This window comes from Cricetulus griseus, chromosome X (assembly GCF_003668045.3).
Source record: "Cricetulus griseus strain 17A/GY chromosome X, alternate assembly CriGri-PICRH-1.0, whole genome shotgun sequence".
NCBI lineage: Eukaryota > Metazoa > Chordata > Mammalia > Rodentia > Cricetidae > Cricetulus > Cricetulus griseus.
Window position 1 is genome coordinate 46,008,788 of NC_048604.1, and position 118,061 is coordinate 46,126,848.

At 40.5% G+C, this 118,061-nt stretch overlaps 2 protein-coding genes and 1 pseudogene across 2 annotated transcripts; 1 reads left to right on the forward strand and 2 right to left on the reverse strand.

Annotated features, from left to right (window-relative positions):
- Positions 1–5,327: 5,327 nt before the first annotated feature.
- On the forward strand, positions 5,328–30,614 carry Nox1 (NADPH oxidase 1). The gene is made up of 13 exons (XM_027432883.2): positions 5,328–6,340; positions 10,024–10,119; positions 17,297–17,407; positions 17,604–17,688; positions 18,008–18,159; positions 18,248–18,429; positions 18,516–18,648; positions 22,216–22,308; positions 23,710–23,945; positions 24,346–24,508; positions 25,797–25,943; positions 26,217–26,341; positions 29,710–30,614. Exons 1-13 carry the CDS (start codon positions 6,296–6,298, stop codon positions 29,834–29,836), a joined length of 1,695 nt encoding a protein of 564 aa, XP_027288684.1. The 5' UTR covers positions 5,328–6,295; the 3' UTR covers positions 29,837–30,614.
- On the reverse strand, positions 30,191–62,577 carry Cstf2 (cleavage stimulation factor subunit 2). Its single transcript, XM_027432882.2, has 14 exons — positions 62,413–62,577; positions 60,454–60,532; positions 59,849–60,018; positions 59,175–59,311; positions 58,538–58,657; positions 58,312–58,449; positions 54,480–54,597; positions 50,663–50,725; positions 46,488–46,629; positions 44,108–44,292; positions 43,607–43,899; positions 36,616–36,726; positions 35,726–35,851; positions 30,191–33,036 (listed from the first exon to the last, which is right to left on the reverse strand). The coding sequence occupies exons 1-13, from the start codon at positions 62,468–62,470 to the stop codon at positions 35,729–35,731; spliced, it is 1,737 nt and encodes a 578-aa protein (XP_027288683.1). The 5' UTR covers positions 62,471–62,577; the 3' UTR covers positions 30,191–33,036; positions 35,726–35,728.
- Positions 62,578–81,933: 19,356 nt separating this feature from the next.
- LOC100750663 lies at positions 81,934–84,369 on the reverse strand (annotated as a pseudogene).
- Between the last annotated feature and the right edge of the window lie 33,692 nt (positions 84,370–118,061).

A 118,061-nucleotide genomic window follows, 5' to 3' on the forward strand; every position in this document is an offset into this window, starting at 1 on the left:
GGGTTTTGTGGTATTGAAGAGATTTTCAGCTTTTCAAAATAAGTAGAAAATATGCTGTGTGTTGAGATATACTCTTATAATGAGTAAAACTTTTATGGTATACAAAATCATACCTTAACGAAGCCATTAAATATGCTATGGTTTCCTTTATTCTTTGAAATTGATAGTGTCTGTTGTTTCTGAGACAGGATTGTTCTGTGTAACAGTGCTGGCTATGCTAGAACTTGCTCTGTAGACCAGCTGGCCTCAAACCCACATAGATCTGCTTGCCTCTGTCTCCCAAGAGTTGGAATTAAAGTTGGGATTGTGCCATCACTGCCAGGCAATAGTATCTTTTGTGCATAATGTAAAATAAGACATGAATATGTATCCAGGCATCTACAAAACTCACTCCAAAGATACTACTTAAAAATCACCAGAATGAATCCTCTTTGTGATTTTTAAATTAGACAAACAAATACTCCCTTTGTTCAAAATTTTACTTGAAGTTATAGGGAATGAAGTAAGCCAAGAAAAAGAAGGGATATAAGAATCCGAAAGGAAGGAAGCTATGGTTAGAAGGGGAACTGTAATTGGACTTCTTAGAAAACCTACAACAGGAAGCCTAAAAACAGAAATCCCATTAGAATTTGTAAGTGAGAGTTGGAGAGGTGGCTCAGTGGTTAAGAGTACTTGTTGCTGTTATGTAGGATCAGAGTTCAGTTTCCAGTGTCCACATGGTGGCTCACAACCATCCCCAACTCCAATTCTAGGAAACCTGAAATCTGTTTCCTACATTCAGGGGTATCAGGCACAGAGGCACATGCAGGCAAAACACTCATACACATAAAATAAAAATAAAATACTTTATAAGTGAATTTAGTAATGCTGAATACAACACTCAATATGTAAAAACCAATTATATCCTTATGTAATGGCCTTAATTTAAACAGTATCATTTATAATTCCATGAAAATACTAAATACATAGCAATAAAATTTGTATAAAGGTTCAAAAGGTCAAGGATAGCCACACTTTTGAACACCAAGGTGGGATAATTGTCCTGTCAGATAAGACTTATAAAACCATAACAATAAAGGCAATTGCAAGGAAGAACTGAATAGAGAGATCAAGAACAAAGTCACATTTGATGTCTATTAATAAACATGACAGAATTGGTATTTCATAGTAGGAAAAAAAGAAAACATTTCAAAAATTATCTTGGAATTTTTAGTTTTAGAATACTAGCACATCAAAATCCTGCTTTACACAATTCATAAAAATTCAACTCCAACAATTAATACACTCTAATCAAAAAACACTTTAGAATTATGCTAATCCTAGAAGCTACATGTTGCCAAATCAAAAATAAAATGCTGGATGTAGGATACCTTCCCTCAAGTTGTTCACAGATGTCTCAAAGACCTCCAAAGTAATACAGACTATAGCCATTGATCTTTTTTCTTTTTTTTTTCTTTTGTTTTTCCAGACAGGGTCCCACTGTGTATGTAGCTCTGGCTGTCCTGGAACTTGCTCTATAGACCAGGCTGGCCTCGAACTCACGGAGAAGGCATTGATCTTGATTACCCTCCATAACTTGGTAGTGAGATTCTGTGGCTGAAGATACAACACACTTTTTTCACAGGATATGGAAACACTGGGGTTGTAGTGACTGAAAATCTTCCTCCCTACTGGCTAGATTTCACAGTACTAGAAGGTATCCTATGGGCTGCTGGGGGGGCGGGATTCATCAACAATCTTACCCAGCTGTGAAGCCAGCAGAGCTACAATAACAACCAACATGGCAAGACATGCCCAGGGGTACAATACTGACAAAATGTTGCATAACTACTTTCTGATTAGATTTAAGACATGCTTCCTCTGCTTTTTCCCCTCGGGAGGAAACACGTGCCTAGTACTGTAAATCTACCCCAAGAACCCATGGCTGGGGAGCTCATGGGCTCAAGAGGTGAACCTACTACTACTAATTTGCTAAATGGACACAGTATCAAGTGCTTTATAAATTTGTATCTCTGTGGCCATAGAATAGCACAGCTCTCAGACCTTATCAGAAGAGGCTTCTTTGTGTAGTGGATGGCAGTTAACACAAAAATTCAGAACTGATCAAAGTGCAGAGAATAAGTGGCCTGTGGAGTGCTCAGCCACAAATGAGACACTTGCATTACAACCCTTTTCCTGGAGGCCAAGGAACCATTGTGTAAGAGGTGGGGGAGGTTGTAAGAGCCAGAACTCCCTTTCCCCTTCTCTGGAGGACCGTGTATGTCTCTCTTAGGGTCCTCTTTGTTTCCCAGCTTCTTTGGTGGTGTGGATTGTAGGCTGGTAATCCTTTGCTCTATGTCTAAAATCCATATATAAGTGAGTTTGTCTTTCTGTGCCTGGGATACCTCAATCAGGATGGTTTCTTCTAGTGCCATCCATTTGCCTGAGAATTTCAAGAAAGACCTCCTGAGCAAATTGGGAGGACAGGGGGAGGAGAAAGGGTGGGAGGAGAAAGAGGACGGGAGAAGGGGAAGGGGAAGAGAACATGAGGGATCAGGAAGATCGAGTCCCAGGATGAATAGAGGAGAGCAAGAAGAGATACCTTAATAGAGGGAGTCATTGTAGGTTTAAAGAGAAATCTGGCACTAGGGAAATGTCCAGGGATCCACAAGGATGACCCCAACTAACAATCTAAGCAATAGTGGAGAGGCTACCTTAAATGCCCTTCCCTATAATGAGACTGATAACTACCTTAAATGCCATCCTAGAGCCTTCACCCAATAGCTGATGGAAGCAGAAGCAGAGATTCACAGCTAAGCAGTGAGCTGAACTCCTGGAATTCAGTTGTATAGAGGACGAAGTGATGAGCAAAGGGGCCAAGACCATGCTGGGGGAACCCACAGAAACAGCTGATCTGACCAAGTGGGAGCTCATGGACCCCAGTCTGACAGCAGGGGAACCAGCATAGGACCAAACCAGGCCTCCTGAACGTGGGTGTCAGTTAGAAGGCCTGGGCAGTCTATGGGACCTCTGGCAGTGGAACCAGTATTTATCCCTAGTGAACGAATGGACTTTGGGAGCCTATTCCCTATGGAAGGATACTCTCTCAGCCTAGATACATGGGGGAGGGCCTAGGCCCTGCCCCAAATGATATGATAGACTTTGATGATCCCTCCCTGGGGAGTGAGTGGATGGGGTGTAGGATGGGGGGTAGGTGGGGGGCATGGGAGAATGGGAGGGAGAAGGAACTGGGATTGATATGTAAAATAGGATTCTTTCTAATATAAATACAATTTTATAAAGAAAGAGCAAGAAGTCAGAGAAGATGGGGTGACCATGAGTCTATGGGGCACTCAAATTGGACTCAGTGGGCTATAAAAGAAACTAAAGAATATACGAAGTTTGGAGGGAATTCGGGGGTGGTGCAATATATCTGGGAAGAGTTGGAGGAAAATAAGAGGTGAATGTGATAAAAAAAATACCTTGAATGCATGTATGAAGCTCTAATGCATGATGTGAAATCCACAAAGCATCAACAAAAGTAAAAAAATTAATAAAAACATTGTATTAGAAACCTCTTTGACAGTGCTCAGCTGCTAAGGGTGACCACTGCTGGGCCTGATGACCACAGTTCAATCCCTAAATCTTACTTTGTGTAATGCTAGAACTCAGACTTTTTTTTTTGGGGGGGTCCGAGACAGGGTTTCTCTGTGTAGCTTTGGAACCTGTCCTGGCACTCGCTCTGGAGACCAGGCTGGTCTCGAACTCACAGAGATCTGCCTGCCTCTGCCTTTGCCTCTGCCTCTGCCTCTGCCTCTGCCTCTGCCTCCCGAGTGCTGGGATTAAAGTTGTGCATCACCACTACTGTCCGGCTAGAACTCACACTTTCAAACCGTCCTCTGACCTCTACATAAACACGGTGGCATATGTAATTATAAAAAAAGAAAAGAGATGAATCCAAAACATAATTGTGAAAGGCAAAAACCATGACGTCTTAGAAGAAAATATATGAGACTATCCTGACATCTGTGTAATAATGGATTGCTAAAAAATAAGTCACAAAATATAGAAATCATAAAGAAAAAGACTGAGAATCAGAGCGCATAATACTTAAGAATTTCCATTTATTGGAAAACACTAGCAAGACTATGAAGATAGGGTTGAGAAGACAGCCAAGTGGGTAAATTGCTTGTTGTACAGGCATGAAAAACCTGTTCAGATTGCCATCCCCCGTGTAAAAGCCTGTGTGGTGGGGCTGTCTGCAATCTTCAAGCCTGGTGTGCCCAGACAGTGGAACTTCTGGGGCTTGTTAGCCATTCACTCCAGCTAAAACACAAACTTCAGGTTAATGAGAAACCAGTCTCAAAAAATCAACTGCAGCATGACAATAAAACACTTGACATTGCCCCATTATGGCTTCTACTGCAGACATGGGCACTTATACTTGCACACTCACATATATCACTCACATTTTAAAAAAGAAAATAAAATGTAAAGCTGCAGCTATAACCAATAAAAGAACTCTAAAATGTATAAGCAGTGGGAAAATAAGCTAATGGGAATATAGATTTTTAAAAAATCCTAGAAACTAGAGTAAGCACTTATCAAAAGTGAAAATGTAAGTGCTAACAGTTGAATTGAAAGATGCTTAGTTTAATAATCTTAAAAGTTCATGTGGAGGAAGTGGAACTCTTCTGCAAAGCTCATCGAAGCAGACAGTTATGTGAATGCTTTAGAACAGCTGGGCTTGAAAGACATTTGTAAATCTCAGGATCCTGGAATTCCACTCCCAGGCACAAACCTTAGACAAAATGCGGCATATTTGTGGTTCTCCATTAACACTGTCCAACCATCACTCCAGGGACAGTGGAATGAAGAAACGGATTCACACAGTGTAACTGAATTGCAACTAATATGCCAACATGTGTGACTCTCGGAGGAAAAGGTGTTAAAGAAAGCAAAACACAGAAGCATGCAATGCATACATACAGCTGTGTTTCACAAAAGTTCAAAATAAGAAAAATCGGAATGGAAATAGCTGAGGAGTTTGTCATGAAAAAAAATATATAAAGAAAAAGGGGAATTAGTGCCTCACATCTCGGGTTGCATGTGGTGAAGGAGAGAAAAGAGACATGACTAAAGAGGAACACCCTTGGAGCTTTAAGATACTCAGTAAAATTGTTCTGGGTTTTTTAACCAGGGAGTCAGAACTTAGGTATTAATTCCTTACGATTATTCTGTAATTTACACACACACACACACACACACACACACACACACACACACACACACACACACATGCACACATGCATGCATGCACACACACACACACACCTACTCTGTGTACTCTAGTGTGTATATCTCAGTATTTTAGAAAGGAACAGTTTTGGTACCCAGAGCACAACACTGAACTCTAGCATACCATACTAGAGGGCAGTCACCTCCCTACTTCTGAAAGCTCCATATGTTTTAAATAAAGCACCAGTTTCATCTTCTTATTTGTCCTCCCAGCCAGTCAAGTTCTCCTCAGCACAGTTATTATACCCATCTGTCTAGAATCTTCCTGCAGGAAAACTGGTCTACTGAAATTTCTGAGTTAGCCGAACTGTGGTCTAGATGGCCACTGCTGCCATGGTATAGCTTCTGGCCGGTCAGCTCCAAAGAGCTTCCTTGGACTGGGAATGCATTTCAGTTTGATAGAGCATTTGCCTAATGTGGAAGAAGTTCTGTTCTTGACCCCCAATTGCATAAAGTAGGTGTGGGGGTGCACTCCTATAATCCCAGGAGGCAAAGAAGATCAGAGTCCAAAGTTATCCCCATCTGTACTGTATGATTAAGGCCAACTTGGCTACATGAGACCTGTCTCGAAACAAACTAGAAACTTCCTTAAAACACACGCTTCCCCATCTGCTTCTCTTTGGTTGATCTGTGTATAGTCTCAGCCTAATTATGTTTCACATGAAAAATTTAAACAAATGTCTTATCAAGAAAAGTGGTGCTTTATGAAATCACTTTGTTTAAAATTATCAGAGAGACTATTTTGACATAAGAAGACTGCTATTTCCTGAAAGGGCGAAAAACCTCATCAGGGAAAACCCCTGTGGTTGTCATAGGCAGGGCTTGTCTACCTTAGCTGATAACAGTTCCGTCTAGAAGAGGAAGGCAGGATTCAGTTTGGGAAGCTCTGTGAGTAGGTGTGCATTTTGGCATCCTACAGACTCCTAGACCTTGATCTGGACAGAAGGAAGTCTTTATCAAGAGGGACCTCTCCAGAATCCACATTGCTCCCATTGAGGCTCCAAACCTCCACTTGACAATGGGAAACTGGCTGGCTAACCACTGGCTTTCAGTTTTATTTCTGGTAAGTGGTATTTCATTTCCTAGTCATTAGGAATTTTAGCAGAGGAAGAAGACATCATGTTTGTTAATATTTGTGAAGTTATGCAAAAGAGAACGCATCTATAGCAATTATTTGGCTTGTCAAAGCCAGTTATCATTTAGAAAAAGCCAACTCTAGGCCAGAGAAAAGAACAAAGCCAAATGATTTGCAGTTGTTCATGTTTCCAAACCATGAGGACTCGCAGTTGAAATTTGTTTCCATTTTTTTTTTCTCTTTTCTCTTCTGTCTTATTTCCAACTGTTGACATGGAGTCTTCATTTCTCTCTTCTTTATATTGCTGCCATTAAGATTTCATAAAATAATTGACTGGTTGAGATGAAAATGATCTTGTAGATCATCTTGACCCAGCAATGCTCAATACAAATGTATTATGAGTCACTTGAGGACTTTCTAAATTATCTCATACTTGTGCTGAAAAGAATAAAAAGAAACGGAGATTTGAGCAATGTAATTCATGGGCATTCTTAAAGCATGTAATTAATATAGACAATATCAATATACTTTCTATTGTTTTGGAAGAACATTGTGTATTTTACATGCACAGCACATCTCAGTCAGAATTAGTCACACTTCAAGTGTTTCATAGCTACTTGCCGATGTCTAGCTACTGCATTACACAGAGCACATATAAAATAATCTCCCAAGTTTTATGAAGGAAATTCATGTAGACTGCACCCAGTGAATTGGCAAAGTACGACTCAAACCCAGTTCACTGGTATTCAGGCTAGAACTTTTTCACCATTCCACCTATATGTAATCCCTTTCTACACACACACACACACACACACACACACACACACACACACACACACACACTCATACACACATGTCTACACACCCATTCATGCTTGTGTACTCTGTAACACACACACCACACACACACACACACACACACACACACACACACACACACACACACACACGACCCTTTTTCTTACATCATTCTTCCTACATTTGTAATTCATGCCTAAGTGTGAGGCTCCCATGTCCGTCCTCACTCTCCGGGTATTTTATTTCTCTCCTGGGACTCTTGCCTTTTTTTCCTATTGCTTTTCTTGAGCCCTGTCAGACTTTTCAGATGCTTCCGAGACAAATTTGCAGTGACCTTGGAGGGAATTTATTTAATGGTTAATGAAAACCCAAGGGCTTTAATCAGGCTAGCCATGAATTCTGTTTTCAATACTTGCCATCCTGCGCACTGTAATTTTCCTTCTGCACTGTATCAGAGAGATCACCAGCTTAGGAGAAGGGAAATCTGGCAAATACCTTCAGTTCTGCTACTGGATGACCTTGACCAAATTATTTATTCTTTCCAGACTTCAAGTCCTACGTGGTGTGGGTGGTGATAGATTAGCTGGTGGAGGAACAGATGATTAATTAAGTGAAATGATTAGCTTCAGATAAAGGCTGTTTGCTCTACAGGCTGCTACAGCCCCCCTTACTTGGGGGGCTAGGGAAATTCATCACTTACAGGGATGAATCACATTTAAATCTTTGACTTCTAGTTCCCACCCTTTCTTCGGCAGCCCTGCTGGCAGGCTCAACTTCTTGCTATCTCTGGCATGTATGCCTATGTACTATTCTGAAATAATGAACACATTACTTGGAATATTTTCAGTCCTCTTTCTTCCCAGGTCTTGCAATTACTTCACTTGCTTTACGCTCACAGTGGCAACTGTGACCCCCTGACTCCCAGATGTCGCTGTTGTTTCACTTACTTTGCCTACAGGTAGCACTGGGCTGATTCAGAGTTTTGTGTTCCTGTGTCCATCTCACATCCTGAAATATTTCTGAATCCTGAAATGAGATTTTTTTTCCTGTTCACCAAATTCATTTCCCTCCCATTTTATTTGTTAGACAATTTCATATTAAAACACTATACACCATTCCCCACTCCTCCCTCCATATCCTCCCATACATCCCCATTCCTCAGATTCATGGTCTCTTATTCTTTAATTATTCTTCAAATATGGCTCTCAATTTTATTTTTTTTTAATTAGCATCAAAAGTCTCTAAAAGACATTCAATTCTGAAAAAGGATTCTGGGCAAAGGAGGTAGGAGGGAATTGACTGGCTGTGGTGCCTGTTGTTCCTGCTACTTGGGAGGCTGAAGTGAAGGAACATCTAAGCCTAGGAGTTCAAGACTAGCTTGGGTCAAACCAACTGCAATGAGACTCCATCTCACACACACACACAAAAGAACAGGAGATAAAACAGGAGAGATTGAGGGAGGACAAAAGACAGAAGAAGGAAAGAAGGGAGGAAATAAGGAAGGGAGGAAGGGAGAGCGAGAAACAAAGAAAGAAATTAGGAGTGGTCAAGATAGTTTGGTAATGATGGAACTTCAACCTGTAGTTAGCATTTATGGAGCTTTACTACACAGCAAATATTGTATCACTCACTTCACCTGCATTAGTTCTTGCAAGCCACACAACACTGCTGTGAGACAGACACCTCATTTTATAGGTGAAAGAATTGCTCCAAGAATTTAAATCACATGTCTAAGATTACAGAGCTACTACGAGATGGTGGCACTAGAGTTTGAGCCTCTGATGTTTGATTGCAATGCTACACTTAGAGCCACTTTACTATACTGCTTCTAGTCTGTGAGTGATCTATATCTAGGGACTATGAATAGGCCATGCCCCAGGCTAAGACCCTTTACTAGTGGGCTGAAATGATTCTTAGTAATTTGGGGTCAGAAGTGTATCAAAAGGCATCCGAGTGCTACAAAGATCTGCTCAGCAGACTAGCACCTCCAAACTTGGGCTAGAGTTCAGTTAGTTCATCTCCATTGCATTCCTGTTACTTTAATGTTTACATGGCAATACAAATTATCCTCTTAGATGATGTGCAGAAGTTTGGACAGGCTCACACAGTCCTTACAGCTCACACAAGTCCAAAACAATGCATTAGTTTGCAAAAACGTCTCACAAAAGCAGGAAAATATATGTCAGGGTATAATTAAAGAGGCAGACCCATCTGGGAATGGTTTAGTCTTTTTCCAGTGGGCATTGTTTAAAAGATGCTAAATTTATTCTTTGTTTCTTCAGAAATTTTCATGTTCACTTACTGCCATCTTTTAAGGGCGATAGTTTGAAAGCTCCAGCCAGTCCAGGAACTGGCAATTGTTTCCGAAGAAAGCTAGATACACATTTTACGCTTTTGCAAGCTATTTGTTCTCTGCTCCAGCTACTCAACCAACTTCACCATAGCATCACGAAAATATCCATAAACAATATGGAAAAGAGTAGACATCCCAATCCCACTTTATTTATAGTCAATGACATTTGGGTTTCATATATAGTTTTTATGTCATAGTTTTATGACATAGTTTTATGTTATTCTTTCAATGTTTTTAGCTATTTAAAGTGAAAACAAAAATGCAAACACTCTGACTTTTGAGGACAAGAAAATCTGATGATGAGCCAGATGTGGGACATGGGCCCCAGGTTGCTGGTGCTGCTCATTAGCATCTAATGCATGTCTCAGATTGTCCACTATGAAAACAGGTTTGATACTAGATTAATTTTAAAAGGGAAAAAATGAACACAAAATGCTCAAGATGTCCATATTATTTCCTAACCCTTGTGTCCATCTTTGCCAATTCCTCTGTATGCCTTGCTTATGTTTTTTTCTTCTAGGTCTCTTGGTTGGGGTTGAACATTTTTCTGTTTGTGTATGCCTTCCTGAATTATGAGAAGTCTGACAAGTACTATTACACAAGAGAAATTCTTGGGGTGAGTACTGTGCTTGTGATGTGCAGAATTTCTATGTTGGGTTTTTATTTTTGTTTTCTTTTTGAAAATGTATTTTTGAAAATGCCTCGCTCTTGCAATCCTCATGCCTCAGCCTCCCAAACCAGCCACCAGGTCTGGCTACTTTCTTCTTTTGTTGTTGATGGTGTTTGTTAAAATATTCCATTTCTGCCCCTTTTCTGATCCAGTTCTTTGATTTCTTCCAGGGACTAGATTTACCAGGGGAAAATGCAGATGCTCATTCAAATTTGAATTTCAGATAAATGATGAGTAATTATATATATGTATATATATTCTAATTATACATGAGTATACAAAAATATTCATTTTCATAGACTTTTTTTGAGACAGGGTCTTATCTGCCTCTTGGCCTCCAGAAGGCTGAGATTCAAGGTGTGTAACACCATACCTGACTTCATGTGAAATTCTAACTTAAATAAACATGGAGTATTTTTATTTGCTATATCTGACAGTGGGCACACTCCTCAGGCCCAATAAGGAAGTCATGAAAACTATTAGGCAGTGAGTGACTCACCACTGGTTTTCTGAAGCTCACATGTTGCCACAGGGAGCAGAAGGCTAACTAGACAGAATCCCTTTCTCTGCTTCCGCTTTGACCAGAGCACCCTTCATCTGCCATGTGGCCTCCTGAGTATGATTTGAAGAGCTTTCTGAGTATAAATATAAATGACATTTGTTTGATATGCCCAAGGCCATGATTCAATCCCCAGCACTGCAAAATATTGTTCTGAAAAATGATAAGGAATAAATAAAAACAAATAAAAATAAAATAGAAAAATTAAAAAGGAAATCTTGATTGGGGCTTGCAAGATGGGTTTGCAAATAAAGGCAATTGCCACTAAGCCGGATTACCTGAGTTTGATACCTGGAACTCACATGGTAGAGGGAAAGAACTGACTCCTGCAAGTTGTCCTCTGATAACACACACACACACACACACACACACACACACACACACACACTAAAAATTAAAGGAAAACTTCAAAACCACTGCTGTGGTTTGTGGTGATATATTATTTATGACTTACTAAAGCTTGCCTGAGGATTCAGAAGGCAAAGTCAGCCACAACCATAGAGATCAGGCAGCAGTGATACACACCTGTAATCCCAACAACCAGAAGCTAGGAGGTGGTGGTACACACCTTTAATCCTAGGACTCAGGATTAAGAGGTAGACGGATCTCTGTGAGTCCAAGGCCACCCATAGCTACACAAGATTGATCCAGTCCTAAAGAGAAACAGCTCACACAAAGATGATCTCAGCGCCTGGGATCACACGCCTTTAATCCCAGCACTAGAGGGGTATAAAAGATAGGATCAGGGTCTACAGTAGTCAGTATTAGGAAGATTCATTCTTCAGCCACATTGAGGATAGGAAGACATTCAGTCTCGGGATTCTCCAGCCACTCTGAGGAGAAGCAGCAGGATCCGCCTGAGGTGGTGCTGAGAGCTAGTAGGCAGCTACTTTGCTTTTATGATCTTCAGCTTGAAGCTTTAACCCCAATATCAGTCTGTGGGTCATTTATTTTTGTGCAACAGTGGTTTAATGCCCCCCAAGGGAAGAAGAGGAATACCCTGGGGTTTTGGAGGTTACAAGGGAAGCTGTACACTGCTGCAGAACTCAAGGCCTACTGAAAAGCTGGGTTATCTCAGGGTAAGAACAGAAATGAGAAGGCTGGAAGGGTGGCAGGTCAAGTACAGAAATGGGGGTGGGAGTTAACTGAGTACATGGCTTTGGAGGTGGCCAGGTAGAAACCTGGAGCTGAGGCAGTTGCTTCCCAGAGTGGTGCACGTGCGCCCTACCTGGTTAGGACAGGAAATTTGCTTTACACTTCTCTGTATCATGGAGGAGGAGATAGGGGATTTGTTAAACCACTTTCAACTTGACAGAGCTTTATTTCTATAGTGTTCCACAAAGACTCACTCAATGTTCACATTTAAAGGCAGCTTTCCTTTAAAAAAAAAAAAACTTTCATTATAATCAAAGGACACATGTTGAGATCACAGTGAATTTGAATGTTCTGTTCATTGCTTATTTCACCTGCTGTTTTCTATTTTAAAAGTTCATTCTCTGTCCTCTTTTAGTAAGTCAAACTCCAAAGGAAGTGTTAATATGTCTTAAAATAGCTTTATATTAATAGATTGATGCAATAAGTATGACTAGTTATTAAGAACTTGTTTATTTCATGACCAAATTGTCAGTTGCAGAGAAATGAATCATACTGATATCCTGTGGCTGTTTCGATTTTTAAAGCCTTATTTAAAAATGAATTATAGGCATAGAGAACCCCTTGGGGAAAACAATTTTCATTTGTAAGTTGTTATCAATTAGAGATAGTTTCTGGGTTAGGGATGGAAGTTTGTGTCAACTACTCCTTTCAGCTCTAGGACCCTCTCTGGTACAGACCCCTGTAAGCCTTTTGCATGTCTCAGTAAGTTTGTATGCACATTCATCCTATTGTGTTTAGAAAGCCTTGTTTCCTTGGTGTCCTCCATCCCCTCTGGCTCTTACATTCTCTCTGCTTCCTCTTTTGCAGAGTTCCCTGAGCCCTGATGGGAGGGATTTGATGGAGATGTCCCACTTAGGATCAAGTGTTCCAAGGTCTCTCACTCTCTGCTTCTTGTGCTTTTTCCTGGGTTCTTTTCCTTGTTTGTTTTGTCCTATTCCATTGTGTAGTTTTTGGTTTTTCTTCCCTATATTCTATTCTGTACTATATTATATTCACTTAGAAGCCTGCTTATTTTCTAATGAGATACAGAAAGGAGGTGGGTCTAGAAGGGAAAGAAGGTGTGAAGAACTGGGTGAAATAAGGATAGGGGAAACTTAAATCAGAATATATTATGTGAGAAAAAAATCTATTTTTAAAATTATATTCATTTGTATTTAGTGTATGAGTGCTCCGCATGTAACCCTGCAGGGCAGAAGAGGGCATCGGATCTCATTACAGATGGTTGTGAGTCACCATGTGGTTTGGGGGAATTGAACTCAAGACCTCTGGAAGAGCAGCCAGTGCTCTTAACCACTGAGTCAGCCCCTGAAAAACTCCATTATCAATCAAAGAAAAAGCAGTAAAAATGAATTATAAATAATGCTGCATTCAGTGAGATCAAAGTGTGCCAGGAACATGTGAAAACCCCCTTTTTCCCACTCCCCAGAGATCACCACTGCTAATAGATTGCTGCATGTATTAAACAGTCACACTGATGTGTTCACAAATGCATCAGACACACATTTTGTTTCTGTTCCAATATAGGCAATAGTGTTCATTTCCTTTTTAATTTTAATGTAGCGAAAGTTGTTCTTTTTTTAATATATGTCTACAAATATAGTGGGACTCACATGTTTTTCAATTCAGTCAAAAAGGGATCACACTACAGATACTGGATGGAAATCACTTCCTACACTAAATATGTCTTGGGTGTCTTTTTCTGTGAGTGTAGTGGAGCCAGCTCATCCCAGCTTACAATCATAAGCATCTCTTCCCAACTGCATTCAAGGACCTCGAGCATGAAATTCGCTCTGTTTACATTATCCAAACAGGCAGATGCTGGAAATGGAGAGGCTCCATCTAACAGGCATAAACAGTTTGGAGCCTGTTAGCAGAGGGAGAGACAAACAAAATGCAGTGTATGCAGTGTACACACAACAAATGGCTTTCTTTCTTCAACCATAAAGAAGAAACAGAACTAGGTGATTGGCAGGAAAATGGATGTGGCTGAAGATACCTATATTAAGAGAATCAAATCAGCCCCCGGGAAGGCAAGCATGGGGGTTTCTTTCATTGGCGGCTCTCAACTTTTTTGTGGAGAAATAAAACCATACCTGTGTATATGACAGGAAAGTAGAAGTAAAACTGGTGGCCGGGGGCAAAGAGGATTAAAAAGCAGGGGAGGGATGAGAGAAAGAAGGGTAGGAGGGTATGGGTGGGAGTATGATCAACATACAATATAGTTGTAGAAAAGAAAACTTTGAAATCATCAAACTTCAGTTTTAAAAGCTGGCTTTTAAAATGTCTACAATGCCTACACCACTGCTTTTCATGTTCGAAGAGAGTATCAGACCCTTTATACTGATGGGCCATAACTGACTGAATCTTTACATAGGGTAACTTTAAAATTCATGCTTTCTTTGGAAAAATACAGAGAACTGCTCAATTAATGGATTGTTGCAAATAAGGAGCAGAGGGAGGAGTTTAAACCCACAGTAAATGAGGCCTTTCTGACTACCAAGAACATTGGTTGATATAGAGAAATTAATATACATTGGGATACTTCCACGTTCTGCAATAGGTCAAAATGAAAGTTGGTTTTTTGTTTGTTTCTAAAAAGAATTTATCTTGGATGGATAACTGCCACAGAATGTGGAGATGTGAAATTATAGTCCTATATTTTCAATTTACTTGCCAATTTTAGTTTCAAGAATCCTCAGTGACTCAAATAAGAACACTGTGGGAGCCAGTGTGGAGATAAATGTAAGATCTTTGTCGTGAGCAGAGAAAATTTCATCTGTAATGGAACAGGCTGTCTCTACCAAAAACAGCCAGAGTGTGACTCAGCAGAGGGAGAAACCATGGGCCATATGAAGAGTCTGAAGTGGAAAGCAGTAGGACAGCTCTTGTTTACTGTGCTGCCTGTGTCGAAAGCCAGCATGAGCACTAGGCAATCTTGACCCAGCTTGCTTCATTAAGGTCACACTGTTCTGAGTTTAGATTGTACAGAAAAAGGTTTCTTTTTTGTTTTGTTTTTAATGGTTGACTACATTTCTTCCTCCCTCCCTCCCTTCCTTCCGTTTTCAATTTACCATATAAAGAAGTAAAGAATTTCCATTATGACATTTTCATACATATGCCAATCTTTGTTCTTATTCATCGTCCTCCTGCAGAGCCTTCCCCAGTCTCCTCTTGCTGGTTCCCTCTTTTGAAATGTTTTCTCTTCTGCTTTCATGTCACGTGTAATCCATTGCTCTCTCATTTTTTCCTTCCTCCACCTCCTTAAGATCTCTTCCTCTCCTCCCATGGTCCTGTTTCTATTTTCGGGGCATGCACACACAGAGACATAGATAGATACACACAGAGAGACATGTGCATGTTACAAGTCATTTCTCTCCACCTGGAGTATCCTGGGAATTGAACGTAGATTGACGGCAAGCACCTTTACCAGCTGAGCTATTTCACTAGTCCCTGAGAAACCTTTTAATTTCGTCTAATTCCACTTTTCAATTGTTGGGTTTATGGCCTGGGTTGTTTAAATCTTTTGCAGAAAGCCCATGTTTATATCTTGAAGTATCTTCCTATGTCTTTTCCACAGTCAGAGTTTGAGGCCTTAAATTCAGGTCTCTAATTCATTTCCAATTATTTCTGTACAGAGTAAGTTATATGTATTTAGTTTCTTCCTTCAGCAGATATGTATCCAGGTTTTCCAGCACCATTTTGCTGGCTTTTCCCCAATGTGTGTTTTTGATACTGTTGTCAAATATTAGGTGGGATTAGGTTTATTTCTGGGTCCTCTTTTCTATTACATCAGACTATATATAGCAGTTTTGTAAAATTATTTACTTTTTGTGTGTGGTGTGCATCCATCTGTGTGTATAGGTATGAGTACTTCTCTTCAAAAGCCAGGAGCTGTCAGGTCTTCTGCTCTATCACTCTCCACATTATTACTTTGAGAGAGGGTCTCTCACTGAACCTTGAGCTAGGCTGGTGGCCAGGAAGCCCCAGTGATCCTCCCGTCTCCACCCACACTCCTCAAACATTGTAGTTACAAGTGTTGTCATGTCTGGCTCTCAACATGGGTGCTAAGGGTTAGAAGTCGAGCCTCATGCTAACATAACAATGTTCTTACCTGCTCTTCACTATCTCCCCATCCCTTTATATGTGTTTTTGTAATGGTACCATGTCATTTTGTTGTTATGGTTCTGTAGTATAATTTGAGATCAGGTTTTGTGATACCTATGGCATTATTCTTTCTGCTAAGGATTTCTTAGTCTATTCGGAGTCTTTTTGAACTTCCATATGAATTTTAGATTGTTTTTTCTAGTTCTGTAAAGAATGTCATTGGAACTGTGAGGGGAATTGCATTGAATCTGTAGACCATTTTAACAATATTGATTTTCCCTATCCATGAGCATGAGAGGTATGCCTTAATAATTATTTTAAAAGACTAAGAAATTGTGAATTCTCATCCATACTTGTCTTTTTAGTTGTTTACAGGTACACAGGTAAGTCTCAACAATTAGCTGAATTGCAATTGAAAAATCGCCTGGCTGTTCCCCCACCCAATTACTACTATAAGATTGTCATAATTCATAGATAGCAGTTCACAAATCATAAAGAAACTTGGAGATCAGTTGTATAGAGTTGAGAGGCTGAGTTTAGCTGCCATGAGCAGCTTATACCTTTTACTATTCTTGCTTTATGTTCCCTGGTTAATCAAGGACATCATCCTGAAGTTTTGCACTTAGACATTACACCTTCTCAGGGAACAGTGCTTACCTAGCATGCAAAAGGCCCTGTGTCCCATGCCTAGCACCAAACACAAAGAAAGATTCTCCCTGTATCTCTAGCTATATTTAATAATATTGCTCTAAGGGTTCCATTTTAAAGATGACAGGTTAAATTTTTATTTTCTAAGCAAGTATTGCTTTCTTAAAATTTCAACATTAGAAAATGTAAAAAAGAGAATAAAATAGTCATCATCCATAATCATCTTTAAATATAAGCTTTAATTAAAAATATATAAAAGCATGTATGATCTCCAAGGCTATTTTATAAAGGGCAAACAATAAAATTATAATTCAATGCATGAAATAAAAGTATCCACTGCAAACACTGCTTCCATAGACTGTGTACGCTAATGTGCAATTACTGAACCATGATCTTGTTCACATTAGTAAACATATCACCTATCATTTCCAAACCACTGTCATGGGAATTTCTCAATTGCAATAAGTAAGTTCAGTTCATTTTCTCTCTTTGGCAGAGATATTGGCCTGGTATACTGGTTACTGAGAGAGGGTGACTGAGAGAGGCAGGTAGCTGCCCCAATGTCCATTTGCTCATCCTAGAAAAGTGGACTGGAACAGTCCTCACCTGCTGGATGCTGAGATAAAGTAGCAGTCTCTCTTTTCTCCTGTGTTCCAGACCACCTTGGCCTTTGCCCGAGCCTCTGCTTTCTGCTTGAATTTTAACAACATGATGATCCTGATTCCTGTGTGTCGCAATCTGCTGTCCTTCCTGAGGGGCACCTGCTCAGTGAGTTCTGGCTGTGCTTAGTCCAGCTTTCACATTAAACAAAGAGTCCCTGGAATGGAACCCAGAGGTCTCCTTTGGTGGATGATGATGGTTGGGTACTGGCATGCGGTGGCTAAGGCAGGCATGTTGGTGGGAACTAGTGAAATTTCATAAAACTGGCTGGTGATACCTGACCAGGATGACTTTGCATTTGTAGTTTTGCAACCGCACACTGAGAAAGCCATTGGATCACAACCTCATCTTCCATAAGCTGGTGGCATATATGATCTGCGTATTCACAGGTAGCTCGGGCACAGCATGCAACCATGAACAACAGGCAATTCAGGTGCAGTGTAATTCACTTGTGCATATAAACATTAAAAAATATTTAATGAGCACCTGGAACTCTTTATGAGACAGTTTTTAGACCCATATCCACGGAGTATATAATCTGTTCCTTTGGGAACTGAATGGGTGGTGGTGGGGGGAAGTCTTGGGCCTTTTTGTGTTGGGTATATACTGTGGACTCTGCATTCTGCTAGGCACTATGGGTGGAGATTGCTTAGTTTAGTGGGATATGGTTGCCATAATGTTCCTGATACCACCCATCTTTCCACTTAGCTATCCATGTCATTGCACACCTATTTAACTTTGAACGCTACAGTAGAAGCCAGCAGGCCATGGATGGATCTCTTGCCTCTGTTCTCTCCAGCCTATCTCATCACGAGAAAGAAGGGGATTCTTGGCTAAATCCCATCCAGTCTCCAAATACGGTGAGGTGTTTCGATGGGAAAGCATGACCAGGGAGGTCATGGCATTCTTGGCGGATTTTGTGTCAGGCTGACATTTCTCCTTTCACAGACGGTGTTGTATGCAACATTTACCAGTGTTGCTGGCCTTACTGGAGTGATTGCCACAATAGCCTTGGTTCTCATGGTAACTTCAGCTATGGAGTTTATCCGCAGGAATTATTTTGAGCTCTTCTGGTACACACATCACCTTTTTATTGTCTATATCATCTGCTTAGGGACGCACGGCCTGGGGTAAGGTCTTCAGATCCCATTCTCAAGTCCCAGCCCCTGATCTTGGATCATTCATTATCACGAGCTGTCCTACTTTTGTGTTTCAGTGGGATTGTCCGGGGTCAGACAGAGGAGAGCATGGGTGAAAGTCATCCCTACAATTGTTCAAGTTCTTTTCTTGAGTGGGATAAGCATGAGTGGAGTTGTACACGCCCTCATTTTGTGGGGCACCCCCCTGAGGTAAGAATGCCATAGGAGAAGGACTGACTCCTATTTTACTGTTGCCTTTGTTATTATTGTCATTATTATTGGCTCACTGTTGGTTCCTTCCCATGAAAGAGATCTAAAATTTTCCACAAAAGTCATCTGCAACAGGCAATCATAGGGACTCTTGAAGAAAAAAAAGAAATTGCTACAGCATGGCGCAATTAGTAGTTGCTCCATGCTGTGTGCCCTCCCTATAGAAGTAAAGTTATTGATAATATTTACTTCGTCCAGTGTTGCTGCTTGAGATGTCTCTGAGGTAGCACTTCTTTCATCTCCATTTTTGAACAAAAAGATTCTATTAGATGATGTGAAGTCACCATCACTAATTAATGAAGCTTTCATTTAAGTCTAAGTTTTATAAGTAAATAAAAATATACATAAATAGCCTGGCGGTGGTGGTGCATGTCTTTGATCCTAGCACTTGGGAGACAGAGGCAGGCAGATCTCTGTGAGTACAAGGCCAGCCTGGTCTACAAAGTGAGTTCCAGGACAGGCTCCAAAGGTATACAGAAAAACCCTGCCTCAAAAACCAAAAGTACCAGGCATTGGTGGGACACGCCTTTAATCCCAGCACTCGGGAGGCAGAGGCAGGCGGATCCCTGTGAGTTCGAGACCAGCCTGGTCTACAAGAGCTAGTTCCAGGACAGCCTCCAAAGTCACAGAGAAACCCTATCTCAAAAAACCAAAACCAAAAAATAAAACAAAACAAAAGTAAAATCAATCAATCAATCAATCAATCAATCAATAAACTCAGGGAATTAAATGTATATCCTGTGGTAATTATCATAGATACAGTTTACCTTAGCTTCCTACATTGAGGAATCAATGGAACTAGAAGAAAACTTATGATGCCTCAAAGTACTCTGAGAATGGTTAAATCTTTATATAATATGCATAGACTATATGATATGTAATATTCTAGCTATCTAAGAATTAATATTAATAACGAAGATGGGACTATATGAACCGGTGTTTGCCAATAGCCTGGTATCAAGGGAAATCAGGACTACTCCACAAATTACAACCTGCAGTAGCTTATGAATTTATTGCTATTTAATAAATTCTTTTTTATATTTTTTCTTTTTCAGATTTTTTTTTATTTGAATTAGAAACAGGGTTGTTTTACATAACAATCCCAGTTCCCTTCTCCCTCCTGTCCTCCCCTACCACCCCTTCCCAGGTAAAACCCTACCTATCACATATCCTTTCTGCTCACCGTGGATGGTGAGGCCTTCCATAGGGTGTCATCAGTGTCCATTGTATCCTTTGGGATAGGGCCTAGGCCCACGCCCGTGTATCTTGGCTCAGGGAGCATCCCTCTATGTGGAATGGGCTCCCAAAGTCCATTCCTATGCTAGGGATAAGTACTGATCTACTACAGGAGGTCCCGTAGACATCCCTAGCAGATGTCTCTTTCTCTTTATCATCACTGAACATCTTCCTGTATGAATTAGTACTACTACTGGCCACTTGTTTCTGATATTTGGTTCTATCAAGTAATGATGTAATTAACAGTCTAATACATGTAATTTAACATATATACAAGTACATTTATGGAATAAACTCCCGGAATTAGAATTTTCAAGTCTGGCAAATACTGCCCAATCACCGTCTACAAGTACTTAGAAATGTGTGTATTCTTACCAGTGGTGCACAGCAGTATTTCTTCACAACCTGGTCAATGCATTTTGTTACAAGCCTTTTGGGTCCTTCCTAATATATCAAGTAATTTAAAAGTATCTTTAAAAAATCATCTACCATCTATCTATGTAGTTATAAAATGGCTACAAAGAAGTAGAGAGGCCACAGTGGAGTTCAAGAATTTCAAGGTGACTTTACTGGAAGTAGAGGCAAAGGCTGACGATATTGCTGTAAAGAGAATCTCTGTGGGAGTCAGCTAATAAATCCTGTGGGAGAGCTGTTGAAGATAGCTCAACTGATAGCATCATAACTGAGCAGAGCTTCAGCATTGCATCTATCTGCAGGAGCAAAGTGCAGGACCACAGGGGCTGTGGAGGTCAAGTGCAGGATCAGACCTAGACAGACTAATGGGTGGATGGACAAATGGATGGAATTAGAGTGAATCCTAGCAACCGTGGGGACTTAACTGAGTTGAAGCCTCTGAGACAGTTGGTGGTTCTCTACCTTTTCAGTCCTTTGATGCACATATGAAATGGTCAGATGACAAGCCAGTGGTGGGCCCACCATTGCTCTTACGCTGTTAGATGCCCTACTCTTTATGGGATCCAGGTGAGGATATTGCTCATCTGTGTTATTTTCTCCCTATAGTACGGGAGACACATTAGATTGGCCTATTTTCAAGTGTACTTAAATTCAGAAGTTACTTTGATTGGCCATGAAATAGCCTGAGTGAGGATACCAGTTTTGCTGCCCAAATGTATTGCTTTGTTTCTTCCACAAACATTTACAAAAAGATACTCTGTTTTTCAAGACAGAGTTTCTCTGTGTAATAGCTCTGGCTGTCCTGGAACTCACTCTGTAGACCAGGCTGGCCTGAGTGCTGGAATTAAAGATGTAAACCACCACCACACCTGGCTATAAAAAGATATTATTAACACATTCACCGTTTAAAAATTAGAAAAATAACACACATTTATTTTTTACATTTATTAAAGATTGTCAAAAAATATAAAAATAGAAGTGAATTAAAAATTCATATATTTCTACAACCGGAGGTAATCCTATCTATGTTATGGAGTTTTTCCTCTATTCTCAAATATTCCTTTTAAAAAGTGTTTTTAAAATATCTGTATGTGCCATTTTGGTCATTTTTTAGTAAATGTTTTGTTCGATATAGTTGCCATGGGCTTTATGCTCACCCTCAGTATTTTTTTTTCAATCCTTATTTTCTAGAAGTAAATTCCAGGATCAAAGAGAGGGAATGCTATGACACTGTTGAAATGTGCTGTCAAATTGTCCTCTAGGAAAGTGCTGTCAACCTCCATTAGCTACATATTTGAACATGTGAATTGTTCCAAATCCCAGTTAATTATGAACATTACTGCTAAAGTTGACTTCCAACTTGACAGACTATAGTGATACTGTGTTTTTAAAAGTCTGCTTCCTTTTGGTGGTTTGTGGTACATTGTTATAGCATCAGTCATATACCCTACCCCTCCTTTTTTTTGCTAGTTTTGTATTTAATCATTTACTTCTATTGTGCATTTGTTTTTTCATAATGGACACATTTTCTTAGATTTTCACATATTAAAATTTGAAATGTAATTTAAAACACACACATACACATGCACCCTTATGCCTTATTTTTTGCCATTTGCATTTGCTTCCTAATATGATCTGCAAATTTCAGGGGATGAGCTATTTTATTAATGACAGACTGGCAAACAAAATGTTTTGTGTTCGTTTCCATTCTAAACTTTGCTGAAATCAGTGACTTTATAATGCTACGCAGTAGAGAATTTGATACACATGCGTTAAATGAAGAAATGAACTGCTACATGAATAAGTCCTAAACGAGAGATGTAAGGGTAATTTCATTATTTACCTTGCTTTCTGCAGTCTTGGAAGTGGATCCTTGCACCAATCACTCTATATATCTTTGAAAGGATGCTTCGCTTTTATCGCTCCCAGCAGAAGGTTGTGATTACTAAGGTAAAGAAATATACACTTTCCATTGCAGTGATAAAAAGCTCTGTTCTACCTGAGTGCAAACTAAATTGTCGTGATGTTCATCCCGAAGGCATAAAAATGATTTTGGAGGAGGGAACATGATTAGTTTCCCCAGTGCTGAACAAAACTTTGGGAGTAGGGCTTTGGCTGGTACCACTAGCATGGGTCCACATTGGAGGGTACAAACAGGGGTATGAGCCAGAGATTTCCCACACATGTATTTTGTTTTGTCTACATGGTGATTATTTAAAGGGTGAACTGGGACTAAGGGTTTGGCTCAGTGGTGGAGTACTTTTTTTTACTACACTCAAGGCCCTGGAATTGTTCTTGTGATCTAAACTAAAGAACTGGTTAGTGCCGGGTGGTGGTAGCGCACACCTTTAATCCCAGCATTTAGGAGGCAGAGGCAGGCTGATCTCTGTGAGTTCGAGACCACAAGAGCAAGTTTCCGGACAGCCTCCAAAGCCACAAAAAATCCTGTCTCTGAAAAAACAACAACAACAACAACAACAAAAACTGGTTAGCAACATCTTAAGGAACCGGATGTTTTTAAGGAACTCCTTAAAAAGGACATTTCTTGGGGACTGGGGAGATGACTGAGTGGTTAAGAGCAGTTGCTGTTCTGTTCCCAGCTCTCACATTGAGGGTCACAACTTCCTGGAATTCCTGGATCTGATGCCCTCTTCTGGCCTCTATGAGCATTGCATGCCTGTGGGGCATACACAGACAAGCAAGCACATGAATAAATAAAAGTAATAGATAAAAAACGCAATGGGATTTTATTAAGTTATAAAGAAGAATGAAATTAAGGCATTTCCAGAAAAATAGACGGAATCAGAGATTATCATGTTAAGTGAAATAAGCCTGAAATGTAAAGAAATGACAAGTTTTTTCCCATATTTGGAATATAAATTTAAATATGAGTTAAATATAAACATATAGAGAGTATGAAAGCAAAGAGAACTATGTGGGGGATGAAGAGATTGTGACATGAAAGCAGAATGATGACTGGTGGGAAGCATGGAGCAAACACGAGCAAGGTCCAATGCTATGTATGTATGTATGCATGTATGTATACACACACATATCACAGTGGTATATATATTTCATAGTGAAATCCATTATTTTGTTTGAGAACTAAAATATAATAATATTAAGGCCATTGCTGTCTTTCTCTTCAAGTATCAGAAGCCCTGACAGCACAGAATCTCAGTTCCACATTGCAACCATTGTCTGGAGCTAAGCAGTGGCTGCTCTCCCTTAGAGGGGACTTGACCTCATACTTTACAAGTCAGAAGCACTCAGGCTTGACTCGTTTACTTAAGTGTCTGCACTTGTTATGTTTGCAGTTTGCCTCTAACGATCTGTGTGCTTCGTTCACAGGTTGTCATACACCCGTCTAAAGTGTTGGAACTGCAGATGCGAAAGCGTGGCTTTAGCATGGAAGTGGGACAGTATATATTTGTAAATTGTCCCTCAATTTCCTTCCTGGAGTGGCATCCCTTCACTCTGACCTCTGCTCCAGAGGAAGAGTTTTTCTCAATTCATATCCGAGCAGCAGGGGACTGGACAGAAAATCTCATAAGGGCATTTGAACAACAGCACTCACCGATGCCCAGGTAGGTCCTTGAGACCTTCAGAAACTCACAACAGGATGTAGATTAACCAAAAAGAAAAAAAAAAGCCTTTTTAAATCGCAAGTTGAGTAAGAGGGCATCTGATTAAAATAAGTGGGCACACTGGGTGGTGATGGCACACGCCTTTAATCCCAGCACTTGGGAGGCAGAGGCAGGCAGATCTCTGTGAGTTCGAGGCCAGCCTGGTCTACAGAGTGAGTTCCAGGACAGCCAGGGCTACACAGAGAAATCCTATCTCAAAAAAAAAAATGACAAAAACAAAAAAACAACAAAAAAGTGGGCAGTTAGCGACTGGGGAAGCAGTAGTTTTTTGGAAGCATGATTGAGATGCTAAGGACAGAGATGACACTTCATGCATCTGTTGTCTTCTCTCATTTGGTAGGATTGAGGTGGACGGTCCCTTTGGCACAGTCAGTGAGGATGTTTTCCAGTATGAAGTGGCTGTACTGGTTGGGGCAGGGATTGGGGTCACTCCCTTTGCTTCCATCTTGAAATCTATCTGGTACAAATTCCAGCGTGCAGACAACAAGCTCAAAACACAAAAGGTACATTCCCACATGTCATTTCCTCCCTGCTCTGGCCCCGACTGGTTAAGGCCATCATAGCCTGAGGTCTTACTTACCCCTTAATAAGAGGGGCAGGAGAACATCTCTGGAGAGAGGAATGAGTCATAGCTGAGAAGGGCAGAAGTGGCTTCTAGAGGGCGCTAGCAGGGGTTGCCTAGGCAGTTGATCCAGCCTCGTCTATGCACCACAGAGAAGGGGATGCACAGTCTGCTGCAGTCCAGTACGTCCGTATCTTCTCAGTTCAGAGGCTGTAATGGGGAAAGACTCTCTGTCCGGCGGGTTCTTTCTCAGCTCTATAGCGTTCTAATCCTTCAAACTTGCTTGCTGGAGGTTGTTCCTATTAACTCGTCTTAAAAACAGCCTTTTATAATCTGGACAGATTTTTTTTGTTTGTTTTGTTTTTGAGACAAGAGTTTCTCTCTGTAGTCTTGGCTGTCCTGGAACTCTCCTGTAGACCAGGCTGGCCTCAAACTCAGAGATCTGCCTGCCTTTGCCCCCTGACTGCTGATATTAAAGGCTTGCATCACCACCACCCGGCTTTGGACAGAATGCTTTTTAAGGCCTATGATTAAAAGATTTAAAAAAAAAACTCATATTTCATGCTAAAAATAAAACAAGTCCCCCCTCAAAAATACCCATGAGCGATTGCTTCTTTTTGTCAGTGTTCTGGCTTCTACAGTAGTGATCATATGAACATGGGATTCTTTTTAATTTGTAGTTTTACTCTTATTTACTTGAACTTTTTATTTTCATTTTTAAAGTTTAAATTCAATATACATAGTATTAGTTCACAATGTCATTTCTATTAAAGTACATCATTTACTATGACCATATTCACCCACCCCTTCACCTTCTTGAGCCCCTCTCCTGTTAGTACTCCCCCTTTCCTCAAAAAGTCCTCATTCTGTTTTCATGCTGCTCATATGAGACAAAACTTACAATATCCGGCTTTCCGAGTGTGCCTTATTTTGTTTAATATAATGATTCCTTTGTAACAAAGATGACCTTTGAAGGTTTCTTCTGTAATAGAAACTAGTCAGGACTCCAGACATTCAAACTTACTCTTCCACTCTATAAATGTGATTCATTACCCTTAGACTTGGTCAATGAATATAGATATGTCTATGTGTATACATGTATGCTATCTATGTATGTTTTACACACACACACACACACACACACACACACACACACACACACACACGTCATCACAGTGTACATTGTGAAGGATATTTTATAAGGATATGGACTGTTTTGCTGATTTCAGATTTATTTCTACTGGATCTGCAGAGAGACAGGTGCTTTTGCCTGGTTCAACACCTTATTGAATTCCCTTGAACAAGAGATGGAGGAATTAGGCAAAATGGATTTCCTAAACTACCGTCTTTTTCTCACTGGCTGGGATAACAACATTGTGAGTTCAAATAAAACACTGATTCCAATATCAAATGTTAAGACAACTGTCTTTTTCTCACTGGCTGGGATAACAGCATTGTGAATTCAAATAAAAAACTGATTCTAAAATCAAATGTTAAGACAAAATATAGTGCATGAGAACCAAAATAAGGATTCCTTAACATTTCTTACCTGCCTCATCCTCATCCTCACATCAAAGGTTTCAAAGTGGCTGAAGGAAGAGGCAGCTGTCAACCTTGGTTTTTCTAATTTTATATTTCTCTGGTTCCAGGCTGGTCATGCAGCATTAAACTTTGACAAAACCACCGACATCCTGACAGGTCTGAAACAAAAAACCTCCTTTGGGAGACCAATGTGGGACAATGAATTTTCCAGAATAGCTGCTGCTCACCCCAAGTAAGTACTCAAGAAGGTGAAGGGGTAGGTGAATATGGTCATAGTAAATGATGTACTTTAATTGAGTCTATAGAGTTAGACTTTAAATGTACTGAGCACCAAGACTGATGATCCAAGTTCAATCCTTGAAACCCCACATGGTAGGAGAAAACAAACTCTGCCATGTTGTCCTTTGACCTCCACACTTGAACCATGGCACTCTGCCCACTTGTTGAGCTCTGACTGACCTACACACACACACACACACACACACACACACACACACACACACACACACACACATTAAATAAATAAATTTAATAGAAAACTTTCAGACTGAGGAATTTCATCTGGGCTTTTAGTAACCACAACCAAATGCCCCTGGGTTACTTTTTTTTCTTTCTGGAGCTGTCCCCCATTCTGCTTTCTCTCCACATTGCCCTCTGAGAAAGAACATTTTAAAGGACTACCTTCAGGATGTGGGGAGAAATAAATCAGGAATAAAGGCTCAAGATGAAGAGAAGTGGTTGTCCCAGAAGCCAAATGAAATATTACAGCAGCATGGCCACAAGTGTTGGAATGGCAGGTTCAAGAAGTGGTCAGTATAAGGATGAACTGAGTGTATTTTAGAGACAGGGCAACATCCAGTAGGCATGACAGAGGAATAAAACGGCCACAGCAAAAATGAACAATAAGTGTTGGCAAGCAACTGGAGAATTAGGACTCTTACTAATATTGATTATAGGAATGTGAGATTGCAAAACCTTGAGGAAACTCTTCAACAGTTCTTCAAATTGTTAGACATAGACCCATAGGACTCAGAAACCCCACTCCTTGCTATATACACAAGAGAAATGATGTGACTACACACAAAAAATTTGCACGTGCATGTGCATAGCAGCCTTAGTCACAATAGCCCAAAGTGAAAACAACCCAACTTCCTGTCACCAGATGTGTTGTATGTGGAGAATGGAATTTTAGTCATCTATAAAGAGGAAAGAAGCGCTGACACTTGCAATACCCTGGATTAATTTCGAAGACACTATGCTGAGTAAGAGAAACCAGAGGGGGTTAGAGATATGCCTCGGTGGTGAAGAGTGTTTGCTCTTCTTCCAGAGGACCTGAGTTCAGTTCCCATCACCCACAAAAAGTGGTTCACAACTTCCTTAACTCCAGCTCCAGGGAATCTGATACCCTCTTTGGGATTCTGCAGGCACATGTACAAGCACATGCCCCCCACATACACAGTAGTTTTTTGTTGTTGTTGTTGTTGTTTTTTAATGAACACTACTAGAAAGCAAAGGTCATTTATGGTATGAGCCTGTATGTAGAGAAAGTAGATCATTGATTGTGTAGGGTAGGGTGGTATGGCTGGGAGGAAAACCAGTAAGTTCTAATGTAGACAAGGGGGATGGAATTAGTGATGGTTGCCGCATAACTTTGTGGTTATACTAAAAAGCACTAATTGTTCAAAGGGTGCAGTTTATATTTATAGTACATGTATTATACCATAATTATACGTAAAAAGAGGAGAAGCCAGGCGGTGGTGGCATATTCCTTTAATCCCAGCACTCGGGAGGCAGAAGGCAGAGGCAAGCGAATCTCTGTACATTCGAGGCCAGCCTGATCTACAAAGCTACACAGAGAAACCCTGTCTCGAAAAACCAAAAAGAATAAGAAAAAAAGAGGAGAGGTGGGAGAAGTTGAAATCCACAGCATAATTAGAAAGTTTGGCTCTGGCAGAATACCACCTTCAAAGGCACAGTAACATTTTGGGTGGGGATAAGTTCACAAAAGATAGTTTATATAGTAGTTAATTCTTATGCACTTGCTGTGGGGCAGGTAGTTTTCCATTTATTTTATGTTTTTAATCCTCAGAACAACCCTGTAAGGTAGATGCTGCTTGTATTCCAATTCTCAAAAGGGAAAGAGGTTAAACAATGTGTTTATAGTGACATAGTTAGGGTGTCAGAACCGGCCAGGCAGACTGGCTCTGCCTAAAGGAGCTGAGATAGCCAACCCTTTCCCCTTTGGGACCTCCATTCAGGAAAAGCCAAATCCTTGATTATTTGGCAGAAAACAATTTAAAGACCAACCAAAGTGAAACAAGTCAGTGAGTTTAAGTATTTAAATGAGAATCATATATGACAAGGACAGTCAGTATACAACCCCAAGACATGGATGCAGGCTTCTTAAGAAAGTTCCATCTATGTACCTGTGCAATGACTATGTATAATCCTATCCTTGGGTTTGCATTCCCCAAAGGATATAATTTACATGGTTTAATGATTAAACAAGGCTCAAAATTCAGGGCAAGTTTGAAAATTGAATACAAACCAGGTTTCTTAAGTGTTGTTCTTTTGTGACAATGTTGTCAGGTGCCTTTGTGAGGTATGAGATAGGCAAGCTTATATGGGAAAACACAAGATGACAAAACACTCTAGCCCAGAGTAAGCACAGTTCATCATTTTAGCATTCTTGCTTGACGTGTCTTTAGAAAACCTTGCACTATCTCTGTAGGTCCATTTTAGCAAACTAGATGTCAGGGGAAGGTCCTCTCCCCCTGCCCATTTCCCCTTAATTTCCGGTCTTTTTATCTTGTCCCTGCCCAAAGCCTAACATTTAACAACAGTATTGTACTACACCTCTTGTGTCTATGGTTCTCAATAAAATGGGGGATGGCTGAGGGCATATTTAAGACTTGGAAACAAAAAAGGTTAAGAAGAAAGTAGGAATTCAACAACTGAATTTAAGTATATAATCAGAACATATTGATTATATACAATGGGTTTCATTATATTTTTCATACTTGTATATATTTTAATATAATTACACCATTTCCTCAACTCCATGTATCCCCTTGCTCTCTCAAATTCATGGCCTCTTCCCCCTAAATATATAAACACTGCCTGTTCAGTCAGTTTACTGTTACTTTAATGTGTCTGATTTCAGGGCTGGCCACTTGGATTTTGATCACATTTACCTCCTATGACTCTTTTTCTTGTGCTCCTCCCACTCCTGCTGATTTCTGTAACTTATCCCTCTTCCACTTTCATGGGCTTTTCCCTCCCTTTTTGGTGACCTAGTGAGCTTAATTAGGGCTGCTTCCAGCATTGGCAAGATACCAGTGGCTACAGGACTGAAGAAAATGGTGAAAATGCAGCCTCTTTTCCTCAGCATCCATTACTGCCAGTAGCTCCTCAGAGTGATAGGGCCGTATGAACTCCAGCAAAGGACAGAATGATGGACCCAGTTACGCAAGGTAGTTTTGTCTGTGAGGCAACAGAATTTTTGTTTGACGATGTTGGGAGTAGCAGAGGCTGTTCTCCATTTTCACTATCTTCAGCTGTCTTTGCATCCAGATAATTACTATTGCTCTATTCTTCCAGGGCTGCAGTGGGGGTTTTCTTGTGTGGCCCTAGGACTTTGGCGAAGAGCCTGCGCAAATGCTGTCAGCGATACTCAAGTCTGGATCCTAGGAAGGTTCAATTCTACTTCAACAAAGAAACTTTCTGAAATGCAGAAAGCAGTGCAGTAGCCTGTACTTTCCTTTTTCACTTTACCAACTTGCAGGTCGGCTACTAGGTAATACTGTGCCTCACAAGGACTTCATTCCCCACTTTTACAAGTTTGCATTCATCTTCATCATACTTGAGCTTTGCCAACCCAAGAGCTGCTCAAGTCACACTAGTTGCAAAGCACACCAACTGGTTTTTGTGGGGATGATTGTAAATCCTAGGAAGCCTGACTTCAGCTGAGCTTTGATAGTTGACGCTTGTTCAATTTAACCTCTGGTGTCTTGCTGGATTCCTGAACTTTGTTCCTAATCTCCCCTCCCATTTGCCCCTCACAAAAGATTTCTAAGCAGGGTGACTTTTAAAATATTTATTGAATCCAGGACAAAACAATAATCATAAATAATAAACATAAAATTACCATGATTCGCACTCCCATATCATACTCACTAGGTACATTGTTAAACACAATCTTATCCAGTGTGACCAACAGTTTACACTTTGTTTTGTCAAAAAATGAAAGGTTTTCATCTTTGCTTATTGAACAATTCTGCTTAATTTCTCTAGGCTTTCCATCTGACGTATATTAACTGTAATCAAATTTACATTATAATTAGAAGCCAACTATATGTCATTTTGTATTGTTTGAAATAACTGGGAACACCTGGCCTACATCATGGAATAAATGAATTCAACACCAAGTTCTCTACTATTTTTGTTAAAGGGGTTTGTTTATGAATGTCTGGTATAAAAAGACAATAAAGAATTTATAATTTTGACTATTCTCCAGGTCTTTCTTACTGAGGGATCACTCACTTAAATGTCATTCTTTTTCCTATCAACCAGGACAATAACCACACTGGCTCCGGGATGTTAGTTACAGTCACAAAACAGAAGCCCCAGATTCTTCAGAGGGAGAAAACTCCATATTGTGCTCAGACTGCTGAACTCAATGAATTTAGCAGATTGAATCTAGACCACCTATTTTCTTGATTAAGAGTGAACAAATTTACCTTTCCAATTATCTAAGGACCTATAGCTTGAAGGATTAGCAGGACCATTTTTCAGTCACTAGTCTGACCATAATAGACATAACGCTGATGAGTGCTTCCATGGGGATGAATTGGGATGCCACTGCTCTTGTCAATTTATTCACCTGAGTGTCTGCTAAACAACATTAAGTTTAATGAGCCTTTGGGAAATTCACACAGGATTTCCAGGATATAGTTTTTATCAGACAACTGCTTACCAAATAACTTCAGCCTCAGTAATCTTGATTGGGAATTGGTTGTGTAAAACCTAAGTTCCTAACTAGAAATACTTTCCTTATGATCTCTGTGTCTATACTGGCACTTTTTTTATAAGTCATGCCAGCTGCTAAAATCATCACATCATTGACTTATTATTTATGCAGGAGGCACAGAAGGTAATGAAAACAATGAACTGCATGCATAATTAACATCCTAGTTAAACTTGGGATAAAAAGACTAGGCAGAGTGCTTGCTTGTTGGGCCCTTCCCCCATAGGGGTCTGCTGACAAGCTTGTGACTAGCTTACCTAGCAAGTACATCCTGTTTTCTTCCTTCCTTGAAGGCCTGAGTGCAAGTTCCTGTTATCCTGTTATTCGCCCATTCAGGATTGCCTGATGGGCCTGGGAACCTGAACTTGTGATCTGGGTAGTTTTCCACCACGCCTACTGACTGGTAAATAAGCCCCCACTCTTGTTGGAATGAAGGGCATTCTCTCCCTGCAAGAAAGACCTGCTGTCTTGCCTTTATTTAAATCCTCAAGCCCCTCGCCCTATACTGTGGAAGTGTTGTAGTGCAGGTGCTACACTTGCTGTTTTGCACTTTTCTTGATTGGTTACAGTATGACATATACAGCAAATTTTCACTGTAATATAGAGAAAAAATCCCCCAATTTTACTATCTTGGCATTCCTTTGTTTGACATGTAAGCAATATTATTATGCTTTGTATGTCTAAGCAATGATTTTAATTCACCTGCCCATAATCCTAACACAGAGGGTAGGGCTCTGAGAATATAAATAAGCTTAAAATTAGTTCTAGTAAACTTTACTAGTTATAAGGCAACTCTTCAGATGTCTTCAGTCTGACCTGCTAGAAAGAAACAATGTTCTTCATTAATGCCACTATGTGGAGAACAAAGGGCAAGGTGACTTTCAGGCTAGCACAGGCCAATGGCACTAATTACCTTCCAAGTAGGTAGTACTTGGAAAAAAGCAGGCAACCGTAACAGACAATCTACTTTCCTGTGCTATATGCTTGGTCCTCTTAAAAGACTTGAAAATGTAAAGTTTTAGGGTTTTCTGTTTTACGTTCTTGGAATGAATTTAAAGCAAAGAGCTGAAAGCTTTGCAATTTTCTGAAAAACGGGTAAAATATATTTAGTTCACTTTATTTTCCTTATTAAATTTGAACATGTGGAAAACTAGTGACTTTGTAAACTTGTAAAGTTGGCTACCTAGACAGAAGAGCTTTACAACAGTCTCTCAGGTTATTGACACACACACTCATAACAGTGCCAAAACAATCCTTGTCTTAACTCTGAACCATGTATGTTCAGACCTGTTACTGACCAAACAGCACATTTTGATAACTGGATTTTCTTAAACCAAACATTACTGTGATATATTCTTTGCTTGTTGGCCTTCTGGCCATTTGACAGTTTTAAACACTTGCTTTTTCTCCCAGAAAACTCAAAGACTCTAGAAAGTTTTCAAAGGGCAAAACGTATTATCTTGCTGAATGCAAACTCAACAAAAAACAAAGCTCCTGAAAACATTTCTTCCAAGAAATACTCAAGTATCATTAAGAAGAGTAAACATTTATGCTAAAGAAAGAATAGAGCTATGGCAATATAAGATTAAAGGACAAGGCTGCTAAGGGTAGAAAATATATCTTAAGCTTTTACATTGGTGTTTAGCTTCTTAAAAGCAAAAGGGTTATGTATATCAATTTGCAGTATGTTAAAAATGTGTTCAAAGTTTAAGATCACAGAAAATATACAAACTAAGACAACCGAATGAACTGCTTTCATTTGGAGAAATGGTGATACGAGTTCTCCACCTGGCACCAATTTGAGACATCAAGGGTTAGGATGCAGAAGTCACCAATTTTCAACATTTCAATGATGTTATGGAATTGTATTTCCAGATTTGTTGCCAGGTATTTTTGAGAACCTGTAGGGAAAAGTTTGGAGAAAGCTATTACAAGTGGACTTCTCTTTCCTAAACACCAGGAAAAAACAAACTACCCCCATAAAAAATGAAAAACAAAAATGGACTAAGGGAAGGATGGATGTGGTGAAGGTCAGTCAGTGTCTGCCTCATGTCATATCTTCTCATTGTCCTTTTTAGCAGGGTTTCTCAGCCTTAGGACATTTTCAGCCACAGTGCTTTCTCATAAGGAGTGAGGAAGATGTCCTGTGCATCACCATAGGATGTTGAGGAGCATCTCTGATCTCTACCCACTGAATGACAGCTGCATACTACTCTGTACTGTTGTGACAACATAAAATGTCTATAGAAACGGACAAATATACCATAGGCAGGCAAGCCTCCTCTACTTCAAAGCTACCTTCCTTTCTCTTATGTGTACATATGTACATGAGTGCAGAATCCACAAGTCCAGGTCAACCTCAAGTGTTCATCCTGAGGATGGCCATCCACCTGGGATTTTGAGACTGGGTGTTTCATGGGGCTCACTGATTAGGTTAGGCCCCAGGATCTTCCTGTCTCCACCTCCACATCTAAGATTACCAGAGTGTGTCAATGCACCCAACTTTTCATGTGGGTTCCGGGGATTGAACTTGGGTGCTCATGCTTGTGTAGTAAGCACTTTAGGGACTGAGCTCTTTTCCAGTCCAAGAATTACTTATTCCACTTAATCTCCAATAGTGATAACTAACACTGTCTGTGATGGGAGAAAGGACCAAACTTTAAGTTTAGGATGAAAAGCCAATGGTTCAGCCACAACATGCATAAATGCCAGTAGAGTTTGTGCATATAAAATGATAGTTGTAGCTTCACATGCACTGGTATAAATTATTGAGCTGTAAAAATTGAATACAGTTTGTAGTCTAGTTCACAGTAATATACCAAGGACAACTGCCAGGCCTTGTACTACAAAGAAAAACTGTAAGATGATAGCTATCACTGAGGGAAACTGTGAAGGAGCTTTTTGTACTATTTTCCCAACTTCCTATGAAACTATGACTACTTCAAGAGGTTAAAATAAAAATCCTGTAAAATCTTGTCCTGAGGTCAGTATACAATGCAAATGAGATATAATTAAGACTATACAATGAAAGAACTTTCAGGAATACTTCTATCTTCATACTCTAAAACCAGTAATTTTATCAAACTACAGAGCATTAATTAATGCCTTCTCTGACAGAATTTTTAAATTCCTATGATTATAGTCCATATTTTTAATGAAGAAAATAGAATGTTTGAGATATACGGAAAAAAGGTAAAGTAGGATATACCAGAAGTCTAGTTATCCAACCATCTATGATCACTTCCAGTTATAGTACAGTCATTTAAAGTCTCAGTAGATGGGATGCATATTTGCAATTTGGAAGCTTTGAAAGCACTACAAATACAGACTACAGTACAGTAAGACTGCTAGGTATCCTAAATAAGTTCACTGTTATTTGGTAACATGTGCATGGGACATGTGGGGTTAAAAAGTAAAAAATCCAAATTAGACTTTCCAACAGGTATTAGGACAATATGAAATTTAAATTGCTTCTAGAGAACAGAATTGTTTATGAAATACAAAGATGGTGAAACACTTTTGAAAACAAGACAATATTTATACAGCAAGTTTGGTCACATGATTATTTATGAAGCAAGTAAAGTACGCCTGGATCCTTGTTACCTGATTGATGAACAAGAAAAATGATACTATACAGTCATCTTTAAAATGTAAACAGACAGATGTTGGCAGGGATATCTACTACTTTAAATGGCTTTTAATAGTGGAACATCAAAATATTCATTACAAAGACTAAGATATAGCTCAGCTGCTATAGCACATGCCTCGAATGCATGAATCTCAAGTTTGATCTCCAGCACCTTAAAAGCACAGTGTAATGCTGCATGCCTGTCATCTTAGCACTTGAAAAGTGGAAGCAGAAGATCAGAAGTTCAAGCTCATTTTAAGCTACATAGGGAGTTCAAGGCTAGCCTGGGCTATATGAGATCTGGACACAGACAGACAGATACACACAACACAACAAAACAAAAACTAGAAGCCTAAAGAGTAACATTTTATTGAAATACTTTGCATTTCCTCCATTTTGAAGGAATAGTTCGTAATAAAACAACTAATCATGGAATGATACACACCAAACTTTTTTTGATAGGTTGTTCTGTTGGGGAAATGAGATTCAGGAAGCAGGGTCTTCCCTTTTCCCTACCTACCTATCACTTACATGTATGTATTCTGGGTGCGCACTGCTACCGTGTAAAGGTCAGAGGAAAGAGTGAGGGGAGTTGGTTTTCTTTTCTAGCATGTGAGTTCTGCAGATCAAACTCAGTTCAGCAGGATTGGCAACAAGTACCTTTACCTCCTGAGCTATCTTGCTGGCCCTACTTTTAATTTTCTACATTCCTATGTCTTATTAATTTTGGGAAACTGACTCTCTATTAATTTCATCATTAGAAAAGGCTGAAAATAATTCAACAACTGAACAAATGTTCTACAGCCTTACCCTATCCACAGAGGTGCTGATTACTGAAGGATAAAGAGAACCTAGTGAAAACTGGGGGCCTCAGCGAACATTATGTTGTTAAAGGTTGAAGTTATATACTTCAAATATAGAAGGACCTAGTTTTCCGCCCAGGTACCATTCAGTCAGCTCACCTTTCAAGGTGCCCCAGTGGATTTCTGTATCTGTTCCTTTAAGATTAGGATACTCTGCCTTTGCTCAGGAGGCAGCATGGCAATCTGGTCTGCGGTGAGTTGAAGGACCTGCATAATCAAAGCAGCCTGTGCAGAGGAAAAGAAAGGTTGTGAGTTTCATTGATGAGTCAGAAAATCAAATAAAACAAAAACACCACCAGCTTGTGTCCAAAAAGCTATTGTCATGAGATACAAAGCTCTCTCTCTCTCTCTCTTTCACACACACACACACACACACACACACACACACACACACACACACACACACTTACTTCAAACTGTAAGCCAGAAAGAAAAAGAAAATGTGAGAAAAGGCATAATGAAGCACAAGAATAAATGAAAACACCTAAGATTAGATGATGCCTCAGGAACTCAAAAGTTCCTGAACACTAAGATGGTATCTGTGAGCCCTGGGAACTCTTAGGTTTTTAGCCGTTTTGACTTTCCCCTTTTCACAAGTTTAAACCTTCCCATCAGACACAAGATCCCAACAAGAGCCAAGTATAACAACAGAAACATATACTTGGGGTGAATCTGCCATTGTTTTTTTTCTAAGTATCAAAAATGGGAGGCAGAAGGAGCTTGGATTTTTATGTCAGTTTGGCTTGCATAGAAAAAAAAGACATTTATAGGTGAGTCTGAAATGTAGAATAAGTTGCCAATTATATATTCACTTAAAAACTGTAGGTTCAGATCCCCAAAATGCTCAGCCAAGATCATTAGTGAGTTGTAAGTTAGGGTAAACATCACCTCCAAAGGGACTCTGAAGACCCAAGATATTCATGGTAACTGTGAGAAGATCAGAAAGACTAGATTTGTGCAGAGGGAGGCAGTCAGGCAGTGTTGCTTACTTTCTCATGGTCCTGGGGTGTGACTTGGCTCTGTCCAGGACTAAAGCCACCAGGCTGGCTTCCACCTTGCATGCTCGCTCCCTGCATACCTGCTCCCTGCATGACTGGGACCTATAGGTACAAAGAAAGGAGAGAGCATACAGAATTCACGATGTTCACAGAACCTCAGTACACTACCAATCTTGACATGGGTAAGAGTAAAAAGAGAATTAATGACCTAAATATCAGCTTATACTGTTAGCAAAGCAGAAGGCAGTGTTTATCCAAAGATCCACTAGCATACACATCCTTGCATATAACAGGTCGATTATCAACAAATAATACACAGTACAGGAAGGGGGCATTAAATTATCAAAATAAGCATAGGGAAAACTATGAGCACTGGAGAAATTAATGCTCAGAGTAAACATAAGTAATGTCAATAGACTTTACACAACTGAATACTGCTTTGCTGGGGAAGCAACGTTCACAAGACTACTGCCTACCTCTAGTTCAGGTAAACATTGGTAATGATTCTCAAAGGACTCTATCCCACAAAACACATGGTCAGTGTCAGAGAGGCAGAAAGGAGATAGGCAGGCATCTGGGGAAAAGATGGTATTAGCCCAACATTTGCTCTCTAGACATTTCTTAAAACAAAAATAAAAACTCTGAATATACCAACAGTGGTATGAACTTCTTAAGCTTGTTTTATGTGTATAGTTTTTTGCCTGCATGTATATCTGTGCACCACATACATGCCAAGTGCCCATGGAAGCCAGAAGAAAGTGCTGGATTCACTGGAACCGGAGTTACAGATGGTTATGATCTAACATATGGGTGCTAAGATACAAAACCAGGTTCTATGCAGTAATTAGTGTTCTTAACCACAGAACTCTCTCTCCAGCCCTTGGGTCTTTTTAGAGCTCTCTATTGAGAGTATATAACAACTGCTTCCTGCTTAATACACACCAAGAAATATTACTCAAGTTAGAACAAAATGCAGCTATAGCATATTTATTGGTATTTAGAGTGGTTAGTGATTCCAATCCTTTGGAAGACAACCAGAACCCAAGGAAAATGCCTCTATGCATCTATTATATATAATTATTTGTGCTCTACACCTGTGTGATACTCACACTCAGGATCTTACCCAGAGTTTAGATACTTTTATTGCAAACAACTTTTTAACAAACTTGTTACTTGATTTCCCAGATTACAACCATGGAAGTATAGAAGAAATACAGAGAAACACCTGTCAGGAATAGATGATGTGGTAACAATGTGAAGAACCATCAGCAAAGGGGCAGATACCCCACAGGATAAAACTACGTTTTACATTATAACATAAAATAATAATGGATCTATTTCCATGTTGATTTTTAGTAATAAAATGATTTTGCCTGAGTCTTAAAAATCTGTCTGAGGCTAAATGGACAGTTTTGGATTAATGGCACTAGCAGAGATTTCAAGATTGTCAAATACTGACTGTCTCATGTGGTTGTCAGTGACCACTCTTACGAAGATATATAATGAAAAGGAGCCAGATGAGCAGGGAAAAATAAAAAAGAAACATGTAGTTTGAGGAGAAAAAGAAGTATAGTGGAGCTAAGTCCAGTGCTCAAGGAGATAAAAAGTTTAAAGAAAAGCCTGATACTTATGGGAATAAAGAGAGTGGTGAGCTCACTATGGCTGCTACTCCCCAGGGGCTACTCCCATTGAGTCTTACCTGTGTTAAGTCCTGGTCACTACCAAGATGAGAACCAGAAACTCTGGGTGGCAATAAACGTGGGATTTACTCCTGACCATCCAACTCATAAGAGGCCTGAATCTGCTCTGATTATCAAGTTGTGGCATGTGAGCAAATGGTGCCAGAATCCTGTCCCCCTTCTCCTCAAGTCTGACGTCTCCCCGGTACATGGCAGAAATATGCTATTTTTATACAGTGGGACAGACTCAAGGTTCTGGAAATTATTGGACCATATCCAGATTGGCGACATAGAGCAACTGGTCCTGTAGCTGGAGTTCAGCAATGGTCTTGACAGCCCTTCAGGCCCCTGCCCCTTGCACCCTCAGTGAAGATTTTATGCATCTACTTCTCTGCTTGTTCCACAAGTTTCCAGTCTAGCAGTCTCTCCTGCTTGGCTCAGCCTGAACTTCAGATGATCTGCTTCTGTGAGCCTGGCCTGTCTGTGTCCTGAGCCTTCTCCCTTCCTGGGTACAGCTGTGGCTTTCTTGCCTCCTTTGTGCCTCTGAGGCTGACCTCACAGATTGTCCTTCTAAAGACCCCTCCGTCCCTTCGAACCCCTCTCTTGGGCTCCCAGTGCAGCATGCCCCATAGGTGGCTCTGATCTGGAGCTGCCTATGGAGCAGGTATGGATGGGGACTCCATGCCCTGTAGGTCTCTGAGCTACCAATGCTGGTTAGAAGTTGACCTGTTGCTGGGCAGACGACTCTGTGCTCAGTGGCTTGAAGGCACAATGGGATGTGTACAGGGAGCATCTGGTATACTTCTCCCCCATGTTCAGTACTTGGCTCCTAGAAGTGATGCTGACCCTAATCCCACCCCAAACTTGTTTTTAACTTCCTGCTTTTATTTTTTTTTAAAGGGAGTGGTGATGTCAGGGTAAGACTCGACTCACCCAGCTAAGCCTACTTATGAAAAACAATTCAAAGCAAAGCTTAAGCAGTAAAGGAAACCATCAACAACAAAAAGCTGATGCAAATGTAAATGAACAAGGATGCCTAATTCCAGCCCCATCAAGCAGCAGAACTTGGCAGCTTTGGTCACAAAGGTTCCAGCTTTAGAGTCAATGATACAAAAGGGGTTGTGGAATCTCCCTCCAAGGGGAAGGAAAGGTGCTGAGGCCAGGTATGTGTCAAGGGTGTTCTTGTATGGAGGCATTATGTGAAACTGTGAAGGTAAAGCCTGGATTTCATTGGAGACTCTAAGATGTTGGAGATGCCAGAGTCGTGGGATATTGCCAAGAAAAGCTGCAGATTTGGGTGGGGATCCAGCCCAACAGAGAAGAGTGTTTCGGTCAACAAAGCAGAAAGGAAATGGGAGAGCTTATGATGTCTTTGACATCAGATATGGAGATGCAGAATTTGGGAGTTTGCCCTGTTGATTTTCAGTCTTTCTTTGGTCCAATATTTTTGTTTTTTTAATTTTTTATTTGAATTAGAAAGATTATTTTACATGTCAATCCCAGGTCCAGTAATATGGTCCCTTTTGAAATGGTATTGTATATTCTGTGTCAGTGTATGCTGGGAGTATGTGATTGACGTATATCTTTTTATTTTATGGGTTCACAATTAAGAGATTGCCATGAGTCTCAAGATGAGACTTTGAACAGTGTTAAGACTGTGATAGACTATGGGGACTTTTGAAGTTGGACTGAGTGAATTTTTGCATTATGACATAGCTATGAGCCTATGGGAGCCAGGGAGTCAAATGTGGTGGTATGAGTAAAAATGGTCTCCATAGGCTCCTATGGTTGAATGCTTATGTACTAGGGAGTGGCACTATTTCAAAAGGATTAGGAAGTGTGGCCTTGTTGGAGGAATTGGGTCACTGGGGTTGGCCTTTGAGGTTTCAAAAGCCCATTCCAAGTCCACTATCTCCCCTTTTGCCTATGGATCAAGATGTAGTTCTCACCTACTTCTCCAGCACCATGTATTCCATGCTTGCTGCCATAATTCCCACCATGATAATAGAACTAAGCCTCTGAAACTGTAAGCAAACATCAATTAAATGTTTTCTCTTATAAGAGTTGCCATTGTCAATTTCAGGACATAGGGGAGAGGGAGCTGCCAGAATGACAGGAGAAGGGAGGGGAGAGGAGGAAATGGAGGAGCAGAAATATTGAGTTGGGGGAAGAATAGAGGACAGCAGGGGGAGAGATACAATATCAGAGGGTCCATTATAGGTCCGAGGAGACATCTGGCACTAGGGAGATTTCCAGAGACCTACAAGGATGACACCAACTGACAAGCTAGGCAATGCTGGAGAGGATAACCTAAACACCCTTCCCCTATAATGAGACTGATGACTACTTTCTATGTCATCCTAGAGCCCTCATCCAGTGGCTGATAGAAGCAGAGGCAGACATCCACAGATATATACTGAACTCTGGAACTTAGTTGCAGAGAGGGAGGAATGAAGATCAAAGGGGTCGGTACCAGGCTGGTGAAGCCCACAGAAACAGCTGGCCTGAACAAGGGGGATCACATGGACCCCAGACTGCTGTCTGGGATGCCAGTACAGGACTGATGCAGACCCCTGAACATGGATGTCAATGAGGAGACCTCTGCACTTTAGGGGGCCCCTGGTAGTGGATTAATATTTTTCCCTGGTGTAAGAAGGGACTTTGAGAGCCCATCCCAAGTGAAGGGATGCACTCTTGGCCTAGACACATGGGGGAGGGCCTAGGCCCGGCCCAGGATGATGTGGTGGACTCTGAGGAGCCCCTGTAGAGGGCCCTACCCTGCTTGGGGAGTGAAGGGTGGATGAGGTGGAGGGTAGGTCAGGGGTGGGGGGAGAGGTGGGGGAGGTGAGGGAGAGGAAGGGATTGACATGTGAAGCAAGCTTGTTCCTAATTTGAATAAAAAAAAGAAAGAAAAAAAGAGTTGCCATTGTCATCATGTCTCTTCACAGCAACAGTAACTAAGACACCTGGAATACTCACTCACATGCATCAGTTCTTTTCTAAGACACTGGGTACATTAAGCAATGGCACATAGAGGATGCTGAAATAATACCACTGTTCTGTTTGTATTAATGCTTAGTCCAGGGACATGTGTCAACCTTAATGATCTATTATGGATATGAACCACCTCTGGGCACAGTCACTTAGGAATTTACTAATACTGAATAATAGCAATCTGAGAGAGTGTAGTATGAAAAAACTACCCTAACTGGCCAGCTGAAGTCCCAAGAATACTTGTATTAGGCAGATAAGTACTAGTAAGACGGGTCATAAATCTTCGTTGGCCTAAGACAGTCCCAGTTTATGCGTTTGTCTCAGAGTAAATTATTAACAACACTTTCATTCATGAATGCATCCTTCTTTGTATGAAAAATTATATAGCTACCCTAGTAACAACAAGCCTTTAGCTACAAGCTTCTAACTGCATGGAGTGCAGTTAAATTTAAAATCTGATTAAAGATGATATATAAAGGCCATATTGAGCTAAAAAAACAAAGATCATAAAAAGAACAAAGGTTAAAAGATACACTAAAAATATCAGATAAGCCAGATGTGGTGGTGCATGCCTTCACCTCCAGTACTACTGAGACAGAGGCAGGCAAATATTGGTGAGTTCAAGGCTAGTCAGGTATATATAGAGTTCCAGGTTAGCCAGGGCTACATGAAGAGACTCTGTCTCAAAAAAATTCTAATAAAGGCAACTATCATGAGCGGTATAGAAGAGGAAAAACGTTTCTAATATAAAGCTTTTATAGATAACTGGGATGTATTATTTATATATTTATTGAATATATTCCTAAAAATGTAAAAAAGTATCAATTATAAGTTCTTATTTTCTCTACCTTGGATCTCATTAGCTTTATAGACTTTTAATAAAAACTATATTGAACTGGGGGTATAGCTTGGTGGTAGATTATTTCGCATTTGTAGTTCTTGGTTGAGTCTTAGCATCATAAAACCAAATTTAAAAAAACCCAAAGCAACAACAAAAAACCCTAGCATTAGGAAGTAATGAATTCATGCACTAGCAGAGAAAAAGGAAGCCGTAATTTTTAATGTCTTTGTCCACAGAATGGTCAGCAATAAGCATGGTGTATAATTACTTGATGTCTCTCCTCAGCTAGTATGACAAGATTTTGCTATTCGTACTACTAAAGCCCTAGTGTTATGCTTGGTATTTAAGTTAAGTATTGAAAGGATGTTTAAAATCCATGTGTTATGAGGCTGTTGACCATAGAGGGTGCAACAAAAAACAACCCCCCATTTTTTAAAAGCAAAAGTTCAAATAAACAGAAAATAATTTTCTTCTATATATACCAAGAAAAGTCACAATTTTGTCTCAAATTAAAGAGACTCAGGCAAACATCCACACACAGAGACACATATACACATGCAAATAAGACACAGTAGCAGAATGTTCCGTCATGTTTTTCTTTAGTTAGGTGAATTTGGCTAAGCCACTGGATTTTTATGCCTTCAGCTTACAAACCTATAAAATGAGAGAACTGGATGCAGAAATGTTGTATTCTAGTTCTGCTCTCTCTCTCTCTCTCTCTCTCTCTCTCTCTCTCTCTCTCTCTCTCTCTCTCCTTTTTCTCTCCCAACCTCCCAATAAATTGGAAGACAGAAATACATGAAAATGGGAAAAGAGAAATGGAAAAATGAAGGCATCAACATATAGAAACTTGGGAAGATACACACATTCCATTTCCCCACAAGCAATTGCAGATGATAATTGACAAGGTGACTACTACAAATCATCCCATACAGCTCACAGCTGGAGTGAGACAAGTGAAGGAGACAGAAGAGACAGACTGCAGTTCCAGAATTATATGCAGATTGCCATTCCTATGCCACTGTTCATTTAGATATTGTGATGACAATAAATCCACACAGGTCTCTACCACCCTGAGATAATCTCAGGATTGCTCACTGTAATCATTTGGGGGAGGTTTTTCAAATGGCCTGAGATCTGCACAGGTTGATTTTTTTGGTGGGGGTCTTTGTACATGATGTTGGTTTGTATATCCAATGTACATTACTCTCTGACCTGTCCATTTTCATTTTCAGAGGTTTTTCTGGATGAAATAGCTACTATAATTGTGGAACAAGGTTTTTTTTGTTGTTGTTGTTGGATTAGAGGCTAAGACACCCTTCTCCTAAGGGATATGAGAAAGCAAAAGGAGAACCTAGTCTCTCCTTTCTAACAAGCAGATTCATTCAAGTCAGAAGATAATAAAAATCAGGCACAGTAAGCAATTCCCTATTACATTAGCATTTTATGTAGATGCTGCAAGTATTACCTGTCTTGATCCCTGGGGAACGACAGCCCCCATGTTCATTGGATTGGGACCTTGGATTCCACTAGGCAGAGGTCCTCTAGGTCCAGGTACTGGGCCTCTGGTATCCATAGCACGGGCCTCCATAGCACGAGCCTCCATGGCACGGGCCTCCATGGCACGGGCCTCCATAGCACGGGCCTCCATAGCACGAGCTTCCATGGCACGGGCCTCCAGTCCTCTGGCATCCAATCCTCTGGCCTCCATGGCTCTGGCCTCCATCCCTCGTGCATCTAATCCTCGGGGATCTCTTCCACCTAGAAAGTTGTAAGAAAGTGTGGAGCTACCAATTTCTAGTCACATCTCTTCTTACCTATGAGACGGTTTCCTTTTTACTTTATCACATTTGTAGGTAAATCATAAAAATTCTTGCCAAGACTTCTGTCCCATATTAGAACTGAAGAGAGCCAGGTTCTTCATCAACCCATGGCTATTAATTGGAGTTGTGATGCAGTTTCCTCTTACCTCTAGCATCCATGGGTGGACCCCTCTGATCCAGCATGGGTCCTCTTGGCTCTGCCATTAAAGGTCTGGGCTCAGCTAATGGACCTCCCCTCATGTCATGTGGGGGTGGTCCACGGCCTTCATGGCCAGGAACATGGTGCATGGGTGGGCCCTGATGAGGTGGTGGTGGTGGTCCCAAGTAAGCTCTAGAGATGGAGAAAGATGCACATTTTAAAGCATAATGTACCAACATTGAAATGTCAATCAGATCATTATGCAAACATCCAACAGAAAACTGATAGAAACATCAGTGAATAAATGGTAATAAGAAAGTAACATCACACAGATCAAAGGAAAGCTATAGAATGTAAATTTGTGTATTCTAAAATCTTATTGGCCAGGACATTCAAAATTATGGAAGAATTGATGGATACTTATCATATGTATGATGACTGTACAGTATAATACTTAGCAATGCAGGTTCTGGATTCAGATGGAATGGTTAAAATCTAGGTCTTACCATTTATTAGTTGTGTGATCTGAGTCACTAACTTAACCTCTATATGTCTTAGTTTCTTTACCTGTAAAACAGGACTAATAATATTCATTTCTAAGGTTATATGGCTTTATCTGTCTCTCTTTGTGGAGCTGAGGATTGAAACTAGGGCCTTGGTAATATTAGTCAAGTGCTCTACCACTAGTGTTACATCCCCAGATTAAGGCAAATTTAATGAGGTGATTTAAGATAAGTACTTAGAGGAAAGCCAGAGGTATAATCCCCACCAACAACAACTATTGTCATTAAAGTACCAATTATCAGCCAGGAGAACACTCCTCCATTGCTGGTGCGAGTGCAAACTTGTACAGCCCCTTTGGAAATCAATATGGCAGTTTCTCAGAAAATTGGGAATCAATCTACGTCAAGACCCAGCAATACTACTCTTGGGCACATACCCAAAAGAAAGATGCTCAATCATACCACAAGGACATCTGTTCAACAATATTCATAGCAGCATTATTAGTAATAGCCAGAACCTGGAAACCACCTAGATGCCCATCAACCGAAGAATGGACAAAGAAAATATGGTACATCAACAGATTTAACTCAGCTGTAAAAAACAATGACATATTGAAATTTTCAGGCAAATGGATGGAAGTAGAAAAAACCATCCTGAGTGAGGTAACCTAAAACTCAGAAAGACAAACGTGGTGTGTATTCACTCATAAGTAAGTATTAGACGTATAGCAAAGGATAACCAGACTATAAACCACAGCCCCAGAGAAGCTAGGTAACAAGGAGGAGCCTAGGAGGGATGCATGGATTGCCCTGGGAAGGGAAATCAGATGAGATCTCCTGGGTAAACTGAGGGGGACAGGGAAAGGGAACAGGATGGTCAACGGGAGAGGTGGGGATGGAGTGGAAGAGCAATGAAAGAGAAGTCTTGATGCTAGGGGCATTTCAGGGCTAAGGAGAAACCTGGTGCTAGGGAAACTCCCAGGAATCCACAAGGATGACCTTACTAAGATTCCTAGCAATAGTGGAGAGGGTGCCTGAACTGGTCTTCCCCTGTAATCAAACTGGTAAATACCCCAACTGTCATCATAGATGCAGAGATCCACAACCAAGCACCTGGCTGAGCTCCAGGAATCCAGTTGAAGAGAGGGAGGAGGGAATATATGAGCAAGGGAGGTCAACATTATGATGGAGAAATCTACAGAGACAGCTAAACCAAGCTTGTTGGAACTCATGAACTCTAGACTGACAACCGTGGAGACTCCATGGGACCGAACTAGGCCCTTCATATGTGGAAGACAGTTGTAAAGTTTAGACTATCTAAGGGGTCCCTGGCAGTAGAACCAGGATCTATCCCTGCTACATGCATGAGCTAGCTTATTGGAACCCATTCCCTATGGAGGGATGCCATGCTCAGCCTTAATGCATCGGAGAGAGGCTTGGTCCTGCCCCAACTTAATGTGCCATACTTTGTCGACTCATCATGGGAGCCCTCACCTATGAGGAGGAGTTGAAGGGGAGGGGTGGGGGGGTAAGGAGAGGCAGGAGGATGGGTGGGAGGCAGAACTGATGGTGGAAAGTAAAATGAAACTTAAAAAAAATAAATTATAAAAAATAGAACCATTATGTCATGTTTTCCTTGTTTAGGTATAGTATACATTACTAGAATTTTCAATTTCTGAAAATACAGTAGTCATAGTTGGCTCAAAGTAATCTTAACTACACAATTATGCTTTAGGAAAAGTGATTAATCTTAGACAGTGGCTACAAAAACTTATTTATCTTTTGAAGTAGGCAAACAGGTCCAACTGTTCCAGAAAGAGTTTGTTTTCAATGTAAGGAAAATTTCCAACTTCCCAAGCTGTTTTCTTCTACATCAGTACTTACCTAGGCTCTACCTCTCCAGTTACAGTCATTAAAGTGCCTCCCCGTGGGTCATTGGGGGCATCTCCTAAGAGACCACGAGGAGTTGGGACGTTGGCAGGCAAGGCTCCCCGCTGCATAGCTGCTCTGGGGTCTTGCATTGGCACTGACAGGGAAACAAACAAGGAGTTACTGCTGTGAAAGACACATAAGGAAACAAGAAATGACTCTATACCACTGACAACATAATTCAGACACCTTAGAGTGGGTAAAACCTCACCACAGCAGAATCCTCTTGCAGCTTGAGAACAGAAGCAGGGTATAGGCAGAATCTGTGCCATGTCAGAGGTATGGATGGAATTCTATAAAGAGCAAACTGGGGAGCAACCTGCCAAGGACTAGCACTGTCACCTCAAGAAACTTATAATCCTGGTTTTCCTTCTCATCAATCTTAGTTTAAGGAGCAGAGTCACAAAAGAGAGGCAGGATCTTGGCATATGAACACTGCCATGGCTCTGCAAGAACCTTACAGCTATTTCATCCAAGCCTCCTGACACCAGTAGGGAGGGAATAAAGCCTCGGACACATGCCCATACCATCCATGTTCTCTGCCCTGTGTGAAGAGGTCAATCTTAGGCTTGTGGCCTCGAGAAAAAATAAAAATAAAAACCAAAAAATTCCCCAAACACTACCCATTGGGGGTTCTGAACATGATGAATGCCAAGCAGCTCTTTTCCTCTCAAAAGTCCCCACCCTGAACACCACAAGCAAAAGGAAACCTGCAGATACAATGGGTACCTTGAACTCGCTCAATTGATGCAGGCCCGGCGGGTCCCACGGGCGAGTGCTGTAGGGTTCCTTAGGTTAGCAGTAAGTTCAAAAGGAGAAACAGCAGACACTTAAAACAGCTTGAACACATACAGGAACATACACATATGGAGACTGGAGTTTTGCACATGTCAGTAAGAAGGCAAGAGTTTGTTAGTTTGCCCCAGCTTCCAAAACTTCCTTAACTACAGGAGGCCTTCACTTATCCAACTGTTCTGCTCTGACCAGGCATCTTTCTTAAGGGAAACCTATGGGCTGGTTTGCTTAGGCAAGAATAACCAGCAATTCTGGACTCTCCTTTCTGTTACTACAGCATTTTTATGTCTTCCTGTACATTAAAAAAGAAATAAGCCAGGCATTGGTGGCACACACCTTTAATCCCAGCACTCAAGAGGCAGAGGCAGGCGGTTCTCTGTGGGTTCGAAGCCAGCCTGGGGTCTACAGAGCTTGTTCCAGGACAGCCTCCAAAGCCACAGAGAAACCCTGTCTCAAAAAGCCAGATAAAAAAGAAAAGGAAGAAAGAAAAGAAAAAAAGAAAGAAAATACAGAAAACTGTATTTTCAGAAGCAAAACATGAAAGAAATTCCAATGAACATTACATGAGATTTATCACAGAGAGGCCGTAACATAAGTGGGGCAATACTAATTTTGTTTTATTTTTAAGTCTAAAAGTTTGTCAAAAGTATCAAATAGATAAATGCAGCCGATGAACTTTAGGTGAGGAAAGAGAATATCACCTGAATGAAACAGCCTCCTACAGCAAGTCTATGATTATAAAAAAGCATGACAAAGATTAATGAGCTGACAAGGTAACCAACATTAAACAAAGGAGGTGGGAAAGCAGGAAAACAGGAAGTACTGTCTTGACCCCAAGACCCCCCCTCATGGAAGGCCTCACCCTCCCTGGGGAGCAGAAAGGGGATGAGATAGGTAGGGTGTTAGTGGGGGGCAGGGGAGTGGGGGAGGGAGAGGGAACTGGGATTGACATGTAAAAGCTTGTTTCTAATTTAAAGAAAAAAATGGGAAAAAAAGTACTGTCTCAAAACATCTCCTGTTACCACTACAAATTCGCAAACTAAACAACGATTCCAGGCAAAGGAAGACAAATCTGGTCACAAATGAAAACATTCTTGTTTCCTATGCTGGGTACTGAAGGAAATTATTTTTTTAAGTTATTTATTATGTATATAGTGGTCTTCCTACATGTATGTTATGCCTGCACGCCAGAAGAGGGCACCAGATCTCATTACAGATGGCTGTGAGCCACCATGTGGTTGCTGGGAATTGAACTCAGGACCTCTAGAAAAGCAGCCAGTGCTCTTAACCTCTGAGCCATCTCTCTAGCCCAGGAAATTATTTTTTAAAACTCACCTCACTTTAATCTTTGCGTTAAGAGATCCTTGAAATACTTTCAAAATGTGAGTCAATTCCTTTTGCGAATTTTTACCAGAAAGACAGGGCTAAACTACAATAGGAAGAAAGATGTCTCATAGAAGTATGTGTTAAACAGCTGAGACTAATGGCCTAGGAAGGAGGAGAGTTTTTAACAAAGCCTAAGCCCTTCTCACTACTGCAAAGATAGTTTGGGGTAGATACACCATGTACCGACAGTAATGGGATGGGTGTACACAGCAGCACAAAAGCATGAGATATTTTGGAGGGAAGATGAGATATTTGGTCAGAAGTTTGTCTTGTTGCCATTCATCTGATGAGATGAGTTTAGACTCATCATTTCAATCACCAATCCCTGTGTATACACCATGGGTCTTTATCTTAAAATATTGTGTTTTTGAAGTAGGTTTCTCTTATAGGGAATCAGCTAAGAAGGAAAATATTAAGTCCCCCTGTTCTTGTTCAAAGCAATCTATTCCCAACACAGAAACCTATAGAGTAAGTACACTATTTTGAAAATTCTGAAATTAACACTGGCAGTATAAAATGATGAGAAGAGGACAGATTTTGTTATTACTACTTTTGTTGTTTGGTTTCTCTGTGTAACCCTAGCTTTCCTGGCACTCGCTTTGTAGACCAGGTTGGCCTTGAACTCACAAAGATCTGCCTGCCTCTGCCTCCTGAGTGCTGTGATTAAAGGTATATACCACCACCATCCAGCAAGGGCAGATTTTGGATTCAGAGATTTTAATCTTTTTTTTATTTATTGATTATGTATACAACATTCTGCTTCCATGTATATCTGCACACCAGAAGAGGGCACCAGATCTCATTATAGATGGTTGTGAGCCACCATGTGGTTGCTGGGAAATGAATTCAGGACCTCTGGAAGAGCAGTCAGTGCTCTTAACCTCTGAGCCATCTCTCCAGCCCCGAGATTTTAATCTTTTAGTCAGAAGAGAAGAGCACCAGATTCAGGCCACAATCCTCAGATGTGAGTATATATATACTTACCACATCCCAATAAGAAACTTCAAACTCCTGTGCTTCCGTTTTTTTACCTGTAAAACTGAGGCACTGCCAACTAACTCACAAGATTGTCTACAGAAACAGAAGTTACTATTTACAGTATATATTCAGTTTCCTGTTTTCTATTGTCTCTTGTTTTTAATTTTTATTTTATTTTAATTTTTTTGGTTTTTTCGAGACAGGGCTTCTCTGTGTAGCTTTGGAGCCTATCCTGGCACTGGCTCTGGAGACCAGGCTGGCCTTGAACTCACAGAGATCTGCCTGCCTCTGCCTCCCAAGTGCTGGGATTAAAGGTGTGTGCCACCAACGCCCGGCTTGTCTCTTGTTTTTAACTCAACTACTGAACTTTCTTTTTCCTTTAGACTCCAATAATATGAAGAAAGAATGCAAAGATTCTGGAAGGGCTACTACTCTTATACCGTCCTTTTGCCACAGTACAGACAACACTTTGCAACTATGCTTTATAGACCTCTGCTTTGCTCCCAGTTTGCTACAGGGTTTACACCTTAACATCTACAGACCTGGTCTTATATTATATTCTCACTATTATAACTTCTTCCAAAGCCAACAGCTATTCACAGATTGAGAATACACAAGTGGAGTTGTTAAGACTATCGGAAAACAAAGGATGCATTTGCCATATCACCAATTGTTGTAGAGCTAGGTTCTGAATATCCCCAAATCTGGACCAATACCAGTTTTGGTGACCATGGAAATATTCTACATCTGCAATATCCAGTGTGGTCTTCATTAGCACATATGGCTACTAAGCACTCGGAATGCAATTTAATTGTGCCCAGGAAATAAGAATGTTAGGTGTTACTTAATTTGAACTTAATTTTAATAAACTTTAAATTGCCACTGGTGGTAAGTGGCTAACACATTAGACAGTGCAGATATGGAGTATTTCCATGTTCACTATATTTTCAACAGAGATATTTAATATTTACCTTGCCCTCGTTCCATTGGCACTGGTCCACCTCCTTGCATTCCAACTTGGGCTTGCATGACTCCTAGAAAATAAAGGACAGGGAAAAACATAAATTGGGCCTGTAGGAAAAAAAAAAAAAAAACTACTGTGGCTGAGTTTACAAATGTCATCATTTTTCCCCACAAGGAGAAACTTATGATGGAAACTTATGTTCACCATTCAACGATTCAGTGAAACAGAAGATGAAGTATGTCACACTTTAGTGACAAGTGAGTTCAGAGGAATATTTCATGTCAATTACCAAAATTGGCAGAACGCCCTTTAGTACAAAAAAAAAGTCTCTTATCCACAAGCCTCCTTTCATGAGAGGCAGTATCACTCTTAGGGTATTTTATAATGTGTGGGTATATTGTTTATTTATGACAAGGCTTTTGGGGAACACAACCCTGAATGAGAGAGATGGTGCCAGGGATACCCGGTGACCTACAAAGTATGAGACATTCCCACAGAATCAAGACTGATCTTGTGTCTGAAAAAGCTCTCAAATGATTCAATGAACATTCATACAAAGGAAAAGCTGCCCTTGCCATCTCAACCTAGAATCTAAGTCTGTTTTATTTGTAAACACAAAAGTTATATATGCTGTTTTAGTATGCACACACAGACTTTTCTAGAAATGCATTTACTGAGTAAATTATGGAGACTGCAATTTGTTTTAAGAATTTTAGTATGATTTTTCACTTAGGAAAACTACATCAATTATCCTGTGGTATTTGAATTACCAAAGCAAATATCACTGTAACTGTCTACCTTTTTAGTTTTTACATTCACAGAACAGATGGAAACATCTATTACATTTTGTTTTCTAACTCTACCTGGACATTTACATACTAATTTTTAAATCATGAATTAATTTTATTTTTTGTTTGCATTGTAATTAGAGCAGTATATTAATTTTTGAAGTCATGTTACAAAGGCTGTATCATCTGTACCCTACATTTCAGGACAGTAAAGCCACTGAAAAATATTACAAAAAGGGGATAGTGTATTTAGCGGGGTTAAGAACTTATGGTCTACACTAACCAGATGGTGTGTGATGACTGACTACTATATAAAGAATAATTACACACCACACATCCTTGTTTGGTCCCTTCCACATAACAATAATTCTCTTTCCTCAAAGGAGCAAGATATGATGTTGAGTAAGGACAAAAGGAAAGCTGATTTGTTTGCAGTTCATTAATACTTCCTTAAAATAGAAAGTACACATCATTTTGTCCCTATTTCATTGAACATGCTAAGCACTAAAAAATGTTATGGATTAAGTACCCAGAGAACTGGGTGCTAGCCTAGTTCTTGCTACTAAGGAACTGTGACTCTGAACAAGTGACTCAATAATTAAGCACTATATTCCCCGCTTTCTTATCTGTAAAACAAAAATGTTGTTCCTAATAGTAGTCCTAAGAAGGCTGTCCCCAGCCAGACATGCCATATCAGTATCAACAAGAAAAATGCAAAAACTGCAAATTCTCAGGTTCTGCACCTCAGATTTATTAAATCATAGTTTGATAGCAGAAAACATCAATCTGCATTTTATAGGCCCTTCAGGTGATTCTAACACACAAAGTCTGAAACCACTGATTTAAATGATTTCAACACTTCCAGCCATAATGTTCCATGCCACTGAATATAGACCAATTACCAGCACAATACAAACGTTTAGGATCTGAGGAAAAGATAGCAGAAGGCATTATGAGCATAATTCCCTACATAAAGAACATCACATAATAACTTTTATTTGTACCGGCTAAATCCCCAGTGGTGGAATTGGTGGTCAGAATGTAGGAATCTTTCATGTTGTACTACTTTCTTGAAAAACTGAAAGCCTTCCTATTTCTACCAGTGATGCATGAGTACAAATTTCCTTACAAATACTGTCCTCTTCTTTGAAACTTGGGCATTTTATTTTTACTTAATTTGTAACCCCCAAACTATAAAGGGTGTTTTTGTTGGCCATCTGACTTTGCTCTTTTACAAAGCTCTTAAACAGTTTCTTCCTGTACTTTTCCATAGGTTGTTTTTTCTCTTACCAATTTTCAAAGAGCTCTGTAGGACAGCTCAAAAAAATTCCCAACAAGTTTTAATGAATTCATAAATAAAAATACTATAAATTCAAAAAATCCCTTCAAAGTTAATTATTTTAATTTTATGGATACTCTCAGTTTTTGTTTTTTGGTTCCTTTGGGGTGGGTGTTTTGATTGATAAGGATTTTTTGTGCCTGGTGCTGGGGACTGAACATGGGACTTTGCACATGGTAGACAAGTGCTCTACCACTGAACTGCACCGCCATCTTCACTAATTTCCTCTTCTTAGTGTCTTGTAGTTTATTAGATTTTCTAATTAATTAGTACCAGTATGGAATGTATTTTTTGTTAGTAACGTAGGTATTTAGAATATTCCTTTTTCCTTTGGGCACCACCTTTACTATTTCTCATACCTATTTGTATGGAATATAAATATATATTACTTTTGTTTTAATTTACACTATTTGTAATTTTATTTCCTCTTTAAATAGCTATAGTATGTTCCTTAATTTTCCAAGTCAAGATTTCTTCCCACTCACCTCTTAATTACTTCTAATTTTATTGTTTTAAAATCAAACAATGTTATCTGTAAAAGTCTCTACTGCCTCAAATTTGCTAAATTTAACTTATAGCTAAGCATGTGATCTTCTTTAAGGGTTCTATGGTCATTTGGAGTAGGGGAGTATACTCTGAAGCCAAGAGATGTTAAGGCTATCTCTAAAAATTAAGTGGAACTCGTTGTTCCTATTAATTACCTGTTACTCAACAATGTCCAGAGAAGGTACTGATAAATAGCCTATGTAAGCATTTCATGATAATGTAAGTACATAAGTAGAGAACAGCTATTTAGAAATCTCTATGAACCTGACACTGTTGTGATATCCAAGTATGTGACCAGAACACTTGCCTCACTTAAGAGCTCATTTAGCTGAGATTGATAGTATATGCCTACTAATCCCAGCATTTGTGCATATGAAGTAGGGGTTTTGCAAGTTTGAGGCCAGCCCCAGCTACACAGCAAGACCTTTTCTTCCAAACAATACAAAACAAGAAATCATCTAGTTTCCTCAGCCTAGAATACATGTCACAGTGAAGGACCAAACATTAAAATTAATAAAAGTTTAAAAACTTAGGCCCTGAAAAGGGAACTTTTAATGACTGAGAATGCCATGGCTGGCACCCGAGCCCCGCTCTCAGAGAAGGGGAGGTGATCCTCCACCACTTGGGTCAAAATTCCTAGGTCTGCTAATTGCTGTTCGTAAGGTTGTAAAGATCCCTCCACCCAGGGGATAACTGACAGACCCTGTGACCCTGTAACTCTACAAGCCCATGCCCTGTCTTATCTCACTCAAATGTATCTTGCTTAAAATATATAGTTATTGATTTACTCTGTACTTTGTATGACCTTAAGTAACCATGGAAACTCTGAAATTTGTGGCCTTCAACCTTATGGCCTACCCCTTTAAAAGCTTCTCTTTTTGGCTGCTTGGGATCTCATTTCCCCAACATGGAGTGAGATCCAAGCTGGCCAGCTTGAACAATAAAAAGAAACCTTTTGCTTTTGCATCAGAGTATGGACTTCTTGGGTTAGTCTCTGGAATTCCTCAAACCTGGTACAACAATAGCTACACATATACTTTATACCAAGATCCTATTATTTTAAATAATTGGCTGCACTCTAGCAGTTGCTACTATAAAAATAAAAACCTCAACAAAGTAACAAAATGATAGAGACTCTAACTGAAAGTTACCTGCAGGTAAGGAACCCGGGCCAGGTCCTGCTACAGCTGCTGTCATTTGCACTGGGGCAGGAACTCCACCTGGCATAGAAGCTTGCATCATAGGTGCACCATTGACATGCATTCCGCCCTGACCAAGAGAAAAACAAGTGTGAGCAAGTGTCTGCAGACTCAATTAGTCTATTGCCCTAAGTTTCTCTTAAAATTGGTAGCTCCAATAGTCTACCAAACATCTTTTTTGTATATGTCTTCTATAACATACTCTGAATTCCTCAGAAGCAAACTGCAGCACTTAACTTGAGCCTGGTTGTGTGAATGCAGTTAAGATCAAATATATGCACAGTGTAACAACTCATTCTTGACTTCACTGAGTGGTGCCTAACAATAAGAGTTTTTTTTTAAAAGCATACTCAAGACAAAAAAAGGGACTGAGACTTCAAAAAATCCTGCTGGTACTCCACATTTTTTTTCAAGAGTTAATTACTTCTGTCCTAAGATGTAACTTTCTTGGGAAGGGGGTGTGAATTTGTAGATTTTTTAATGACACATTCAATTTCCTGAGACAAAGGGAATGCAATCTTTTCATGAGGCATTCCCTAGAGAACTATGCACATCTTTGGAATGAAAAGAACTGCAAAGAATAAAAACACTTTTTAAAAAAATCAAATATACAAGCACCCAAAAAGAAGAAAGTTTAGAGTCTGAGTTCAGTAATATCCTACTCTTTCTGCACGTCTCTGCAGTCTGTGTATAGTAAAACAGCTTACTGATAAAGAAGTAAGGAATGAGATTCAGAGTAGAGATGCTGCTCCCATCTGCTGCTTCTTACACTGACAGCAGTGGTTTATCTGTTGAATAAGGTCCAAAATGGCTTGGATTTCAATAATTCACATGTTCATCCCTAACTCATCAATGGTTAGTAGATGAGGAGAGTGAAACATACTAGTACCCTGTTTTCTTCAGATACATTTCAAGACCTCCAGTGGATACTCAAAGCCTTAGGTATTTTTTAACTTGTCTGTATATATCACTATTTTCCTCCAAGGTTCAATTTAGAGCTTTACAACAATAACTAAAAATGGAACTACAGCAATGCTCTGCAATAAAAGTTGTATGAATGTTTTTTAAAATATCACATACATGTTCACCATAATCAAAACTAAAGCAGAAAAGGGGAAAGTGTACAGGGAGATAGTTAAAACAGGTTATGAGATTGGAAATGGTTCAGATCCTAATTTGCCACCTATAACTCTTCTGGATTGGTTGCCTTTTTCAGTCTTAATTTTCCATTTCTGCAAAATACTTATTTAGGACAGGGTCTGGTAAACTATTTCTCATTGGTTAAATTCCTCTCTCATCTTTTGTTGTTGTTATTTTTTGAGACAGAATCTTTCTATATAATCTTGGCAATCCTGGAACTCTATGTAGACCAAGTTGGCCTCAAACTCAGAAATTCGGCTGGCTGCCTCTGCCTCTCAAGTGCTAGGATTAATGGCATGTATCACCTAATTGGCTAAACTCTTAACCAGTTAAATTTTTTTCAATCCAGGAATAGTGGTGTATGCCTTTAATTCCAGCACTCAGGAGGCAGAGACAGGTGGATCTTTGTGAGTTAAGAGGCCAGCCTGGTCTACACAGTGAGTGAGTTCCAGGACTATCCTAGAGTCATATAGTCCTTGTCTAATATATATTTTTTTTCCTCAAATTTTTTGTGTTCACATGTACACCCCAGCATGCATGTGGAGGTCAGAGATTAGAGGACAACTTGTTTAAGGTCTGTTTTTCCACTATATGGCAACGGGGGTTGAACTCAGGTTGTTAGGTGTGGCAATAAGCACCTTTATCTATTGAGCCATCTCGTCATCCATCCATCCATCCATCCATCCATCCATCCATCCATCCATCCATCTTTCTAGTGTGCATGTGTATATACGATGGCATTCTTGAGAACAATTTGTAGGAATACATTCTCTCCTTCCACAATGTGTATCCCAATGATTGAACTCACCCTGATAGCAAACACCCTTATTTTCTAAACCATTTTGCAGGCCCCAGACTTTGATTTTTTGAGGCAGAGTCTTAAATAGCCCAGAATGGCTTCCATTTTGCTAGGTAGCCAAGGATGACCCTGAACTCTGATCTACCTGCCTCTATCTTCTGTCTTTACTTTCCAAGTGCTGAGATTATAGGCATCATGATGCCTATTTCTAGCAGTGGCTTTATAAGTAAGGTTTTCTTGGAATACAATCACATACTTTTACATATTATTTCACATTACAGAGATGATACAGCGAGTAAAGCCAAAGGGATTTACTATCTGAGTTTCTAAAGAAAATCTTTACTAATCTTTGCCCTATACCATCACTGAATTCATCCATGTGGTGGTTTATTTTAGCTTGTATTTTATTTTTAGATTGAATACTTAATTTCAATTTTGTTAACTGTTTATGCCCACTACCCATTTTGGTATTTTTTAAATTTATGGGCTTTTGCTTATGAAAATAGAGATATAAACAACATAACCTCGTATGTGGTTAAAATTACACCTCGCCTGGTGGTGGTGGCACACGCATTTTAACTCAGCACTCGGGAGGCAGAGGCAGGTGGATCTCTGTGAGTTCGAGACCAGCCTGGTCTACAAGAGCTAGTTCCAGGACAGCCTCCAAAGCCACAGAAAAACCCTGTCTCGAAAAAACAAATTACCCCTCATATTTTTCAAACTCCTTAAATAACTACTCAGAATTCTTATACACATTTAAACTGTTTATATTTGAGCTGGAAAGATGGCTCAATGTTTATAAATACTTGCTTTTCTTGCAGAGGATTTGGGTTCAGTTCCCAGTACTCACACAGAAGCACAAAAATGGTCTCTAACTAATTCTAGGAAATCTGGCATCATTTTCTGGCCTCCTGGGACACTGCATACGCAGTGTACTTACACATATGCAGAAAAACAGATACACATAACATAAATCTTTAAAACATACCTATATAAATTGAATGATTTTTGGCATTTCACTTAGCAGTTTGAGAGTTTATGCTGATACATATATCAACACAGAAAATGTTCTCATATTTACTTAATTTCACTTTCTGTATGCTGTTGTATTTTTGAGTTATCTGTGTTGCTATCACATATTCTTGTCTATCTTAATGCTGTAGGGCATTAGGTTTCTATAAGTCATTCCTATTCATACATGTAGTATACTTTTTAATGTTTTCCACTGGATAGATATACCAAATTTTCTCCACTTTTCATTAATGAACATTTCACATGTTTTTAATACCAGTTATTATATGGCAATAGACACCTTGCAACATGGCCAAGTACTCTTTATTTAGAATTAGCCTATTGCACATATGTGTGGCAAATCCTCTATCAATTTAGTCTTTAGTGTTTGCTTCCTTTTCCTTACAACAAATGTCAACCTTTAGATGTATTACATTTTCATGTCTTTAGGGTTACAATCATGCTTTTGAACACGTGCTTTCCCCTTTGTTTCTGCTGAGAATGGAGACAGTAAGAATGCTTGCCTCATTTTGCTGCTATATGGATTAAATGAGATAAAGGATACTGAAGTGATAACCATAGTGGCAGGGATATACACCCACAAAAAAAAATAGCTTACTAGAAAGGGTTCACAGGAAGGATCTCTGTTTTATTAACTTGGAATGCAATCTACATTTTTTCAGGTGGCATGTGTTCTGCAATCTGAAAATTGCTTTTACGCCTAAAAAATTTAATTACCATCTCTGATTCTTGCTGTTTCTTCTCTCAATATTCTCCTGGAAAGAAAATAACATTTTAAGACAGATAAAAAAATGTTGTGGAATAAAACCCTACCAAAGATTGAGCCTGAGGGGCCTGAGGATTCTGCTGGTTCATTGAAACATTGGGTCCTGAGCCAGGCCCAGGAACATGGACTGGCTGAGGGTTGCCTGAAATCAGCGTTGGGATATTTGTCTGGCGATGCAGAATTTTCTAAAAGTGAAAAGATACATCTATGAGCTGTCTGTTTAACAAGCCAATCAGGCAGTTCTTATCCCATACAAGAACCAGAAGCACTCACCAGGGCAATCTCAGGATCCACAATTCTCATCACTACCTGTGCTTGTAGCAAAGCATAAGCCAGTTGTGGATTCTGAAGCAACATGTTTCGTGCTTCCTGGGGACTATTCTGGACACAGAGCTGAGAAGATAAGAAAATTCACCTTCAGATTCAATACAAAGAATCTGACTTGAGCCATTTAATCTCATAAACATCATATTCAAGACAATGTCTGAGTTACTAGTGATTTTCTTTTTGAGACAGAGTCTCATGTATCCCATTCTGGTTTTGAACTCACTGTGACTCTTCTGCCTCAGCATCCCAAGTGGTGGGACTAAAGGCACAAAATACCATGCCTGGTGATTTAGCACTGATTTTGACATTGAACAAAAAATCGTGGCTGTGGCAGGCAATCAAAGGCATTTAGAATATGCTAATGTTATCACTTATGGGCAAAACTATAATTTAACATCTACAGGGGGCATAGAAACACAGTAGACTGTTTGGGAAGGTCTGTTTGTATATAAAAATAAATGTGTGTATAAAAAGTGGATGCTACAGTGCCTACAGACTCAACTCCTTAAGCTGGGGGAACTCTGTCCATTAACCTTTGAATAGCTGTTGTCAATTGTGTTTATCATCTAACACCCCCTCCCACCTTCATTTGTTTCATCAGCTCAAACATCTGCTCTGGGGGAAGGCTGGCGACTGCTTTGCTAATAGACTCAGGGGCATCCTCAGGACTGATGGTCTCTCCATAAGGTGACTCAATGACCGGTGCACCAGTTCCAAGGCCTGATTAGGAAGAGAGCACAACAAAGTCAGGAAGGCAAAATAACAACCTAAGTCATTTCAAATGGCTATTTTCCAGGGTGTCTGTGAGCACCAACCAGTAACTTCAGATTCTGGAGCTAGAAATTAAGCCACCTAAAAATCTTTCTGAGAAGGAAAGTGACAGTGTATCTTCTGTTCTTAGGTAACAGCTATGAAAGTGATAATGCTGCTATTGATTTTGTTGGCAAATCACTTCAGAAGAAAAACATTTAAATAGACAAAGATGCTAACTTCAACAGGATTTGTGGAAATGCCTTTAGGCTTTATGAACCTGAAATGTCCCAAAAAGTGGAGACCAACTCCTAAAGAACAGAAAGATTTCTAAAGCCAAGTTGCTTAAATGTACACATCTTTCACTCCAGGCACCCTTGGTTCTAAGAAGCTTTTCCTTCAGCTAACCACCTCAGCATCTTCTAAAGCATAATCCCAAATGAACAACTTGGATCATCTTCTCATCTTCATTAACTTGTAATATATATGGCTTGCATTTATACTCACTTTTCAGTTCTTCTTTGTTCTTTTCACTGGCAGCATTATCCACTCGAAGTGCTCGTCCACTGAATTCACGCCCATTCAAGTTCCGCATGGCACTAAGTGCTGTTTCTTGGTCTTGGTATTCACAGAAGCCATAACCTTTTGGTTTTCCTGTCTCCCTATCATATACCAATCTGAAGAGCAAAACCAAGTATCAGAAACAAATGCTACACACACACACACACACACACACACACACACACACAGGCTTCTTGCTAACATTGGCATGTTCTAATTTAGACCACAGTAAGATACCCTTCTAAGCCAGGCATGGTGGTGCATGCCTTTAATCCCAATGCTCAGGAGGCAGAGGCAGGCAGATTTCTGTGGTTCAAGGTCAGTCTGGCTATACACTGAGTTTCAGGACAGCCAAGCCTGTTACACAGAGGAACCCTGTCTCCAAATCCCCCCAAAAAGACACTCTTCTATTTCTGCTTTTATGTTTTTGAAACATTTTTAATGAAAGAAATTTTCCAAGTAAGACTGGATATGAATTATAAAGCATGTACATTTATCTCAAAATCTGTGGTTTTTAAAGAATCTCCCATGAAGATCTTAAAAGTTCTCACCTGAAACTAACAACAGGCCCAACCTCAGAGAAGATGTCCTTCAGTTGTTCTTCAGTAGCTTCATACGGAATGTTTCCCACTAAGGAACAGATAATACATTAAAATGCTGGTGCAGTAATGGAGCTCTTCAGTAAGCAAGTAAACAGTAGGCTTTCTATTTTTATCAATAAATAGGTAACAAGTTGACTGAACAGTGTTCTCCAAAACGCTTCCACTGTACCTTTTCAGACCCCACAACAGACCCAGAGGCAAAATAAAAAAAGAAGTCTTTCAAACAGTTCTCATATGGATATGACAAATAGGATGTTTTCCCTTACTTTGATGAAAATATATGTTTAAGCACTGGTATTTACTCATAACCCTGTGTTTGACCAGTGACTACTAAAAACATAAAGAGGGTGGGTTCATGTCTGTATTTCCATGTATACACATGCTTATGGAGGGAATAGCCAGGAATATAGTGGAGGGGGGTTAAAAATCATTCTCAACTGTTTTGTCATGTTTCTTTCAAACAGTGCTTCTTGTTCTTTTTGTTTTAAGTCTTATTATATAGTGTGGCCGGCCTTGTTATGTAACCTAGGCTGGCGTTGAATTTGAGGCAATTGTACTGCCCCAAAACGTGCTTTTAAACGTGCACTCAGGAGGCAGAAAAAAAAAAAACCAAAAACAAAGAAAAAAAAACCACCCCCCCCCAAAAGTGCACGCCTTTAACCCCAGCACTTGGGAGGCAGAAAAAACCAACAACAAAAAAAGCGCATGCCTTTAATCCCAGCACTTAGGCAGAAAAAAAGCAACCAACAAAACAAAACCACCACCCCTCCCCCCAAAAGCTTAAGTTTTGTTTTTGTTTTTTTGTTTTTGTTTTTTTTGGTTTTTGGAGACAGGGTTTCTAGGGCTTTAGAGGCTGTCCTGGAACTAGCTCTTGTAGACCGAACTGGTCTCAAACTCAGAGATCCTCCTACCTCTGCCTCCCGTGTGCTGGGATTAAAGACATGTGCCACCAACGCCCGGCAAAAGCACACGTTTTTATTTTTTGGTTTTTCGAGACAGTGTTTCTCTGTGGCTTTTGGAGGCTGTCCTGGAGCTAGCTCTTGTAGACCAGGCTGGTCTCGAACTCACAGAGATCCGCCTGCCTCTGCCTCCCTATTGCTAGGATTAAAGGCGTGCGCCACCAACGCCCTACTAAAAGCGCACGTTTTTAATCCCAGCCCTTGGGAGCCAGAAAAAAAACCAACCCCTGCCCCCAAGGAAAAAAAAAAACAGCAATACACGTGGCACACGCCTTTAATGCCAGCACTCTGGAAGCAGGGACAGGAGGATCTCTGTGAGCTCGAGACCAACCTGGTCTCCAGAGTGAGTTCCAGGACAGCCTCCAAAGCCACACAGAGAAACCCTGTCTCGAAAAAAAAAAAATTAACTCATTTAATTCCTAAGAACTGTTTAGTTTCGCTTCTCTAGAATCTCCCTGAGCTTTCATCAATCAATCATTCATTCATTCATTCGCAACCCACCTCAAGGTGCCCAGGTGGCCGCTACCACTATGGTTGGATGAAACGTTACAAGTAAAAAGCAAGCGATATTAGGCGTTTATGAGAGGGCAGGAAGTGGATATAGGGTCGATGGCTTCAAAATTAAATCTGTATTTTGGGCTAGGAGAAGCAGCACGGAACAGGGGCGCTCTGTTTCCACGCACCTTTTCTCCTAAAAAATAACTGAGAATCATGAAGGGGAAAACAGAGACGACAAACGCTAGGGTCTAGCTCCCTGAACCACACTGCGGAAAACCTCCAATACCTTGGAGCCCAAGTTGGGGGGGGGGGCTCTGTTTGCCCACGAGTACACCAGGCTGCCGCGTCAAAGGACAGCGGGGAAATCGCACGCCCGCCCCGACACCCGCTCCAGCTGGGGACCGCAGGGGACATCCCTCCCTGACTGGAGGCGCCACTAAATTCCTCTCACCGAACACAGAACGCAGAGAACGATCCACCGCAGGGTCTCTAACAGGCAAACCCGCCATGGCTACCCCTGAGGTGGCTTCCGGTGCGCCTAAAACACACTTCCGTGGCAGAGTGAGGCCAGGGCCGAGCGCGCCTCCGTCCGGTGGGAGCCGGAAGCACCTGGACAGAGCCGCCACGGATCTCGTTCCGCGCGTCACGTTGTGGGTTCCCGCCTAGGGTTTTGTTCGGGGGTGGGGCAACAGTCTGCGGGAAGACCTACGGCCCGAGAAAAGGGGCGTGGGTTGCCCGCAGGGGGCCGAGCTATGCTAATTTGAAGTCTCTGCGTTTGCGGTCCTCCTCCTCCGTCATTTTCACTGGTGCACATCCAAACGTTTGTAAGCAGCGCTACAGATGGCTGCCGCAGATTTACCCTGGCAACAGGGAAGTCATTTGCTAACAGCTCTGGCACTGTCATCTTCGTTCTGTCCTACTAGAAATGTGGGGGCCGTCCCCAGTAGCATACATCCTATTACTTTGTTGACGCTTCCCTGTACTGAGGGAGAGCTGAGAGAGGCTGGGGAATGAGAGGACTCTCAAAGTCTAGTACCAGCACTAGTAAGAAAGCCTAGGGGCAGTGTGGCACTGGACATGAGCAGGGGAAGTTTTGGAAGCCATGGAAAATGCCCTTGGCTGTGGTTGTGCACACCTCCTGGGTTAGTACCAGAACAGTTAGCCTGCCACTGGAGTTGGAGGAAATGCAGGGTGGGTTATCCTGAGGGAAATCAGATTAAAAGAACAAGGAAAGGAGTTAATAGCCCTGCCGTCCGAGAAAACCTACCTGGCAAAGTAAGTCCAATGTAGTAAAATAGGCACAGACTTGGAGGCATGGGTTTAAAAATGCCAATTCCATGAGCTGGGTATGTGGCCCATCGGTAGAGTGCTTACAAACCATGCATTAAATCCCCAGAAAAACATACATCCTGTATCAGAAGAGTCTGTGCTTTAAAAATGAGGAATAGAACACACAACACGCACACACACAGAGGAACATGTCTCGAGTAACTCTGGTAAAGAGGAAAGTTGGCAAGTATCACCGATTGAATTTCCAATCACTATGTGACCTATAGGATCTTTTATATAATAGAATTGTTTGGAGCTTGATATTTACAGCTCTGTAAAAGGCACAGATTGACAATTTTGGTGCATCACAGTTCAATGTAGTGAATTTTCACTAAATGAATGTATGGCTAAGTAGATTTCTCACCTAACGTTTCAAAATTCATACAGACAAAAGATTTAGTTGGGGTACTTAACTAAAAATAGGGGTTCTTGGACCTCTACTCCAATCTACATATAGGGTGAGATTTTACACAAGGAATGAGAGAATTATTTTTTCTATGAGTGCCTCTGGTGGTTCTCTGGCCATGCAATTTGGGAAACGTAGTTAATGAAGTAGTTTTGTGACAACATTTGGTGCAGCCATACATTCTTTTTTTATCTGTGATTTTTCTTAAGTAATAGCGGGGCAGCTCTTCTAGTAGGCCTAGAAAATTTTGCTCAGCTTTACCCCTTGTGAGTGAGGAGGCTTGGAAACGGAGTGGAGTGGTTTTGGTTGCTGGATGACTAGCGAAACAGTATGACTGCAAGAAGATGCAGAAACAAGAAACATACTGTCATATCTAGAGTGCTACTCAATGAACTCCTCACTCTACCAGATGCCAATGTTTCTATCAGCTATAGTGGAGAAAACAGACCCTGGCTCTAACATCCATGTTGTGTGGTCAGTTTTGCATGGGTAACTTCTACTTTAGCTCTCTCACAACTATGCAGCTAATTCCAATAAAAGCTGACATTTGTAGGTGGAAAGTTTCTACACCCCGATAAGCATCTCTGCCAATGCAGTAATCCTAATCAGACCAAATCAAACTGAATTAGAAAAAGCCACGTTTAATGGATGCAACGCTCCCAGATGGCCTTCCAGTCCCCAAGCAGGGATGGGGGAAGACCGGAAAACCAGGTCTACTTTCTGAGAGGCAGTTTAAATACCCTGTAGGAGTAGTCCTGGCCGTCTCTGGGGGAGGGGTCATCACTTGGCAGGCTTACTGAGATGTAACAGAGTTTGGAGAGGGATAGGGGAGGAGGCTTGGGTGGAACTTCCACCATAACATCAGTTAAGAGCATTGGCAGCTCCTCCAGAGGTCCTGAGTTCAATTCCCAGCGCCCACAAGGCAGCTCACAACTGTCTGTAATTCAAATTCCAGGGGACCTTACTCCTTCACAAAGACATGTGTCTCCTTTTCCCGTCTCCCCTCTCTCGGGGACTGGAAGGCCATCTGGGAGTACTGTATCCATTAAACGTGGGCTTTTTCTAATTCGGTTTGATTTGGTCTGATTTGGATTGGCTTATGGGGTGTAGAAACTTTTCATTAGGTATTTGTCCCATCCTCTACAGTATCAGTTTTTGTGGGAGGCACAGAGGTCCATGTGCTCACAGATAAGCACTAGGGGAACCAGGAAGATTTCCCACAGTGTTGTCTCCTCAGGGGGAGAGATGTACAACCTGTTTCCTGCCCACAAGGCTAGGAGCAGACATGGTTAATGGCCTGGTGACCTTTGCACTATCTGTGTGGTTGAGACAACAAACACCCTGCACCGGATCCTCCCCTAGACCCTTTTCATCAGCTTGTTTTTCTCAGTTAATCTGTAGCACCCGTCTTTGTGGAAGATGTCACATGGCTTTACAGAATTTCAATGTAGTCATGTCATATATGTCATATGCTTTGTTGGACACACATGACTGAGTTATCTATCACCAGGAAACTTTTTCCTAAATTGTGCTGTGCTCAAATATGCCTGAAATAAACTGCCCACAGTCAGACTAAGTTTGAACAGACAGCAGCTACTGAGTCCTGTTTAACTTTCTTGCCTCCTGTGGATCATTACTCTGCTGGCCATGGTATTCTCAGCGCCCCCATAAGTCCTATTGCTGTACAATAGCTTTCCATGGAAGGATAGTTTATGACAATGTTAATTTGTCACAGTTCTGTGGGTCAGAAGTCAGAGTGGATACGGCTGCCTTCTCCATTTAAGTTTTCACAAGAATGGAATCCGTGTGTTGGGCTTTATGTGGGTTGTCTATGGGACACAACCGGCTTTCAATCCCACTTTATTGTGAGCAAAAAACAAAACAAAACAAAAAAGGTTCATTGTGGTCATACACTGTGTTTCTTTCCTTGCCTATTTTCCGGGCTATTCATTTTGTCTCTTGAATGCAAAAGCTTCTCTCTGGTGGATGCATGGGGTAACTACATCTCAGAGCCAGCTCTTGTGTGATAAGACTTTTCCTGGGGAGATGCAACACAAATATCCGAGACCCTTGGGAAGGACAGTCGGTTGGTCTGAACTGCTTCCAGGCAGCTTGGCAGGTTTCTGCTTCTTCCAGGCAGTTGCTGTGGTCTCAGAGTCTTTGCTGCAGCCTGGCTTATCAGAGTCTTTTTTGCACCTTGGCCTGTCTCACAGGGACTCCAGCAGCTTGGCTTGTTTACTGTTGGGAAGAAGGGGCCCGAGCGATTCTGATCAGTTTCTGGACTCCTGAAGCTATTTTGAGTTGTTTACCATCCTGCTTAAGGAGCTTCCTTGCAGGGGGGAATGTTTCAATCTCAGGGGTAGGGGCAGGGTGTGGAAGTGTGGGGGTGGCTACAGAACACCAGCAATGGCCCAATGAAAACTTGTGCTCCCAATCTGTTTTGTAATCATAACTGGAAAATATTCTGCTTGTACAGGGTCTTTGAGCCTAGGCTAGGCTCGCCTAGATAATTTCTCTATATTAAGATCAACCATGTTGGGGCTGGAGAAATGATTGAGCAGTTAAGAGCACTTGCTGTTCCTGCAGAGAAGGCAGGTTCCATTTTCAGCACCCACATAGCAGCTCAAAAGGGTCTGTTACAGATCTGTGGAATCACACGCCCTTCTCTGACCTCCATGGATACCAGGCACACATGTGGTATACATACTTACATACAAACAAACACTCATACACATAAAACAAAACATAATTTTTTGTAAAAAAAAATCAACTATGTTATAACCATGAAAGTAAAAGTCAGTATAATCATGTAAGGCCTTAAGAATTAGCAAGCAAATACATCAAGATATTTGGAAAAAAAATCTTAGGGTCCATTACGTTAGACAACTGCTTATTAGGCCCATTTTGTGGATAGTCATGGTTAAGTAGCCAGGGTGTGGTTACACATGATGATAATCCCAACACTTGGGTGCCTAAATCAGGAGGATTGTGGATTTCAGCCTAGCTTGGGCTACACAGTGAGACACTGTCTCAAAAAATATTTGGAGAACTTGCTTTAGGGCCCACAATAAGTAGCTGTGGCATGGTTTTTCTGGTGCCAGAGACTTATTTAAATGCTATTTTTATTCCCTCTTAATATAACTGAGAAAATTTAGATGGCTCAATATGTTTCATTACCATTTTGGGGAAATAATGTAAAGCATATGACCTTGTGATGGTGAGTAAGTACCGCTCATAGAATGAAACCACCAAGAAAAGATTTGAGGCCCTTAGCCAGAATTTATTCTGCATCACTAGCCATCTGTGGAAAATGTACTTACTATATGCATTATCACATCAGCAGCTAAAACTGACTGTAGTAATTATACACGAGGAGGTGTGTGCAAAGAATGCATCCTAAATGTTTGCTGATTTATCTTTTGATTTAATGTATAGGCTGAGAACTAGTTACTCTTATCTCAGGGCCTGCCTATTGAGAATCTTCTCATCATTAACACATTCCCTGTGTGACACTTCTTTTGTCATCAGTTTATAGCAAAGTGAAGACACAAAGTGTCTTGAAGCTGTTATAATTGAAGGTTAAATTAGCAATGATATGGGTGTGATATTAAGAAGTAGGAAAAAGCTGGGAGGTGGTGGCACACGCCTTTGATCCCAGCACTAGGGAGGCAGAGGCAGGTGGATCTCTGTGAGTTCGAGACCAGCCTGGTCTACAAGAGCTAGTTCCAGGACAGCCTCCAAAGCCACAGAGAAACCCTGTCTCGAAAAACCAAAAAAAAAAAAAAAAAAAAAGGTTTATGGGACTGAAAAATTGGTAAGAAACTCTTGAGTTCTTAACTACTCTTGAAGATGACATCACAAATTTTGGATGGGATATACTTAAATGAAGCAACCAATAATATTCATATCTATAAGGATACATACACATGGACTTTTTTCCTGATTATGGAAGTTCAAATTTCCAATACTGATTCATGTTTTCATGTTTGGTCTATGTTTTAATCTCCTCAAATTCATTAATTTCATTCATGAATAAAAAAATCAAAGACATTGATTGTAGAAAGTGGACTTGGTGGTTCACATCTATAATTCCAACAGCCCATGAGGTAAGGGGCTGACAAACAACAGCCCTTGTTTTGCAGAGCATATGGAAAGGCAGTCATTCTTGGATAGATACCACGGTAAAAGATTCTAGATGAGAATGACAGTGAGAAAAAATGTTCAATGGACAGAGCCTGAAAGAAATAAGGAAAGATGTGGCTTACAGAGAGAATACATGAATGATGGGCACAGATCCTGATCCATGTCTGGTTGAAGGTACCAATACCCTGTGTTTCCAGGAATACTGATCCTACTTTATGCACTATTCCATTATAAGACTGGTTCTACAGCAATATTAATACATTCTGGTAAGATTAGAGGTTTCATCCCTATTATTACTCCAAGAAGTTTTTTAGTTTACCAAAATTGTTCATTTGGGTCTTTTGATTTTTAACATTTTTATTTATTTCTTAATTAATTTTGTCCCCAATGCAAACTGTATTTATTTCTCTATTTAATTTCCTAGAATCTTCCTCCTTCAAGGAAGGTCCTAGGCTCTTATTCCATACCTTTGCCTTCAACCTGTGTGTGTCCTGAGAAGTGAAATGTGTTTCTTCTATGTAACTGTATAATTGGGTCTTGCTTTTTAATTCATTGTGTTATACTATGTGTATCAACTGAAAATTATAATTCATTTATGTCTAAAGAAACTATTGATAGATTATAAGGAGAGTGTTTCATCAGGACCACTGGCTCCCAAATAACCACACAGAGAGACTGATTATTAATTATAAATGCTGGACCAATAGCTTAGGCTTGTTACTAACTAGCTCTTACAACTTAAATTAACCCATATTTCTTTTGTATTTTAAAATTTAATTTTTAGCAGGGCGTTGGTGGCACACGCCTTTAATCCCAGCACTCGGGAGGCAGAGGCAGGTGGATCTCTATGAGTTTGAGGCCAGCCTGGTCTCCAGAGCGAGTGCCAGGATAGGCTCCAAAGCTACACAGAGAAACCCTGTCTCAAAAAACCAAAATAAAATAAAATAAAATAAAATTTTTATTTTACATACTAACCCCACTTCCAATTCCCCTCCCTCCCCTTCTCTCACCCCCATCCCCCCTTCCCACCCCTCATCCACTCCTCAGAGGACTGGGTAAGTCCTTCCTTGGGGAGTCCACAAAGTCTGTCATACCAAGTTGAGGCAGGACCAAGCCCCCCACCCTGAATCAAATTATCCTAGCATAGGGAATGGGCTCCAAAAAGCCAGTTCATGCACCCGGGATAGGTCCACTGCCAGCCTCCCCAACAGATACGTAACTGTCATCCACATTCAGAGGGCCTAGTTCAGTCCCATGCAAGCTCCCTGGCTGTCAGTCCATAGTCCATGAGCTCCCACTCCAAGTGGCTCAAAGACCTCAACACAAATCCAGTTACACTGAACCTGATAGAAGAGAAAGTGGGAAGTAGCCTTGGATGAATGGGCACAGGAGACCATTTCCTAAATATCACACCAGTAGCACAGACACTGAGAGCAACAATCAATAAATGGGACCTCCTGAAACGGAGAAGCTTCTCTAAGACAAAGGACATGGTCAATAAGACAAAATGGCATCATGGAAAAAAATCTTCCCCAACCTCATATCTGACAGAGGGCTGAAGTAAAGAAACTAGACACCAAAATACCAAGTAATCCAATTAAAAAAGTGGTAAAGATCTAAACAGAAAATTCTCAACAGAAGAAACTCAAATGGTCAAAAGACATGTAAGAAATTGCACAACATTATTTTGTTTTCTTTTTCTTTTACTTTTTTGGGTTTTTCAAGACAGGGTTTCTCTGTGGCTTTGGAGACTGTCCTGGAACTAGCTCTTATAGACCAGGCTGGTCTCGAACTCACAGAGATATACCTGCCTCTGCTGGGATTAAAGGCGTGCACCACAAACGCCCACCTTTGCTCAAGGTTCTTAGCCATCAGGGAAATATAAATCAAAATGACTCTGAGATATCAACTTATACATATCAGAATGGCTAAGATCAAAAACACTGATAGCGGCTTATATTGGAGAGGATGTGGAATTAGAGGAACACTCCTCCATTGCTGGTGGGAGTATAAACTTGTAACAGCCACTTTGGAAATCAGTATGGTAGTTTCTCAGAAAATTAGGAATCAATCTACCTCAATACCACTCTTGGGCAAATACCCAAAGGATGCACAATCATATCACAATGATACTCACTCGACTATGTTCATAACAGCATTATTTGTAATAACCAGAACCTGGAAACAACCTAGATGCCCATCAACCAAACAATGGATAAAGAAAATGTGGTACATTACACAATGAACTATTACTCAGTGGTAAAAAAAAACAATGACATGTTGAAATTTTCAGGCAAATGGATGGAACTAGAAAAAAACATCCTGATGAGGTAACCCAGACTCAGGAAAGATAAATATAATGCATACTCACTCAAAAGTGGATATTAAACATAAAGCAAAGGATAAACATAACCAGGCTACAATCCATAATCCCAGAAAAACTAGGTTGAAAAGGGGGACCCTAGCCGGGCAGTGTTGGCACATGCTTTTAATCCCAGCACTAGGGAGGCAGAGGCAGGCAGATCTCTGTGAGTTTCGAACCCAGAGGGTTTCTCTGTATTGCTTTGGAGCTTGTCCTGGAACTTGCTCTGTAGACCAGGCTGGCCTCGAACTCACAGAAATCCACCTGTCTTGAGTGCTGGGGTTAAAGGAGTGCACCACCACCGCCCAGCTAAGTGCTCTAAACAACAATCTCCGCAGTCCCTCCTACCGATTTTTGTTTTGTCTTTATCACAATGCTTACAGAAATCCATTTTGAATTGAACAAGGTACTTTGAAATTATTGTAACACGATCATAAAGATAAGCAAGAGAAAGAAAATATACAAAAGACTATATTTGCATTTATTCCTTTCTATTGATTTTTAAAACTTCCTTTCGATTTCTTCTTTGTGTCTTTCACATCATGCATCCCGATCCCATTCATTTCCCCATCCCTTCATATCTGCCCTCTGCCCTTGCCACTTCCCCCAAAATAAAATAAAATAAAATTTAAGAGGAAAAAAGGAAAAAAATCTTCATCATGGAAGCTGTAGCGTGACACAGTGAGTCATACGATAAACCCTTTTATGCATCCATCTCTACTTGCAAGTGTTCGTTGCAGAGTCATTGGTCTGGTTTGAGGCCTCTGGTTTCTGTTACACTATGGATGCTGGAACTTCTCTTGGATATCCTGTTGTTGCCCAGTGACATGGAGATTCTGCAGCTTTGGGTCTGCAAGATTAGCCCCTCCATGTGCTCCAGCAGTTCATAGATGGGGTGCATGTTGGTTGGGGTGGCCCAACACATAACCCTGGTTCTGGGCCTGGGTAGTTGCAAGGTTGGTCAGCCTGCCAGCCCCCATCCTCCAGGGTGAGTTCTCCAGCATTGCCCTGGCTAGTTCATCCCTTGCAGTGATGAGTAAGCGGTTAGTCCAGTTCTCCTGCTTTCACACCCTGGGGGCAGCTCCCCCACACCTCCACCTTCAGAGCCAGTTCTACTGGTGCAGGGACCACTCTCCTGAGTGTTACAACTGGTGAGTAGCAGGGACAGACAGCTCTCCTGCTCTTACAACCTCAGGGCCAGTTCTCCTACCTGCCACAGGCAGCCAGTGGGGAAGAGGGGATGGGAGGAGGGGAGGCATCTGTCCATACCACCATATGTCAGATGAGGAGCGGGCCAGATCTCACTCCATCCATTCCTCCCTCCCCCTGTCAATAGGGACAGCTCTACTGTGTTGCCCAGGTGAGGCACAGGGCCATTTTCCCAGGGGTGAAGCTGGTATGGGGGAGGGAGAAGGTCAGCTCCTTCACTCACCACAGGTGGTAGGGGCAAGAGGGAAGGGGCATATTTCCCTCACCCTCACCACCTCAGGGCAGATGACTCAGGGATGACTAGCCACACACTCAGTGCCAGGTCACCAGTGTTTCCACCAACAGGTCACCTCTATTGTGCTACAGGTGAGGAGCAGGGCCCACTTTCCTGAGTGCTGTAGTTGGTAGCTGGGGAGGGTCTGCTCCCTCATCTGTCACAGGCGGTGACTGGTAAGGGGAGGCAAGATGTAAGACTCTCTCCTGAGTGCTTAAGCCAGTGAGGAGCAGGACTAATTCTTTCTAGTGTTGCAGACAGTGAGGGGCAGAACCAGTTCTGTGCAGGCCTATCCTCTCAGCCTTTGGTGGTATCAGGAGCCATGGACATCAACACAGACTGAGGCTGCAGCAGGGCCATGAACCCAGACATAGGCCCTGACATCACCATGGCTCTGGGTGGCAATTGAACCACCCACCTCAGCCCACTCCTCACCTCTTTTTGCCTCTTCAGATGTGCCTCTGTCCACAGGACATGAACCATTCTCTCTCTCTCTCTCTCTCTCTCTCTCTCTCTCTCTCTCTCTCTCTCTCTCTCTTTTAAAGATTTTATTTTTATTAAGTATGCAGTCTTCTGCCTGAAGGCCAGAAGAGGGCACCAGATCTCATTCAAGGTGGTTGTGAGCTACCATGTGGTTGCTGGGAATTGAACTCAGGACCTCTGGAAGAGCAGTCAGTGCTCTTAACCTCTGAGCAATTTCTCCAGCCCCGAACCATTCTCTCTCTTTCTTTCTCACATACCACAACATACATTTGTCCGTCAGTTCAAGGCACAGGGAAGGTTCATGTTTTCTCCTGGGAGTCTGGGGTGGGCTGCCACTGGCCTGAATGTAATCTCTTTGTCCCGCTTAGTCTGTTATGGAGCTGGGAAGGACCATGCTTCCTCCTTGGATCTTGGGTCAGACGACCTAGGAGCCTGTGTGTGGATCTCCTTGTCCTGCTTCTTTGATTTTTTTTTAAACAATACTGACAATTGAACCCAGAGTTTTATACATACCAGACAAATGATCTGTTATACTTTTCATTCTTAAATATTATTGACCTTTTATTTTCGAGATAAGGACTCATTATGTGGCCCAGGTTGGACTTTGATTCATGATAGCATCTCAGCTTCCCAATTATAGGAGCCAAAGTCATGTGTCCCCATGCCTGAATAATTTTTTAATGTTTTATTAGTGTACACTAATTATACAAAGAATGGGTTCATTATAACATTTTCATACATATCCATAATGTATTCAGTCATATTTACTTCAGTTGCCTTCTTTTGTTCCCACCCCACTCTTATGAAGGCCTTTCTTCTTCGCACCTGGACCCTTTCTACTTCCATGTCTTTTCTTGGTGACCCAATGAGTCTCATTAACATTGTTTACAGTATAGGTAAGAGTTTATTTACAGGATGACGGGCACCACGCCAGTGGCTCTTCTACCCCTTCCGAAAGTGTCTCTCCTTCCTCCATTAACTGTTATCAGCCTGTAAATTGGCTCGGGGAGCAGGGCCCCATGAACTAATCCTGACAGGGTGTTGACAGGCAACAACGTTGTGCAGATAATTGAAGCTTCTGTGAATTGAAGAATGCAACAGCCACGTGATACAAGAAGCCAATGTTCCACCCTTGTTCCTGTACTTTCTCCCACCGTTATATTTCCCACCCTTTTCCTGCAGTGTTCCCAGAGCCTCGGATGGAGGGCTCTAGATGCCTCCTTTGCAGCTGGGCATCCATCAGTTACCTTCTCCCTATACTCTGACTAATTCTATCTCTGCAAACACTGCCAAGCACTGTGAAAGAAGCTTCTCTGACCCATGCTGACAGCAGCACTAGTCTGTGGTTATAGTTACATAGAAGGCAATTTGACAGGCACACATCATGTCCATTTAGCAACATGATTTCAGTAACGCCCCCACTACACCTACGGCCTCCGTAGCCACACCTGTAGCGTGAGGCTCAATTCTAATCAGAAAGCAATTGGCTGGCAAGTTTTTCTCTTTAAAAAAATTGGTTTCTAGCCGGGCGGTGGTGGCGGCACATGCCTTTAATCCCAGAATTTGGGAAGCAGAAGGCAGAGGCAGGTGAATCTCTTGTGAGTTCGAGGCCAGCTTGATCTACAAAGTTACACAGAAAACCCTGTCTTGAAAAATGAAACAAAACAAAATTTGTTTTATTGTTTTTTGGAATATCATAAATGTATACAATAGAATATCATGGTCTACAGCCGGGCGTTGGTGACGCATGCCTTTAATCCCAGCACTTGGGAGGCAGAGGCAGGTGTATCTCTGTGAGTTCGAGACCAGCCTGGTCTACAAGAGCTAGTTCCAGGACAGCTTCCAAAGCCACAGAGAAACCATGTCTCGAAAAACCAAAAAGAAGAAGAAGAAGAAGAAGAAGAAGAAGAAGAAGAAGAAGAAGAAGAAGAAGAAAAGAATATCATGGTCTATCCCCATTTTGCCCCTCCAACTACCTCCATTTCCCCCCAACATGCCACTCCCAACTTTATGCTCTGTTTGACCTGGAACTAGCTATGCAGACCCCTTTGACCTGGAACTCATAGCGATCTACCTGCCACTGCCTTCTGACTACTGGAATATAGACATTTGTCACTATGCCTGTCCTCATTCCTATTTAACTTTTACAACCCATTAGGTCCCCTCAGTGCTGCCTCTGTGCATGGGTGTGGGGCCATGCACTGGAGAATGAGAAATCTATACACGGCCACATCCATAAAAAGAATGACTCTGCCTCTATCTCTCATCAACTTCCCACTGCCAAAAGTTCCTTGTAACATGGTCCAAGAGTGAAGTCCTGTGAGATTTCTCAGTGTTTGTGAGAAAACTTCAAGGAACCAAGACAAGACCTCAGTTTCGTAAAGAACATGGAATTGTTCTTGCATTATGCTTTTATGCCCCTCCCAGATGTAGCAGATAGGAGGGAGTTTACTTCTGATTATTCATTATAACTGGCTATTGTTATGTGTTTATATGCCTCTTTAGACTGACAAGATTTACTTGTGTATGTCTTGCTACAGTTTGTTTGTTTTTCTTTCTTTTTTTTTTTGGTTTTTTGAGACAGGGTTTCTCTGTGGCTTTGGAGGCTGTACTGGCACTTGCTCTTGTAGACCAGGCTGGTCTTGAACTCACAGAGATCCGCCTGCCTCTGCCTCCCACGTGCTGGGATTAAAGGTGTGTGCCACCAACGCCCAGCGCCACAGTTATTTCTCTAATAAGCTGATGGAGAAGGATGATTAGTCAAAAGCCAGCCTGGGCTACAATATGAGACCCCCCAATTAAAAAACAAATCTTTCAGAATTCAGAAGATTCTGTTATGCTGTATTTGATCCAGTGGTAACCTCCTTGGAGGAGTACAGGCATGGCCAATAGAGCAAAAATGAAAGGAATATGGCAAGGGCCATAATCCTTTTGTCTCTTGAATAATAGTTCACAATTAGAGACAATATAAAAGCACAAAGTAAAAGGCACATACCATAAGATTAAACCCCACTTTATAGATGTGTGGTTTTGAAGAGTGTCTATGCTATTATTGTTAGTAGTTTCAATTCTTGGCTGAGCTAGCTTCTATAATGTGTATTAGCACTGCATGTACTCATTTAGTTTGTTTGCTCCCCTTTCTTTTTGTTGCTTGGCTGGCCTTTATTACTTTTGTTTTCCTAAGTATAACTTTGATATGACCTGGCAAATGTTTTCTTTTGTAGTCTTCACTGAGAAGCCGGAAGGTGCATCGTTACTTTATGATGGAGTCGTACAGACTGAGAGGTGGAGAGAGGACTCTTCAATCAGGTTACAATTCTAGGAGCTGGGGATTGGAAGTAGACACATTTTCCCTATACTCTGATTTAAGTTTAGTCCTACTTGTGTCTTTACTTGTCCTGTTGTTCTAGGCCATAAGCAAATTGTTTTGTTGGGTATATTCAAATCTGCATTAGGCAGCATTCTCTAGAAGAACAGAACCAATTGAATACACACACACACACACACACACACACACACACACACACACACACACACACGCGCGCGCGCGGATTTATTAGATTTGGCTGGTATTCCAAAAATTCTATGGCATGTGCATGCAGGAGAGGGAAATAACTTGGTAATTACTTAGTCTCTGGAGCTGGATGCCTCAGACCCATACCAGTGCTGGAAGCTTGGAGATCCTTGCTGAGTTACTGGGGTTCAGTCTGTTTTGGAAGGCAAAAAATACAGTGTCAGATCAGGAGGACAGATATGTATCAACCATCACAAGGAATACTAGAAATCCCCTTTAAAAATGCAGGCAGAAATTCACAGGTCAGAACTGGAAAAAATCATCTTGAGTCAGATCCAGAAAGACTAGTATCTCATGTTTTCTCTCATATGTAGATGTTAGCTTTTTAGCTTTAGCTACATGTGTGGTTTTTTTAAATTTCAAATACCCACAGAGGTTAGGAAACTAGTAAGGGGTCATGGGGAAGAAGGGACTCTTTCAAGAGGGGGAATAAAATATAGTGTTATAAAGGGGGAAAAGATTGGGCTGGTGACAGACAAAATCCCAGCATGAAGGGACAAAGGCAGTCATGAAGTCCCATATCTAGCTGAGGAATTATTGGCATTTGTCCACTGCTGGGAGAAGGAGAGCTTCTTTCCTTTCATGGTGTGAACCCTGGGTATAATGACCACACACCAATGTAGGCTTTACACCTAAAAGTAGTAGGCACATACAAACTGGATTTGTTGGATTTAAGGAGAAGGGAGTGGGGGAGAAGGAAGTTGGATGAGTAGGGAGTTGGAGCTGGATCTGGGAGGAGTTGTCTGAGGAGGGAGAATATGATAAAAAACACATTGCATGATATTCTCAAAGAGTAAATGAAAACAATATTTAATAGCATGTGGTCAGTCCAGCTATGGTGGTACATACCTTTAATCCCAGAACTGCAGAGGCAGAGGGAGAGGCGTGTGGATCTGTCAGTTCCAGGTAACTTGATCTCATAGTGAGTTTGAAATCACAGTGTATATAATCTGGTCTTGTCTCCAAAAAATCGCAGTAGAAAAAATTCGTTTGTACTGCTGGATATCAAATCTAGGACCTTGAACATGCTAGGCAAATACTCTACCTCTGAGCTACATTACTAGTCAAAGGAAAAGAAATTCTTGCCGGGTGTTGGTGGCGCACGCCTTTAATCCCAGCACTCAGGAGGCAGAGGCAGGCAGATCTCTATGAGTTCAAGGCCAGCCTGGTCTCCAGAGCGAGTGCCAGGATAGGCTCCAAAGCTACACAGAGAAACCCTGTCTCAAAAAACCAAAAAAGAAAAAAAAAAAAAAAGAAATTCTTTACTGTGCTCCCAGCAAATCTAGTGTTTTCTTAGCAGGTAGACTCTTCAAAGTGATTCCTCTAAGAAGAAATTACTTTCTCTTTTCCATATGGTTCTCCTTGTAAAGGTGTTTCATAGTTCACTATGGATGAAATCCAAAATCCTGAATGTCAGCACCTATATTAGATCACTGCCTTTTTTGTGTCTTTAAACCATTCCCCATGCAGATGTCTAATATATCTTCTTTTATATATTCTTTCTCTATAGTATCATCAAATCTGGACTGATTTAAGGAAGTGCTAATATCTCCCCAACTATTGTCTCTTGAACACTGCTGATCATTTTTTTCTGTAGAATCCGCTGATCTTTAATATGTGTATTGTGAAAAGACTAAAAATTAAATTTTGCTATATTCTGCATAGCCTTGTGTATTTGTGCTAATTTCTTCTCCTGGAGGGTGGCATATATGTAGACATTCTAGTCAACATTGTATTAAGTGCTTATTTATTCTTTTTTTGTGGTATTGGGAATTGAAGTTGTATTTATTTATTTATTTTATATTTTGGTTTTTCGAGACAGGGTTTCTTCTCTGTGGCTTTGGAGGCTGTCCTGGCATTAGCTCTTGTCGACCAGGCTGGTCTCGAACTCACAGAGATCCTCCTGCCTCTGCCTCCCAAGTGCTGGGATTAAAGGTGTGTGCCACCAACACCCAGATGATTTTTTATTATAATAAGAAGGAAGCTAAAGACCCTCCACTTTATCCGAATATGTCCATCTACAAACTTGGATTAGAAAAAAAACTTCATCTTCCTAAGTCATCTTCAGGTTGGTTTTCACAAGATTATTGCTATTTTGGACTCTTAGAATTTACCACCTTTTGCTCCAGATGTCCACAACATCTGGCTCTTACAATCTTTCCACTTGCTTTTCCACAATTATCCCTGACCCTTGGGGATATGGAATTTGATATAGCTTCACCAAGTAGAGGTGAGCGCTCTGCATTGTCTGAGTTCTGAGCAGATGTGTATCTAATGCCACCTACTGTAATAAGCAGCTTCGTTTTTGCATGTAAATTGCATTTTATTGTTCTTTGAAAGGGTTCAGAGTTTCATTTTAAATCAGGCTGTATATCTTGCGTCAATATGATATCCCTCTCACCATGCCGAACTGCCTTCAGCTAGCAACACCTCATTAAATACAAAAGAAAAAAAATAGTTTTAATTTTGAGGGGAAAAGGGTCCAGTTCGGAGAACAATTCACATTCGTTTTATGTAAAATAAAATGAGGGACTGCTTTGTGTTGCTTTATCCACCCTTCTTATGGAGGAGCAGGAGCCTAATTCCATGTGAGGCAGGAACTGATGCGGATGGCCACCTGCACGCACATGCCCTCACAGGAGCATGAGGACTCACGCACAGATGCATGGACCACAATTCTGAGCACGTCAAGTAGAAAAGCTTTTGCTGGTATTGATCAAAGCTCTTGGAGTCAACGGTCAACGTAAACTTAAGGGATAAGATATTCTGATCTTGAGTCAGTGTTAAAGCAATCTATGATCATGTTCAGAAATAAGAGAATTTTGGATTGTATCATTATTTTTTTTACTTTAGATTTCTATAAACCATGTTAAAATAGTATTTTTCATTTTCTGGCACGAGGCAGGAAGGACTCCACAGATTTGCATTTAGTTAAAACCGGAACAGTTCCAACGACAGTAAAGAGGCAGCTCACAAAGCTGCTAATGTCTGGGGTATCATCAGTGAGATGTCGCCCACCCTATTGACCTAGTTGATACTAACAAGACAGGAAGCTTATGGCTCTGCATGGGAAATTTCTAGTGTGGCAAGATGATTCTAGGCCTGCACTTAGGGCTTCGGTAGCAGACACTGTCAAGTGTGGAACGTTTAGGTGAAGAGGGTGCCAGAGTCCCTGGAAATGTTCATTTATTTGCTTTATCATTGCAGCCTGGTCAAATAAGGAAACAAGGAGAAAACAAACATCAAAACAAAACAAAACAAAGAAAAAAAAGACAGCTTTTATAATGAGGGTTACAAGATGCAGGAATCTATAAGTATGGGCAGTTTATTTTTTTATTTATTTTTATTTTTTGATTTTCGAGACAGGGTTTCTCTGTGGCTTTGGAGGCTGTCCTGGAACTAGCTCTTGTAGACCAGGCTGGTCTCGAACTCACAGAGATCTGCCTGCCTCTGCCTCTCGAGTGCTGGGACTAAAGGCATGTGCCACCACCGCCCAGCTGGGCAGTTTATTTTTATGCCTGTTTACCAGAATAATAGTATTGGCTCTATGACCTAGGGGCTGGGTCCTATGACATACCCATCTATGGATTTTTGGCCTGTGCTTACGACTGCACCAGTGAACATATTTTGCCAGGCCAGCCTTTATTGTAACTCACCAAATTCACAGGGGGGTTAAACTATTGTTTATTTTTCTCCTGGTAGTATGCATAGCACCTTCCAGCACTATGAAAGATAGCCAATGGCAATGAAGCTTCCAGGTCAGTACCAGTTTGTGTTGTCCATGTCCAAAGATTCAATTATGTAGTTTCTTTAGCAATAGGCTCTTACCATCAACTTCTTAATGATAAAAACAAGAGCAGTGGCAATAGCCCATACTGTTTGGGAGGGTCTATAGGACTTCACTGCACACTTGAACTCACAGAGGCTGTGACAGTACTCACAAGGCTGAATCCAATCAAGTCAGACAGAATCTCAACACAAAGGAAGGATGGACTCATAATGTTCCACTTCCTAGTTGAAGAGTCACAGGGAACTGTTGGCTTCTGGGTTAGTGTCAGTTTCCTCAGGGAGGCAGCCCCTAAGAGGCTATGCATTCTCTAGTAGGTGACCCTATACCCATGTACATGCTGACAACATTAAGCGGGTCAAAAAAAATCACAGGATGTTGGAAGGAAAACGTTATGAGGGGGGAGGGGAAGGAATTGAAGGAGTGAAAGGGATAATTTTGACCAAAACTTATTACATGAATGTCTGAAATTCTCAAATAATAAAAAATTAGAACATTTATTCATGATTGACAGCGTGGGACCCACAACTGACTGTTCATATTGCTATCTTTTGTTCTTGCTAGCATTTTTTTATCCATGCCTGTAATTAGAGTTTTCCTGCTATAGCTGGTCTGCAAAAAAGTATATCTATGAATAAACAGAGTTGTAGATTGGTGCCAAATATGTTTAAGGCTACCAGAAAGGTGAGTGCAAGGAAAATGTATCTTTTGATCATATGTAACTGTAGTGATATATTATTTATGATTTATTAAAGCTTGCCTGAGGATTCAGAAAAGCAAAGTCAGCTATAGAGATCAGGCAGTGGTGATACACACCTGTAATCCCGGCAGCCAGAAGCTAGGAGGTGGTGGTACTTGTCTTTATTCCTAGGACTCAGGATTAAGAGGTAGACAGACAGATCTCTGTGAGTTCAAGGCCACCCAGATCTACACAAGAGTGAATCAGTCTAAAAGAGAATTATAGCTCACATCTTTAATCCCAACATTAGGGAAGTATGTAAGACAGAAGCAAGGTCTCAGTAAAAGCATTTGTTCTCCAGCCATACTGAGGAAAGACAGCAGTTTGAGACTTGATGAAGAGCTCATACGTGAATCAGTCCTTTCAGCCTGAGGTAGAGGTGAGAGCTAGTAGCTGGCTGCTTTGCTTTTCTGATATTCAGCTTGAAGCTTGAACCCCAATATCAGTCTCTAGGTCTTTTAATTTTCGTGTTACATGCAACCTTCCATATGCACTACCAAACTTTATTCCCCCCCCCCTTTTTTAAATTTAATTTAGAAACAAGCTTGTTTAACATGTCAATTCCAGCTCCCTCTCCCTCCCCTCCCCCCAATCCTCCACCCCATTCCCCCCTTCACTCTCCATGGGGGATCTCCAAAGTCTGTCATATCATCCAGGGCAGGGCCTAGGTCCTCCTCGGTGAGTCCAGGCTGAGAGAGCATCTCTCCATGTGGAATGGGCTCCCAAAGTCCATTTGTATGTCAGGGATAAGTGCTGTTCTACTATCCGAGGCCCCATAGATTGCCGAGGCCTCCTCACTGACACCCGAGTTCAGGGGGTCTGAATCAGTCCCATGCTGGCTCTCAGCCATTACCAGGCTTTCAAAAAGGTTGTAGGGGATAGGATAGAATAATAGAAGAGACTTTCCCCAAAAACGTTGTAAGTGGATTTGAAATTGTGAGAGAGTAATTTTAAAATGTCCATCTCTCCCCCACAAACAAAACAAATCATATCACTTGCTTTCATCATTTCATCATACAAAATATTGTACTTTTATTGAATTATTTTATTCATAGAATTTGAGTCATGTAATGTAGGAAGTTAATTGCATGTAGTAAGGTGGAACAGGGTATTGGGTAAACAGCCAAGGTCTAGAGTCAATGCAGAATGATAATTAAAGGGCCGAAATAAAGCTTTGGTTTGAGGCTAGCCTGGTCTACAGAGTGACAGCCAGGGCTGCACGGTGAAACCATGTCTGAAAAAACTAAAACCAAACCAAACCAAAAAAACCCCCAACCAAACCAAAGCCCTTGGACATTTAGGTTTTTTTTTTTTTTTTTTTTTTTTTTTTTTTTTTTTTTTTTTCCAGCTGCTGTTTATTTCCTTTCAGGTGGGCACTACAGCAACATGCTGCTGTGGTACTTGGAAGGTGGAGAGTGGAGTGTGTGTCTGCAGCCACAGCTGAGTGGAGTGCACAAGGAGGAGTGGGGGAGGCCAAAGCTGTTGGGGAAGCAAGTAAGGGCCCGGGCCAAAGGTTATCTACACTGCCCTAAGCCCTTGTGGTCTCCTGACTCTAGCCCGGCGCTGGGAGTTTTCTGGGCAGTTCTCTATAGGAGCAAAGTACACAGAGATGTTGCTGCCCTTTTGTGATAAAGCCAAAAAAGGTTTACAACCCTGCATTCTTCCTTCACCCCTGGCTTGTCGAGGGCCAAATGATAGACAGCTGGGCTCTATTCCGTGTTTCAGCGGCATTCCTTTTCCCAGGCATCCAGCCCACCAGCGCCACACTATGGCCCACAGTGAGCACAACAAGCATTGCTGGCCTAAAGGAAGGGATGGAGCAGGGTGTGGGACAGGGGTTCCAGAGGGCCACCAAGGCACAGCTGTAACACATATAAATGAAAGGGCCCAGAGACTGATATTGGAGTTCAAATTTCAAGCTGAATATCAGAAAAGCAAATTAGCTGGCCACTAGCTTCTTACCTCTACCCCAGGCTGAAACCTGACTCCACGAGCACTCACCAAGCCCCAGACTGTAACCTCTCTTCAGTGTGGCTGGAGAATGAATATCTCTTACTGAATACTGAAGACCATGGTTCTTTTTTTCCTACTCCTCTAATACTGGGATTAAAGGCATGTGATCTGTTACTCTTTTAGACTGAGTCAATCTCATGTATCCCTGGGTGACCTTGAACACTGAGAGGTGTGTCTACCTCTTAATCTTCAGTCCTAGGATTAAAGGTGTGTACCACCACCTCCTATCTTCTGGCTGCTGGGATTAAAGATGTGTGCCTGGCTTCTATGGATTGTGGCTGACTTGCTTTCTGAATCTTCAGGCAAGCTTTAATAAATCATAAACAAAATATCACCACACACTGACACTACATGCATGATGTTGGTGAAGCCAGAGCCAGGGTGTCACCCAGTCAGTACAATGAGCACAGCTTCCTTCTTGAAGAATCCTTGAGCCTTACCAACATTCATGGCCAAGTTCACACAGAGTTCTACATCCCCAGCCCAGGCATCTTGTACTGCATCCTTACACAGCACAGGGAAGATGTTAAGGTACTGATGGACCTGACCAGCTGCCTGGGGATTGTGCCTCAATGCAATGATGAGAGCATGTAGGTGGTACCTGGCCACCTGGTGAGCACTCCTGCCAGATGTGGTGTGTTGCTAATGGCCCCTCTGCAGCGCTTGAAAGAGACCTCCCCAGTGCCCACAGAAGCAGCTTCTGTGGGGTCGTTGGTAATAGGTGCCAGATGGCAGAATTCTTCAAATAACTGCAAGTGGTGGATGGCAGCCTCCGCCTCATGGGCAATCAGGCGCTGCATGCAAACAGAGGGTAGTCCTCTTTGGCTGGTTCTCCTGACAACATGATGCAGTCTGCTCCGTCTAGGGCCACACTACTGTCCTCAGCAGAGGTGGTGCATGCTCTCCACCAGCTGTGTGCTGTAGATGACAGGTTTCCCAGCTCGGTTGCATTGTCCAGTCATCATCTTCTGAGTCAGGAAGAGCTTCTGTACAGGAATCTCAATGCCTACATCACCACCAACAAACAGGATCCCGTCACTGGCACCCAAAATCTCATTAAGCCTGCAGACACCTTCATGGTTTTGCTTGTGAACTTGCTGTTCTTCTCTCCCAGGAAGGTCAGAACGTCATGTCCATCAGCTTTCTTGGAGATGAAAGACGCAAACACCACGTCTACATCCTTCCCCACTCCAAACTTCAGATCCAGGATGCTCTTTTCTGACACAGCAGGGAGATTCTCAGAAACTCCAGGGAGGTTCACCCCCTTCTTGCTACCCAAGGAGCCACAATTCTCCACTTGTCACCAGAAAGTCACCAGCTTTCTCCCTTTTCTCCTTCACCCGAAGTGCAATGAGCCCGTTACCCTTATAGATCTTGCTGCCCATCTGCACCACCTCACAGATGTTCTTTTTTTATGTGCTTTGGTATTTTGCCTGCATGTATGTCGATGTGACAGTGTCAGAAGCCTTGGAACTGGAATTACAGACAGGTGTGAGCTGCCATGTGGGTGGTGGGAATTGAACCCCGGTTCTCTGGAAGAACAGTCAATGCTCTTAAGCACTGAGCCATCTCCCCAACCAATAACAGAAGTTCTTATACTCCAGCCACAGGATGTTCTCATCACACTTCTCCATGTAGGCATTGTCCAAGGTGATCTTCGGACTGGCTCCCTTCTTCAGCTCCATTTCTGCAGTATCTCTGCCCTTGATGAGTCCAGTCCAGATCTCAGCTCCTTTTGTGTCCAGAGCCACAGCAATGGCCTGGTAGAAAATGGGGTCAGATGTGAAGCTCTCTGTGGCTGCATCCATGTTCTTGATGGTTTCTGCACAGTATTTATGAGTTCCATGGGACAAATTCAAATGAGCCACATTCATTCCTGACTTGATCATCTCCTTCAGCATCTCCACAGATAAGGAAGCAGGACCAAAGGTATAAATGATGCCAGTGTTGCAGGCTGTGATGTGTGCAGGGTCAATGTCCAGGGGGGTCACATGTTTTCCAGGAAGGTGTCAGTCATGACTGCATGGAGCTGCTGTGTCCGAATGAAGGCAGTTTCTGCTTTGCTGTGTGTTTTCGGCATGGCTCTGGAGGTCCTCAGGCATACTCTGGATCCTGCTGCAATACCTGCAATACCTAAATTGGACATCAGAACACGTCAAGTTTAAAAGTAAGCCCCGGGGGCACAGGGCCAGAAATGTAGGAAAAGTTCTTGCTGTATACTCCTCAATCTCTTACTTTTAATGTACCTATCACCCATGCCTAGACCATCACCAGGCTGCAGCTTAAGGATAGTCCCGATCTGAGCATCTGCACACCCACCCTGGAGCTGAGTTTAGAGCTAGCTCTGAGTTCTCAGTTTATTCTAAAGACTTCTTGCAGCCTAAATGTCTGTTTCCAGGACATCATGGTCTGGTCAACATGGCAGAGTCGCTGAAATTAAAGTTAAATGACACTGTCAAGAAGTGAAGACTCCATGAAGGGTGGTAGGGTGAAGTTTAGCTGCCATGGTGTCATCTTTATGAACACTGAGGATGCAATTGATGAAAACCCAGGCTGGGGAGTTGATGGGATGATCTGGTGTTGTATAATAGAAGCAATGTCATACTTAAACTGCCCACCAAGAATTGCCATTTGCAGGTCTAGAGTGATGGCTCAGTGGTTATGCATGCGTATTGGCTGCTTTTCCAGAGGCCCCAGGTTTTAGTCTCACTCACATGGTGGCTAACCATCTGTTCTAGTGGATCTGATGCCCTCTGCTGGCCGTCATTAGCAATGCAGTTATGTGGTGCACAGACATACATGCAAGCAAAACACCCATGCACATAACAATAAAAAATATTTGAAGAAGAATTGTTATTTCTACAAGTATGATAGCTTTTGAGGAACTCTAAATATGTTAAAAAACTCATCTCCTTTTACTTAATGAAGGACCAATGTGTGTGAATAGGGAACACTGAAGTTTGGTTGGCAACAGGTTTCTTTTCACACTGGTAACCAACCAATACGTGGCATGTCCCTCAGAAATGTGTCCCAGTGTACCACAGGAAAGAATGAAGACACATTATAATACACTAGAATAGAGCCATAGAAGTCTTTCTCATAAAGGTGTGCTTCCATGTCTCTCCCATCCAGGAGGATGATATGGCCTCCACTAGAACTTTTGCCTAAAATGTGCTAAAGTGGCTGCAGCTCAAGCTACTAGAGATGCCATTTGCATCTTCTGGCATCTTCAGTGTCAGACATCCTATGGCCATCACGATATTCAGATCTATCCCACATTTCTGAACTCGTGTGCCTATGCTATACAAGATTGCTTATACCATGGTACTGCTTCTCACAAGGATTATCACCAAGTGTTCCTGTGATCAGTCTGGATTCACCCATCAAACAGGGCTAAACTTGTTACAGCTTTCTGGCTCTCCTCTAAGGGGAAAAGCTTTCGTTTTACATTGGTGAACACCCAATGTTTGAGGATGAGGTAGAAAACCACTGCAAAGGGTGTCTTACAAAGATGGAGAAAAACTTGATTTAATGAAATGAGGTATGAAAGAAGGGTGATCATCACTGACTTTACAGTCAGAAAAACCATAGGGTAATATTCTGAACAAATGTAACCTGGCGAATTAGGCAGTCTACAAAAAAGAGACAAATTCCTAGAAAAGTATGTGCTACCCAAAGTTGCTTTGAAAGAAATGAGAATATTAATAAATCTACCACAGTAAAGCGATGACATTGGTAATCACCATCCTTTCACAAAGCTCATATGGCTTTCCTGATAAATTCTAGCAGACGTGGAAGGAACTAGCACTGATAACATTCCCCTTAGACATTAGAAGAAGGAATGCTTCCCAACTCATTATGTAAGGCAGCATTACGCTAGTCTCAAAACAAAGATATGCAAGAAAAAAATACAAGCCCCTTAAGAAGATAGATACAAAATTCCACAGAAAAATACTGTCAAATGGAGTCTGGCAAAAGATTATCCACATGAAAAGTGGTGTCAGTCTCAGGAGTGTATTTAGTTCCATATATCAACTACTCTAATATAATGTATTAATAAATTAGAAAACACATGTGTTTATTTTAGTAGATGGAGAAAAAGATACTTCAAAAACTCCAAACACACTTTTACTGTAAGAACAACAAATTAGGTACAGGAAAGGAATTTCCTCAGTCTGCTAAAGAACATGTATGAAAAACCCATAACTACCTCACGTACTGTAGTGAGTAATAGAAATCTGTCTGTGAGCAGGAAGAAATACGGATGTCTGTTTTACCATTTCTATTCAACATTGTGCTGGAGGGTCAAGCCAGGGCAATTAGGCTAGACAAAGAAACAAAACCACCCAGATTAGAAGGAAATAAACACAACTATCTCTACTTACAGATTTAGTACAAACCCTGTTAAAATTCCACATGCCTTCCTACTCGCCCATTTTGACAACACAATCCTAAATCATATGGAAATTTAAGAGAACCAAGATAACCAAAACAACTTTGAAAAAGAACAACAAAGTTTTAGTCCTTATGTTCCTGATTTAGTTACTCACTAGAAACCTGTAGTAATCAAGGCAGTGTGGTACTAAAGTAAACAATACATAGTGGATAAGGATGTATGTCATTTTGAAGAGTACTGTTCTAGCATTGAATACATCCCCCAATTCGGTCCCACCACCACATAAACTGGGTGAAGTAATAATACTTGTACTCTCTCTCTCTCCCTCCCTCTCTCTCTCTCTCTCTCTCTCTCTCTCTCTCTCTCTCTCTCTCTCTCTCTCTCTCTCCCTCTCTCTCTGTGTGTGTGTGTGTGTCTCTCTCTCTCTTTGTTTTTTCGAGACAGGGTTTCTCTGTGTAGCTTTGGAGCCTATCCTGGCACTCACTCTGGAGACCAGGCTGGCCTCGAACTCCCAGAGATCCAGCTGCCTCTGCCTCCCGAGTGCTGGGATTAATGGTGTGTGCCACAAACGCCCGGCCAGAATACTTGTAATCTCAAGAGTTGGGAGGACCAGAAATTGAAAGGCATCTTTAGTTATATAGCAAACTCTGGCCAGCCAGGGATACAGGAGATCTGAGAGAGAGAGAGAGAGAGAGAGAGAGAGAGAGAGAGAGAGAGAGACAGAGAGAGAGAGAGAGAGACAGAGAGAGACAGAGAGAGAGACAGAGAGAGAGACAGAGAGAGACAGAGAGAGACAGAGAGACAGAGAGAGAGATAGAGAGAGACAGAGAGACAGAGAGAGACAGAGAGAGACAGACACAGAGAGACAGACACAGAGACAGACACAGATGACTGAAACAGAATGAATATTCAGAAGTAAATCCATACACTCATGTATCTGTGGTCATTTGGTTTTCAACCAAATTGTCAAGACAATTTGTTGAAACAATTCAATAGTAAAATATTAGTCTTGCTAACAAATTTTGCTGTGATAATTGGTGGAATATTCACCACCTCATGTCATACTCAAAATGCATCAAAGATGTACATGTAAAAGCTGGATCTAATTGACAATATAATTAAACACCTTTGTGTATTTGAATCAAGCCATGCAAATATAGGTGTTTCATCAAAAAGAAAATAAAAAAGTCCTCTGCTTCAAATGGCACTGTCAATAAAGTGAAATGATAATCCTGTTGCTGGATGTTTTCTGTTCTGCCTGCCAGTTCCCAAATAACCACTCAGAGGCTTAATATTAATTACAATTGTTTGGCCAATGGCTCAGACATTACTAACTAGCTCTCACAATTTAATTAACCCATTTCTATTATTTTATAATTTACCACGAGGCTCGTGGCTTGTTACCTCGCATCTTACTTCTCCAGTGGCTACGTGGCAACTCCCTGACTCAGCCTTCTTTCTCTCTGTATCTTTGTTTGAATTCCCCCTGGCTCTAGTCTGCATGGTCATTGGCCAAATCACCTTTATTTATCAACTCATAAAAGCAACACATATTCATACCATCCAGAAGGACATCCCACATCATTATCCATAGAATGGAAAAAATACTTGCATTATGTAGTAGGTAAGGATGTACTATCAAGAAGGAATAATGGTATCATATCTAGAAATAAACAGATAAATAACTTTATTTGGAGAGGGTCTCATGTAGATCAGGCTGGCTGTGAACTCACTAGTAGCAAAAGATGGTTGTAACTGGCTTTCTTTTGGGCCACCAACCAGCTCCCAAATAATGAGACAGAGATTTATAATTAATTATGAATGCTAGCCTTTACTTCAGGCTCGTCCCACTAGCTCTTATACCTTATTTTAACCCATTTCTCTCCATCTACATTTTGTCTCAGGGCTTTTTACCTTTCTTTCATTCTGTATGTCCTAATTTTCCTGCTTCTTGTGTGTCTGTCTGGCTATCCCAGGGCATCTACCTCTCTTTCTCCCTCCTTCTCTCCTCTTGCCCTAGATTTCGCCTCCTACTTATTCTTTCTGCCCACCAGCCCTGCCTATCTCTCTACTCTGTAGTTATTGGCGATTCAGCTTTTTATTAGATCAATCAGGTTCCTTAGTCTGGCAAGGTAACACAGTAACAATCTTTACATAACTAAACATAAACAAATGGAACAATCTTTACATAAAGTAATATTCCATAACAAATGGCCTTGAACCTCTCGCCCTCCTGCCTCCACCTCCCAAGTTCTGTGATTACAGGCATGTACCATCACACCCAGCTCAATGAGCCAACTTAAAAATAAAAGATTTGAACAAACATTTCTCAAAGCAAAATATACAGATTATCAGTGAGTACTTGAAAACATTCCTAGCATCATCAGTTTTTAGAGACAATCAAAACCATAATGAGATACCATTTCTCATACTCCAGTATGACTATAACAATAATTATAGAATGATGGTCAGCCGCAAGTGTAAGTGTTGTAAGGAGAGGGAGAAACTGGAACCTACACACATTGTTGGTGAGGATGAAAAAATGGTGCACCATTCTTGTAAGACAAAACCATAAAATATTAAGCATAAATGTGGTAATCCCACTCAGATCTGTGTTCACAAAATTGAAAGTATGTAGTCACATAAAACTGTGTGTGAATGCTTATCACAGCCCTCACAATAACCCAAAAGAGGACATGACCTAAATGTCTATCAAATGGTAATTGAGAAAATGTGACTTATCTATACAAAGGAATATTATTTAGCTAAAATGTCTATCAAATGGTAATTGAGAAAATGTGACTTATCTATACAAAGGAATATTATTTAGCTAAAATGTCTATCAAATGGTAATTGAGAAAATGTGACTTATCTATACAAAGGAACATTATTTAGCTATTAAAAGCAGTGGAGCCCTGCTCTACAGCATAGATACATTTATCAACATTATGCTACATGAAACAGCCAGTCCTGAGGGACCATATAGACTGTGTTTCCATTTGTATGAAACATTCACCATTGACAAATGCCCAGAGAGAGAAAAGCTTACCAGTTATAAAGCCCAGAGAAAGGGTAGGGTGGGCAAGGGAACAACTGCCAGGTGGTATGAATTTTCTTTCAGATGTGAGGAATATGTACTAGAATTGGTTGTGGTGGTGACTACATAATTCTATTACCCCACCAGTTCACAGTTATATACTATAAGGTTGGGTTTTTTTATATATGAATTGTATCTCAAAATACATACTCCTGTTATTAGAAATCAAGGACCAGATCACTTTTCAGATGAATTCTATTAATTATCTAAAGAATTGAGATAAACTTTACATAAATCCTTCCTAAACATAGAACACGAGGAAAACCTTCCTCTTTATTTTATGATACTAGTATTATTTTAATATGGAAATCACCAAAGAATATGATGAAAATAAATTGTGTGAAAATTTTTAATAAAAAATTTAAAAATTACTAAATACCTTACAAAAGCAAACTAAAGACCAATATGCATTGTGAATGTAGATGAAAAACTTTAACAAGTTAACAGTTACCTCTGTTTCTACCTTTTTTACACTTGTAAAAACTATCCAGTAATCATATAAGGATTAAAATGTCACATATTTTTAGTATGTATTGATAGCATGAGTGTTTTTCCATTAGTCTGTCAGTATAAAATGGATTACATTGGTTGATTTTCAAATATTGAACCAATCCTGCACAGTTAGAAGACATTTAGTCTATATAAAATTCTTTTTATACAGTACTGAGTTTAAGTTGCTATTATTTCACCGAATGTTGTTTCATAAGACAATGGTAGGCTTTCTTTCTATGTATGTGGTATAATCATAAGATGTAGTATTATTTGGCTATAAAAAAGAAGACGATACATCGCACAGCATATATGAACCTTGAAAGCATGATTCTAATAAAATAAGCCAGTAAAGAAAAATGCATTATACAATTTTAATCATGTAATGACCTGAAAAGAGAAATTGTATGTAGACATGGGGCAAATTACTGGTTGTTAGGTGTTGAGAGGATGGAAGTGATAAGAGAATGAAAGCTACCTGACATAAGACTTCTGTTTGAAGTGATGAAATTGTCCCAAAATTGACTGCAGTGCTGGTTGCACATATCTGTGAATATATCAAAAACCATTGACTTGTAAACTTTAAGGGATGAATTGTGTGATATTTGAATTACATAATAAATAAAATTAGTAAAATGGAGAAAGCAGCCAGATGTTGTGACACACACCTGTAATCCCAGCACTTGAGAAGTGGAGACGGAACTATAAGTTCACCTACCCCTGAGTACATAGCAAATCCTGGGTCAGTATGGTATATATATGACAGACCTGGTGGTACAGGAGAGGTAGGTGGGAAGGGAGGGAAGAAGGGAGAGAGAGAGAGAGAGAGAGAGAGAGAGAGAGAGAGAGAGAGAGAGAGAGAGAGAGAGAGAGATTCCCTACAGGCCTGATGTTAGGAAGATGGCAGAATAGGAGACCCAAAACCCTAGTTTTCTCATGGATTTATTGACTACATAGTTAAGAGATTGCTGCCAGTGGGAAGACAGATACATGGAAGGCTGGTAGGAAAATTTGTAATACTCCTCAGAGCCCCACATCTTTGAATAGCAGGTGCAGTTGGGAACTCTCAGCTGCTTAGTTCTATCTAAGCAGGCAAAGAAACTGGAAGAAGTATCCAATATTCTAGATTTGGAGAAGATGTCTAAGACAGTGATTCTAAAGCCAAAGCGCTAATAACACTTAAGTGCCAAGTCAGAGGCTGCTAAAAACAGATGTTCACTGTGGTGATATATTGTTTATGATCTAATAAAGCTTGCCTGGAGATCAGAATACAAAGTTAGCCACAGCCATAGAAGCTGGGAAGTAGTGGCACACACCTTTAATCCCAGGACTCAGGAGACAGGCAGATGGATCTCTGTGAGTTCAAGGCTACCCAAGGCTACATGAGAGTGAATCAGTTTAAAAGAGAAACAGACTTCATGCCTTTCATCCTAGCACTAGAGAGATATGTAAGATAGGAGCAGGGCATTCAGTATTCGGTCTTGAGCAATTAGTCTCCAGCCACGTTGAGGTCTGGATCACCCCAGCCCTGGTATAGGTAAGAGCTTTATTGCTTTGCTGATCTTCAACTTGCACCCCAATATCTGTCTCTGGGTTCTTACTATTTGTGCTACGGTTCACACTGTAGTATGCAGTACCACAGATAGATACTAGGTGGCACTTCAGTACCACGTATTACTAGAGCACGAGGCATGATGCACTACTATAGACAGACACAAGGCGGGGGGGGGGGAATTGTGAGCAGAGAAGCACAAAGGTTCTATGCAGGACACCACAAAAAACAAAAACAAAAACAAAAAACCTAAACAAATCCCTAGGGAAAAAATGGAAAGGTCCTTAATCTCCAGTTAGACATACGGAGAAAGTTCTCCATTCATAAAATCAGACTGGAAAGACTAGGGGATGGAGCTTATTTATTTATTATTTTTGAATGCTAAAGCCTCAGAAGATGACAAGGTATGCAAAGAAATAGAGATGATGACTCGTCATGAAAACAAATTAAATGTCTGAAAAAGACCATAAAAAACAAGATGTATGTATTTCAAAACTACTGTCATAAACTAAACAGAAAAACTCACTATAAGCTTCCAACATCAGTTTTCACTGGGCATACAAAAGAATCAGCGAGCTAGAAGACAGGTAATTCTAAATCGCCTAGGCAGAAGAGAAAAGAAAAAGAAAATAATGAAAAAGTGAGTCTAAGGGACTAATCATGCATCACATGTAACAACTTATATATTATATAAGAACTAGAAAGAGAAGGAAAAAAGAGATGGTAACAGAGAGGCTCTTTGAAGATCTAATAACTGAAAATTTGTTAAAACTGAACACACACACACACACACACACACACACACACACACACACACACACACAAATTCAGGAACCTCAAGCAATTTCAATCTGGATATCTACACCGAGGTGTCATGATCACACCATCAAAAGTCACAGAGAATCTTGAAAGCAGAAAGAGAAAAATGACTCATTACATACAACCGAGTTACCGTTAGATCATTAGCAGTGTTCTCAAGAGAATCTTCACAGTATAGAAGGTAGTAGAATGAATGATAAAAGAGAGACAACTATCTAAAAATACTGTATCTGGGGCCTAGGGATAGAGTTCAGTTGGTAGAATCCTTTCCAAACATGTACTAAGCCCTGGGTTCCCTATACTCAGCACCACAGAAAATGGTATGGTAGTGCATGTCTGCAATTCAAACACTCAGTTAAGTGGAAGCAGAAGGGCCAGAAATTCAAGGTCATTCTTAGAAATTTAGGAGTTTTGAGGCCATCTTGGGCTGTGAGACAATCTGTCTCAACAAATTAAACAAAAAGAGTATTATGTCTGGGGAAACTGTCCTTCAGAAATGAAGGAGAAAATTAAAACCTTTCTTGGTAAACAAAAGCTGAAGATTTTAATCAAAGAAGAACACTCTTTCAAGAAATGCTTAAAAGATTAAAGTTGATCTCAATACTTCTCAACAGTAACAGGAGGAGACTAAGCTTCCAACACATGAGCTTTTGGGGGGAGAAAGTGATAATCAAACTATGATAAATGATGTCTTCTTGTGTCACAAATAGCAGTGAGATTATAAGAGCTGGAGGTGATTAATGATCCCAAGGAAACAGCATCTTCTAGACACAATAAGGCAGATGAACATATGAACTCACAGAGACTGCCACAACGCTGTGAGTGCATATATATAGCTGCCCTGCTGTGTGTAGAAGACACTGTTTTCTTGTCCTTGTCCACCACCTCTGGCTCTTACCCTCTTTCTGTGCCTTCTTCCACAACGATCCCTGAGGCTTTTGAGAAGTGGTTTCAGTATATGTTCCATTTAGGGCTGTACTTCCTGCAGTCTCTTAGTGAATTTTAGTTTTTAAATTTGAGTCAGTGTATTTTTCACTCTACAATTTTATTTGGTGTGTTAAGACATTGATCAGCAGGCCTTCATTGATTTATTTAAATCATGATTTCTTTAAAAATTTATAATGGCAACTTTAAAGTATTCAAATGGTTATTCTTTTTTCCATTTTTTAAATTTTATTTTACATTCCAACCATAGTTCCCCCTCCCCCTCCTCCTTCCACCTCCTTACCTCCCTCACCTTCTCCCTAGCCCACCCCCAATCAACTCCTCCTCACGGGTAAGGGCTCCCATGAGGAGTCAACATAGTCTGATACAATAGGTTGGGGCAGGTCAAGGCCCTTTTCCCCTGCATTAAGACTGAGCATGGCATCCCACCATAGGGAGTGGGCTCCAACAAGCTAGCTCATGTACAAATGGTCACTCTTTAATGGAGTTTCTTTCCTGCCTATGGGTCACTCATTCTTGATTTGTTTATTTTTATTTTTGCTGCTTCATTGTTTTTATTGATAAATGGGCATTTTATATATGTGCCACATTTTCATTATCCAGTCATCATTTAAGGGAATCTATGTAGATTCTACTTCCTATTTGTTGTGACCATAACAGCAATAACCATAGATGTTCAAGTATCTCTGTGGTAGAATATGAACTATTTTGGTTGTATGCCAAGGAATGGTATAGCTGGATCATAGGGTAGTTCTAGTTTGTTGAGAAATTTCCAGAATTATTTCAAGTTTACACTCCCACCAACAGTTTATAAATGTTTGCCCTTTCTCACACGCACACCAGCATTTTTGGGGATTTGTATTCCTAACTTTGGCCATTTTGATTTGAGTGGGATGGCATCTTAAAATAGTTTTATTCTGAATTTCCCTGAGAGTCAAGGAGGGTGAACACTTTTAAAAGTGTCACTAGCCACTGCCTTTCTTGTTTTGAGATTTTTTTTGATTCAGTTCCATATCCCATTTTACAACTGAGTTTGTTTTCTTTGTGTTTAGATTCATAGGTTCTTTTTATATTCTAGATACTAACCACTGTCAGATGTATAGATGGAAAAAGTCTTCTCCCATTCTCTGTGCAGTCTCTTTTCTTAATTGACAGTTCCATTTGTGGTTTGCATGAAAATCTATTTGTCAGTTGCTGGTCTTAGTCCTTACCCATGCCTATAAGTTAAAGCAAATTCCCAACTCAGATTTTTTAAATTTAGTGAAATATAGGGTTTTAAAATGTATGTCCTGTTGATTTTCTTAATTTCATTGTTTTTAGTGTTCAGGCACCTGTACTGGCCTGCACTTAACCTCTGAGCCATCTCTTCAGCCCCAAGAGATATCTTATATTTTTGGATGTAAGCATTTAGCACTATAAACCTCCTTACTATATTCCACAGATTTGGGCAAATTGTGTTTTTTATTTGTATTTGATTCTAGGCATTGACATTTAGCTTTGCTCCATTGTTTTCAGAATACAGGCTATAATTTCAGTTTTCCTATATTTGTTGATAGCCGTGTCCCAATATGTGTTCAGTTTTGGAGAAAGTTCTATGGGCTGCTGAGAAGAATAAGTGTTCTTTAGTTTTTGTATGGAATGTTCTGTAGATGTCTATTAGGTCTATTTTATTTATGATTTTATTTAACCCTGTCTTAGGGTTTCTATTGCTGTGAAGATGTAGCATGACCATAGCAAACTCTTAAAAGGAAAGCATTTAATTGGGGCTGGGTGACAGTTCAGAGGTTTAGTCCATTATTGTCATGGCAGGAAGAATGGTGGCATTCAGGCAGACATGGTGCTGGATAAGGAACTGAGAGTTCTACATCTTGATCTGCAAGCAGCAGAAGGAGACTGTGTGCCACACTGGGTGTAGCTTGAGCATGGGAGGAGACCTCAAAGCTTGCCTCCAAAATGACACACTTTCTCCGACAAGGCTTCACCTCCTTATAGTGCCACTCTCTATGGGCTAAGCATTCAAACACACGAATCTATGGGGGCCATTCCTATTCAAACCACCACAAACTCCAATGACACTCAGTTTAGTTTCTGTCCAGGTGATCTGTCTATTGATCAGAGAGGGCAACTGAATTCACCTACCATCACTGTATTAGGATTAAACTGTAGTTTTAGATCTAGTGGTATTTTATGAAATCAGGTATCCTGTGTTTGGTTCTAAGTATTTATTTAGAATTGTAATGTTCTCTTTGTGGATTGTTCCTCTAACGAGTGTGGAGTGACCCTCTTTATCTCTTTTGATTAATTTTGTCAGATACTAGAATAGCTATGCCTGCCTGCTTTTTGGTTATATTTGTTTGGAATATGTTTTTTCATCCTTTTACCTTAAGGAGGCACATATCTTTAATGGCAAGGTATGTTTTTCCTATGCAGTAGAAAGGTGGAGCCTGTCTTCTAATCCAATATGCTAATAGGTGTCTCTTTAATGGAGAATTGTGTTCATCACTATTGAAAGCTATTAGTGAAACATATCTATTTTTTCTGTCATTTTGAGGTATTTTATTAACCCTTCATCAACTAACTGTCTTGGTATTGTTTATTTATTTCCCATGTCCTCTTGAGTGTGTTTATCCTTCTCTTTAGGCTGATGTTTTCCTTCCAATTTATGTAGAGCTAGCTTAGTGATCATAAATTCCATTTTTATCATGAAAAAAACTTTTCTCTTTCTCCTTTAATTTTAATGGATGACTTTTCTGAGTATAATAGTCTGGATTGATAGTTGTGGCCTTTCAGAACTTGGAATACATCTATCCAGGCTCTTCTGGCTTTAAATATTTCTGTAAAAAAATTAGGCTTTTCCTCCAGACAGACTTGCTTCATAAGTCACTTGTCTCTTCTCTCCTACAGTTTCCAATGTCTTTTTAAAAATTAAACACCTACTTTTCATACAATATATTTTGATCATATTTTGCATCCCCAAGTTCTCCCATATCCTCTCCACCTTTCTACCCATCCAACTTCTTTTCCTTCTCTCTCTCTCTCTCAAAGAAGACAAAAAAGTAATAAGCAAAAGAAGGAAAGAGAGAAACAAAAAACCTCAGAACAAAACAAACAAAAAAAATCATGAAAAGTCACATAAGAGTCTGTTTTGTGTTAGCTCACTACTCCTGGGCAGGGAGCCTGCCCTGGAGTATGGTCAACTCAGTGCCCCACTATGAGAGAAAACTAATTTTCTCTTCTCTAGTAGGTATAAATTATATTTTCTTGGTAAGGGGTGGTACTTTGTGTTCACGTTCCCTTCTCCATGCTGGGATTTTGTGTAGTTTGAACTCATGCAGGTCTTGTGCATGCTGTCACAGTTCCTGTGAGTTTCATATGTGTTTCAGCCCTCGTGTGTGTGGAATATACTGTTTCCTTGGAGTCATCTACCACCTTTGGCTCTTCAAGTTTTTTGCCTCCTCTTCCATGTAGATATCTGATATTTGAAAGGAAGGGGTTTGATAAAGACAGTCCTCTTTAGGGCTGAGTGCTGCAAAGCCTCATACTCTGCACACTGTACACTTGTGTGTCCCTGTGCTTATTACCATCTATTGCAAGAAACAGTTTCTCTGATGAGGGCTGAGAGATGCACTAATCTGAGTCCTAGCCAAGTGTGCCAGCTGCTTTCAATACTTTAAAAAGATTTCCTTTATTTTTGGGGATTATAATATAATTGCATCATTCCCCCTTCCCTTTCCTCCTGTCAAACTCTCCCATATACCTTTCCTTGCTCTCTTTCACACTTATGGCCTATTTTTCAATAATTTTTTGTTATTCTTCATTTTTAATGTTTTGATTATAATATGTCATGGAGGAGTTTTCTTCTGGTCTTGTCTATTTGGTGTCCTGTAGGACTCATATCTAGATGGGCATCTCTTTCTCTAGGTTTCTTCATGATTTTCCTGAAAAATATTCTCTATGACTTGGCTATGATGTTCTTTTCCTTCTATGCAAAAAATTCAGAGGGTAGATCTTTTCATATTGTCTTCAAACTCCCGGTGCCGTCTCTCTCTCTCTCTCTCTCTCTCTCTCTCTCTCTCTCTCTCTATATATATATATATATATATATATATATATATATAATTTTCATTGACTTTTACTGAGTGATCCATTTTCTCAGTCTGGACATTCTGTTTTCCACATGATCAATTTTATTGGTGAGATTTTCCATTGAGGCGTTTATTTGGCTTATTGAGGTTTTCATTTCCAGCTTCATTTCAATTTGGCTTTTCTTCAGCAATTCTACCTTTTTGTTGAATTCAATTTTCGTGTCTTGGATTGGCTTCTTTACTTCATTCATGTCATTGTGTTTGCTCTCATGGAGTATATTCATGTTTCTTTGAGTCGTTTGAACACATAATTATAATCATTCTTCATCTGGAAGTTCTCCCAGGTCATTTTCATTAGCGGGTATTACTATGAAATTACTAATTTTAGAGGAGATGAATCCTGGTTTTTCTTCTTGTTTTTGTTCCTATGCTGGGGATTGCACATCTGGAGTTATTTTGTTAGCTTCCCACCCTCTTGCTTTTGTGTGAAGTCACCTTTCTCATTTCAGTGGAGGCTTGCATAATGTTCACAAGTGGACTAACTTATTCTACGGTTGAGATGTCGTTTTTCTCAGTGGATCTAGTGTGTTGAGAGTTATAGGCTCTACCCCATCTTTTCTATTTATCAGTTGCTGTCTGGACACTGCAGCGCCTGGAGGAAGTTTCCCCTGGTTTTGTGGACTGGTTTCTGGGCCACGTGGGGCAGCTGCAGGGTTCCTGACAAGTAGCCTGCAGAGCTTTGCGTGGGGGAGGGGCAGTCACAACGCAGAGATGGACCAAGAGGAAAGGAGTTAGTTTGTTAGCAGGGTCCAGGACAGGTAGGGGTGGGGGATTTGGGGATTCCTGAGTAAAAAGAGGCTGGGAGGAGGATATGCAAGGTCATCACCTGGTTTTTCAGGTTTTCTGCCTCTGCCTTGTGGGCCCCAGGAGGGTGGTGGACAAGATGCAGGTGGGGCGTTAGCGAATCCCTTTCAGAGAAGGGCTGGGAGAAGAGGCACAGGGCACCAGAGGCCAGCATCTGGGACTCTGGGAGATCCTTAGGAGAGATGGTCAGGAAAGAAGGAGCACAGGATCCTGGAGGAGCACTGGGTAAAGATTTGGAGTCCAGATCAGAGAAGAAAAGAGGCGATTTGACAGAAGGTTCTAGGGATTCCAAGAAGGGCTGGGAGAAGGAGGCCTGAGTTACCTATCTGGTTCTTCTCCCACCATGGAGAGTTACAGCTGGAGGTTCTCTGGCAAGTGGTTCGGGTTCCCCATGTGGGGCTTTTGACAATGATGGTAGCTGGAGGATCCCTGTAGGCAGCTAGTAGGGCTTTGGGGAGTCACATTTTACGTAACGTGCTGCAGTAAGCACACATACTGATTTCTCCTCCATATGTGTGGCTCGTTTTGTTGATTTCTTATTTGTGTATGTAGTCACTTGGCTAGACAATGTTAGTAGAATACTTTTCTACATTGTACGACGCCCTTTTTGGTGTTAACAATTAGCTTCGAGCATGCTCACTGTATAGACTGTCTTCAATAGGGTTGTCTTCTGTCTTTCTTTCTCATCTGTCTGTTGAATTGTCTACCTTGCTTGCTATCACACCCAGATGTTAGGCTCCTCTAATTGCTGGCTAATTTCTCTATTGTTTTAGAGAATACCCTGTGGTTTAAATTGTTTCACAGCTGAATCCAATTAAATCTGAGCATCTTACAGGGATAATTTTGAGCCTCCTATTGGAGGTTTGGTTTGATGCCAGGAGGGTCTTAGCTTGGCTTTATATTTCCCTGGTTCTCTGTTGGAAATTAACTGGCCTACAATTCAGCTTGTTGCTCTCATAGAGATTTTAGCCTCCTACAAATATATCCATTGTTTCTGAGAGTGCCCTTAGGATTGAATTTACCCACAAAAAAGGTTTCAAATAATGTTAATTCTTACAGGAGAACTTCAGAGTTGTGTTCTTACAAGCTGCCCTTCTCCCTGAAAAAAGATCTCTGAGATTTTTCTCTAACTACTGAATATGTCTAGTAGCTTCCCCGTCTCTAACATAAACTGTTCGTTTTTCAAATGACCAAGAGGAAGGCAATTTTGACCTCTAAACACTTGGTCTAACTGGTATTGTGCCTCTGTCCTGGGAGCTGGCAGTAGGTGTAAAGCAAGGAACTGCAAATTTTTAGTAGTAGTCTTTAGTTATTTTGTTTCTTTAATCACCAGGGCATGGAAAAAGCTGGTGACCTGAATTTCCTAATAAGATGTGGTAACCTTGATTTTAAGCTTGGGAGTGAGAGCCACCCTCCTATTGGCTCCACTCTCTTGGAATGGAGCTTTCGTCAAACCCATCTGAGGAATGGGGAGGGAGGGAATGGGTCCTGGTTAAGTCAGCCTCGATACTTGCTGTTCTAGGTTTTAATATGTTTTCTTGAAAAACATTATTTCTTGTTTTCTATTAAGACAACTTTCAGGGAGTCTAATGGGTTGCTTTAAATGTATTTTCATCATATTCCATTACTTGCATCTTCTAAATCTTGCTTTGTGTGATCAATTTTATGTCTTGACGAATCAGGTATCATTCAGTTCATGAAGGCAAACGAGCTGTTTAGTTATTTTGTGTCTGATGATTAGCTGTTCAAACTCTACCAGTAGCCATTTTCAAATGAAGAAAGGTTGTCAACAGATGAAAGTATAATCTTCCTCATAGGCCACAGTAATCTTCACAGTGAAGTTTCTATTTTTCTATTAGGACTTACCAGTGATCTGTACTGTTTACCTATTAGTCCTTGGCCTGGTAGTTTGAATGGCACTGGATCTTCTGAGTCACAAGATTCAAGTGGCACACCAGTTTGTTTTACTGAAACCTGCTACAAAGTTACTGTTTTCACTGTGGGTTTCCTTCAGAAGTAAGTCATTGCAATAGTCCTAGTAAATAGGTCAAAATAGCATTTAGATACTTGTCTTCAAATCACACATGTTAAAGGCGTTATTCCCAGGGTAGTGCTTTTGGGAGGTGGTGGGGCCTTTAGGATGTAGGGACTAGTGGGAGGACCTTGATTCACTGGGAGTAGGGGAATCTGCTCTGGAAGGAGGCTTACAGAACTTTCTTTCTCTTATCTCTCTTTTCCCTCATTTGTTCTCCTATGTGTTTCTGTTGTGATTTGTTGCCTCACCACAGGGCTAAGCAGTGAAGTCAATTGTTCATGGATTGGAATCTATAAAACTGTGAGACAAAGTAAATCTTTTATCTTCATAAGTTGATCATCTCCTATGTTTCATTATATTGATGGAAAGTTGATGAATACACAGCATAATCAAATATGGCAAATGCTACCTTCAGAATTCAAAGAGTTTCACTAAAAAGTGTGACTATGTAGATGATACAAGTGTGGGGCTCAGTCTCATTTTATAAAGAATTTCCAGACATGTACCATGCCATTGTATGCTTACACACTTCAATTTGATAATCTCCCTAGCTTTGTCTATTCTCTTTTACATACATGTCTTAATAAGATATTTAGGCAAACACTCTACCAAATGACATACATTCTTAGCCCTTTTGTATATTACTTCTTAAGGTGAGCCACACAAAAAAAATGTGGACTATGTGGAGGATGAAGCAGCAGCCAGCCATTTTACATTCCACACATATCAAATTGTTGTTTATTTTTGGACTCACCTTGCTCTCCATTCCCTCTTAATGAGTGGGTCATCAGTGCATCCAACTTCTGGCCCAGACAGGTTTTCTTTTCCTGTTCTTTTATTTTAAATATAATTTTAATGTTTAACTTAATTATTCTTTTTAGCTGACACAAGACAGTTGTACATGTTAATGTTTGTGCTGGTTAATATTTGCCAACGTGACACAGGCTAGAGTCACCTGGGAAGAGGGAACATCCATTAGAGGACTGCTTCTATCAGATTGGCCATGGATATGTATATAGAATGTTTTATTTTTTTTTAAGTTGGACAAATTAATTAAAATGTAGTTATATCATTTTCTCTGGGCATTTTCTTGATTGCTAATTTATGTGGGAGGGTTTAGGCTACTATGGATGGGATGCCACCCCCGTGAAGTGTTCTGCATTGTCTAAGAAGGCAAGCGGAGCAAGACAATGAGAGCAAGCCACCAAGAAGTACTCCTCCATGGCCTTTGCTTCAGTTTCTGACACCATATCCCTGCCTTCCGTTCCTTCCCGGACTTCCCTCAGTGATAGATTGTAAGTTGTATGATTAATTAAACCTCTTTCCTCCCAAGTTGGTTTGGTCAGCATTTTATTACAGCAACAGAGAAAACTAACTAATGCAGAAGAAGGCAAGAGGAAGATAAAATAACAATAAGGCTATCTGAAAAAAAATGGAACCATACTATTAACTATTTACCTTAAAATCCCTATAGTACACATACTTCATTGTATAAATACACATAATATTGTTTTAATGAACTTTTAAAATTTAGGCTATCATTTCTCCCCAAAAGAGCCAAGGACCTTCCAAGAATCCCCCCATTACCAAACACGAGAAGCCCTCTTTTGAGTTGTTGACCAGGGCTGTCCAAGAGACTCCTAGAACATTCAGCCTACTGCTGTTGCCCTTGGTTGCTTCCCTCAGAGGTGGATGGTAAGTTCCTATTGTTGAAGATACTATATACTTCAGAAATAGGACACAAAGACCTCCGAGCTGGAACTGACCTGAAAGCCCTGAGGACTAGCTTTTATGGTACCAGAAGGCACCGTGCAATCTTCCAAAGGAGGGAGTCAACCAACAGTTCTACCCAGCTATGGCATCTATAAACCACAAGGATACATTTAGTGGCCTGCATACCTTGGTGGTAACCAGCAGCTCTCTAATTGGACTTATGACCCACTCATTAAGAGGGAAATCATGCCCGGTTCTGGAAGCCTAGCTAACCACTCAGTGCTAGTGAAGTCATGGACATTGGAGGACAATCTATGACCACTTCAGAACAGCTAAAAATAGCCTAATTGTCTATCAATTAATAATTCAATGTAGAGAGTATAGTTCAGCATGCCATAAAAGAATTATAATCTTAAAGCTAAAAAAAATAAATATTAAAGAATTCTAGCATGGAGGACAAAGGGACTCCTGAGGTCCCAATCCTAGCTGAAGTGATGTTGGCAGTAGATGGATTCTAGGGGGAAATGATGGCTCAGGGAAAATCAGAGAAGATGGGGCAGAAAGAGTCAAAGAACTAGAGGGCCAGGAGACCTGCTGTGAGAAGTACTGTAAGAGTATGACAGGGACACTGCACCTATGGAATCTCAAAAATATGACTACCTTAAACAAGTCTTTCAAAATAACTATATAGGCCGATGTGTCAATGTGGACAGGGGAAGTTTCACAAGATCTGTCAATGGCTCATGAGAGACAGAAAAATGTTTTCTTCAGGAAGGTTATCTAATTCTGACTGTTCAGTCCCAAATGCATGTGCATAGGAGTCATGCTAAATGGACTCAGTAGGTGGAAGAACTAGTGAATTTAAGGTGGGTGACAGGGGGATTAGTTGGAAGGGAGGAAACTATGTAACTGTAGTATTAATGTGTGGAATTCTCAAAAAATTCAAAATATAATTTAAAGAAAGAAGGTTAAGGAGAGGACATGGAGTTGGAAGGGAGCTGTGACTGACAGTCCTGAAGGGAGCGGATATGATCAGGATACACTGTGTACATGTATCACATTTCCAAAGAAGAAATACAAAGTCGAAAACATTCATTTATAAATGTTGCCAATACCATTCACACCCATATACAATGCACTGTGATTGTTTTCTTGAAACTAGGCATTTGTCCAAGGATCTCTGGTTTCTTTAGGCAGAGAATGACATTTAGCAATCAAAATGTAGGTGCTAGTAGAGATTGTTGTTATCAAGAAGGCATTTTTAAGCCCTTCCCAGAAGACAGAGTTTCGACTACACACACACACACACACACACACATGAATGTGATTAATTTCTATCTAAATTCATATCTTTATATAAAAACACATTGATTTATGTATGCTATGTTGAAAAATGTAAATTCTCATTGATTCATCCATACAATTCTAACCTAATACAACAAGATTCTGTTTTTCTCCTTATCCTCTTGTTAGCTAGCTCCCTTCTCTGTCACTGATAGTCCAAATCTTTTCCTTCCTTCCTTCCTTCCTTCCTTCCTTTCTTTTTTTTTTTTTTTTTTTTTTTTTTTTTTTTTTTTTTTTTTTTTTTTTTTTTTGCTTTTTTGAGACAGGGTTTCTTTGTGTAGTAGCCCTGGCTGTACTGGAAGTCACTCTGTGGCCCAAGCTGAGTCCAAATTTCAGTTAACATTAATAATCTCATTAATCTTCTTGTATATAATGAATCACCACATCATCCATCACCCCTTCACCTATGAAAATACTTCTAATCTACTTTCATTTTGACACTTAATGTCAGACCACCCAGACACATGGACATTCTTGAAGATACCCCCATTCTAGGTTATGTTTTGTGGAGAGCCTCATTCTGTCCAACTCAGTCTCTGATGCTGCTTATTTCTTATCTCCTTAACACCTCCACTATGTGGTTATCCTTCTACACATGGTTTCTGATACTCATGCCAGGCTATCCTCATGCAGAGATGTCCTAATCTTCCTTGCTCAGACCTTTCAAATGCCTGGCTGCTCTTCTTGTGTGGACTCTGAAACATACTAGAGTCTTTCTCTAAAGACCTTGTGGAAGGAAGTTTCTGTTTTGCCTAGTCCCGCTGCCCTTCAAGTACACTGAGGCTTATAAAATTATAAACTGTTTGGCCAATGACTCAGGCTTCTTCTTGTTCTTCTTCTTGGTCTTCTTCTTGTTCTTCTCCTTCTCTCTCTTCTTCTTTGGTTTTTTGAGACAGGGTTTCTCTGTGTAGCTTTGGAGCCTATCCTGGCATTGTAGACCAGGCTGGCTTCGAACTCACAGATATCCTCCTGCCTCTGCCTCCTGAGTGCTGGGATTAAGGGTGTGCACCACCAACGCCCAGTGACTCAGGCTTCTTATTGGATAGCTCTTAATTATTATCCTGTTTCTATTACACTATGTATTTCCATGAAGCTGTGGCTAACCCGTAATACTCTGGTATGCTACTCCTTTGGTGGCTACATGGCGTCTCCCTCTAGATCTCTTCCTCTACTCCCTCTACTCCTCTTCCCAGCATTCCTAGTCTGGTAGCCCCACCTATACTTCCTGCCTGGCTACTGACCAATCACCATTTATTCACCAACCAATAAGAGAAACATATATTCACAGCATACAGAAGGACATTCCCATCATCTTCTCTTTTCCATCTAAATAAAAGGTTTTAACTTTATCATAGTAAAATTATACATAACAAAACAGTTATCAATCAAGAACTGTAGCTGACAATATTTAGTTCATTAACATTTGGCAAAATTTAAAGAAAATACTCTGTCTTCTATCTTTGTGAGTCAAAAATTTTATGTGTAACTTATCTTTTATCATGATTCAGATAAACTATATCTTAGTATGATTAAGGAAAACCATAATCATAACTATCTGTCTTCAACTCCATCAAAGACCCCAGAAGGATAACATGTAAACTTTAGAATTGACAGAGACTTCCTTAGTAACACTGGGGCATCCATCTTCAGCCCATAGGCCATAGTGTCTGGCAGACTTTTTGATGAAGCAGAAACCTTGAAGGACCATCCTGTCCCTTGGCAACTATGTTGGGTGCCATTGTGTTGATGGAGTTTCTATTCCACCTGGTCCCATAGCAGCTTAGCCCCAAATAAACACACAGAGACTTATATCAGTTATAAATTATTTGCCCAATGGCTCAGGTTTCTTATTGGCTAGCTCTCTCTTAATTATTAACCCATAACTATTAATCTATGTATATCTACATGGTCGTATCTTACCAAAGAATGCTTGGCGTTCTATCTTCCCGATAGCTACATGGTGTCCCACTGGCGGCTTCTCTCTGCCTTCCTTTTTCCAGAATTCTCCTAGTCTGGTTGCCCTACCTGTACTTCCTGCCTGGCTACTGGACAATCAGCATTTATTCATCAACCAATAAGAGAAACATATATATTTACAGCATACAAAAGACCTCCCCTTGGGCTGGAGAGATAGCTCAGCGGTTAAGAGCACTGGCTGCTCTTCCAAAGGTCTGGAGTTCAATTCCCAGCAACCACATGGTGGCTCACAACCATCCATAATGAGATTTGGTGCCCTCTTCTGGTCTGCAGGCACACACGCAGGCAGACCACTGTACATACAATAAATAAATAAATAAATAAATAAAATCTTTAAAAAAAAGACCTCCCAAGACCTCCTCATTGTGCTAGGGTACAAGCATTCTGTCTCAAGATGAGTGAAAGCCATTTTCATATAATTGGGTTTATCACAACCCACACCAGAAAGTCCTTCCCCTTCACGGGCACTCTTCTCATTCTCCTCCTTGACACTCTATTGTTTCCAATTCTCTCACCCTCCATTCATACCTTCTCTGCTCTGATTGGGCTCTGACACCTTGCTCCATGTTACTCTCTTGCTTCACGGATGCACCCTTTATCTTGCTCAGAATCTGATACCCAGTATGAGTCTGCTAACCTTTCTAATTCTACTTGGGCACATTTTATGTGAATTCCTTTCTCACGTTGTACATCTCTAACTTTATATACTCTAAGTTATGCTCCAGCATGGAGCACATTTAGACCTAACTTCACTTTAGACCTGATATTCTGTTCTTAGGGTACATATTGTGGATGGATACTTCCTTACTTTTCCATCTGGAAACCCCCTTTTTGTGCTCATCTTTGGACTCTAATATTACATGCTAAATTACCCATCTTGTCCCTCAGCCTTGATTATGAGTCCCCATGCAGAACTGTTCTGTATTATGCATACTTAATTTAACACTACTTCAGTTCCAGTACCCATTATAGATCAACCCTCTACATGGACTCCCTCCTTTCCATATTTGGATTTTGTTATTCCACACCGGGCTGTCCTGTTCCACACTCATATAGGCACCTTCAACATTCTGCTTAAGCTCCATTACCCTATTTCATATCTTTCTTACTTGATCTAGTCTGTGATGCCCTGCCCTCCAGATATCGCACCTGTTTTTTTCTTCTACCAAGTGATTTCAGACTAATTTTCTCAGAAATTACATGGAAGAAGTGGGACATTGATGTTCTTTTAAATGCTTTAATGAATGCATCCTTTGTGTTTTCCCAGGAAGTATTGTTAGGGTGGTAGCTAAATAGTTTGTATACACACCAACTCCATTATATCTATTTCCCTGTACCTTTGAACTCACTGTATAAGATGCCAGAGAAGCTCAGATATATTGACTTCAGTAATTGCAGACTATCATTGAGTAGAGGTTTTGATTATCCAGAACATTCAATTCTAAATTGTGAATGAGTTCACCTGTGTCAATGAATTTACCCTTACCAGCCCTTATTATCCATGTTGGACAACACCCTTAGAACATACCTCTATGCATGCTCCTGTGCTCTTGCCAATAAGACTAATGATGTCTTACAGCTCTTTTGAGGGTATAGGCTCTCTTCTCTGGTCAGGTTTTGTTCTTCTTCAATTACTGCTATGGTGGAACTAACTTTTCTGTGGACTTGGAAAATGGGGATATAGATCTTCAGGAGGTTTAAACAATAATTCATCTCATAACTGCTCCCAGAGGTATTTACTAAAAGGATTTTGTGCATAGGAGAACTGATTATCGGTATGTAAAAGATAACAGGAGGTTACTAACTAACTTCTCAGTGCTTGGTAACTTTGACAATAATGTATTTTTTATGTTACTGTACTGTTTCTTTTTTTCACTCTATCCTTTTTAACTTTCTTGATTAATGGTATTGTGGTAGTTACCTTTGAGTCCAACAGAAATGTCATTGAATCAATATATTGTATCATCATCATCAATCATTATTTATTATTTTTGTGTGCATGATATATGCACATATATGTACACACACAAATGAATGTTATGGGGGTAACCAACTACTTTCTTATTGGATTAAGGCCAAATGTCAAGGAAGTAATACTTATCTGTACTGTAAATCTGGTAAAGATTCCATGGGTGGGGCTCTCACAGGCCCTGGGATGAACTGTCTACTATTATTTTGCTAAACATATAACATATCAAATTGTTCTCTAAATTCATTCAACTCTAATGAGTCTCATCTCAGCTGAGAAGCTACTGACAGTTGATGGATTCTGGGGAAATGATATTAGTTTTTCTTTATGGGCATGGTACCTGGTAGGTCATCCATTCTCCAATGGATGGTCCTACACCCATGATTTTATGGGCAGCACAAATTATACTGTTTTTTCAGAGGACATGATATCAGGAGGGGCAAAGGGGTGGAAGGTGGATATTAGGGGTGTTAGCAGGAGGAGTGGGGATAACTATGATCAAAACACATTATATGCATATACAAAATTCTCAATAAAATATTATTTTTAACCAAAAGGAATGTGAATGGACTATTATCCCATACCATACACACAAAAAATCAACTGAAAATAGATTAAACATTTGAACAGAAGATTTAAGACTGTAAGTATCCCCATAGAAAAGAGAATGGAGTGATTTTTGACATTAATTTCCTGGCTATGACTTCTTCTCAATTATAACACTAAAAATATAAACAGCAAAACCAAACATAGACAGGTGGGTTTACATCAAACTAAAAAATATCTACAACAAAGAAGCAGTCAGCAGAGTGAAAAGGAAGCCTATAGAATGGCAAAAATATTTTCAAACCTTATGTCTGATAAATGGTTAATATCTAAACTATGACAGAAACTCCTATAACAACCTGATTAAAATGGGCGGGAGAAATGAATAGACATAGCTAACAGGTACATGGGAAAATGCTTGATCACCAACCATAAGGGGACTGACTGTAAGTCAATACAGTAGGGAAACAACTAGGTATGGTAGTGGCAACACATGTTTATTATGTCAACATTCTGAAGGTAGAAGCAGAAAAAATTAGAAGTTCAAGGTCATTCTTGGTTATCTAAAAAGGTCAAGATCAGCCTGGGCTACATCGTGTCTCAAAAAGGTATATCCCTCTCCCCCAACAGCAACAAAAACCCCAAACCCAAACAAAAAATCCCAAAGTAAGATACTCTCTTACATAGTAAGAATAGTTAATATTAAAGAGTACAGACAGGCCCCATGAGATGGCTCAGTGGATAAAGACAGATGCTGCCAAGTCTGAAGATCTGAATTTTTTCCTTGAGCCCCACATGATGGAATACGAGAACTGATTCACAAAAATTGTCCTCTGATATCCATATGTGCACTTTTGCATCCACTTTCCCTCACTACCAAATAAATAAACAATTACATAAAAACGACTAAAGGTAACAAGTGCTGGTGAGGATGTGGAGAATAGGAGACTCTTTCACACTGTTGGGGAGAGAGTGAATTAGTGCATCCATTGCAGAACTCAATGTAGGGGATCCTCAAACAATTAAAAAACTATCAGATACTCTATATAAGAAATAGCATCAGCATCTGGAATTGATACTTGCATCATCATGTTCATTGAAGCATTATTCACAACAGTCCAGAGATCAAACAACCTAATTGTCATTATTGAGACTTACAATATAAAAATATTCTGCCATTTACCACACGTGGATGAACTTGGAGGATATTATAGTCAGTGATATAATCTAGACACAATAAGATGGATGCTATGTGATAACACATATAAATCTAAAATAGTTAAACTCACAGAGCAGAAAGTTCTAACAGTGGTTTTCAAGGCTGAAGGGGAAGAGGAAAAGTATTAACCAGAGGCACAAGATTTAATTTATGCAAGATTACTTAGATTTCTACTGTTAGTGTAATTCCTATTTAGAAATACTGCATTCTGTGTTTAAAACTTTTGTTGTAAGGGGCTGGAGAGGTGACTCAGTGGTGAAGAACTTGGGTTCAATTCCCAGCACCTACATGGCAGCTACAACTGTCTGTAACTCTAGTTCCAGGTGATGTGACTCCCTCACACAGACATACAAGCAGGCAAAACACCAATGAGCATAAAATAAAAATAATTGTTGCAAACAGGACTTATGCTAAGTATTCTTATAAAATAATAATAATAATAATAATAATAATAATAATAATAATAATAATAATTAATAATGGTGTGAAGCGACTTTCAGTAGTGATGGGTATGCTTATAGTTTATAATATCAAGTGAGGAAAATGTTTCCCAGCCAGACACAATATCAATTCCCATAAAACAATTAGGTAAGTGAGCTACAACTCTTTACATAAGGCTTGTTTAAACAGGTCAACTTTATACTCATACTCATATCAACCTTTACATGTTTGTCTTCTAATCTTAGGAACTAACTTCTCTACTTTCAATGTTTTATAATCTTTCACAAAAGGCTTTAGGTTACCAGCAGAGGGCAGAGCCAAATGACCCTGTCCCTTTTGTCAATCTTTATCTTCACCACTTTGCCCCAAGAAATTTAGAGCATATTTATCCTTCAGACCTTTGCCTTTTGATTTTAAGATGTCCCCAAACCAAGGTAAACGCAACAAACTTATTCTGAGATTTTTAATGTTAGGGAACCTACATGAGCTCCTGTTGTTCTGCCAAATTTCCCATTAGTTTGCGTTAAAATGTTTGTTTTATTGTCTTAAGTTTTCATGTCCTTCCTTCCTTCCTTCCTTCCTTCCTTCCTTCCTTTCTCTTTCTTCTTCCCTCCCTCCCTCCCTCCCTCCCTCCTTTCTGTCTTCCTTCCTTCCATCTTTTCTTCTTTTGGATTTCCTGGCTGTCCTGAAACTCACTCTGTAGACCAGGCTGGCCTTGAACTCACAGAGATCCATCTGCCTCTGCCTCCCGAGCACTGGGATTAAAGGTGTGTGCTGCCACTGCATGGCTTGTCTCATTTCTTAATAATGCTTTAAAGATTCCCAGCCTGCTGAGATGAGTTCAGTGACTGTCTTTTCTTAGGTTCATCCATACCAATGCTTTCTTCCTTTATCTAATTTCTTAATGACTTTAGATCACTAGACAAGCCCTCTACTATTGAGCTTAACTGCCAGCCCTGCCTGATGTTTTTATTAGCTAGTATTACTAAGACTGTGAGGGGGAAGGAGAGACAACAAAGTAGATAAGCATCTTGAACTTTCTGTTTTGCAGCAGTACTATCACATGGGGAATGCAGACTAAAGTGGCTTCCTTAACCACAGTATTTACCATAACTCCATGGCATAGTGGGGGAATATGTTGGCTATCTTAAAGACAGTCCCATGTGGCTTGTACAGCCACTTCATCAAGAGTGTTCTCTTGGCACTTCTAGATGGCAGCAGGCAGTCCTTTTTTCCCAGGGCAAACAGACTTCATAGTTTTCTTATAGTCCACAGGGCTGGCTGTCCCTTAGGAATAAGGGCTATGTTTGTATTGCACACAACCATCTGTGGTTGTTCCACAGTGAGCTAGGCATCCTGCATCAGCTCAAACTTGCTCTTCTACTCTCCCACTTAAAATCAAAGATTTTGTTCTCATATTGGCTTTTAGAGTCCATTTCAGTAAAGTCTCCTCAGGGAGCTAATGACACATAATCACAAAATGAGGCACTGCTTTCATACTACACCCTCTGCTTTCAGTGGTTTCTACTTTTGCCCTTCCAAGTTAACTATCTTTCTGGTGACCAAATGTCTTAGAGATATTTTCTGTTGTCACAGCATAGTTTTCTTTATTGAGTGGCATTGAGGCTCATGGCCTGAACTCTTATACACTACCTCACAGCCGGATAAGGCACTCTGTTCTAGGCACCTTGTTGTACTTTCACCTTCTTACGACAGATAGCAATAACAAAAACTATTGTGTGTTCATTACACTTTATTTTTCATTTCCTTACATATCCAAGAGCCACTTCCTCAATAGTTGGGTCTGCCACTATCTCTGAATTCCCTGGTAATGTACACTTTCTACAACTGAACACAGAGCAGCTGTGCTTTCACATTGTGTGTGACCAAGCATCAAAGTTTCTTCATCCCATACCACTTCATTTTTCTTCTCTAAACACATATTTCTGTGAGCTAGGACAATTCTAGAAAAATCCCTTCTCATTAATACCAAATGAGTAAAACAAACAAACAAATAAGTTCAAACTTGGTGCCTCCTCTACTCAGTCAAATAATTATGAATCTGACGGCAGATTTTCCTCTCTCTCTCTCTCTCTCTCTCTCTCTCTCTCTCTCTCTCTCTGTGTGTGTGTGTGTGTGTGTGTGTGTGTGCGTGCACATATGTGTGTATCTGTGTCTCCATATGTGGTGGGGATAGTCTTTTCTCAAAAGGCAAGTAATGATGAAACAGCAGCTGACACTGTCTACTTGAAGATAGCATCAGATCCCAGAGACTGGGAGCCCAGTCCTTAAGACTATATTGATTAGGGCTGGGGAGATGGCTCAGTGGTTAAGAGCACTGATTTTTCTTCCAAGGGGCCTGCGTTCAATTCCCATCACCCACATGACAGCTAGTAACTGTCTGTAATTCTAAAAGCTGACACCATCACGCAGACATATATGCAAATAAAATAAAAATAAAGTATTTTTTAAAAAAGACTATATTGATTTTAGATGCCATTTTCACACCCTGATGTTATTTTACTTATGCTACTGATCAACTAGTTATAGACCAGGATTACCAAGACACTTCTGTGGCATTAGGATGTAGCTTAGTGGTAAATCATTTGATTAGCATAACAGAGGCCCTGGGTTTAATTCCAAGAACCTAGAAAAAGAAAAAAAAAAACTTCTCCAGTCTCCTTTTTAGATTTAGTTAATTATGCCCACAGAACTTGGGAAACACTTACTTTCTTTGTTTATTTTAAAGAATTTTGCGTAAGATACAGATGAGCAGCCCCATGAAAACACTGTATAGGGTAGTCAAGACAAAGGGACATGGAGTACCATGCTCTCTCTGGGTACAGCACCATTTAGTAAACTATATATGCTCTTCTGTTTAGAAGCTCCTAGAAGTCATATGACATAGGTTTTAGTGCAGATTTCATGGGTGTATACTTATCAGCAAACTAATCTAGTTGTGTGTGTTAAATATATACATCATTTCATATGTCATCATGCCACAATAAAGTGAATGTTTCTAAGTATAAAAGGAAAGACTTAGTTGGGTAATTTTTGTCCCATATCCTCATCCATTTTTCTACTCTTCTTAGTTCCTCGATGGGTCCTCCAAGGTTTACTATTTGTCTTAGTTTCATGTCCATTGCTGAGATAAAATAGTCTGACAAAATAAAACTTAGAGAAGAAAAAGTTTATTTTAGCTAAAAAAGTCTGGTTTCAATACATTAAAAATTTTGGGGAAGTCAAGGTGGGAACTTGATGAACCTAGTCATATCCATAATCAAGATGAGAGAGAATGAATGGATGCATATGTGTTTGTGTTTAGTCTCCCTTCTTTATTTACACAGCCCAGGATCCCCTGCCTAGGAAATTGTGCGACTCACAGTTGGCTGGTTCTTTCCACATCACTTGACAAAAGTAATCAAGACAATCCCCTACAGACACATTCACAATACAACCTGACCATGACAGTCCCTTATTGACTCTTCTCAGGTGATTCTACATTATGTGAAGATGATAAACTAACCATCACACCCCATATACAATATGTATCATTGATTCCTTTGCCTATTGACTTGTATTTGGTTTTGGTAAAGTAATAGAAACAGGAGGTCAGATGGTAGAAGAAGAGGGGGTCAAGGGATTTCTCTTTTACTTTCATCCTCCTGTGGCAGTAATTGTGTTCCTGTACAAAGAGAGGACCCTCTGGGCAACTACTCATCCATAGTACCAGCACTCACTGGACACTGACATTTACATCCTTTTGTTTTCCCGACCTCTTGACTGTAGCAGTGGCAATGTTTTTCCATTTAAACATTACTCTTTGTTTCTTCCTGTAACACTGACCACCCCAGTAAGTGATTATTTTCACAAACTTTCTTCATCTGGATGATTTGTAGTGAATAATTTTCCATTTGAGACACTGTTGATGAAAGTTGTTCCTGTCTCCATCCATTGTGGTTATTTTTAAACAACAATAATGCTGGATGGAGGAACAGCCTCACTTGGGCATTTTCCTGTACTTTCTCAGTTGTTCAACAGTGCCTGGAGATAGAATGCTTGGATAATAAAAGTAACAATATAGGAAGATCACCTTTCTAAAATGAAGTGAAAACAAAAACAAAAACAAAAAACTACAGAGACAACACATGACCATTACAGAAAATTTAGGGAGCCACAAAGGGGAAAATAAAAAGCCTACTCCATGAAATAACCATAGTTTTACATTTTAATGAGTATCTCTTTGAAACTTCACATATTTAAGTTGTACACCAATTATTAATCCCACAATTCCTGAGGAAGTGCTATCTTCAAATCTTGGTCTGTAGTACTCTTTATTGTCCCTATTTGTGGTAATGTGTGTGTTTGTGTGGGAGAGCAATCGAAGGAAAAACACAGAAAAGAAGCGGAACTAGGTGTTTTCACAGTTCAGTCCCTTTCACAGACTGACACAGTTGATGCACTAGGTGGACCCCACCCATACTGAGTCCTGCTTCATTGGGCTGGGCTTGTGTGCTCTTTGGGAGGGACTGTGTTCTACAGCTCTCACACTCAGAGCAATCTATGCCAGAAGCATGGGTAAATAAGCCACTGTTGCACAGCTGGCTGCCCTGCACCAATCTCCTTTGGAACACATGGAAACCTCTAGAGCCTAAGGCAGCCCAGAGAGACAAGTTAAGAACCAATTAATTCTCCAGCAGCCCTGAAAAGGTTAATCCCAAATTGACTGCTGAACACAAATGTGTTCCCACAGGGAAGAATCTAATCTTATTGTGGGTAATAACTTCAATCTTTGGAACTGGAGCTTATTTGTTAGATGCCAAGGTCATTTTGTTTTCCCCCAGAATCCGAAGAGCAAAAAAATATCCCTGCTATTTGATTACTGTGTCTCTCAAAAGAAATGGCACTATTAGGTATGTGTGGAACATCTTGTCCCTTAGATTCGTTTTTCTGCTGCTCAGTGTTATGCTGACCCCAAATAAGCAATCCTTTTGTCATAAGTTTATAAATAAGGCTGGTAAAATAGACTGTGGAGAGACACATTTGGTACATGCAGAGACATACACAGAGTGGCATGAATTCTGTGCTAGGGGATTTGGTGGGAGTGCAGTATTTCTTGAGGGGAGAGAATACTCTTACCTGAATTTCCCCCTTACTGCTTCAGAGCAACTGAGGCATCTGCTTCCCACCACTTCCCTCTTCCGGGACAGCTAGAAATAGCAACAGAGGGCGAAATGTGACGCCATACTTCTTTGTCTTTTCAGGTGTTATTACTATATTGTCCTTTAAGCCCCCTATTTCACTGGAAAAATATTTTTCTTATAAGTTTAATATTTTAAAGACCCAAAGAAAGAGACATAATTGTGAAAATTTTGGTTTTGGACCAATCAAAGGACATAGAGCACAGATGAACCCCCACTGTGTATTTTGAAAAAAGAAAGACCAATTTTCACTTTAACTCTGCTAGGCAAATACCTCTGTGTTGGAAATCTTTTATACATGTTTTCCCCTTACATTTATTTATTTATTTATTTATTTATTTATTTATTGAGTGTGTGCACATGTGCATGGCACTGCCTGTGTGGAGGTCAGAGGATGACATTTGGAATTTGGTTCTTCCTTTCCATAATGAGATTTTTGGGGATCGAATTATGACTGTAAGTTTTGTAGCAAGCGTCCTCATCCACTGAGCCGTCTCTCTGGCATTGTTTTGGAAATCATGTTGCACAATTTAAGTACATGCTAAAGTGAGATAGGTATAAATTTATTAAGCTTCAAATAGGAAGGATCTGGACAGGGTAGACTCTAAATGCCCTTGTTTGCTAAAACTTTATGCCACAACAAATTGACTGCAGCATCCCAGGAGTCAGTTACTTGCACACCTAATTCATTTTTTTTGTCAAACTTCTTTCTCACATACCTTTGGCAGTATAGTAAGAACAACTTCAGCATTGTCAAGAGTTCAGGATGAATGATAAGGGGAATATTAGATGAAAGTGGGATTAAAGTAATGTGATTTTTAGAGCTGAGGCTATAATAGTTCAGAGTTAGAGTGCTTGAAACACACACACACACACACACACACACACACACACACACACACACACACACACAGGAGGAGGAGAGAGATGATGGTTGAGATTTTCTTCATGAGCTCAAAGAGGAAGTTTGAGCTGCTTCATCCAAATTAGAAAGAAAACAGTAAGGTAGGTAGAGAATGTGACCTTGATCCTTGAAGACAAAGCTTGGAATATGAAAGTAGATATGAGAAGAGTAGAGGATAATTCCAGCACTCGGGAGGCAGAGGCAGGTGGATCTCTGTGAGTTCGAGGCCAGCCTGGTCTACAGAGCGAGTGCCAGGATAGGCTCCAAAGCTACACAGAGAAACTCCGTCTCAAAAAAAGAAGAAGAAGAAGAAGAAGAAGAAGAAGAAGAAGAAGAAGAAGAAGAAGAAGAAGAAGAAGAAGAGGAGGAGGAGGAGGAGGAGGAGGAGGAGGAGGAGGAGGAGGAGGAAGAAGAAGAAGAAGAAGAATAGAGGAAACTGTAATAATGCGAGGGTGGTATGAAATAGTCAAAACATATACTACAGTTAGTTTCAGCACAAAGACTTCTTTTCACTGAGCCAAATGATAATTAACTGAAGTATTGTAAGACATTTCACACTCTATTGCAAAAGGACACCATTCGTAAGACACTCTACAAGTTACAAGAGAGCAGTCTTCATTGCACTGTCAGTACCAGTAGAAATGTTGTATGGTCCATACTTTCCTCTGATTCTGGCCCATGCAATGTATCACTGCCTTTTAGGGAAACGGTTTGATAGTGCTGTAACAGATTTCATAAAAAGGACCCCTATGATTGTCTTTCGAAGAATTGATAGTGTCCCACAATGCAGAATGTAGAGGGGAAGGATTAAGGAGAACTCTAAGGGTGTAGAGATGGTAGTAAAAGTTTTGAAAAGAAAGAGAAGATGACATAGTACCTATTTTTACTTCCCTTACCCCTGAGACAGAGTCTCATGTTATTCAGGCTGACTTCAAACTCACCATGCAGCTGAGGATGGAAGATGATCTTAAACTTCTGATCCTCTTGGCCTCTACATCCCAAGTTCTGGAATCACTAGTATGTACCACCACATTCAGTTTCCTAGGGACTTTTCGGGTTAAGGAGTATATCTGTACTTAAAAGGTGACCTTGAAGTTGCATATTAGAAAGTCATGTAAATAGAATAAATCACATTTGTTATATTATATGGTTATTATAATCAACCCATATTATTTTGCAGATGAGAAACCAAAGAATAATGAGATAATTACCACAGTCTTATTTTTATTTTCACACGATTTATTCAATGAGCTCATATCTTTTGATTCCCAAACCAGGAATGATCTTATTGGCATGGAGTTTCCCCAAATGGAAATATATCAAATGAAGATGAGTCTTATTCAATTTGAAAAACCAAACAAAACGTTAATGGGACTCAGAGTGCATGACAACCTGCTCTTTGTTTGTTGGTTTGCTTGTTTCCATGCTGGGAATTAAGCCAAGTCTTCATATATGTTATTTAGGTACTCTACCTAGCCCCTAGTTTTTCTTGTCTAAGTTTGGCAAACATTGAAAGTATTAAGATTATTGTCTTGCTTTGAAAACTTGAGTTTGATGTTTTTTAAAATTGAATAACCAGGCTGGAGAGATAGCTCAGTGGTTAAGAGCACTGGCTGCTCTCCCAGTGGTCCTGAGTTCAATTCCCAGCAACCACATGGTGGCTCACAACCACCTATAGTGAGACCTGATGCCCTCTTCTGGCCTGCAGGCAGAATGCTGTATACATAATAAGTTAAAAAAAATCTTAAACAATTCCTTAAAAACTGAGCGTGGGATGGAGGATTCAGTGGGGGGCATGGGAGGATGGGAGGGAGAGGGAACTGGGATTGATATGTAAAATACCACCCGATAGCCCTCTTCCAGCAACTGGTGGAAGTAGAAGCAGACACCCACAACTAATCACTGAACTGAACTGTAATCCAGTTGCAGAGAAGGATGAGTGATGAGCAAAGGGGTCCAGACCAGGCTGGTGAAACCCACAGAAACAGCTGACCTGAACAATAGGGAGCTCTTCGTCCCCAGACTGATATCTGGGATACCAGCATGGGACTGATCCAGACCCCAGGAACATGGATTTCAGTGAGGAAACCTTGGAAATCTATGGGACTTCCTGTAGTAGTTCAGTACTTATCCTTAGCATAGGTGTGGACTTTGGGAGCCCATTCCACATAGAGGAATACTCTCT

What these genes read in the sequence shown, in the direction of transcription:
- Nox1 (XM_027432883.2), top strand. Translation starts at nt 6,296, where the DNA reads ATGGGAAACTGGCTGGCTAACCACTGGCTTTCAGTTTTATTTCTG. An exon ending in TATGATCTGCGTATTCACAG is followed by an intron (nt 17,689 to 18,007) that starts GTAGCTCGGGCA and finishes CTTTCCACTTAG; the next exon opens with CTATCCATGTCATTGCACAC. An exon ending in AGAAGGTTGTGATTACTAAG is followed by an intron (nt 22,309 to 23,709) that starts GTAAAGAAATAT and finishes CTTCGTTCACAG; the next exon opens with GTTGTCATACACCCGTCTAA.
- Cstf2 (XM_027432882.2), bottom strand. Translation starts at nt 62,470, where the DNA reads ATGGCGGGTTTGCCTGTTAGAGACCCTGCGGTGGATCGTTCTCTGCGT. An exon ending in GGGCCTGTTGTTAGTTTCAG is followed by an intron (nt 60,019 to 60,453) that starts GTGAGAACTTTT and finishes TTTGCTCTTCAG; the next exon opens with ATTGGTATATGATAGGGAGA. An exon ending in TGGATCCTGAGATTGCCCTG is followed by an intron (nt 58,450 to 58,537) that starts GTGAGTGCTTCT and finishes TTTCACTTTTAG; the next exon opens with AAAATTCTGCATCGCCAGAC.